This window comes from Neophocaena asiaeorientalis, unplaced genomic scaffold, assembly GCF_003031525.2.
Source record: "Neophocaena asiaeorientalis asiaeorientalis breed wild unplaced genomic scaffold, Neophocaena_asiaeorientalis_V1.1 scaffold830, whole genome shotgun sequence".
Classification (NCBI taxonomy): domain Eukaryota; kingdom Metazoa; phylum Chordata; class Mammalia; order Artiodactyla; family Phocoenidae; genus Neophocaena; species Neophocaena asiaeorientalis.
The window spans coordinates 133,259-262,237 of NW_020172177.1; the positions used below are offsets into that span (position 1 = coordinate 133,259).

At 48.8% G+C, this 128,979-nt stretch overlaps 14 protein-coding genes and 1 long non-coding RNA gene across 35 annotated transcripts; 6 read left to right on the forward strand and 9 right to left on the reverse strand.

Moving 5' to 3' along the window:
- Positions 1 to 7,110: 7,110 nt before the first annotated feature.
- Positions 7,111 to 12,598, forward strand: NR1I3 (nuclear receptor subfamily 1 group I member 3). The gene is given in 17 exon segments (XM_024757608.1): positions 7,111 to 7,220; positions 7,223 to 7,295; positions 8,720 to 8,781; positions 8,784 to 8,833; positions 10,011 to 10,086; positions 10,089 to 10,174; positions 10,398 to 10,425; positions 10,428 to 10,538; positions 10,756 to 10,813; positions 10,815 to 10,903; positions 11,183 to 11,206; positions 11,209 to 11,258; positions 11,260 to 11,303; positions 11,492 to 11,599; positions 12,466 to 12,493; positions 12,496 to 12,552; positions 12,554 to 12,598. Coding segments are annotated over 17 exon segments (1,020 nt in total). The 5' UTR covers positions 7,111 to 7,189.
- TOMM40L (translocase of outer mitochondrial membrane 40 like) lies at positions 11,664 to 16,433 on the reverse strand. Of its 3 annotated transcripts, XM_024757578.1 has the most exons (10): positions 16,293 to 16,433; positions 15,822 to 16,072; positions 15,463 to 15,530; positions 15,072 to 15,164; positions 14,699 to 14,800; positions 14,446 to 14,551; positions 14,134 to 14,256; positions 13,897 to 13,973; positions 13,602 to 13,704; positions 11,664 to 13,462 (listed from the first exon to the last, which is right to left on the reverse strand). In XM_024757578.1, the coding sequence occupies exons 2-10, from the start codon at positions 15,934 to 15,936 to the stop codon at positions 13,323 to 13,325; spliced, it is 927 nt and encodes a 308-aa protein (XP_024613346.1). In that variant the 5' UTR covers positions 15,937 to 16,072; positions 16,293 to 16,433; the 3' UTR covers positions 11,664 to 13,322. The 3 variants fall into 3 exon arrangements, with proteins under 3 accessions (XP_024613346.1, XP_024613355.1, XP_024613363.1); XM_024757587.1 differs by lacking the exon at positions 14,699 to 14,800 and having other exon boundaries at positions 11,782 to 13,462; XM_024757595.1 differs by lacking the exon at positions 14,134 to 14,256 and having other exon boundaries at positions 11,782 to 13,462.
- Positions 16,434 to 18,252: 1,819 nt separating this feature from the next.
- APOA2 (apolipoprotein A2) lies at positions 18,253 to 20,392 on the forward strand. Of its 2 annotated transcripts, XR_003004873.1 has the most exons (5): positions 18,253 to 18,306; positions 18,462 to 18,537; positions 18,828 to 18,960; positions 19,345 to 19,591; positions 19,770 to 20,392. XR_003004873.1 is itself a non-coding variant. In XM_024757561.1 (4 exons), the coding sequence occupies exons 2-4, from the start codon at positions 18,486 to 18,488 to the stop codon at positions 19,469 to 19,471; spliced, it is 312 nt and encodes a 103-aa protein (XP_024613329.1). In that variant the 5' UTR covers positions 18,253 to 18,306; positions 18,462 to 18,485; the 3' UTR covers positions 19,472 to 20,392. The 2 variants fall into 2 exon arrangements, 1 of the variants encoding a protein (XP_024613329.1); XM_024757561.1 differs by having other exon boundaries at positions 19,345 to 20,392.
- A 1,423-nt stretch (positions 20,393 to 21,815) lies between these two features.
- Positions 21,816 to 25,385, reverse strand: FCER1G (Fc epsilon receptor Ig). Its single transcript, XM_024757420.1, has 5 exons — positions 24,941 to 25,385; positions 22,984 to 23,075; positions 22,788 to 22,823; positions 22,335 to 22,355; positions 21,816 to 22,180 (listed from the first exon to the last, which is right to left on the reverse strand). Exons 1-5 carry the CDS (start codon positions 24,987 to 24,989, stop codon positions 22,118 to 22,120), a joined length of 261 nt encoding a protein of 86 aa, XP_024613188.1. The 5' UTR covers positions 24,990 to 25,385; the 3' UTR covers positions 21,816 to 22,117.
- Positions 25,386 to 25,636: 251 nt separating this feature from the next.
- NDUFS2 (NADH:ubiquinone oxidoreductase core subunit S2) lies at positions 25,637 to 34,851 on the reverse strand. The gene is made up of 14 exons (XM_024757408.1): positions 34,733 to 34,851; positions 33,817 to 33,923; positions 30,805 to 30,995; positions 29,156 to 29,276; positions 28,866 to 28,978; positions 28,536 to 28,610; positions 28,288 to 28,365; positions 28,075 to 28,160; positions 27,751 to 27,870; positions 26,908 to 27,037; positions 26,534 to 26,629; positions 26,271 to 26,354; positions 26,070 to 26,127; positions 25,637 to 25,877 (listed from the first exon to the last, which is right to left on the reverse strand). Exons 1-14 carry the CDS (start codon positions 34,825 to 34,827, stop codon positions 25,840 to 25,842), a joined length of 1,392 nt encoding a protein of 463 aa, XP_024613176.1. The 5' UTR covers positions 34,828 to 34,851; the 3' UTR covers positions 25,637 to 25,839.
- A 2,551-nt stretch (positions 34,852 to 37,402) lies between these two features.
- Positions 37,403 to 46,333, forward strand: ADAMTS4 (ADAM metallopeptidase with thrombospondin type 1 motif 4). The gene is made up of 9 exons (XM_024757674.1): positions 37,403 to 39,257; positions 40,355 to 40,678; positions 40,931 to 41,063; positions 41,612 to 41,782; positions 42,510 to 42,796; positions 42,904 to 43,090; positions 43,344 to 43,519; positions 44,455 to 44,630; positions 45,125 to 46,333. Exons 1-9 carry the CDS (start codon positions 38,634 to 38,636, stop codon positions 45,549 to 45,551), a joined length of 2,505 nt encoding a protein of 834 aa, XP_024613442.1. The 5' UTR covers positions 37,403 to 38,633; the 3' UTR covers positions 45,552 to 46,333.
- Positions 46,334 to 53,094: 6,761 nt separating this feature from the next.
- On the reverse strand, positions 53,095 to 54,963 carry LOC112408005 (uncharacterized). Its single transcript, XR_003004868.1, has 2 exons — positions 54,408 to 54,963; positions 53,095 to 53,372 (listed from the first exon to the last, which is right to left on the reverse strand). It is a non-coding gene; the product is annotated as an uncharacterized LOC112408005 (long non-coding RNA).
- On the forward strand, positions 54,507 to 59,584 carry B4GALT3 (beta-1,4-galactosyltransferase 3). Of its 2 annotated transcripts, none has more exons than XM_024757494.1 (7): positions 54,507 to 54,647; positions 54,995 to 55,268; positions 55,800 to 56,035; positions 56,964 to 57,154; positions 57,263 to 57,385; positions 58,582 to 58,686; positions 58,820 to 59,584. In XM_024757494.1, the coding sequence occupies exons 2-7, from the start codon at positions 55,007 to 55,009 to the stop codon at positions 59,091 to 59,093; spliced, it is 1,191 nt and encodes a 396-aa protein (XP_024613262.1). In that variant the 5' UTR covers positions 54,507 to 54,647; positions 54,995 to 55,006; the 3' UTR covers positions 59,094 to 59,584. The 2 variants fall into 2 exon arrangements, with proteins under 2 accessions (XP_024613262.1, XP_024613267.1); XM_024757499.1 differs by having other exon boundaries at positions 54,518 to 54,647; positions 54,972 to 55,268.
- Positions 59,585 to 59,679: 95 nt separating this feature from the next.
- On the reverse strand, positions 59,680 to 63,669 carry PPOX (protoporphyrinogen oxidase). Of its 3 annotated transcripts, none has more exons than XM_024757473.1 (13): positions 63,445 to 63,669; positions 63,176 to 63,270; positions 62,881 to 63,015; positions 62,632 to 62,747; positions 62,320 to 62,452; positions 61,876 to 62,020; positions 61,576 to 61,766; positions 60,858 to 60,918; positions 60,556 to 60,674; positions 60,368 to 60,478; positions 60,119 to 60,268; positions 59,982 to 60,024; positions 59,680 to 59,898 (listed from the first exon to the last, which is right to left on the reverse strand). In XM_024757473.1, exons 2-13 carry the CDS (start codon positions 63,260 to 63,262, stop codon positions 59,756 to 59,758), a joined length of 1,434 nt encoding a protein of 477 aa, XP_024613241.1. In that variant the 5' UTR covers positions 63,263 to 63,270; positions 63,445 to 63,669; the 3' UTR covers positions 59,680 to 59,755. The 3 variants fall into 3 exon arrangements, with proteins under 3 accessions (XP_024613241.1, XP_024613235.1, XP_024613248.1); XM_024757467.1 differs by having other exon boundaries at positions 62,632 to 62,750; positions 63,445 to 63,613; XM_024757480.1 differs by having other exon boundaries at positions 61,876 to 62,033; positions 62,632 to 62,761; positions 62,881 to 63,270; positions 63,445 to 63,613.
- An 842-nt stretch (positions 63,670 to 64,511) lies between these two features.
- On the reverse strand, positions 64,512 to 71,153 carry USP21 (ubiquitin specific peptidase 21). Of its 4 annotated transcripts, none has more exons than XM_024757321.1 (13): positions 70,474 to 71,153; positions 69,041 to 69,661; positions 68,189 to 68,248; positions 67,910 to 68,030; positions 67,575 to 67,686; positions 67,252 to 67,407; positions 66,681 to 66,745; positions 66,321 to 66,424; positions 66,052 to 66,138; positions 65,688 to 65,766; positions 65,351 to 65,458; positions 65,130 to 65,244; positions 64,512 to 64,886 (listed from the first exon to the last, which is right to left on the reverse strand). In XM_024757321.1, exons 2-13 carry the CDS (start codon positions 69,638 to 69,640, stop codon positions 64,796 to 64,798), a joined length of 1,698 nt encoding a protein of 565 aa, XP_024613089.1. In that variant the 5' UTR covers positions 69,641 to 69,661; positions 70,474 to 71,153; the 3' UTR covers positions 64,512 to 64,795. The 4 variants fall into 4 exon arrangements, with proteins under 4 accessions (XP_024613089.1, XP_024613112.1, XP_024613107.1 ...); XM_024757344.1 differs by having other exon boundaries at positions 64,525 to 64,886; positions 69,302 to 69,661; XM_024757339.1 differs by lacking the exon at positions 70,474 to 71,153 and adding an exon at positions 69,992 to 70,451 and having other exon boundaries at positions 64,525 to 64,886.
- A 128-nt stretch (positions 71,154 to 71,281) lies between these two features.
- UFC1 (ubiquitin-fold modifier conjugating enzyme 1) lies at positions 71,282 to 88,975 on the reverse strand. Of its 3 annotated transcripts, none has more exons than XM_024757372.1 (7): positions 88,787 to 88,975; positions 74,646 to 74,768; positions 72,943 to 73,010; positions 72,642 to 72,705; positions 72,272 to 72,348; positions 71,929 to 72,019; positions 71,282 to 71,726 (listed from the first exon to the last, which is right to left on the reverse strand). In XM_024757372.1, exons 2-7 carry the CDS (start codon positions 74,766 to 74,768, stop codon positions 71,646 to 71,648), a joined length of 504 nt encoding a protein of 167 aa, XP_024613140.1. In that variant the 5' UTR covers positions 88,787 to 88,975; the 3' UTR covers positions 71,282 to 71,645. The 3 variants fall into 3 exon arrangements, with proteins under 3 accessions (XP_024613140.1, XP_024613133.1, XP_024613125.1); XM_024757365.1 differs by lacking the exon at positions 88,787 to 88,975 and adding an exon at positions 74,926 to 75,196; XM_024757357.1 differs by lacking the exon at positions 88,787 to 88,975 and having other exon boundaries at positions 74,646 to 75,196.
- Positions 88,976 to 89,413: 438 nt separating this feature from the next.
- Positions 89,414 to 100,832, forward strand: DEDD (death effector domain containing). 6 transcript variants are annotated; one of them, XM_024757277.1, is made up of 7 exons: positions 89,437 to 89,561; positions 91,269 to 91,301; positions 93,444 to 93,547; positions 97,554 to 97,942; positions 98,146 to 98,253; positions 98,565 to 98,711; positions 99,255 to 100,832. In XM_024757277.1, exons 4-7 carry the CDS (start codon positions 97,618 to 97,620, stop codon positions 99,629 to 99,631), a joined length of 957 nt encoding a protein of 318 aa, XP_024613045.1. In that variant the 5' UTR covers positions 89,437 to 89,561; positions 91,269 to 91,301; positions 93,444 to 93,547; positions 97,554 to 97,617; the 3' UTR covers positions 99,632 to 100,832. The 6 variants fall into 6 exon arrangements, with proteins under 6 accessions (XP_024613059.1, XP_024613045.1, XP_024613029.1 ...); XM_024757283.1 differs by lacking the exon at positions 89,437 to 89,561 and adding an exon at positions 89,649 to 89,721; XM_024757261.1 differs by lacking the exon at positions 93,444 to 93,547.
- NIT1 (nitrilase 1) lies at positions 100,737 to 103,632 on the reverse strand. 3 transcript variants are annotated; one of them, XM_024757241.1, is made up of 7 exons: positions 103,563 to 103,632; positions 102,933 to 103,031; positions 102,412 to 102,666; positions 102,197 to 102,300; positions 101,851 to 101,984; positions 101,557 to 101,682; positions 100,737 to 101,281 (listed from the first exon to the last, which is right to left on the reverse strand). In XM_024757241.1, coding segments are annotated over exons 1-7 (987 nt in total). In that variant the 5' UTR covers positions 103,565 to 103,632; the 3' UTR covers positions 100,737 to 101,014. The 3 variants fall into 3 exon arrangements, with proteins under 3 accessions (XP_024613009.1, XP_024613016.1, XP_024613006.1); XM_024757248.1 differs by having other exon boundaries at positions 103,532 to 103,626; XM_024757238.1 differs by lacking the exon at positions 103,563 to 103,632 and adding an exon at positions 103,242 to 103,524.
- PFDN2 (prefoldin subunit 2) lies at positions 103,569 to 116,736 on the forward strand. Its single transcript, XM_024757308.1, has 4 exons — positions 103,569 to 103,792; positions 115,512 to 115,600; positions 115,721 to 115,844; positions 116,433 to 116,736. Exons 1-4 carry the CDS (start codon positions 103,580 to 103,582, stop codon positions 116,607 to 116,609), a joined length of 603 nt encoding a protein of 200 aa, XP_024613076.1. The 5' UTR covers positions 103,569 to 103,579; the 3' UTR covers positions 116,610 to 116,736.
- Positions 116,737 to 116,936: 200 nt separating this feature from the next.
- On the reverse strand, positions 116,937 to 119,343 carry KLHDC9 (kelch domain containing 9). 3 transcript variants are annotated; one of them, XM_024757210.1, is made up of 4 exons: positions 118,445 to 119,137; positions 118,001 to 118,160; positions 117,711 to 117,909; positions 116,937 to 117,442 (listed from the first exon to the last, which is right to left on the reverse strand). In XM_024757210.1, exons 1-4 carry the CDS (start codon positions 118,963 to 118,965, stop codon positions 117,276 to 117,278), a joined length of 1,047 nt encoding a protein of 348 aa, XP_024612978.1. In that variant the 5' UTR covers positions 118,966 to 119,137; the 3' UTR covers positions 116,937 to 117,275. The 3 variants fall into 3 exon arrangements, with proteins under 3 accessions (XP_024612978.1, XP_024612999.1, XP_024612989.1); XM_024757231.1 differs by lacking the exon at positions 116,937 to 117,442 and having other exon boundaries at positions 117,755 to 117,927; positions 118,000 to 118,160; positions 118,445 to 119,330; XM_024757221.1 differs by lacking the exons at positions 116,937 to 117,442; positions 117,711 to 117,909 and having other exon boundaries at positions 118,022 to 118,189; positions 118,445 to 119,343.
- Positions 119,344 to 128,979: the final 9,636 nt, after the last annotated feature.

Genomic DNA, 128,979 nt, shown 5'->3' on the forward strand with positions numbered 1-128,979 from the left:
GGAAAGGGGAGGGGGGGGGTGGGGGGGGGGGGGGGGATGTGTGGTGGTTTGGATGTGGGGGGTGTGTGGCAGTTCCAATCAGGCTGAATAATAAGGGCAGATGTTCAGGGGTGGTGAGCATAGCTTGTTCAGGGAACTCTGAGTGCTTAAGCACAAAGTATGATGTGTTAGGTCAGGGGAGGGAAGTGGGATAGATGAAGGCAGAGTGATAAATAGGGGCCAGATCACAAAGCACTTTGTGTGGCATGCCAAAGAGATTGGATTTTATCCCAAAGGTGATGAGAAGCAAATGAAGAATTTTAAGCAGGGGAGAGACATGATCAAATTTGCATTTTAGAAATAGCAACAGCATGGAGGATGGGTTGGAAATAGATGAAGCTGGTCTTAGGCAGAATAATTTAATTCCACTACTTGCAGTGATAAGTGGAAAATGATGAGGGCCTGAACTCAGCTAACAGGTAGTGGGCATGTAGAGGCCAGGAGACAGGAATGACAGGGCATGGCATCTGATCTTTTTTAGGGAGGGAGAGAAAAGGGGCTAGGTGACTCCCCGGCTTCTGGCTTGACATCAGGGAGAGGGCAGCAGTGGAAAAGAAGGAAAGGAAGAGTGTAAGAGAATGAATATGTATTGACTTTTTCCCATGTTCCAAGCACTGTGTAAGGAAGTTTACATATATCACTTTATTTAATCTTCACAACAAACCCAGCTAGTGGGTGTCATTAAACCCTTTTTTCCAGATAAGAAAACCAAAGTTCAGAGAGTTTAACCTACCAGGCTACAACCAACACAGTTGTTTTTCAGAGCCTGGCCTAGGACAGGTATGTTGGAAGAGGGTAAGGACATCAGTTAACCCTGAAAGCCTGTTCATCATGAATGCCAGGGGCATCCTGCAGCACATCCCCCAGTCTCAGTCTGCTCAGTGGGAGAGACCATGAAGCCTGGGGAGCATTTCTGTACATAAGAAGAGCAAGGTCAGAGAGGCGTGTTCCTAAGACAGCCCCATCTCAAAGAACTGCAAGGTGGACTTCTCCAAGAACAGGAAGGCTCAGGGTCAGGGAATTCCCTGGCAGTCCAGCGTTTAGGTCTCTGCACTTTCACTGCCGAGGGCACAGGTTCAATCCCTGGTCAGGAAACAACAAAAAAAGAAGGCTCAGGGCGATCCCTGGGCCCCAGGTGAAGGGGCAGCCCTGGGCCAAAAAGTTCATTCGGGTTTTTCCATAACATCTTACAGGAAAACCCAAACGAACTTTTTGGCCAACGCAATAGTTCCTCATGTTGGGATAGTCACCAAGTTAAGTTGTGTAGGAGAAATTAGTTTGTGGGAGGTGACAATGATTTCCATTTTGTTTTTATTTTTTCCAGTTTTATTGAGGTACGATTGACATGTAACATCGCGTAAGTTCAAGGTGTACATCCTAATGACTTAATATGTATATATTGTCAAATGATTCACCTCACAGCTACAATTTTCTTCCCTGTAATGAGAACTTTTAAGATCTGCTCTCTTAGCAACCTTCAAATATACAATATAGTATTGTTAACTATAGTCATCACGTTGTGTGCTGCAACCTCAGAATTTATTTACATTATAACTAGGAGTTTGTGCCTTTCGACCAGCTTCACCTCTCCCCCCACCTCTGCCAACCACCAATCTGATTTAATCTGATCTTTATTTCTATGAGTTTGGGTTTGTTTTTTTTTTCTTGGCCGCCCTGCGTGGTATGCGGGATCTTAGTTCCCCCAGGGTTCAAACCGGTGCCCCCTGAAATGGAAGTGCAGAGTCTTAACCACTGGACCACAGGGAAGTCCCCGAGCTTGGTTTTTTTTTTTTTAGATTCCACATATAAGTGAGATCACACAGTATGTGTCTTTCTCTTATTCCCTTAGCATAATTCCCTCAAGGTCCATCCATGTTGTCACAAATGGTAGCGTTTCCTTCTTTTTTATGGCTGAATTAAATATATATCATATATTAAATAGATATTATATATATATCAGCTTCTTTATCCATTTATCTATTGATGGTCACTTAGGTTGTTTCCATGTCTTGGCTATTATAAATAATTCTGCAAAGACCATGGAGATACAGATATCCCTTTGGGACAGTGATTTTGTTTCCTTCAGATAGGTACCCAGAAGCGGAATTCCTGGATCTTATGGCCGTTCTACTTTTAATTTTTTGAGGAACTTCCATACTCTTTTCCACAGTGACTGTACCAATTTACTTTCCCACCAACAGTGCACACAGTTTCCCTTTTCTTCACATCCTCACAATTGTTATTTCTTTTCTTTTTTCGCGTGCGCGTGCGCGTGCGCGCGCGTGTGTGTTTATTGAGCTATAGTTGATGAACGGTATTACATAAGTTCAGATGTACAACATAGTGATTCACAATTTTTATATTTCTCGTCTTTTTGATGATTGTCATTCTAACAGTTGTGAGGTGATATCTCATTGTGGTTTTGATTTGCATTTCCATAAATATTAGCGATGTTGAGCACATTTTCATGTACCTGTTGGCCATCTGAATATCTCCTTTGGGAAAATGTCTACTCAGGTCCCTTGCCCATTTTAAAATTGGATTATTTGGGTTTTTTGCTATTGAGCTGTATGAGTTCCTTATTTATTTTGGATATTAACCCCTTAACAGATGTGTGGATTGCAAATATTTTCTCCCATCCTGTAAGTGGCCTTTTCATTTTGTTGATCATTTCTTTTGCTATGCAGAAGCTTTTTAGTTTGATGCAGTACCACTTATTTTTTTATTGTGTTGCTTGTGCTTTAGGGATCATAAAGCTTCCCTGTAGACATACTGAATTTGAGATGCCTCTGTGACATCCAGGTGAAGTCATCTAATAAACTATTGGGTATAGTAATCCTTGTACAAGTTACTTAAACTCTCTGGCCTCAGTTTTCTCATCTGTAAAGTGGTGATATTACTTATGTTTCAGGGTTAACACTGGTAAGGATTCTTACACAGTACGCTGCTCATAATAAGAACAAATTAATGAAGCAATTAATACCTATAATATGATACATGATCTTCACCACACAATTTAGAGTTTGATTATATATTTCCTTGTAAGATCTAGGAGTTCCATTTACTTATGCAACCTCCATAATCAGACAGTAAATTCCTTGATAATAGGAACCCTCTCTTTTATCCCTTTCCATACTGCCTCACCACAGAGTGGGTACTTAATACCTTATTGCTAGAGTAAATCTGCAACTGTGGAAAAGGATAGGGGCCCAAGTAGGGAGGGCCGTATACTCCTCCTGTAGTCTCTCTCCCAGTTGGTGGTACCACCATCCACTCAATCACCCATGCTAGGAACCTGGAGTCATCTTTACCTCTTCCTCTTTCTCAACCTAGACATTCTAGTACTCACCAAGTTCCAATTATTTCACCTCCCAGGTATTTTTCAAAACGCTCTCCTCTACTATATCCTACCACTATCCTAGATCAGGCTTAATCCCTCACCTACTTTATGGCAAGAGTTTCTAACTGGTTTCTTTGCCTCCAGTCCTGCCCCCTCAAATCTATCTCCCAAACAGCCAGTAGTTGGATATCTAGAATAGATCTGACCATGTCATTTCCCATCTTACCCTTTAAAAGCTTCCTGATGGACTTAAGCTGCTTTCTCTGGCACACGAGGTCTCCCATGAACTGGCCCTGCCTACATCTCAGCCTCATACCCCATCTCTCTAGACTTTTCTCTTCCCACTCCAGCCTGAAATGTTATGCTCCAGCAAGAAAGACCTGTTCGTGGTTCTACCATATTTACTTTTTTGTATCTGGCTAACTCCTTCTTATCCTTTAAAAATCAACTCAGCTGTCACTCCTCCAGGAACACTTTCCTGCCTCCTCAACACCTCTTTGCCAAGGCAGAATTAGGTGCCCCTCTTCTGTAGTCTCAGAATGCTCTGTGCATAGCGTCATCACTGATAGGATTATATTTCTTTTCTTTCTTTTTTTTGGCCGTGCCGCCCGGCATGCTGAATCTTAGTTCACCAACCAGAGATTGAACCTGCACCCCCTGCAGTGGAAGTGCTGAGTCTTAACCCCTGGACCACCAGGGCAGTTCCTGATTATATTTCTTTATATCTATTTAAAGGTCTGTCTCTCCACTAGCACATTTAAACTCCATGAGGGCAGGAGAGCATCTTATTCACCTTTTTTATCCTTAGTGTCTAATACATAGTAGGTTCTCAGTCAGTATTTGTTGATTGAATGAGTTAGTATGAATTCTCACAGAGTCTCACTCAACCAAAGATACCAACAGATGCATATGCATAAATATGCTCACCGACTCCCAAGGACCAGGTGCAAGCACCTGTGTTCTCTGGAGCTCAGCTTACTTCAAATGCAGTAAATTATACATAGTTGGATGTCACACCTACTTGAGATGAAGGGGACCTAAACAAGGCTCTTTTTAACCCAATCTCTCCTCTCTGTCTCTGTCTCTCTAAGTGTATTTTTATGGCTCTAGCCTCCACTTGGGCTTTTAACTCACTGTTAGAGCATCATTAATTATAATTTAACCCTTAACCGAAGAAGCAGATGATATGCCAAAAAAAAAGAAAAAGAAAAAAATGCTGTATTCTAGTGAAAGAAGACTATAATAGTGCAGAAACAGCAAACACCCAGGTAGATGTACAGTGAGAAAGACCTTTCAAAGTGAAAGACTGAGATTTGGACCTTGTGCCAGTGTGTGTGGGATTGGATTTATCCAACATAGATGTATCCAACATGTTACCCATCCCCAAAACATCCAAATAGCTTTTGAAATTACTTTTTCTGTTCATAAAGGTTGGGAGAGAGAGTGCATGTGTATGTGTATACACACATACCCACATTTTCTTTTAGAAATTCTCACCTTTAAAATTTTTTTTTAATTTTTATTTTATGTTGGACTATAGTTGATTTACAATGTGTTGGTTTCAGGTGTACAGCAAAGTGATTCAGTTATACATATACATATATCAATTCTTTTCCCATTTAGCTGATTACAGAATACTGAGCAGAGTTCCCTGTGCTATATAGTAGGTCCTTGTTGGTTATTTATTTTAAATATAATAGAGTGTACCTGTCAATCCCAAACTCCCAATTTATCCTTCCCTCCCATCTTTCCCCTTTGGTAACCGTAAGTTTGTTTTCTGTCTGTGAGCCTGTTTCTGTTTCGTAAATAAGTTCATTTGCATCATTTTTTGGATTCCATATGGAAGCGATATCCTATTTGTCTTTCTGTGTCTGACTTACTTCACTCAGCATGATAATCTCCAGGTCCATCCATGTTGCTGCAAATGGCATTATTTCATTCTTTTTAATGGCTGAGTAATATTCCATTGTATATATGTACCACATCTTTATCCATTCGTCTGTCGATGGACATTTAGGTTGCTTCCATGCCTTGGCTATTGTAAACAGCACTGCAATAAATATTGGGGTGCATGTATCATTCCAAACTATGGTTTTCTCCAGATATATGCCCAGGAGTTGGATTGCTGGATCATACCGTAGCTCTAGTTTTAGTTTTTTAAAGGAGGCTCCATACTGTTCTCCATAGTGGCTGCACAAATTTACATTCCCACCAACAGTGTAGTAGGATTCCCTTTTCTCCACACCCTCTCCATCATTTATTGTTTGTAGACTTTTTGATGATGGCCATTCTGACTGGTGTGAGGTGATATCTCATGACAGTTTTGATTTGCATTTCTCTAATAATTAGCGATGTTGAGCATATTTTCAACTGCCTCTTGGCCATCTGGACACATACACACGTTTTACACTTGCAAAAATATTCTTCAGTGTCTACTGAGCACTAGACAACCCCAGTGAAGGCTCCTACTTCTGATTCTTAAACTTATTAATTAGATGTCCTTCATCTTGGCTCTATACAAACCAGGTACGTAATTTTCAGGGCTCACTGAGAAATGAAAATGCAAAGCTCCTTGTTCAAACATCATTAAGAATTTCAAGACAGGACCTCCCTGATGGCACAGTAGTTAAGAATCCACCTGCCAATGCAGGGAACACAGGTTCGAGCCCTGGTCCGGGAAGATCCCACATGCCGCGGAGAAACTAAGCCCGTGTGCCACAACTACTGAGCCCGAGTACCACAACTACTGAAGCCCGCGTGCGTAGAGCCCATGCTCCGCAACAAGAGAAGCCACCACAATGAGAAGCCCACACACCATGACTAGAGAAAGCCCGTGCGCAGCAACGAAGACCCAACACAGCCAAAAATAGATAAATAAATTTATTAAAAAAAAAAAAAGAATTTCAAGACAGTGGCAATATCAGAGCATTAAACCAAGCCCAAGATTCCTCTGAGCACAGAGCCTGTGTGACTGCACAGGGCACACTCCCATGATGCCAGCTCTGGTGAAAGAGCCCCCAGGTCAATCCCATATATCTAATGTTTTAGAGGCTATTCTGATTTAATTCTCAGCCCTCCCTTCTTGGGAAGTGGGACCTCTTCTAGCTCTTTACATAAGCCCTTAATTAGCCCCCAGTCTCTTTTGAAGAACTTTCCTTTTGGGCGCTTTGTACAATTGTTATGCCTATTCTGTTTTTTTTTTTTTTTTTTTTTTTTTCTTTTCTTGCAGTACGCGGGCCTCTCACTGTTGTGGCCTCTCCCGTTGCAGAGCACAGGCTCCGGACACGCAGGCTTACCGGCCATGGCTCACGGGCCCAGCCACTCCACGGCATGTGGAATCTTCCCGGACCGGGGCACAAACCCGTGTCCCCTGCATCGGCTGGCGGACTCTCAACCACTGCGCCACCAGGGAAGCCCATGCCTATTCTTTTACTGTTGACATACGTCATGTGAAAAAGCTTGCTCTCTCCCTCTCTCCTCAGCAATAGGGAAAATCTACGTGGATCTGATAAGGAGCAGTTTCTATCCTTGTTTTCCAGATACTGAGGGCCGTAATCCCTAACTCTAAACACTAGCAGCTCTTGAGCTCAAGGGGAAAGCAGGGTCAGAGTGGGAAGAGAAGCAGGTAGGAAAACTTTCGGGGTCCAGAGACTAAAAGCAATTAAGTGCAGCTAATGCAGGGGGTCAGGCCGAGGGCAGGTTTGGGAAGAGGCTCTGCAGAAGGGGAAGAAGGTCAAGGGTGGTCCAGAGCTGACTGATAACCCCTCTGACGCTCAGGGGCCTGTGACGGCAACTGCAACACCTGAAGCCATGGCCCGTGAGGAGGATGAGCAGGGGAATTGTGTGTGTGCAGGAACTGAGCCACAGGCTATCCCTTCCAGGCCCTGACTTCTGAGGACTGCAAGGGTTTCTTCAGGTGAGAACCTCCTCCCCAGCAGAAACGCCCTCCCAAACTGCCTGCCAGGCAGCCTTTAAGCCCTGGCACACGCCCAAGCTTGTCCAGTTACATCACTCCTGCATCTTGAAGCCTGACTACCCTGTGGCTAGCACGCTGCAAACTGCCAACCTCAACACTTGTATAAACATGAGGCAAAATAACAGAGGGAAGGCTGAGTGCTTGTCCTATGGACACAACCCCTTGGTCAAGGGTACTCACTAGTACAGCACCAACTAGTACAGCACCAACTAGGCTCTCCTGACTGATTCTGTGCCCCACTGGAAATGCTTGAGATGCGTTGTATCCTCTCTACCCCTAGGGACCTCTGGGCACAGCTCAGAGTAGCCCATGTCACCACAGATTTTTTTTTTTTTTTTTTGGCCACTTGCCTTGCGGGATCTTAGTTCCCCAACCAGGGATTGAACCCCAGGCCCTCGGCAGTGAAAGCGCATAGTCCTAACTGAAACGGTGCACCTCAGATTGGGACTCGAACCCAGCCTAGACCCAGATCGGGACTTGAACCCTCTCGGCCAGGACTCGAACCCGGCCAAAACGTACGGTCTTCCAACTGAGATCACATACCTGGTTTCAGGACTTAATGACGCTCAGGTTCTTGATGTCTCATCACAGAAAGAATTCAGTGAGAGACAAAGCGATAGGTAAGAAATGGATTTATTTAGAGAGAAACGCACTCCCTAGAGAGAGTGTGGGCCACCTCAGAAGGTGAGAAAAGGCACCAGGGTCTGGGGTTGTCAGTTTTTATAGGGGTGGGTATTTGCATATGCTAATGAGTGGGAGGAGTATTCCAGCTATTTCGGGAAGGGGCGGGGATTTCCAGGAATTGAGCCACCGCCCACTTTTTGATCCCAGGTGGGCCTGGGAACTGTCATGGCGCCTATGGGTGTGTCATTTAGCTTGCTGATGTGTTACAGTGAGCGTATACTGAGGCTCAAGGTCTAGTGGAACTCGACTTGTCTGCCGTCTTGGACCCATTTGGTTCTAATCAGTTTATGTCATGACCGTGGGCTATGTCATTCTTTCAAAGGGTGGGCCCTGCCCCCTTCCCTCCTGTTACATAACCACTGGAATTCTCACCATAGTTTCTTTTTTTTTTTTTTTGCGGTACGGGGGCCTCTCACTGTTGTGGCCTCTCCCGTTGCCGAGCACAGGCTCCGGACGCGCAGGCTCAGCAGCCATGGCTCACGGGCCCCGCCGCTCCGCGGCATGTGGGATCTTCTAGGACCGGGGCACGAACCCGTGTCCCCTGCATCGGCAGGCGGACTCTCAACCACTGCGCCACCAGGGAAGCCCCATAGTTTCTTTTTGACCATTTCATTTCAGCCCCTCACATACCTACCTGCTCGCTGCCATCCCCAACCCTCACAATGTCTCTGTCCTCTCAGGCGAACAGTCAGCAAAAGCACCGGTCTCACGTGCCCCTTTGCTGGAAGCTGGAAGGTCAACGAGGCCCAGCCTGCAGGTTGCAGAAGTGCCTAGATGCTGGCATGAAGAAGGACAGTGAGTTGGCCCCTTTCCATCCCGAGAATCCACTATGTTCCTCCACTGACTATGCTTTGCCCTTGTTCCCACAGCGTATTCTCCACAGGGCAGGCAGAGTAAGCTTTGTGAAACAACTCAGACAATGTCACTATTCTGCTCAAAACCTCCAAGGGCTCCTCCTCTCTCTTATGGTCCATGATCTCATGGGCCAGCTCCTCCATACCACCTCTCAGATTTCACTTCCGACTCTTCCCCTTGCTCAACCCATCCCAGCCACACTGACGTCAATGCCATTCTCAAACACACCAAGCACACTCTTCTCAAGACGGTTGTAACTTGTACTTGCACTTGCCATTGCCTCTACCTGGAATGCTCTTCCCCTAGATATTTATATGGCTTGCTTTTACTCTTCCATCTCTCAAATATAGTGCCTGTCACTTAGTAGGTACTTGATAATTGTTGAATTATTTAATGTTTTTTTCTCTGTGCCAGGTAATAAGGCTCTGCCCCCAAAAGATAATGTAACTCATATCCAACTTAAAGTAACAGAAATCAACTTGTCCAAGTCCACTCGGCTGAAAAGTTGTAGAATCAGTATTCACCAGACCCTTGCTTTCTCCATGACGTCACACTGCTTTTCAATATGGAGCAGTGGAAAGGAAACTGTAGAAGTCAAAAAATCTTGAATTCAGTCTACATCACGTTAAGTATTTTGTGACCTTGGACCTGTCACTGGAATGTCAGTCTGTTTCTGAAAAATATGGATAATAACACCTGCCCTCTCCACCCACAGGATTGTTTCATTCAGTGAGACTTAACCTCAGAAGCCTTGAAATTATAAAGCTATGCAAACATAAGGTGATGTTTTTGGTATCACAAGCCCTCCCTCTTCAGTGCTCCCCCAGAAGTCAAACATCTCCTTATACTATTCCCACTTTATTGTCCATCCTTTTTTTCCTTCCCACAGTGCATTGTTTTTTGCTGCAGTGCCTCACAGGTCAGGGGAAGTATACAGGAATCCCCTACCACCTGGAGCCCCTGTGACTTCAGCCAAGCCCAAGAAGGCCTCAAGAACTCTCCTCCCTCCCCGCGTCCTTCATTACGCAGTGTCTGAGGGCCCCAGACCAGGGGCTGACAGAGAAAGGTGCTCTCTGCTAGTCTCAATAGTTTTGTCACATCCCTTCCCCGGGCACAATGATCCCATCGGCAGAAGCCCGGGCGTTGCGGTAAGCAAGACAGGCCCAGCGGCGGGCACAGCGAGCATCGATGCAGCTGAGGAGAAAAAGCTAGTCCAGACACTGCTGGGGGCCTAAACTCGCCACGTGGGCACCATGTTTGACCAGTTTGTGCAGTTCAGGGTGAGCATTTACAGGATTCAAGCTGAAATATTACCAAAAGGGTGCCCAAGGAGGCTGGCCTGAGGGAGGGGGCTGTGTGCCACACACCAATAGAGGACAGGACTTCTCCAGAACCCCAGCCGAGGCAGACTCCTTAGCCCGGAACCCTTCCAAGATAAAGCTGGAGAGGCCTAAAAGAGATCCCTAGGACCGGGGCCTCTCACCCAGGCTCTGATCTCTGCAGCCTCCAGCTCATCTGTTCATCCATCACCAGCGCTGTCCACCCAGTTCCCTGTACTGCCTCTGCTCACACATTTCGCAGACATCAACACTTTCATGGTACAGCAAATCATCAGGCTCACCAAGGACCTGCCCCTTTCGGTATGTGACCTCCCCTTACCTTTCAGGAAGAAAACACTCCAGTAAATTATAATCCCACCCTCACCACCACCCCCGCCCCAAAAAAAGGTCACTAACCAAACTAACCCGTCCCTCAGCCTTTTCAAGTAGCAGGTCTTGAATTCCCAGCTTTTTTAAGTGTCTCAATCAGAACTGGGAGTTCCTCTCCCTCTCTGAAGTTCAGGCTAGAGTCTAAAGAGCAGGTTTCCTGCTCTGGCCCATGGAGGACCAGATCTCCCTTCTCAAGGAAGCAGCTGTAGAAATGTCACATTGCACTCAATGCCACTTTCTGTCTCCAAACACAAAACTTCCTCTGCGGGCTTCTTCCCTACACAGAAGATGGAGTGCATGGTGAGATGGTGCTAGAACAGTAGAGGACATGCATCCCTTCTGTATGGTATGTGGCGAGGTGACCTGAAGGCTCCTAAGCCTGGTGGTGCAGTGGTTAGGAATCCGCCTGCCAATGCAGGGGACACGGGTTCGAGCCCTGGTCCGGGGAAGGTCCCACATGCCGCGGAGCAACTCAGCCCGTGCGCCACAACTACTGAGCCTGTGCTCTAGAGCCCGAGAGCCACAACTACGAAGCCCGTGTGACACAACTACTGAAGCCCGTGTGCCTGGAACCCACAGTGAGGCTCCAGGAAGAGTTTTTGGAGTTCTCTTCGGCTTCCATAGGACACTGCGCCAACTGCAGCTCCAGGAGCCTGGAGTATGTGTTCATGGCTGCCACGGCCCTCTTCTCTCCTGGGAAGCATCCCTCAAAGCCCAGAAGCTTTTGTTCCACCACCTCTGCCCAAACCCCCAGCTCCCTGAATCCATCCATCCAGGCCTTTTAGTCTTCAAACCTGTGGAATGGGTCTATCCCAGTCTTGGCTCCCCAGGGCACCATGCAGGCCACCCGCAACCTCCCACCTTGTCCTTCCCCACTCCCTATCTTAGAGACTGGCCTGGGATAACCCAGAGAGCGGGGACTGATCAGTTGCAAGGGGAGATAGCGCTGACTCTGCAGAGCTATATCAAAGGCCAGCAGCAAAATCCCCGGGACCGGTACAGTGGGACTGGACACGTGGAGGCTGTGCCAGGGTGGAAAGGAGTTAGGGAGACACTGAACTCAGGATGAGTGCTTTTACTGTCCTTTCCTTTGGGAAACCAGGGCCCCTGGGGGTCTAGTCCTTCCCTCCCATCTCATAGAGTTCCGGCATTCAAATTGCTCCTACTGCTGTTTCATCTCACTTTTCCCAGATTTTTTTTTATTCAGGAGAGATGCAAAGTAGTAGCTCACACGCTCGGTATAATAGCATTCCTGAGATTGATGACATCCATCACCTCACCAATCCAACTCCTCCAGACTAAAACAGACTTTCAAGAATCTTGTTCACTCTCTTTCCTTGGCCCTTCCCCTCCTTCTCCATTGGTCCAATTCCTTTAATTTTTCATTCCCCTTGAAGTTATGGTCATTCAGTTTCATGGCCAACGCCAGCCCTTGGTTCAACAGTCCATGATCTAACCAGGCTCTGAAGTACACTCCACTTCTGTTTTGCTTATTCCTCAATGTGCCAGTTTGGCCAGAAGAGGGTTGCTTTATACCATAGAACACACCCACCTTCTAGAACCTGCTCTAGAAGGCCAGATCCTCGGATTCCACACAGCTGAATATCTGGCAAAGTCTGGGGCTTTCTTCACACTTGGCCCTCTGAGCTCTGGGTTCAAGAAAAACGTCATGGTGAGAGAAGTCAGTGTCAGATAGAGGCCCCACTGGGGACCTTTGGAGTTTTTGATACATTTGTCACATCAGAGCATATTTTCCCTCATGTTCAGACCTAGCTTCACAGAGAGGCAGTTTAGGGGGTCAGGGCCTCAGGACAAGACTCTCAGCTGCCTATCTCTCTTCTCCTTCCCTGGTGACCCCAAAGGTTTCTATATGCGAAGCTGCTGGGGGCCGGTTGGCTGATCTCCGAAGCATTAACAATGCATGTTGGTACCAAATCGAGAACATCCAGGGGACTGTCCACCATGGTGCCACTGCTCCAGGAGACCTGCAGCTGAGGCCCAGTTCGCCTCCTTCCCCAGACCACCTGGACATGCTGGACTGGAAAGGGGAAAATGCTCGGACCAGAGGCTGGAGCCAGTAAACAGGGAGCCCACTGGTTGCAGTGAATGATCAAAGCAACGTCTGCCTCTTCATGCGGTAATGGGGAGAATGAGGGGTGGCCATGGGGACAAAGTTGTTCTCTGGAAGCACAGATGATGGGGAAGGAGGAAGCCTCAGGGCTAAGAGGTAAAGAAGCTCCGTCTGGGAATAGGTGGGCCCCACTTTCTGGGGTCAAAGATTTAGCCCTTCAGCCCTTCTTTCCCAGCCTTGGGAAACTCTGGGATGGAAAACAGGATGGGAGCTAATGCCATGCAGATTTTTCTGCTCTGAAGAGGAAGAGGCTAGGAGCTTTAATCCATAAGGAAATGAAGGAGGTGGGAGTGCGGGGAGAAAATGCAGCCAGACAGACCCCTTAATTCTTCTCCCTTAGTCCAGAGCCATAAGAGTATGGGAAGATGAAACTGGGGCTGATGGCAGAGGTGGGAGCCTCAAACCACTGCCTCAGCAGCTGCCTCTGTGGCAGCTCCAGTTCTGAGGAGGGCATGTATTGTGCCCACTCTGCTCCTGGGACCTAGAGGTCACCCAGCAAGGTGGGCTCTTGAGAGGGGCCTAGTTCCTGGCCCCAGGGCACCTGACTCAGAGGTTCCAGCTGTTATGGGGGCTGGCTCTGGGACAACCTCAGCCCACAGTGATGCTGAAGCCACAGTGGAATCTGTTGCGCCAGTGATTAAGGAAGGCTCCAAGGGCGAGGGTGACGGGCAGGGGGGGCATCTTCTTCTCCAGCACAGCACCCACACACCAGTTACTATCCACCAAGCCTGTTGGGGAAGAGAATATACACTAGGTTATCTAACAGGGCTCGGAGAAGGGGGCCAGCAGAGGAAGGCAGAGCTTCCGTCCCACTGTCCCGCACCCCAATCCCTCAGCACCTCCGAATGTCATCTGAATAACCCTCACCTCTAAATACCATGTTGGCCTGGGGCAGAGTCAGGTGGTAACCAAAAGAGAAAGTTGTGTCTTGTAGCCTCGTATTTGCCTCAAACTCCACTCCAACCTGAACCTGAGAACCATGGGCAAGGATGGGAGAGGGATCTGTCTCAGTGAAGACTAGAGGAGTCCTGACAGGGGATCAGCAGAATGGAGATGCGCATGAAACGTATATGTAGCGAGGGTAGGAAGAATAGTGGGTCAGCAGGGCCTGTGGAGGTTGGGAGGGACTCGTTGCAGCAGGGGATGGGATCAGTAGACTCACCTGTTCGTTTGCCTTGTGGTAATAACTTGCATGGGCCCCACCTGATCCCACATTCAAGGTAGCTACCCAGTGTACAGCTGTCAAAACCAAAGTACAACAAACACACACACACACACACACACAAAAAAAAAAAACAAAGCACAAGTGAAAAGGAGCGTTACTGTAAGAGAACACAGGCCAGGACCCCAGCCAAGTCCAGAATTTCCCTCCCTGTCACTATTCCTCCTCACCCCATACCCGAGTACTTCCCAGCCAGTGTCAAAATGGCCCCCTCTTCGCCTGGCCGCCGGTGATAAACTAGCTCTCCTCCCAACACCAGCCGATGAGTGAGGCTCTGCAGGAAGTGAGCAACCATGATCACTGTGGGGTGGGGAGACATGGAGTCACTCACAGAGACAGGCCCTCTACCTCACCCCCAGCAGCCCCCCACCCCAGCCTGCCCCAGAAAGTTTCTTTTCTAATCCCTGAACCGTACAGACCATGAAGAGGCATACCCAGCATTAGCAAGTGGGCAGCCAAGACAAAAAGAACCCTGTACCAATTCCTCACCCGATTCCCCAATCAGGTCAGGATTTCCTAGGGTCAGAGTGGCTGTGTAGTCATCTCCCCGATACTCGCCATCAAACTGCCACGTCAGGAACTTGGCCTGCTGCGTCTGGGTAGGGAGAGGGAGAAGTAAAATCTCCCTCCCTCTTTATGATCACTGTTGCCTCTGCTCCTCTCCCTGAGCCCCCAGAGCAGGACACTCATGGGGCAGAAAGAGGAAATGCTTCAGTAGATGAAGGCAGGAACCATGGGTCACCTGGAAGACAGCCTTGGCTCGGAGCCGCTCTGCCAAGAGGAGCAGGACCTGGGCGTTGAGGCTGCCACTGCTGTCCATGTCCCCGACCACAGTGGGGAACACCTGTTGAAGCGTGTCCAGAGTAAGACTGAGCTGGGTGGCACCACTCAGTCTAAATCCAAATGTAGGATTTCTTTAACGGTACCCGGCGCCCCCTAGTGGAGCCACAAAGACAAACTCCCAGCTCATCACAAATGTTTCCCCACCCTCTCCCAAGAAACACAGAGGAGGTGCCCTGCCCATTCTTCCTCATAACACACACATTTCCTCCTCCTCTACACCTGGGTCCTAGCTGGGCTTTTAGGGAGATAACCCAGGTGTGTGGAGCCCTCACCTCAGTTGGGCTAAGTTGCCAGTCCCCTGCATAGGCCGCATGGAGGTGATAGCCCGGCAAGCCCAGAGCACTCATGTGTATAGTGTGAGCCACCTAAGGAAAGAGAAGTTAATGGAGGAGAGCGCATCTCTGCTCTATTTCAATCCCCCACCCCACCCTTCATCTTGTCCCCATCCAGCAGGTCTTTTAAGAAACCCAAACATTACAACATATACAGAGGGTCACCAGATTAAAAGCAACGAGTCCCACAGGGAAAGGAAGTAAAGAGAGCCCCCATATTCTCTCTCTTTTGTCCCATATAGCCTGGCTAAGGCTGGAGCACAAAGGAAAGAAGAGGATCCAGAGACAGGCAGGGAGGAATTGAAAGGAGGGGCCAGAAAAGTGGGAGCACCTGGAAATGGCTGCTCAGAACCTTGTTGACAACGAGCTTCACTCCCTCCATCTGTGCTGGGAATACATCTGAAGTGGGTGGAGGAGAGGGGAAGGGAAGGAATAAGCACAGGCAAGGAACCCCTACCCCATGAAGTAGTCTCCCCTTTCAATCCCATAAAAACTGCTTTGGAGGAATTGACCTCCTTTCAAGTCCTGTAACAGGAAGTGCTCCGCTGCACTGAGCACCTGATCCTCCCTGAAGCTGCCCGCCCCAGCTGTGATCTCCCCTTTTCTGCTCCCATCACTGGACACCCACCATTCAAGACCCTCCCCTTCTCTGCCCCTTCAACTTGAGACACCTAGATGCCAAGTTCTCACCTTTGCATAGCCGGTGCAGCTCATCGAAGCTCCCAGGGTTGGGGAGAGGTTCCTCTCGACGGGGGCTCCGGCGGGGCAAAGCCCCCATCGGTGCCAGGCCCAATGTGTTCCCCATTTCAGTCCAGAGGTCAGGGGAGGGGCCGGGGTTCGCCTGGGAAAGGACGCTATTGCTCCCTCTACCCCGCACGGGCCCCACCCCCCATTATCCGGCTCCCCAGTCCCAGAAACTTCCACATGGTCCGACGCTAGACCTGGAACAGGAAAAGTGGGGGGAGAGGGCACCGGTGGGGAGCTTGAACCCCAGGCACACTCCCATCCCATCTTTAATCCCTCACCCCCACCTGTCACCCCTGTACCCTCCCCCACTCTCTAATCCTAGCCTCCACTACAGACCTCACCCAGCTTCCTAGCCTTTCTGCTCTTCATTCCTATGCCTCAAGGTGAGGCTTGCAATGGAGCAGTAACCCTTACCGTCTCATTCCATCATGCTGCCCCTTTCCCCCAGGCACACCCCGGTCATCTTGATGGGGGCAGCCATCTTGAATGATGGCAGAACTGCGGCTTCACGTTGCATTCCCAGCGTAGTCATGAACACCATCTTGGAACCGGGCGAAAAAAAAAGGTTTCAGAGACCCAACCCTCCCCTGATTGGGCTCCGCCCAATCGATAAAAAAAAAAAAAAAAAAAAAAAAAAAAAAGGCTGCTTGGCTGCTGAGCATGGGCCAGTGGGAGAGGAGGACGCAAAGGAGTGGCAGACCTCTCATCATGAGAGCTCCAACCTGGCACTGCAGAGACAGACGGGACTTGTTGGTAGCTGCTTAGACTTACTCAGGTAGATGGCCTTAGATCGCCCTGCCTTTCCAAGGTCGGGAAAAACCTTTGAGCGTGCAAGACACTAGAGGGAGCATCTTGGAGCTTGAGCCACTGAAGTTCCCTCCACCATATAGCCTGGAGACGCGTTTTGTGAAGGGTGGCGGAGGGAATGACTGTGAAAACTTCTTTCGAACACTGCTTCGGAACACCCCTAGGCGGCCCCCACCCTCCCAGGCCCTGGGGACTCCCCCTCACAGTCCTGAACAGTACACAGTACACCTCCAAATGAGTTCGACGCACAGGTACAGCTCTCCGTAGGCAAATGGACCTACACTTCCCTCCTGGAGGTCTGCGCCTCTCAAAGTTGGCGCTCTTGTCGTCTTGGTAGAATGGGAATGGGTGTGAGAATTTGGGGTAGAGGAGCAGGGGCTGCAGCCTTAATTCTAGCAGAACTATTCCCTGAAACAATTGACCCCTGAAGTTAATCCTTCCTTCCCTGGTTCCTTAGGCAGAGTTGGCAAATAAAATCGAGGAATATGGACTCCTGCCCCCAATGCGCTCCACTCCAAAGCTACAGACAAGTCAATGGAGTGCCCTTCAAGAACTAAGTGCTCCACAAGGGAATGGTTGAAGATAGAATAAGATTTCTTAGGCTCTGGTCGCCTCCCCACTAGCTCTCACATCACCACTCCCATCTCCCAGGAATGCTCTACGTATACTTTGAGGGCAAAAGGATGAAAGATACAAATACTTCTGATATCTATTTAGCTGGTTTCACCCAAATACCTTGGGTCTGGGGAATGCACCTCTGCCTTCCCGCACAGTCAGGGCTGGGACAAGGGTCAGGGCCTTGGTCAGAGGGATGCTATGGCTCCTGCTGACACATATTGGCTGACCACTGCCTAGAACCGGTAAGGTGATCAAATGCCCAGAGACCTTCAACCTTTATCCTTGGTAGAAGCCTCTCATTCACCTCTTTTCCTGCCAGAGCACTCCAATTCGGGGGGAGGGCAGCGGCTGCTTTCTGAATTTGTTTTATTGGGGGTGGGCTGTGCTCACTGATCGGCTCTAGTGTTTTCTCTCCCATCTCATTCATTACACATTAACTCAAAAAGGTACAGAGTCAATCACACCTGGCCTCTGGCCCTAACCTTTATTGTCCTAACCTGCATTCCCCTCACCCCGTCTCTGATTTTATGTCCTTTCTTATGTTCCCCAATACCTCTCTGCCAAGTTGCAGTGATGGGGGATAGGGTTGGGAGATGAAATATACCCATAATGGGACAAAGATACCAAGGGCTGAGGGCTTGATATGTCAGAGCTTTCCAGAGGAAAAAAAACCTAGGAATCCTGCTTCCTGAAGCATTCAAATCCAAGGACTACTGGGCCCAGGCCCCAAAGGAATGGATCTTGAATAAGCCTAAAGTATACCCCTTTGGCATCCATTAAGGCCTGCACCCCCTGCCTCCTACCCCATCACCATGAGTCCCCTATGTGCTGTCCTCTCCTCCCCCCATTTCTCTAACTTGTTTACTCCAGTATAGCTCCTGCCCTACTGGACTCCTCCAAAGTACTTGTCACCTGACAGGGGGGTGGGGAAGCATACAGATATACAGGCCCTGCCTCGCTAGCCAGGCCAGGCACAGACGGCAAGGACAGCAACGCTGACTAGGTAAAGTAAGGGAGTAAGAGGTGTGGGCAGCATCCAAAGATTTAACTGTAGAAAAGGAGGGAACCAGGTTGGCGTGGACATGTAGGTAAGGGTCTCTGGGGAGGGGCTGAAGCCCATTCGCTTCAGTGACCTTCCCTGCCCTCACCTGTTCGCAGGCCAATTTCCCTTCCATTAACACCATGAAGCTGCTTCCAATGACTGTGTTGCTCCTTACCATCTGTAGCCTTGAAGGTGGGTGTGTTATGAAGAGGGGTCCCAAGGAGGAAAAGGTGCTTGGGTCCTAGCTGCCCATCTGTCTGTTCTCCTATGCCCAGGTCTGGCAACCAGAGAGCTTAAAAGAAAAATCATTCCCTCTCTAAAGCCCAGAAAGTGCATCCAAAGACCTGGAGCTGGATACCTGTTTGGGGAGAGAGCTGAGATTTGAGGCTGAATACTGGCAGAGATGTGGGACTCATTGTTGGGGACTCAGCTGAGGATGTGTGTGTGTGTGCGTGCGTGTGTGTGTTTCTGTGTATGTGCAGGGGCTTTGGTTCGGAGACAGGCAGAGCTGCCGAATCTGCAGAGCCTGTTCTCTCAGTACTTCCAGACTGCGACCGACTACGGCAAGGACCTGCTGGAGAAGGCCAAGGGCTCAGAGCTTCCAATCCAGGCCAAGTAAGTCTCAACAAAGGGGGTTCATGGACCAGGGGGCTATGGAGAGAAAGAGGGGAAGCTGGGAGGTCCTACAGAAGACTGAGCTAAGGGGTGGGGGTTAGGGAGGATGAGGTTTAAATTGTAGAGAAAATTCCTTCATCACCCCACAGATCCCATGGACCTCTTGGACAGATAGGGGTAGCAGGAACTGGGCTTTGAATTTCTATCTGTATGGTCTGTTCTATCTCTATCTCTGCCCAGCGGAGGGCTTGCCTCTCCCCCTAGGAGCTTTGCCATGCCAGGATAGACCAGGCACTAGGGTTTGCGGACTTGGGTCTCACCTCCCACTACCAAGAAGGCCCCTACCAGTCCCTCATCCTGACTTCTGATCCCTCACATATCCAGGGCCTACTTTGAGAAGGCACAAAAGCAGCTGACGCCCCTCGTCAAGAAGGCTGGAACTGATCTGATTAACTTCTTGGACGGTATTTTGGACCTCAAAACACAGCCTGTTGCCAAGTGCATTGCCTAGACTGTTGTCTTCCATCCCCAGCTGGCCCCTGGAACACCCATTGGCCAGGCCTAGAGCTCCTCTTCCTACCTACTCTTTGTTTTCTACGATAAATATTGAAGGAATCAAGTTGTGAGCCTGGTATGTTTTGGGGACTGGGAAAAGTAGGGGTAGTGGGGGAAGAGGAGGAGGGAGAACAAAGAGAAATCTGCTTCTAACAGGAGAGGGGTTTTGGTGTGAAGGGGTGGAGAAAGGGTTGAAGAGACCAGTGATGGAAATGACAGAGTAGGGGTGCCTGTGACTCTTCTCCAAACCCCAGGGATTTTTCTACAGGCCTGGGAATGGCCCTGCAGGAGAAACTAAAGAGACTTTGCCGTGGACATGGTACCTTGAAAGGCATGAAAGATTCATGAACTGAATCCCTAGACTCCTGAAGGTCATGGGAAATGAGAGCACCCTTCAGAATTTCCTCTATCATACTATGAAGAGGAGAAAGCTTCCCCAAAATGAGTCCAAAGGTGTCACCCAAGGCCCCTCCCTTCCCTTCTGAGCCAGGGGAACTCTGTGCTTTCCCCCATCCTGCAATAAAAAACTCCTCTCCCTGAAGGTGCTCTAATCCTTCCATTTGAAACCTCTCACCTAGACCCCCTGTCTGGGAACACCCATTCCAAGCCTGTCCCCCACTATTACCTGGGTGCTATTCATGGAACTGGCCCAAGTTCTGGTAGCCATCTTAGAGCCTGGAGCTAGTAGACGTGGTAGCCAGTTAAAGGCCTAACAGGTCTCCAACTTGATGGACATGAGGGACTTGAGAAATTTTGGTAGCTGTGATACCTGGATTAAATCAAAATGGAATGGAGGTCAGGCTGGACTGATGCAGGAGACTTACAATCCCAAAATGGGAAAATGGGCATTTTCCAATAAAAGTTTGCTTCCACTTTATATTTAAAAGAGTTACTTCTCTACCCTGACTCATTCGTCATATCTCATCTGAAATCACCTTTTCCCCAGACACCAGAGATAGCTCCAATTTCTTCTGTATATATATATATTTTTTTATTTTTATTTTTTATTTTATATTGGAGTTTTGTTGATTAACAGTGTTGCATTTCAGGTGTACAGCAGAGCGATTCAGTTATACATATACATGTATCTGTTCTATTTCAAATTCTTTTCCCATTTAGGTTATTACAGAGTATTGAACAGAGTTCCCTGTGCTATACAGTAGGTCCTTGTTGGTTATCTATTTTAACTATAGCAGTGTGTACATGTCAATCCCAAACTCCCAGTCTATCCCTCCCCCGCTCATCTGTATGCTGACCAACCTCTTCAGTCTGGGCTTTTAGACCCTTACCACTCGTGACTACTTTCTTCCCCTTTCTTTCTCAGTGTCTATTTATTTTTTCCTCATGTGGCAAAACGTGCAGGGACACAGATCTGTCTGTCACTTGCAAGACGACATTGGACAGGTTAATTAACTTCAAAGAGCCTGAATTTCCTCACAGTTTTAATGAGTGGATCAAATGGTACGACAGGATGGAAAACACATTGAAAAGTGTAAGTCACCATGCAGTACAAAGTATTGCCCAGCATAGGGGGTTGCTAGGGGTAAGCCTGGAGACTCTGGACCCATTTGGACAGGGCTGGGATGGGATTCAGATACTACCAGGGAATCCTGCCTCGAAACAGGACAGGCACTGAGAAGGGGGATTCCTTCACCACTCACCCATGCAGTTGGAGGACCTGGCCTCCCGTCTGGACCTGACTTGTTCCCCTTTGCCTTACCCTCCTCCAACCCAGACCTGGCTCCCTCAGGTCCCTCTTGCCCCAGAATCCACTGAAAACACGGTTCCCATAAAACCTTCCATTGGGAGCATCACACAAGCTTTAGTCGCACCATCCCTTCTGCATGTTTGGCTTTTCAGCTATGCTAATGCCCATATGCATGTATATTGCGAGCTGCGCTCACACTGCTCCCTGAAGCCCACTCTGATCTGGACTGGTGACTATTTGGGGTTGGACAGCCAGGCTTCTCCGCAACCCAACCTCGTTTCCGTTGTCAGACACAGAGGGCCAAGCTGGGTGCGGAAGTCACTTCTTGGGTTCAAATGTCTCTGAATGTGCCTAGACCCCCAACACATTACTCCCTGCTCCAGCACCCTGCTAGAGAGCCTGGGGATCAAGGGTCTCATCCTTCCCCCAGTCACAGTCAGCATTCATCCCTCAATCAAGCACAACAGCTCTGGTCTATTAGACTATGAGTTATGGAAGGTCAGGAACTATATTTGCCTTGTGATATCTTCAGTATCCAGCCTAGGCTAGTAGAGGCTGAGTAAATGTATGTTAAATGAATGAATGAATAGAGTCCAGTCTGTGGTAACTTTATTGATGTTAGTGCCTTCCGTTTCCATCGTTTAGTGGGAGTTGGGGACGGGGAAGCGGAGAAGGGTGGCATAAAGAGGTGAGACTAGAATATAAACATTAATGAAGAGCATCTAAGGTCTTTGACAGGGAGGAGGAACCACTGGTGTCTATTAATGGGGGGCATAGCATCATTACAGGGATAGGGTCAGCTGGCATTAACGGCGGGGAGGCATATGTGATGCCAGCTACGAGGGCTGGGAGGAGAGTGGAAGGAGGAGGTGACCAAGGGCATCTGTTCTGAAGTTATTGTGGCGGTTTCTCATGCTTCAGGGTCTCATAAGTCTCCTGGTTCCGGGTGCTCAGGCCCTGGAGGTGGAAGTCAGAGGACAGTCAGGAGCTTGAGCCCATCACAGGGCCTCCTACCCACCCCCAGAGGCCCTACCCCTTCCAAAGTTCACTCAAAAGCCCACCCTCTTCTGCTGACTTCCTGGGACTGGGGTTGGGAGGCAGGTTCACTCACCGTGTAAATGCCATCTGATTTCTGCAGAGGTAAAAGGGCAAGGCATTAGAGACCCACATCTCCAGGGCCCCTCAGCATCTTCTTCCCTACCCCGGGAGGTATGTGTCCAGGGGTGGCTGGCCCCCTTGGGCTAGAGGGTACTCCCATGGATACTCTGGGGCATGAATGCACATTTGCCCATATGGCTACCAACACACATATACACACAACATACAACACTCTCATGTACGCCTTGTCACTCTACGCTTGACTCTTCCTCGTCACCTGTTGAATATTTTGTGATTTGGCTAGGTGGCAGGGTGGTAGGATGAGGTAGGAGGGGGACCTCTGAAGCTTACAGAGATCAGCACCTGAGTCCCATGCCCCCCAGAGACCGCAGATCCCAAGGCTAAAGCCCCAGAAGGGCTGAGAGACTGAAAAATTGTTGATACCCAGTTGAGGAAGGGTCCATACCTCATAGCTGGCTGTAGCTGCCTTTCGCACCTGCAGCTGGAGTAGGGGAAAGGCCATCAGTAAAGGTGAAGTTAGTGGCCCAACCCCACCTCCAAACGTTGTAGGGGAACCCCTTTCATTCCCTCTCTTTGGAGCCATGCTGCCACCACCCTCCCACTTCTCCTTCCAGCCCTCATCCCACGCTGCCCAGCCTTACCTTGAGTCGACAGTAGAGCAGGGTGAGGATAATACCATATAAAAACAGGATCGCGTCCAGGATATAGCAGAGCTGAGGCTCTCCCAGGGCCGCTGAGGGGACAGAGGGTACCCATGGGGTCAGGGGCAGCAGGAAAGATCTGGTGCTCAGAGGAGAGAAAGAAAGGGCTCTGGGAGGTAGGACGGGACTTGGAGGGGCACTGTCCCAGAGAAGAAACTTCATCTTCCTCTCTAGATTCCTATTTCTCTCACCTCTCCCTCTTCTTCCTCACCCTAGGCTAGGGGTAGGACAGGAAGTGTGAACAGTTCTGTTGTGATGGAACTTACAGGTTCTGAGAGTTGAGAGCTTCTCCCTCAGCCCCCAACCCTCTCTTTTTAGCACTGTGGGTTCCTCAGGCACCACTGAGCATTCCATAGCCCTCAAGGGACCCATCTGAGTTCACTGAGCCAAGACCAAAACCTCGGCCCAGGGGGGTCAAGTGAGTGGAGGCAGTGACAAATTTCAGCAAAGAAACCACAGGGGTGTCTCTGCTAAGTCCTGTGACCTGTTGCTAAGGGCTGGACAGGAAGGATGTGAGCTGAGGAAAGGAGGGAAGGCAATCACTCTATTATGGGTCATCTAGCCTCAGCCACATCGCTTTCTGTCCCCCCCACCCACCCAACTAAGACACTTAAATACGTAAAAACAAGGTGCCTGCTTTCCTTGGCCTTATAGATACCGATGGCTCTGCACATAAGGCTGAGCGAGTGTCTTAGCCCAGGCTCAAGGGAATGACCACAAGCTGTATGGATTCCGGCTCCGGGTACTCTGCCCCGTTACTCACCCTAGGCCACTGAGAGAGGAAGTTTCGTGCAAGGAAAAAAATCAAATAAAGTCTGAGCTCCAGCCTCTATCTGCTCTGACCCCTATCAGAGGGCTCATGGGCATGTGACATATGGGTGAAGTACGTTTTATTCTGTGACACTCTTTCACACACGGTATTACATAAGTCTCAAAACTACCCCGTGACGGAAACATCATCGCCATTTTGTAGATGATGAAACCAAGGCTCAGAAAAGCTACGTAATTCATTTAGGGTCATAGCGTGAAGTGCCAGAGCTGGAATTGAAATTCAGGTCTTCTGCGTTCCAGGTTTGTGCCCTCTCTTTTATGCCTCAGTGTCCCTGCTCCCTCATCCCATGGCAGCAGACTGGCCGCTCACTTAGTCCTTCCATCTTCACAGCTGGGCTGGTGGAGCTCCATCCCAGTCCGTCCCTTTTAACTTCCCCACTTTCCCTTAAGTTTCACTAACCTCTTCCTCCCCGAACCCCAGCTGTGAAAACACAGCTTCAAAACACAGACAACGCAGACAGAACGAGGAGAGTTTAGAGAACGCCTGGAGCCTCAGAGCTGCAGAAGACTTCCCATTTCTGCCTCCATTTCTCAGCTGACGTTCAGCTCTCTGGAACGGGGCATTGTACGCTGCCCCCACCCTCACATCAACTGTGTCTTAGTGATGACCCACAGAAGCCGCAATCACGTATTTGACTACCCTTGCCTCACTCCTAAACACAAGGACAGGCCCCTGCCTTCCTAAAGGGGGCTTTATGAATATTATTTAACCAGCTAGAGATCAGCTCCCAATGGATAAGACCAAAGGCACCCCACAGAAAACGCTGATCATGAGAAACGGAATTTTCCCCCAGACCAGCTTTTCATGTCATACACCCACTCCCCTCCTCTGCCAAACTGAAGACTTACGTGTGTATCAGTCCTGAAAAAGTAAGAAGGGAACAAGAAAGGAGGGAACTACAAGTCCTGCGCCCTGACAGAGACTGGACAGGACCAGCTGCAGGGTCTCTGTGCCCATCCTCCCAGTGCCAGCCTCCCTCTGTCTGTCCCTGCCTCAGCCCTCAGACACATGCCCTTAATTCCCACCCTGGAGCCCAGCTCACTGTCCCTCACCAAACCCTCTTACCTGCTTGTTCAACCAAAAGGATTAAGAGCAAGACCACTGCTGGAAACATCTTGGGCAGGGGCTGAGGGGCCGCGAGCTGGGGATCGGACGCTCTGACAGCACCGTGCAGCTGTGCTCTGCGAGCGGCTCCCGAGCGGCTCCCTGACCACAGCGTTGCCCCCTTCCTGCCACGCCTTCCTCTGAGCTCTGGCCCCTTCCCCTTCCTGCACTAGAGACCGGGCGGCTCCCGGAAGGGCCAACCAAGGGAGCTAGGAGATCGGTCTCCTACGTCTGCGTCCTTCAGTGACCAAGCCCCTGCTACCGTGGAAAGAGGCAACACCCATGCTTGGGAAAGGCTATCTAAACCCGCCATCTCACTCTAGCCCTGTTCAGAGACAGAGCTCTGATAACTTGCCCCTGAAAATTCCCTAAGACCCCATGATAGCCCTTTTCTCTCCCACCTGGAACTCTGTACCCAGTCTTGATTTGAGGAGTTTACCAATTGGTGTGGGCAGCAAGGTTTGGGCAGGGAGGAAGTAAGGGAAAAAGAGGAAATGGGCAATGGAGAAGTGGAAAGGACAAGGGTCACAAAAGGGGCGGAGATACACAGGATAAACTGCTAAGGACTGAGTCTAACAGAGAAGTACAGGGTTAACACTCATGAGTTTCCCATCAAACTGAAAGACAGTAAGATACTGAGAAAGACATACCCACAAGTTTGGGCTTGAGGCCAGAGGCGGCTCATTTATTATAATTTCTCCTTTTCCAGTACATGCACAGAAAGCCTGACAGCTAAGCATTCATGTACGTGTACACACACACACACACACACACACACACACACACAGTCCCATTCCCAACGATGGACAGGCTCCGCAGACGAAGCAGGTAGGCAGGGAGGTCCAATGCTGTTCCCGTGCTCACCGATCTACTTCTCCAAACACAATATCTTGGGTACCTAGGAGGTCAGGGGGAGGAGAAAAAAAGTGATGTTACCAAGAATCTAGAACTCATTACTGTGCTCAGGAAACTGAGGATTTCAGTCTATGCCCATAGTCTATGTCGAACAGGAAGTGTTCAGTTTCTGTCCCCAATCAGAGTCTCAAACTCCCTTGCCTAGAACACCTCTACTAAACAACAGGCCTTGTACCTATGATGGCAACGACATCCGCCAACATGTGTCCCTTAGACATCTTGTCCAAACCAGCCTGCAGAGATTAAGACAGCAATAGTGTTAGGCAAGATTAACAGGGTAGAAGGAGGAGGAGTGAAAGTTCATAAAAATCTCAACCAAGGCCATTAATTACTGGCTTCACGTATTAGCGTTAGAATCTTTGGGGTTGGTTCTTACCAGGTGGGCAAAACCAGGAGCCTTGATCTTGCATCGATAAGGGCGGCTGCTGCCATCAGACACCAGGTACACCCCAAACTCTCCCTGTCCAAGGAAGAAGGTTGGCTGCCTCCATTAACAGGAAGAACCCTTTCCTCTGCCAACAAAAACCTCTCTATTCACCCTCACGTCCTCTCTCTCACTGATGAACAAGCATTTATCTGAACATCCATCGCCAGTCACCCACTCCACGTACTGTCCTTTCCTTCCCCTTCTTGCCTCACCTTAGGAGCCTCGATGGCAGTGTATGTGGCACCTGGAGGAACTTGGTAGCCCTCAGTATACAACTTAAAGTGATGAATCAGTGACTCCATAGAAGTCTGGAGAGAGGAAAAACGGAGCGTCAACAGGCCAGACCCAAACTGTATGGCAGGTGTACCCACACACGGAAAATAATCCTACCCCCAGGGAGTCTAAGATCCCACATGTAAGCCAATGAGCACAGAAGGTATAGAAAAAGAGAGGAGGCTACGGGAGGTTAAGAATCCTTTACAGTGAATTCTTTGAAAAAGGAAAACTGAAAAGCAGGATTTAATCCCAAGATACTCCTCCCCAGCCGCTGCCCCCTTTCCCCCTTTTCCCTCCCCCTATAGCTAACCTTCATCTCTGCTCGTTTTGGTGGAGACACTTTGGCATCATCAACCTTGATCTCCCCGGGAGGCATCTTGTTCAGACACTGTAAGATGATTCGAAGGGACTGGCGCATCTCCTCCACCCGACACAGGTACCTGAAGTAGATGAGACAGACTCAGATCAAGAGAAGAGCAGCCAGAGGATGAGACGTGAGGCTGGGAGGATGGATGCCCTTGGCCAAACTGAAGAGTGCTAGGTAACCTTCCTCATCCTTTTCTCCTAGTACAGCATCTCTGCTTGGCCTGGCCACCCATAGAAAACCTACAGTCTTCTGATTCGAGCACTGGGCCCTCTCCTAGTTTTCTCAGACCAAATCCTCTTCTAGTTTTCTCAGACCATGTCCTGTAGTAGTTCCCTCTTTAATTACCCTCTTAAACATTTTTTGGAGTATAGAACAGGTGAGAGTCAAAGTGACTCAAAAAGAAAACAGTAGCAAATTTTTCTTGGGGTCAGTAAAGAGGAATGGAATTTGAAGCTTAGAATCTAGTGGAAACAGCACTGGATAAGGAGGAGTCTAGTCTCAAGCACTACTAACAGAATAATATCCCAGGCTAATCTCTAACTTTTATGCTTCAGCTTTCTCAGCTATAAGATGCAGCCCAAACTAGTTCCATCTAAGACATAAGAAGAATGTAAGGGTAAAATAAAATGTCCCATATGTGCAAGTACTTTGAAAAGCAACCTAGTTTAACACACACAAGAGCTCCAACAGATACTGGAAAGTATGAGAAAGACGAAAGCAGTTAAGAGAAAAGTTAGACAGGGGAAACTAGCTGGAAAATGAGCTAAGAAGGGATCTGGGCCTCACCTATCATAGCAGTCCCCTCGAGAGCCAACAGGAACATCAAACTCCACCTGGTCATAAACATCATAGGGCTGGGTCTTCCGCAGGTCCCACTGGATGCCCGAGCCCCGGAGCATTACCCCGCTGTAGAGAGCATAATGGGACCAAGGGTCACTTTCCACAAACCAAGAAAAGAGGCATGCTCTCTTCCCTAGTCTCCCCTCTCCCTCCCGCACGCTCTGGGCATGGGATACAAAGACAGCACAGCAAGGAAGGCGCCACCCCTGAAGCCAAGAGATGAAGCTGGAACCCACCCGCCCCTAAGGAGAGAAGTCTTATTCCTCACACCTAAAACCATAGTTAAGTGCGTCTTCTGCTGTTACAACCCCGATGTCGACTGTCCGATTTTGCCAGATCCTATTGTTGGTCAGCATCTGTTGAGCAAGAGAGCTGGTGTGTGAACACTCTCCAAATACCTCTGTATTTCTTTATAACTGGGGACTAATCCCACAGATCCTCTTGGGGTAAGAGAGGGATTTTCCCCACCGGCTCCTATCTTACCTCCTCCAGCTCATCAACGCGAAGAGAGAAGTTCTTAGAAAACTCATAAATGTCATCCATAAGCCCAAGGGGTAGGTCCTAGAAGACAAACGGAGAATCGATAGTGAGTGCAGAGTCTCCACTAAGGAGAGCCAGCCCTGCCTCAGGGATACAGGGTTAGCGCTTCCATCAGCCAGGGCTGCCCTCCAGTGGCCACAGAGGATATAAGCAAGGACTGGACCTTAAGAGAGGCAGGGGAGCCTGCTCACCTGGTGCACACCTCCTGGCCGGACATAAGCAGCATGCATCCGAGCCCCAGACACTCGCTCGTAGAACTCAAACATCTTGATAGGACACACTGGGAATTAGTGACAAAGTCCTGGGCCCCTAAGTCCGACACCATGATGGTCTACTCCCCCGCCCCCAGCCTTCTGGTGCCCAACCAACCCCTCATGACACAGAGCTCCTCAAGAATATAACCCAGGTTAAATATACCTTCTCCCCCTAAATGTTCTCTCTCCTTTTACTCTCGTCTCCTTCATACCTTCTCTACCTCTGGCACCTCCTTCCCTTCTCCTATTCTTTCCTCCTTCTCATACCTTCTCCCTTTCTTCAAACAACCAGAAGAAAGGGGTCATGGCCCCAATGTCCAGGGCATGTGTGGTCACAGCCATGATGTGGTTCAAAAGCCGAGTGATTTCTCCAAACAGCACTGTAGAGAGGTGAAGACAAGAGAAGGATATAGGAGCCAAGGATCCAGGCTGACAGAGCAGCTCTGGGCAGAGCCTGGGGTCTGCATACTAAGCTCCGGTTCGGCGCTCCTAAGATGCGGGGCAGAGGCACCATGCTGTACTCTCAGTGGGCCACAGGAAGAAGGGGATGGGCATACCTCGGATCCACTGTGCCCTAGGAGGAGGTTGGATGTTGAGCAACTTCTCCACAGCCAGTGAATAGGCCTGTTCGTTACACATCATGGACACATAGTCTAGCCGGTCGAAGTATGGAAGGGCCTGGGAAGAGGGAGGAATCAGGATCACATCTAACAGGCCAAGGAACCCTCAGTCTGGCTGCTAGAAGCACTGCTCTCAGTGGGCATCAGAGGTCAGTGCTACATAAACCTTCCCAATCTCAGGAGCCTCAGAAAGGCAGGATGAAACACACTGAAGGGGTGAAGGTGGGGGGACCCCGATTTGTCGTGTTTGCCCATTTCCATGGTGAAAATACTCCTACGAAGTCCCACTTTAAACTACCAACATCATGTAACTGACCACAGACAGTGCTGGGCCGAATAGCACACCATTACACAGTATTTCCACGATACAGATACAATGGAAGTAAATACCTAAGGAGCACAGCGTAGAAAAATGTAGTAAAATAATGAAGGCATGGATTTTGATACCTCTACCTTGATTTTTAATATATTAAATCGCAAGCTAGTATAATCTGATTTTTAATAACAGCTGTGTTTAACAACTGGCTCACAAAATTCCTGAAAATTTAACAGTGTTCTTGTGAGCCAGTATGAGTTAGCTCCAGCACACCACTGCCAACCAAGTCTTCTGGGCCAAGTGACGCCTCTGTCAAAGAAGATCGCCTCTCTGAGATACTGCAGGAGAAAGGTAATCTCAGGAGGAAATTAAGAACACCAAGAAGAATGGGATTTGTTTCTGTAGGAAGAGTCAGGTAGAAATGGTTCTTCCCCAGAATACCAAGAAAGCTAAGTCCCAGCTGTATGCTGAAGCAGCTTCAGCTTCCAGGAAGGAGGCGGAGCTAAGACGCCTCTCCTTGGAACAGCCAGTTCTTGCCCTGATGTCACTGTGACGTGGGATAAAGCTACAGGGTTTAACTCCATGGACTCTGGGACCAGAAACCATCATTGCCTGGACTCTTTGGGGGAATCACATTCTAGTCAGCTGGTTTGAAATCCTAACTCCATCGTCCTCTGTTATCAAGAGCTTTCTTCATGATAGTAAGAAAAAAACTTCAGATCCCTATCCCAGATCCAGTTTCTTCAAATCTGACCCTACCCTCATTATTTGGGTCACAGAGTTCTCCTAAAAACAGCAAACTCTGTTACAAACTCCCTCCCGGTCACTCTGACTCACTGAGTATTTCGAAAACAAACTTAGAATGCTGGAAGATACAAGAATCAGCTGTTAAACCTGGGGACTTGACGTCTCTCTCCTCTTTCCCTGACCCCAGGGACACCAGCTTTGACGTACTAGTACGACATAAGAGCAGGGAAACTGAGGCACTAGGGTAAGGATAAAGGGGTCAGCCAAAAGTCAGCCGGAGAAGAGCTAGGAGTGTAGCTCCAGCTCCAAAGTATTTCTGTTGGATAAACCAAATCCACATGATTCAAGTCAAGCATCCCCTGCCACATCCCTCCAGCCTCCCAATCAAAACTGTCCTAATAACCTCAACGGGCTACTCCTCTCAACACCCTCCTCCCCTCGGGTTTTGGGGCAGTGAACTGGCAAAGTCCGAGGCTAAAGCATCCCCAGGTCCTGTCAACAGGTCCCCGTTCACCCCCCACACCTGCAGATAGGTCTTGTATTCAATGAGCTTCTCAGTGCCTCGGTGCAGCAGCCCGATGTGAGGGTCACACTTGCGCACCATCTCCCCACTCAATTCCATCACTAGCCGCAGGACTCCATGGGCTGCTGGGTGCTGGGGCCCAAAGTTCAGGGTCAGGTTCGACACCAACGTGTCCTTTGGAGGGTCCACATCTGAGAAGTGGGAAATAATTGAGCCAAATGGTAATTCCTTTGAGAACCCCCAAAAGACAGCAAGGAGTTAATATCTCCCTGGAGACTTTCCATCTCACCATTCCATACCGTGCTGATTTCCTAACCTTTATCATAACCAGGAGGAAGACCATTAGATGGGAAAAAGGGAAGGGAGACTAAACTTTCTGATGAGAGGGACCATGAGCCTCACTCTTTCCATGTCTCTCAGGATACCTGTAAAAAACTAATAATGAGGGGCTTCCCTGGTGGCGCAGTGGTTGAGAGTCCGCCTGCCGATGCAGGAGACATGGGTTCGTGCCCCAGTCCGGGAAGATCCCACATGCCGTGGAGCGGCTGGGCCCATGAGCCGTGGCCGCTGAGCCTGCACGTCCGGAGCCTGTGCTCCACAACGGGAGAGGCCACAACAGTGAGAGGCCTGCGTACCAGGAAAAAAAAAAAAAAAAAAAACTAATAATGATAGATAACCCTTATACAGTCCTTATTATGTGCCAGGCACTACTCTAAGCACTTTACTTATTTTAATTAATTTAATTATTTCAACAACCATATAAGTAGTTGATACTATCATTATCCTCATCTCATTGGAGAAGTTGAGGCCAGAAAGACTAAATGAATTGTCAGAGTTAGTAAGTGGCAGAGTCAGGATTTAACTCAGCCTGGTCAGCTCCAGACTCCACACTCTTAACCACGAAGATACACTGCTCTCCAGATGTATCTGCTGAATGGACAACTAATTGGGAAATGTATACTTAATTCTTACTACTACTGATGGACAGTTTTTACCCTCAAGAGGCTTACAATTTAATTCGGGAGACAAGTACATGTGAGAAACTAGTAACGCAGGTCAAATTACAAGTTGCCAAGTAAGTTGCTTAGCCATTAAGTATTTAAAGAAAGGAAAGAACACTGTGAAGACCTCGTGGAGGCAAGATATGAGCTGGTTCTTAAACACAGGGAATGATTCAAATAGGTAGAGAGAAGAGGCATCCCATGCTATGGAATGAACACATGTCAAATCTCAGAAACAAGGAAGTAAATATCTATGGAACTCTTGTTTGCCAAGAGACAGAAGATGAAGTGTTGGCAGGCAGTAGGGGGTAGTGGTTCAATTATCAGTATTATTTATTTATTTAAAATTTATTTATTTTATTTATTTATTTTGGGCTGCACTGGGTCTTCATCGGTGCACACGGGCTTTCTCTAGTTGTGGAGAGCAGGGGCTACTCTTCGTTGCGGTGCGTGGGCTTCTCATTGTGGTGGCTTCTCTTGTTGCGGAGCACGGACTCTAGGCGCACGGGCTTCAGTAGTTGTGGTTCGCAGGCTCAGTAGTTGTGGCGCACGGGCTTAGTTGCTCCGCGGCATGTGGGATCTTCCCAGATCAGGGCTTGAACCCGTGTCCTCTGCATTGGCAGGCGGATTCTTAACCACTGCGCCACCAGGGAAGCCCCAATTATCAGTATTATTAGTAACACTTAGGAAGGACTTAGCATGAGCCAATCACTACATTACGCGGTCTACGTTACTTGCAACTCATTTAATCCTTACAATAACGCTATGAAGTAGGTACTTTATTCACTGGTAAATGGAGAGTTGAGATCTGAAACCAGAGTCTACCTATGCAACCAAAATTCTTCACCATGGGCTTTGGAGTCAGACAGACCCACGTACAAATCTACCTGTGTCCTCGACCACTTTTTAATCTCTCTACACCACAATTTCCTCAAAATTGGGATAATATTTGTATCACTCTCATAGGTCTGTTGTAACAACTAAGTGAAATACTGCATACAAAAACACTCAGCACATGGTAAGCACTCAGCTGTTGTTACTGTTAAATTTTTGAAAGGTTAACTGGAAGTTCCTTTGAAGGTTTTCGAGCAAAAGAATGAATGACATGCTAAAGTGATGTTTGGGGAAGATAAAGGCATAGACACTGTATAGGATAGCTGGAGGGAGACTATATCAGTGGCAAGAACCCATCAAAGAGACTTCCGAAATAATCAAGGTCTAATACAAAATAAATCGAAACAACAAAGGGAGAAATGACCAGATGTGAAACATTATTAAAGAATCTGCATGTTATTGAACATAAACATGGAGGGCAAGAGAGAAAAAAGAGCCAAAGATGACTAAAAAGTTTCAATCCTGAGGGATTAGGAGAATGAGGGAGTCAATGATCAAAATTAAAAATCACGGGCTTCCCTGGTGGCGCAGTGGTTGAGAGTCTGCCTGCCGATGCAGGCGACACGGGTTCGTGTCCCAGTCCGGGAGGATCCCATGTGCCGCGGAGCGGCTGGGACCATGAGCCATGACCGCTGAGCCTGTGCGTCCGGAGCCTGTGCTCCGCAATGGGAGAGGCCACAACAGTGAGAGGCCCGCCTACCGCAAATAAATAAAATAAAATAAAAATTAAAAATCACAAGGAAGAGCTAGTTTTGATGGGGGGGAAAAAGGTTTTGTATTCAGAAAGGTTTCATTTGGGTGCCAGTGGGAAAAACCACCTTGTCAAGAGAGGGAGATGGAAATATACTGAATCTCTGGAAAAAGCTGAAGCTAAAGATATAAATTTGGTAGGGATCTTCGAGGGTTGACTGGGACCTTCTCTTTCTTTTCTCTTGGAATATTCTACTTGACAAATACCTCCTATTATCACTATTGTCACGTTTGTTGAGTTGCAAGATTAAAGAAGCAAAAAGAGTTGGCGGCTAAAATTTGCCTCACACAGAGAGCTCAAGAGCACTTAGAAATCAGCTTGGGGCATGGAGGGGTGTAGGTTGGGACAGTGGCACTGGGCACTCACCATTCCAAGGTGGAGGCTTCCAGTGGGCTGTTTCCTTGGTGGGGTACATGACAGCGCCCCCAAACTGCTCTGCCCATTCCACATCTGGCTGCCATTGCCGAGCACCTCTGGGGAGGTAATGACAGATCCTAGACAAAGGGCCTGAACAGTGCTTGGTTTCTCCGTTCCCATTCACTTTCAGGTGGGCCCAGGGAAGGGTGTCTTGGATTCTTCAAGAATTCTTCAAATTCTTCAACACAGAGTTGTGTCGCTTTGGCAGAACAAACTGGAACTCTAGAGGTTCCATCCTTACTAACAACTTATTCCTGAAATCACTTCACCTATCACCCGTACACATGCAAAGCCGGGGATCCCAGCTCCTTTAAATTCTGGTCATATTCATATTCCCATCCTGGTGAATATGAACTCAAAAAGGTGTTTATTCAAGGTCAACCCAAGAGTAAGAAAAGATAGGGGGGTGGGGCATGCTGGCTCCTTGGCTCTGCTCAAGTACGGCCAGAACAATGCACTGAGACCAACCCGCGGATTCTTGGTTTATGTGCCTCACTTAAGTCTATTGGGGTTGCTCTCCTCTTCTTCCACAGCGTCTAAGGAGAATTTTCACCAGTCGCGCCCCACCCGTGAAGGGGGTTGGGAAAAGCAACAGGACATAAAGGGAGGGTGACATTATCACTAACATTGAGGCGCGGAGTCTCCCTCCAACTGATTTCACCTCTGGCAGATCGAGCTCAAACCCTCTTTCCTCCCTCGGCCAAGGCAGGCACCACTGGATCCTGGAACTCGATAGAGCAGGCCAGGACGAGGGGTCACGGGCCTGGGTCATTCTTTCCTAGGGGGTCACAGGGCCCGTGGAGTCCCCGGACTCGAGAAACCCTAGCCCTGGGGACAGCGCATCGAGGGCTGCCCTTGGTCTCACCTGGTGGGCTGAATCGGCAGTCGGGCCCCAGCCCCGGGCCGCAGCACCAGGGCCGCGACGCCCCGGAGGCCGCATAGAGCCCTGAGCGTCGCCATCTTGCCCCGCCACGGACTGCGGGAAGGAGAACCGGGCGGAAGTGCCTCTTGCGCGCCTCCTGTGGGCTTCTCGCCTATTGGCACCACTCAGCAGCCCTCTTGGAAGCTGGCGGGGTCGCCGAGAGCGAACCTGACAACATCCGGGTTCTGCACCCCGGCTTCACTTTCGCTTAAATACCGGAGGCTGAGGCCCTTGCTTCCCACCGCTCCTGGTGGGCTCTTCTAAGGCTGAGCAGGAGAAACTTGCAGTTCCTGCTGCGGGCAGCGGCGCCCTCGCGCACCATCGCCGAGCTGCCTGCGCGCCTTAGAAAGTGCCCTGCCGCCCGGAGCCAGGCGGACACTCACATGGGGGCCCTTCCCCACTCCTCGCGTGAGCTCACCGCTGCTGAAGCCCTGCTCTCTGGTTGTGTCTGAGCCCTGCCCTTCTGGGGTAGAGCCGGGCTTTGCCAATTACCTCCTTATCCCCGAATCCAAAAGATTCGGAGCCGGGAGAGCTAGCTAATTTCCAGACGGCCTAAATGGGTTAGGGAAAAGAGGCCCTAGTGGGGCTGGGCGGGTCTGAGAGCTCCTGTCAAAGTAAAATGAAAAAAGAGTAGGATGCGAAGGCCACCAGCATTGGAACGGACTGCTGCGCTGTGTAGGAGCCACCTCATGAGGATAGGAGGTCCCCTATGGGTGACCCTTATATCTGCCAGGCTTCCAGAGCCCACAGAATTACAGACCCAGGAAGTGCCCTTAGCGATGCCTCGCACCCCACTTCCACCCTGGGTCAGTCTCTTTTACCTCATATCTTTCCGACCCGGCCTCTGTACTGGCCAACGGCATAGAACTGTAGCACCATCAGGAGTCTGATCGTAATCCTGTGTGGAAGAGACAAAGAGGAGTTCCAGCCTTGGAGCTAGTTCCGGTTCTCTCTGCCTCCAAGCCCAGCTCCAGCTGGGCCACCCGTTAACTTTGCACATCCCCCCGACTTGGGGCCTGGAAAGAGGCCTTCCCCAGATCTCCTCCAGACAGGGTGCCTGGGCCACAGCTCACCAGCAGGAGAGCAGGATGGGGCAGGCAGACCAGGAGAGTGGCAGAGACAGGGAATTCTTAGCTGCAAAGAAAGAGGGGAAAGCCAGACTTCTAGCCTGGGAGTTGACCTAGTGGGAACTGTACCAAAGGGTGAGGCCATATCCCTGACTGGGGGAACTGACTGGGACACCTGGGTGGGCTCGGCAGCCCTCACAGAGCCAGGCAGAGGCTGTGCCTCCCTGCTCTCCTCATTCCCCACCGTCTCCCTGGGCCTTCTCTCCCGGTATAGCTGAAACACACAGTGAAGGTGGTGATAGTGAGGGAGGACGATGTAGGGACTGCATTTATTTGCCCTAATCCAGCCTAGGAGAAGACAGGATCGACTCCGGGCTGCTTGGCCCTAGGGGCAACTTGAGCTGGAACTAGGGTGAGGGATCCTGGGGGGCTGCCTAGGACACTGCATCTTTTGTGCCTTCTCCAGGCTGCCAACGCTCCCCACACACACACTGCTGCTGTTACTCTAAGGCCTTTTGTCTCTCACTGCTTACTCGCCCCCTTTGTCCTCGTCTCAGATGTGGGTGCAGAGGGGTAGTAAGAGTCCTCTGGTGACAGCTCCTCTTGCTCCTGCCCCTTCTGGTCTCCCATCCTTTGTCTGACTCCTGCAGCACCAACCCCCTCCCTTTAGGACCAGGGTCAGGGCATGTGGTGGGTCAAGAGGTGGGTCCTGCAGTCCGAAGCGGGTGGGTGATACAGGAAGTGATGGTCACCAGGGCAGGTATCTGCAACCTGGGCAGGAAGGGAGGGGAAAAGGAAGTATTCTGGCGGATGGGATGTGGAGGACAGGAGGTGACCAGGCCGAGAGTGAATAGAGGAGTGGGGGCAGGGGCAGGTGGTCTGCCTCTGGGAAAGGAAAGTACTGACGGTACTCTCCTTCCTGGGGATATCCTGGGGAAAGGAGTGGCCATAGCGTGGGGTGAGCAGAAATTGCCCCTACTTCTGAGCCCTTTCCTTCCTTGTCTTGAGAATCCACCCCCAAGACTTCTTTGCTGAGTTCTCTCCAGTCCCAAACCAAGGAAATCATTCTGCTCCTTTCCCTAACATTACCTCTTCCTCCCCAAGCACTCTCTCCATCCCAGGCACTGGGTTCCTGTTTCTCTCAGTTCCCTAATTTTCCTGTACCCACAGTGCTACAACCACCCTCTCCCTGTCCCATGGGGAATGAGAAATAAAGGATTACTAGATATTCCAGGAACCACTGGGTTCTTAGGACAAGGTGGGGCCGAAAAGGGGAACCAGGTGGGGATTCCCTCTGATGGATTGACATAGGGTACTTCTGGGTTCCTGAGAGAGCACTTCTTTCTTGTGCTGGGGGCTGGCTGACTTGAGGCTGGGGGAGGGTTTAGGGCAGTTGGGAGTGGGTAGGAGCAGGGCCAAGAGCCTGGGGGAAGCTACTGGGAGCTGGGCCAGGGAAATGGGGAGTCAGGAAGTGGGGAGGGGGAGCTCTGGGGGGAATGGAGGCTGGAGGCAGAGTGGCTGTCTGGGCTTCTGAGGGGGCGGGGAATGGTAATTCAGGAAAGGGGATCCTGAGGGAGAGAAGAGACGTTAGGGAAGAGGAGGTGCCACCGTAGATCCCCCTTCTGTAAAAGGAAGAGTTGTTAACCCCTCCTGCCTTGTCCTCTGCCGGCTCCATGTGCCCATTCTAAGCAGACTCATCCTACCTTTGGGCACTACACTCCCTGATCACTGTCTCCTTGCCTGCCCCATCTCCCTGCCTCCTGTACTCTCTCCAGCTTCTTGGTCCCATCCTGAGCAGTGTCAAGCCACCTCCTTTCTTTGTTCGGCCGTCTTGATGCCTCCTTACCTGTTCCCCACCCTCTTTCCGTGGCAGCTCACTCAGTTCCCTCGGCCCTGGAAACCAGCCTCTAGGGGCAGAGGGCATCATGAGGGATCCCTGAGAAAAGGGAGGATGTGCCAGGTTAGACAGTGGGAGCTAGAATTCTCCTGGGACCATGGTCCCTTCTTCGCGTGTGGTCCAGCCCCTTTCCCTGACTTCCTACCCCTCCTGGGGCTCTGTCCCACCAAAAAGGGAAAGAGACAGCTGAGAGCCGACTGTGGGGTTTGGGAAAAGACTATGTCATCAGCTGGCCCAGTGCCTATGATCCATCCGGCTGCTAGAGATTCCCCTCCCCTGGGCAAGTCCCTTTTTTTTTTTTTTTTAAAGGAAAACAAAAACTAGATTTTTGGGAAGCAATGAAACACCCATCTGAGTCCTACCACCAGAGCTCCTGGCTGAATGGCTTATAGCTCAGCCAATCGTAGTGGCTCAGGACGCTTAAAAGAGCTGGCGCGGAGAAAGGCTGGGAAGAACTCACAGGGAGACCCACAGACTCATAGACACGGGAGACAGAGGAGGAGAAAGACAGAAACAAAGGCACGGCGGAAGGAGGCAGAGAGAGGACAGGCACAGAAGCGAAGCCAGACAGAGTCTGAGGGAGTGCAAAGGGAGAGGCCAGAGAAGCTGCAGAAGACACAGGCAGGGAGAAACAAAGATCCAGGAGAGGAGGGTGTGGGAGGAGAGTTTGGAGGAACCAGACCACTAGGCACCTCTCCTAAGCCTAAGGGCCAAGTTTTCTCCATCTCCTCTGAAGGTCCCCAGACCCTCTGAAAATTCTGCCTCTGACCCTGGCTGGGGTCCGAGCCCCGAGGCTGCAGAGAGGAGTTTTCCAAAGCCAGGGCAGGGAGGACTTGGTGCCCAGACGGCCGCAGTCCCTCCCAGCTTCAGCACCAGTGCCATGTCCCGGACGGACTCGCATCCCGGGAGGGGCTTGGCGGAGTGCTGCCTGTGGGGAATCCAACCCTGCCTGCTGCTCCCCAGCGTGCCCGTCTCCGAGCTGCTTCTGCTGCTGCTGGCCTCCCTCCTGCCCTCAGCCTGGCCGGCCAGCCCCCTCCCCCGGGAGGAGGAGATCGTGTTTCCAGAGAAGCTCAACGACAGCGTCCTGCCTGGTTTGGGCACCCCTGCCAGGCTGTCGTACCGCTTGCCAGCCTTTGGGGAGACGCTGCTACTAGAGCTGGAGCAGGACCCCGGCGTGCGGGTGGAGGGGCTGACGGTGCAATACCTGGGCCGGGCGCCTGAGCTCCTGGGCGGGGCAGAGCCGGGCACCTACCTCACTGGCACCATCAACGGAGATCCGGAGTCGGTGGCATCTCTGCACTGGGATGGGGGAGCCCTGTTAGGGGTGCTGCAGTATCGAGGGACCGAACTCCACATCCAGCCCCTGGAAGGAGGCACCCCTAACTCTGCTGGTGGGCCTGGGGCTCACATCCTACGCCGGAAGAGTCCAGCCAGCGGCCAGGGCCCCATTTGCAACGTCCAGGCTCCTCCCGGGAACCCCAGTTCCAGCCCACGAAGAGCCAAGGTAGGCAGCCCTGGAGTCTGTGTCCTCCTGCCATGTCTGTCCTACTGACCCCTATTCACCTCCTCTCCACCCACTTCCACTTCTGGCCAGCCTGCTGCTTCCCTCCCTTCTGTCTGCCTTTTCTCTTTCCACTGGCCTCCTTTCCTGGGAAGGCTCTGGTTTTTCCCTGCCCCAACCCTTCTCCTAGCCAGACCGCTGATCCCAAGGGGGTTCCCAGGGTTGGGTCAGAGACGCTATGCTGGGAATGACCACTCTCTCTCTCCACCCCGACCCTGCCTGGCCATGGCATCCTACTGGCACAGTCCCCAACAAGGAGGCCCTCCTGATAGCCCCTTGGCCTTGACTCTTTTCTGGGCCCCAAATTTGATTTTCACCACCAGCTAAAGGAGTGAGGTTTGAGGCCCAAGAGACTGGCCTCTGGCTTCTGATGCTGTCTTCAAAATTGTTCTGGCAAACTGCAAACTAGGGCAGGAGTGGACCGGGGAGGAAAGGCATCCTGAACCCCCTTCTGGTCCGTCCCCTTCCCACATTGCGGACTGACTGCAAGGCTGCCTGAGGCTCCATCCTTTCCTCCCTCCCACTCCCAGTCTCCCCCCTTCTTCCCTTCCTTCCTCCCTCCCTCTCTAGCTTTAATCCAGACCAGACGCTCCCTCCACACCCGCCACGCTGAGATCTGGCCCTGGCCCTAGCCGCTGACTGAATTGTTCCTCCAACCACACAGGGAAGACACGTTGCAGCCCAGCCCTCTAGCCCCAGTCCTGCAGCCCCAGACACACTCAGGCATGGGGGACCCCAAAGTCCCTCCCAGAGGCAGTCCCAGCTGCTTTTCACCTCTTGCGCCCACATAGCCCTGGGACGTGGCGTCCCCATCCCCTCCCCTTCTCAGAACCAGCAGATGATTTCGCAGCGTTACCACAAAAGCCCTGGGATTTGGAGTTGGGGGGGAGGCCCCACCGAGACCCATCAGGAATCCCGTGGGATGTATGTGGCCCAGCTGGCTCTGCTGAGTTCCAGACCCAGGAAGTAAGGGAGGGGAGAAGTGATCCATGGGTCTGGGAGGCTATTTCAGGATCCTCCTCCCCTTTTTTCCTCTCCAGCGCTTTGCTTCACTGAGTAGATTTGTGGAGACCCTGGTCGTGGCAGATGACAAGATGGCGGCATTTCACGGTGCTGGGCTAAAGCGCTACCTGCTGACGGTCATGGCAGCAGCGGCCAAGGCCTTCAAGCACCCAAGCATCCGCAACCCTGTCAGCTTGGTGGTGACTCGGCTAGTGATTCTGGGGCCAGGTGAGGAAGGGCCCCAAGTAGGGCCCAGTGCCGCCCAGACCCTGCGCAGCTTCTGTGCCTGGCAGCGAGGACTCAACACCCCCGAGGACTCGGACCCTGACCACTTTGACACGGCCATTCTGTTTACCCGTCAGGTGAGGCCCCAAGCAGCACCTCAGGCCATGCACTGCATAACCCCAAGAAGCACCACTGCACAGACCGTGATGTAAATGGTGCCCCTGGAGCTGTTCAACATGGTGCCTGGCCCCAGCCACACTGCCAGTGCTATCTGGGCCCTGACAGTGCTGGATAACGCAGTGCCCAGGTCTCCACTAATCTGGATCTCAGCTCAATGGATGCTGGTGTCTTGGTTCCTCATGTATTGTCTCTGATCTCCCTCTCCACAGGACCTGTGTGGGGTCTCTACTTGTGACACTCTAGGCATGGCTGATGTGGGCACTGTGTGTGACCCAGCTCGGAGCTGTGCTATCGTGGAGGATGACGGGCTCCAGTCAGCCTTCACTGCTGCTCATGAACTGGGTAAGTTAGGGGTGGGGTCATGGGGCACCTGTGATGAGTGAGAGAGCTATCAGGGGTGAGGTGAGGGGACAGTGAGCTCACCAGGGTACAAGTGCAAGTCACAAGGTGTTTCTTCCTTTTCCCCAGGCCTAGGTCCAGGGCCATTACCCTTCTCTGCTCTGGATGTAGACATTTAGATTTTTGTATTAAATGAGATAGTGTGTAGAAATCTACTGTGAACTGTGTTTGGAGGGGAGGTGGCACAGTACTGAGAGAGATTATTCACAAGAGTCAGTGATAGAGGGGATGGAATCAGGGTTGGGAATGTAGGCTATAAGGGAAAGTCGGTAGGGAGGGGCCCTGAGTGTATCATGGCGAGAGGGGAGACAGAGCAAGGGGGGGCTACATATTGAGAAGCCCTTGGAGCACCAGAAAGACATTGGGGGCAGGTTGGGATGGGGAACGGATCTGACCATCCATACCTGCAACCAGGCTTATGATGGGCCTGCAACCCCCTGAGGGCACAGGGATGAGACCCCTGGACCCTAACAGGGCCTCTGCTCCCACAGGCCATGTCTTCAACATGCTCCATGACAACTCAAAGCCATGTGTTGGTCTGAATGGGCCTGGGAGTACCTCCCGCCATGTCATGGCTCCTGTGATGGCTCACGTGGATCCCGAGGAGCCCTGGTCCCCCTGCAGTGCCCGCTTCATCACCGACTTCCTGGACAATGGCTATGGTAAGCAGATGGCACTCCCCTTTCCCTGTGCAGGACCCAGTTCCTGCCCCCCACTGTACTTTCACTTCTGCCGCATTTCACATGGGCCAAACTGACTCCTTCCAACGTGCCTCCTCTGCAGTGTGGGATGGAGTGAGAAACGCTGCTGCCTTTGTGTGGTTCCCACTTCCTCTCAAAATAAATAGCACAGCTACAGGAGGCAAGTTTTGGCTCAATAGAATTAGAACTGACCTTCTAAGGGCCACAACTGTCCAACACCGCAAGGGGCTAGTTGTGAAAGAGGTGACTGCCTTGTCACTTGAGGTGTGCATGCCTAGCAGTATGACTATGGTTGGGCAGGGCTGTTGATGAGAAGCAGACTCAAGAATTCTGTAGCTGGTTGGAATAGGTAGGAAGATCTAGTGCTTTGAGTTCCTATCCTGATCCTGTTCCTTAGATGTGTGTAGACGTGTGACTATAAGTTACCTCACTTCTGTGTAGCTGATCTGTAAAATACGCATAATAACGGTAACCACCTCATAGGCTTTGGCCATGATTAAACACGACGCTGTTGGTCAAGCATTTCGCCAATGTTCATCACATAATAAGCATTGAATACATTTAGCTGCTATTTAAAGCTTCTTCCAGCCCTAGAATTTGGATCTTAGGATCTGTCAGGCCCTGGGGAGCCCAAGGCTGGCACCCCTTCAACCTATTGGTGACGTCATACCCCTGCCTCTTTTCCCAGGGCACTGTCTCTTAGACAAGCCAGAGGCTCCCCTGCATCTGCCTGTGACTTTCCCCGGCAAGGACTACGATGCTGACCGCCAGTGCCAGCTGACCTTTGGGCCTGACTCACGCCATTGTCCGCAGCTGCCGCCGGCCTGTGCTGCCCTCTGGTGCTCTGGCCATCTCAATGGCCACTCCATGTGCCAGACCAAGCATTCACCCTGGGCTGATGGTACCCCCTGTGGGCCCGCACAGGCCTGTATGGGTGGCCGCTGCCTCCACGTGGACCAGCTCCAGGACTTCAATGTGAGATCCCAAGGGCAGGGGAGGGGCAGAGGGCCTGGGGGAGGAGGGAGTGGCCCTGAGCCCAAGAGAGTGTATTCATCCCACTCTTCCATTCTGTCCTTCTGCAGATCCCACAGGCTGGTGGCTGGGGCCCCTGGGGATCGTGGGGTGACTGCTCTCGGAGCTGTGGAGGTGGTGTCCAGTTCTCTTCCCGGGACTGCACACGGCCCATCCCCCGGAATGGTGGCAAGTACTGTGAGGGCCGCCATACCCGCTTTCGTTCCTGCAATACCCAGGACTGCCCAACTGGCTCAGGTGAGGAGTGGGGGGGATGGGAGCCTTGGGAGGGATGGGTAGGACGGAAAGGACTGTCCCTTGAGTTCGGGGACCAAGGAGGTGTTGACTGTCCCTGCTGTTGGGGGGAGTGACTTTACCCTTCAGGAAAGTGACAGGTAGTCTGTGGGGGAGAGAGCTGCCGTACTGTCTGGAGGTCTGAGAGGCTCGGTGGAGGGGCTGGTGAGGCAGCGTGAGGAGAGAGGGGCTCTGACTGTCCGTTTTAACCCTACAGCGCTGACCTTCCGTGAAGAGCAGTGTGCGGCCTACAACCACCGCACTGACCTCTTCAAGAACTTCCCAGGGCCCATGGACTGGGTTCCTCGCTACACAGGTGTGGCGCCCCGGGACCAGTGCAAACTCACCTGCCAGGCCCAAGCACTGGGCTACTACTATGTGCTGGAGCCACGGGTGAGAACCGGGGGGCCCCAGGGCCCGTCTAAGCTCACACACTACCCAACCCGCCCTCTGCTTTCGGATGGCAGAGATCCCAAACAGCACTACTGCTGGCGTTCCCACAGCCATGCCCGGGGCCCACTCAGACTTCTCTGGCCGTGGGTATTTAGAAAACTAGCCCTGGACTCTGGATAAGTTGCCAATCAGGCAGCTCTAGCCTGTCCCATTTCCCTTGGTTTCTTTCCCTCTCTCTCCCCCATCTTCCAGTGCTCCGTTTTGTGAGAATGGAAGTGTGTGGACTTTTGGGCCCTTCTCTGACCCCCTTCCCATGGGCTCCTCTGGCAAATTACAGTGGTGGCCTCATTGAGCTCATGGATGGCCAGTCCCTCACTGGACAGGCCTCCTGGAGACAGCAATGTCCCCGCACCGCCCCCCCCCCCGCCCCCCGTGATAGGGCCCTGGGTTGAGGCTGAAGAAAGAACAAGCCTAGCAGGTTTGCATCCTTCACCCCTGTTCCGGGGAGAAAGCCTGCGCGTTGACTGCCCTCTAGTGTCCAGCTGGGACGGTACCACCAAGATTTAGGGCTTGGGGTTGGGACTCAGACCTGCAATTCCCGTGTTGGCTTCTCTGCTTGCCAGCTGTGTAACCTTTGGGCAAGCTCCTAATCTTTCTAAACCTCAGTGTTCCATCTCTACAAACCTCAAATAGTGGTTGTGAGATTTATATAGCACTTAGCACCGTGCCTAATTCACAGTGAGTGCTCTGAAAATGGTGGCTTTTATGATTATCATCCCTTACAGTGGCTGGGGTTCCCTCCACACTCCATCCACATCCCCTCCCTGACCCAACTTTTCTGGCATCCCCTCCCTGATGGGATATGGGTCTCGTTCGACTTACCAGCCCGTTTTGACTAAGGAAGACCCTTTCATCACTCCCTCTCTTCTCCTCAGGTGGTAGATGGGACCCCCTGTTCTCCAGACAGCTCCTCAGTCTGTGTCCAGGGTCGCTGCATCCATGCCGGCTGTGACCGCGTCATTGGCTCCAAAAAGAAATTTGACAAGTGCATGGTGTGCGGTGGGGATGGTTCTAGCTGCAGCAAGCAGTCTGGCTCCTTCAGAAAATTCAGGTTCATTCACTATTTATTTCCTCCTCCCACCTTCCTGGACGCTGTCCTGGGCCCTGGGGATACAGAGGTGAACTCAACACTGCTTCTCCTTTCAAAGAGCTGACGTACAGTCTAGTAGCGGAGACAGGCGAGTTCACGGTTACAGTGCAGTGTCCCACCTGCTCAAAGGTGTCAGCCTGGGCTGCTGTGAGGGCACTTGTGGGCATCAGGGAAGGCTTCCCAGGAGGTGACCTCCCTTCTGGAGGAAGAATAGGAATTGGACAGGCACCAAGGAGGCGGGGCTTAGGTGGGCACCTCAGTAAGGGGGCAGCAGGTGTAAAGGCCCAGAGAGGAGGAAGGAGGGCACATTTGCATGTAGCTCAGATCTAGGCTGGACAGCTTACGTAGGTCTGGGGAGACAACCTTCTATACACATACAATCATAACAAACACAGCTCAGAAAGGCTGAGAGGATTCAGGGAGATGCTGAGTTCTCCTCTACTCCTTGCACACAGGTACGGATACAACGATGTGGTCACCATCCCCGCAGGGGCCACCCACATCCTGGTCCGGCAGCAGGGTACCCCTGGTGTCCGGAGCCTCTACCTGGCCCTGAAGCTCCCTGATGGCTCCTATGCCCTCAATGGTGAATACACGCTGATACCCTCCCCCACAGACGTGGTCCTGCCCGGGGCAGTCAGCTTGCGCTACAGCGGGGCCACTGCAGCCTCGGAGACACTGTCCGGCCACGGGCCCCTGGCTCAGCCTTTGATGCTGCAGGTCCTGGTGGCTGGCAACCCCCAGAACGTACGCCTCCGCTACAGCTTCTTCGTGCCCTGGCCAACCCCTTCAACGCCACGCCCCCCTCCCCAGGACTGGGTGCACCGCAAGGCACAGATTCTGGAGATCCTCCGGCGGCGCTCCTGGGCGGGCAGGAAATAACCTCACCGTCCCGGCTGCCCTTTCTGGGCACCGGGGCCTCGGACTTGGCTGGGAGAATGAGGGGGTTTGGCAGCTGCCTCGCACCGAGACACAGTTGGGGAGGGGCTGTGAGGTGAACCCGCCCCTCCTCTCTGCCCTACCGAGCAGGCTGGCCCTGCCCGGGTTTCCTGCCCTGGATGGCTGGTGGATGGAAGGGGCTGGGAGATAGTCCCCTATCTAAACTGCCCCCTCTGCCCTGCTGGTCACAGGAGGGAGGGGGAAGGCAGGGTAGACCCCAGTTGTATTTATTTAGTATTTATTCACTTCTATTTAGCACCAGGGAAGGGGATGAGGGCTAGGGTCCTGGGGAAACTGACCCCCTGCCCTCGTAGCCCTCACCCTGTCTAGGAAATCCAGGGTGGTGGTGATAGGTGTAAGTGATCTGTGTGTGTGTGTGTGTGTGTGAGAGAAGATGTGTGTGTGTGTGTGTGTGTGTGTGTGTGTGAGATTCCTCCTGCCTAGCTTTCCTCTCCCTGAATTTTCTTTTCTGGGAGAGGAAGAGTCAAGGGTAGGATAGGCCTTCAGGGAGTAAGGGATTATCATATTTTTAAATATAAATTGAATTCTGCTATTTATGTGCTCCTCTTGGAGTCAGACAGATGTGGGTTGCACCCTGGCTCCACATCTCTGAACACTAGTTTCCTCATTTGACAATAATAATACCTCCCTTGGAAATTTGTTGTAAGGATTAATGTAAATAAAGAACTAGCACAATGCCTAGCACTTGGTAAGCGCCCAACAAATGTCAGCTGCCGTCAGTTATTATTATCACCACCTTACCGTCCTCGGCTCCACTGTCCACGGAGCCTGCGGTGCACTTGAGGGTGGCAAGGATCTGCGTCAGCAAGGATCTGTGCCTGCCCTTGTCCCCCAGGCCCAATTCCTTTGGTTGGCAGAACCCTAGCCTGGATTTTGAAGGACTGTCAGAGAAAGGACAGTTCTGTCCCTGATCTCTGGAGGCTCCCAACAACATGGAGGCATAATAAACACTCGGCTACAAGCACAATTGACAAGAACACGAATGTGAAAGATAACTAGAACGCTACCGTCAAAACAAACAAGCGCTTGGTAATGAGAGTGCTAGTTGAGGGTGCTGGGGGAAGCTGTTATAGAAAGAGCACTGGAGCGGGAGCCGATGGGTCTGAATCTCGGTTGGGGTTCAGCACCTTCCTAGCTGGTAGTGGTGGGTAAGTCACAGATGCTCAGCCTTAGGTTGCTCATGTGTGTAGTGGGGCTAAAACATACCTGTTCCCACAGGGTTGTTCTGAACAAATGTTACAATATTTTCAAAATAGTGAAGGCCGTACCCATGTGAGAAAATAGTGAAGGATGCACCCATGTGAGAGGTTATCCTTATGACTACTGAGTGACTGGTACAGGGTCCCCAGAATCAACCAGTGTAAACCCAGCAGACTTCTTTGAAGAGGTGATGTTAGAATGGAATTTAATAAGAGGAGTAGGGGATAGTCTGGAAGGCAAAAAAAAAAAGCATGGAGAGGGAGCCGAGGTGAGGGGGAGCCAGGTGTTCAGTGGTGGCGGAAATCAGTTCTACATTTCTGTCTGAGTAGGTGACTCTGCTTAAGGGAACAGGGTTGGGAAGGGCGGCAGGTGGACCCTGCAAGAATTTAGAGTCTTGACTGGTAGTAGCAGGACTGCTAGGGATTGGAGAAGGGCTGAATGTGGAGGTGAAGGAGGAGCTATAGGTAAAGAAGACCCGAGGAGGGAGTGGAAGAGGGGGAAATGGGGGAACTAGGGGTGCTTCACTCTGCCATAGTAGCTCTTAGATGGGCTGCCCAATACTGCTCGGGATATAGTGCTGGGACTAGGGGATTAAGCCAAGCCATGGAGAGTGTAGCAGTTGCGTACACTCTGCTCACTGGGGCTGGGCTTCGCTGCTCAACTTCTGTATGAGGCAGCGCCTTACACGGTGCCCTGGACTTTGTACCACCAAGTATGGCACTTACTCCCTTGGCAGCACTGGGAACAGGGCAGCCCCCTACTCTGCTCGGCCTCTTTTCTTCCGTATGCATGGCCCCCACTGCTGTGCTTGGGCTCAGGCCCTTCCTCCTGTCCTCCTACCAACCAGGCTAGAGGAGGGAGAAACAGGAGAGTGGGACAAGGCCAGAGCGATCTTCAACTATTTCATCTGATTAGCAAAATTGGACCGCCAATAACATGTTTATAGACAGACCTTAATGCTATGAGCTGATGGTACAATAAGCAGAGTTCTGTGCTAAGTAGATGTAAAGTACAAACGCCAACAATACACAAATAAAGATGCTCACTGCAATGTGGGGGAAGGTTCTGTACTATACCTCCACAAAGAGAAATATTGGGTGGTACAAAGAACTGTATGATAAGGGCAAATTGAACCGTACAGAGATTGATGCCTGGGCTCAATGGGCTATGAGGGTTAAGGAGGGTGAGTCTTGGGCTGGACCTTGAGGAACAGGTAATCATGGTAGCCCTTCTTACATTTCTTTAGTGCCTACGGTAATAAATCACTTGTATAAATTATTTTAAGAGAAATCCCTTTACTCACTGAGTAAGCTTCTGACTGCCATGAAGCAGTTTTTCCCAGAAAGTTACTGAGTTTAGAGGATACCTGTGTGATTGGATGGGTGGGGGGCGGGGGGAGGTATACAGTGAAAGAGAAGAGAAGACAGAGCTGCTCCTCAAAGAGAATTGATGGGTATCCTGGCCCTAAATCCCTAGCAAGGCCTCACCCCCTCCTGGAATGTTCTCGCCCCTACCACCCTTCCCAGACCCAGGCTGTAGACTGCCTAATATCCCGATGTCAGGGGTCCAACAAGTTCTTGCTATGGATATGGGGAGGGCATTATTGCCTTCATGGGTCTGAGCTGGGATGTGGGTGTACAAGCAGGAGGAGAAACAGGAATAACAGGAAGGAAGAAGGCATGGAGACAGTTCAAGTATCTGGTCCTTAAGGGAAAAAGAATGGTGATGAACTGGAGGAAGAAGAGTCGGTGAGTGCTGAGAGAACCCCGTCCCTGCAGAAGTTCAAGGAGAGATGGACAACTATTTTATGGGATGGCAAGTGTGCCTGTGTGTTCAAGGTGGGGGAAGAGGTCGAAGCAGTAACTGTGAGTTGGACCAGTTTCTTTAAGTCCTTTCTGTCCCTGAGATTCTCGACTTCAGTGATTAGAGCGGAGGAAATCTGGGCATTTGTCCAACTGGTGCCGTGGGACCAGCTACTCGGTTACATTTCTACTCCATCTCTGGCTCCACTTGTTTAATCTCCATACGGTATTAACAGTGTTTTGTTTTCTGAAATACCAGATTGATAGTAATTGACAAAACCAGCATCCCATTGGTCAGGACTTGTGGGGGAGGAAGGGGGAAGAAAGTAGAACTTAACGAAGTAACATTTTATTGGCTCAGACGATGCTTCTGAACAAGTTGAACACCTTCCCCATTGACTGTCGCTGGGGGCAAGCTAAAATCATTGGCAGCAAGAGTAACCAGCTGACAGCTGCAGGAAACCACCACTTCTAAAAATGCTCAGAAAGAAGCAGATGAGGGGAGGGGGGGAACAACAATTCCAAACAACTTCCTCAGATAGGACCTTATATGGGGACAGGCCCAGAGTACTTAAGTAGCTTTAGGAAGGAAAGGGAGGGGAGGAAGTATAGATTGAAGGCATCCCTCACAGTCTTTGAGCAACCAATAACAGGCCCTACAAACCCAGTAATAAACAAATACACAAACAGTGACACACACTGACATACACATGTCCAACTCCATAGAGATACATTAGCACATTCTCTTGATAATGTAGATGCAAATAAGCATTGAGAAGCTGAAAATGTGAGAACTGGGGCCTGAAAATGGGTCAGAGGAAATATATTAACTGACCTAATTCCCCAGTGAGAATGAATTGTTCATCCCACTTATTTGTTCAATAAATAAGCCATTTTGTTATAAACTAGAATCAAATCATTCTCTCACAGTGTCTGGAAAGGACACAGATTTTTGGAGTCAGACTGAATCTAAGCTTTGCAAGAGCCAAGATGTAATGGCATGATCTTAAATTACTTGATCTCTGTGAGCCTCAGTTTCTTTATCTGTAAAATGGGTATATTACCACCTGCGTTATGGAGAGGTTGTCAGAACTTAACAACATAATGATGTAAATGCTTGGCCCTGTGTGTGGTTTCTATTAAGTGTCAATACATGCTGATTCTCTTCCCCTCAAATCTCTTCCATTCCCTGTTCCCTTCCCACTCCTGCATTGGCCTGAGAAAATAAGTATACCAAGGAACTTTCTAGGTCAGATCTAAAATGGACTATTTTGTACAATTTGTGCCAAAAGTTGTAGGTTACTTTCAGGGGATAATAAAAAGGAAGACATGGTCTCTGTCCTCAGAGAGTTCATAGTCTGGTGGCTAAGACAGTCAGGTAAGACAAAGATTCCAGACCTGTGTGATAGGTGCCATGATAGAAGAGGCGCATAGAATATGGGGTCAAGGAAGTGTTCCTGGAGGAGGTGTCTGCCTCCCCTTCTAGAAGTAAGCTATAAGGGCTTTTGGAGAGTAGGGTAGTGGTGGAAGGTGTGCTTGCTAGGTCAGCTCCCAGGCTCTGCCCTGTTATGCAAAATCAAAGTCAAGTGAACAGACTTGAAGCTGGTGGATAATACTGTAAAGCAACTGAGTCGAGTTGGAAGGGGTAGTTTTGGGGAGAAGCTAGCATCTCGGTAGAAAATGTTAAGTGGGGGAGAGAGGATTTTAAAGACATTGAGCTGTGTTAAAATGTGCTCCTGCTTCACTCTCCCCTCCCCCATCCTCTGATGTTTCCTTGAGAAACTAAGTAAAGATTTAAATTATGTTAAATTAGTTTTTTTTATTACTAGACTGCGTTTCTTCTGTTATGTTGTGTGTCATGACTGGGCCTCTAGAGGCCCCAGGATTTATTCAGAATACAGAAAGATCGGATGTTGTGGTGGAAACCAGCATATCAGAATTTAAGGTTTCAGAAACTAGCAATTCTAGGGGATGACTAAGCCCAGGATGCGGCCAGGCTGAAAAAGAGTAGAGATGAAGGTTCTTGAAAACAGGGAGCTTGCAAATGAATGTAGAGGAGTTATCAGAAGATGGTAGATAGGAGGGATAAGAAGGTGAAGTCAGTTTTACAAGAGTAGAACACCGTGGAGGAGCAGAGGCTGAGGAAGGGTCCTCTAGAAGAACTACATTTCAAGTTTCTGTATGTCTGTTTTTTCCACTACACAGTGAAATCTTTAAAAAAAAACAAAAAGTGAGGACTTTTACCTGGCTCTTACTTTGTGCTCAAAATCAGATGTATTGAATATCTGCTGTCTGCTGGCCCTTTTCCATAATTCTCACTAATTATCACAAAACCACTGAAGATGGGTTCACTGTGTGGATGAAACTGAGAGAGTGTACTGCTCAACATCACACAGCCAGTGGGTTTCAAAGCTACCATTGTATTCAAATCCAGTATTATCTAATTCTGAGCCTCCATAGGCACCTCAAACTCATGAGGTCCAAAGTTTAACTTGTCATCTCTACTGTTTCCCCCAAATGTGCCTCTTCTAAGTGTTTTTTTTTTTTTTTTTTTTTTTTTAGACCGGGGCACGAACCCGTGTCCCCAGCATCGGCAGGCGGACTCCCAACCACTGCGCCACCAGGGAAGCCCACCTCTTCTAAGTTTTGTTTCTCATTAAATGTCGCCACCATCCACCCAGTGATCCACATTAGAAATCTGGGAGTCGAGACCTCCCTGGTGGTCCAATGGTTAAGACTCTGTGGTCGCAATGCAGGGGGCCCAGGTTCTATCCCTGGTCAGGAAACTAGATCCCACATGCCACAACAAAGACCAGGCACAGCCAAATAAATTACTTACTTACTTACTTAATTCATTAATTAAAAAAAAGAAATCTGGGAGTCCTCTTGGAGTCTTCTAACTCCCTGACTTGACACATCCAGCCAGTCACCAAGTCCTATTTGCCTCCTAAAAGTTCTCAAAGGTGTCCTCTTCCTTCCAGTCCCACTGATATTACCTTGTTTTGCATGAGTTTCATCTCACTCCTGGATGGCTGCAGTAACCTCCTTGATAGGTCCCTGCTTCCAGTCTTGACCTCCAATAATGCTCCTCGTTTCCACCGGAGTAAAATTCCTAGTTCTGATCGTAGCACCCTCTGTTTAGAGCACTTTAAGGCTTTCTTCTTGCCCACAGGATAAAACTCAATCTCTTTCAATGTGGTTTATGGAGTCTTTCATTATCTGGCACCTATTTACCTCTTCAGTTTCATCTTTCACCATTCCCCTGACTCTATCGTTTAGCTTGTTGATCCATTTTTTAATTTCCCCAACTCCCTAATTTCTTCCTCATTTCCAGACTTTTGCACTATGGTTTCCTGTGTCTAGAACACTATTCACCTGTTAAAAGATAATTTTCAGAAAAGGGTAAAATTATGACTCTCTCACTGTTAAAGAAAAAATTATTCTGACACTTGTTAAAATGGTAAGAAAGACTTTATTCAGGACTATTGCAAAAGGTGCCAAGGCTATCCCAATCAGAGAGAGATTGGGTTCAACTCTGAATACAGTTAAGGACAGGTGGATAGTTATAGCCAATGAGCAGAATGGATCAGTAGACGGAAAATTACATCAAGAGTAGGGAGACTCTTGCTCAACCAACTTAGAATTCTTGCTAAAGGCAGGCCAGGGTGATCAGAAATTAAGGGTGAGGGGATTCTTGCTAAAGTGACTTAGCAGGATTCTTGATAAAAATGGCCATAGGCCCAAGGATGAGGTCTATTAGAAAAGAGGGCTCAGGGGAGCCTGTCTAAAATGTGGTCAAGGAGAGAGTTTTTGTCAATACACGTATAAAAATGAACACCTGTTAAAGATTTTATTTAACTCATAAGGAAACCAGCAGATGTTATAACTCGTTAAAAAAAAAAATCTAAAGAACAGACACATTTACAGATCAGAAATAAAGAAATACGAAAATGGAGGCAAAATTGTTTTGTTTTGTTTTTCCCGCAATGCGGGGGGGGCGGGGTGAGGAGGGGAGTAGGGGGTTAATTGAACCTCTCTCAGACAGGACAGAATTTGCATGTGGATCAGTTAACCTACACAGAATTTTAAAATAGCTCCATGGAGACTGAATCTTATAAAACAGAAGGACATGCTATAGACAAGTCCTTCAGGTTTCCCATTAGTCATCACTTCTTCTGGGAAACCTTTCCCAAACTTCAACTTGTGAATGAGGTGCAATTTTTAGGCTATCATATTTATCACACTATATTGTGTACAACTACCCTGACCCCCTTCACCCCCACCCCGACCCCGCACAAAAGAACATGAGCTTTTTGAGGCAGACACTGCGAGTTATTTAAGTTTCCTCAGTTTCTAAGTAGAAGCCACAAGATAAAACATATTGCATATTAACGAAGCGTCCATCTTACTCTAACATCTGGGGAAACACATTTTTACATTAAAGCGGACGCTGCCCTTCCCTCCACACTCAACGTTTCCTTGTTTTATTAACCGTTTCTATTTCAAGGCCTGCGGGATACCTTGGGGATACAAAAATGCGCCAGAGGAGTCTGCAACGATGTACCCTGAGCAAGAAATAATTTTGATAATAAGTGGCACTAGGTTAAAGGGGGCGCCGCTGACACACTGGGAAAGGGGCTCAGGTCAACTTCGGGCGATAGTGAGGTCTTCCGATGCACCGGCCTCTCAGTACGTCTTGGCCCCGAGAAAGGTCCCGGTTTGACTTGATGTTTTCACAAGTCTGAGGGGTGAGGCGTGAGGGGTGAGGGGTGAGGGGTGGAATCCCGTTGGAAGTCGGTCCGGTGGGGATGAGCCCCCGCGCCTTCTCCCGAGGGATCGAGCCCCGAGATGCCCGCGCGGTAGCTTCACTCGTGCCCCACAGGCCGCGCGGGGCTCAGACCCTGCGCTTCGCGGGCCGGGGCGGCTCCACCCTAGGCCCCGCCCCGTGACGCGAGGCCCCGCCCCCGAAGCTCCCGCTTCCAAGATGGCGGCAGCGGTTTCTTTCCGGCTGTCGGGGTGGTGGTGAAGACTGGCTGCAGAAGGTCAGGTGTGTGGTCTGGGGCTGGTGGGGTGAGAGGCACGGGAGAAAGGTTCGGGAAATTGGGAAGGTGAGAAGTTTTGGGTAAAGGCTGGAGACAGCCTTGAGCAGGGAGGGGGACGTAAGTGCAAGTATGGACAGAGGCCGGTGGGCTCACATTGCAAGGTAGAGCAAACGCAGGAGGAGATTGGGGTGGGATGAGGGTGCTCCGAAACAACTGGGCTGTAAGCCCCTGCAGAGCGCTGACCACGCCCCTCTAGGTGAGCTAGCCCAGGTACCTCTGACAGGTTCTGCCCAGCCCTCCATCTCCCTATCTCATTTCACCAATAACCCCTGATCCCCACCTCCGATAGGACCGGGGAAAGATAGAAAAAGGTAGGGGATGCTACCCCCATCCTATTCCCCGCCGCGCTCCAAGGTTGTTTGCATGCAGCTCCCAGGTGGTCACGCTCCCTGCACCTGCAGAGCTAGCTCCCAGAAACGTGAAGAACGGAAAGGAGCCAGTATCCTCCGCCTCCCTGGGTTCTCTTGAGGCCACTCCACAGCCCTGTTAAGACTGCCTCACCCCCTGGCGAAAGTAAGATCTCCGATAGCTTCCCTTTCCCCACTCTCCAAACAGGTTGGTCTTGCTGGGGTGGAGGATGGTTAAGTACAGAGTGAATCTGACAAACTAGAGGGTCACGGGGGAGAGGCCAGGGACCTAGCATCTACTGCTGCACCCCTTTTCTCTCCAACCACTTTCCCTCCCTTCCCCAGCTGGGAAACCGGCTTCACCCTGATCCTCGTGTCTGCCCCTCTGCGGGTGGCTGGCTATCCTTGACCACTTCTGTTTCAGCTGGTCCTAAGATTGCTGTTGGAGTGCTGGATGGAGCCTTTCTCTGTCCTCTGTGACATTTCCAATTTTATATAATGCCTCACATCTCTGCTCCCCCGGGACCCCGTGGAGTCCCCATCCTGAAGAAGACAGCTTGAACCTAGGTGAGTCTATCTCTACCCCCTCTAAAATTGGAAGGGAGGTTCTCCAGAGAATGCTCTGAAATGGCCTTGGGACATGAATGATGTAAGCATTCTTGGGGACTGATAGTAGGTGATAGGAGTGGTTTGAGGGAGGGGTGGAGGAGAGTGAAACTTGGGCTGGAAGTGACAGGTGGTAGGTCTGCTAGTGGTAGCATTCTATTTCTTTCCATACATCTGTGTGCTCCCTTCTGTGACTCTGTTCTTTTCCTCTTTACCCCTGGCACCGCCTTCATCCCTGCCCAATGATCTCTTTCTGCTGGCTTGCTCTCTTCCTGCCTGCCCCAGCACTCTCCTCTCTGCCTCTCCAGACCACACCCAGGATGCTGCGGAGGCTGCTGGAGCGACCCTGCACTCTGGCCCTGCTTGTGGGCTCCCAGCTGGCTGTCATGATGTACCTGTCGCTGGGGGGCTTCCGAAGCCTCAGCGCTCTATTTGGCCGAGAGCAGGAGCCGACATTTGACTACTCTCATCCCCATGATGTCTACAGTAACCTCAGTCACCTGCCTGGGGCCCCTGTTGCCCCAGGGGGCCCCCCAGCTCCTCAAGGTCTGCCCTACTGTCCAGAACGATCTCCTCTCTTAGGTGAGTGCAGAAGGAAGGCAGAAGTGAAGGCGAGGACAAGGTGTGGGGACAGGGAGGCTTGGACAGGCATAGGATGGCAGGAGTGGGCCTTAGAACAGGAGGCTCACGTAACTGGAAGGGAAGCTGAGGTTGAGATAGAATGGACTCTAAATTTGGAGTTTCGACTGGGCTCTTGGGTTGAGCCACAGCCCATTTATGGGCTCTTCTTGCCTTGGGCTAGGACTTGCTTCTTTTGTAGATCACTCCTAGTTTAGTGAGTTAGTTGGAAGTCCATCTGTTCTCTCCATCCCCTAACTGTAAGCTTCTAACCTTGTGAGGCAGGGGGGAGTTATGGAACCCTCAAATAAGAAGGTAGGCTAGGTAAGGAGCCTTCACCTTCCAGACTTTGCAAAGCTGTCCCAGTGATGGGGAACTCAAGGTTTTGTGAGGTTTCTGAGCAAGGCCTTGGGGGAGCTGAGCCCCAGAATAAGACTGCCAGGGACAGTTCTTCTTGCCCTTCTAATCCCTGACCTTGCCATTCCCTCCCAACAGTGGGTCCCGTGTCCGTGTCCTTTAGCCCAGTGCCGTCACTGGCAGAGATTGTGGAGAGGAATCCCCGGGTGGAACCGGGGGGCCGGTACCGCCCTGCAGGGTGTGAGCCCCGGTCCCGAACAGCCATCATTGTGCCCCATCGTGCCCGGGAGCACCACCTGCGCCTGCTGCTCTACCACCTGCACCCGTTCCTGCAACGCCAGCAGCTTGCTTATGGCATCTATGTCATCCACCAGGTACCCCCAATTCCCATACCCTTCTGATTTTCTTTCTTATAAGGAAGCCTCAAACAAATTCCACTCCACTCTCATCTGATGGATCCCTGAAATAATTTTAAGAGGGTCAGACAAAAAAGAAAAAAAGAGGGTCAGACTGTTGAATGTGAGAAAGCAGGGGGCTTCCCTGGTGGGGCAGTGGTTAAGAATCCGCCTGCCAACGCAGGGGATACAGGTTCAAGCCCTGTCCGGGAAGATCCCACATGCCACAGAGCAGCTAAGCCCGTGCACCACAACTACTGAGCCTGCACTCTAGAGCCCATGAGCCACAACTACTGAAGCCCGCGCGCCTAGAGCCCATGCCCCGCAACAAGAGAAGCCACCACGACAAAGAGTAGCCCCCGCTCACCGCAACTAGAGAAAGCCTGCGTGCAGCAACAGAGACCCAATGCAGCCCCCCCCAAAAAAAAAAATATACACACACATACATATAAAAAGAAAGCAGCAGCTGGCACTGCTCTGCCAACGTGTTAGTCCCATACTTCTCCTTAAGGATATTCCCACTGTCCTATAATCTTCCATGATTTTTCCATTCTTGAATTTGGAAGTGGATAGATTTGGGCTAAAATTCTGGGTTCTGCCACTTGTTCCATATGTCACCTTGAGCAAGATCCCCAACCTGCTAAAATGAGGCAGAGAGTGGTAACTAATATACCACCTGTTCCACATGGTTGGTTTGTTGTCGGGATTAAATGCTGAATAGCAGCATGTAAGTGTCAGGCACATACTGATGCTCAAAAAATTTTTTGTTGAATGAAAAAACAAAGAAGTTGTCTTTCTCTTCATTCTCCTTGTCCCATACCCCACTTTGATTTCCCTCTTCTCACTTTTATGCTTCTTTTCCATGCTACCTATAGACCTAGTTTGGTCCTCCGCCATTATCTTCCAGGCTGGAAACGGAACATTTAACAGGGCAAAGCTGTTGAATGTTGGGGTGCGGGAGGCCCTGCGTGATGAAGAATGGGACTGCTTGTTCTTGCACGATGTGGACCTCTTGCCAGAGAACGACCACAATCTGTATGTGTGTGACCCCCGAGGACCCCGGCATGTTGCTGTTGCCATGAACAAGTTTGGATACAGGTAGAGGGCATGAGAGGGTACTGGAAGCAGGAATTCCACCACCCAGTGGACGAAGGGGGGACGGCCCCCCAGAAGACTTGTGGAATCCAAGGATGTTTCTCTCCGCAGCCTCCCGTACCCCCAGTACTTTGGAGGGGTCTCGGCGCTCACTCCTGACCAGTATCTGAAGATGAATGGCTTCCCCAATGAATACTGGGGCTGGGGTGGTGAGGATGATGACATTGCTACCAGGTCAGACTTCCTGCCACCACCTCCCTCCCTAACCCCAGCCTGGATCACTGTCCTGTGAGACCACCCCTAGCCATAGTCCTTTACCGCTAACTGTTAGCTCCCTGGTGCTGCACTGTGCCCATTCCTCTCCCTTAGTCTTTTCAGTCTCTACCCAGGTCAGGATTTGCATGCTGCTCCCCATTCTTTTGTCCTTCAGTCTCTTAGATCTGGTTAGTAATGTCCCTGGGAGAGATCAGATCAGTAGACTATAGTATCATGGGATTCCAGAGCTGGAAAGGGGCCTAGAGACAGTTTAGTCCTGCCTCTGCTAGGGTTGCATCCAAACCACACTTCCCTTCAGGGCTGGGAGAGGAGAGGCTCAGCTCCACATAGCCCAGAACCACTTTTTTTTTTTTTTTTAAAAAAAAAAAGGCCTGTGCCATTGGCATGATGCCAACTTATTTTTAGCATGTGAAACATTTTGACCTTCAGCCTCAGCTGACCCAATTTCCTATCTGTCATTTGACTATTTGAGCTTGATATGCTGGACCCACTGCTTCTCCTCCCCCTTTGTCCTCGGGCATGACATCTCTATGAATTCTTGTCTTCTGTATGTGTGTAAAGCACCCAGCAATTTCTAAATGTATGTATTCTTTCAGTACCTTCCCAGGCTACCTTCACTTCTTGCTTCTGTGGGTCAGAGTGGGAGTTTGTTTCTTTCCAGGTCCTGATTACTTGGTTCCACTCTTTTCTTAATGTGGGTGGGGGGTAGGGGATGTGGCAGAGTACTCGTCTAAATAAGAATCGCTGAGCTTGGGTCTGTGACTCCCAGTCTTGCCCTCCCTTTTTGAGAAAATGGCTCCTCTCCCGGTCCTTTCCAGACTGCAGGGGCAGCTCCTGGGAGCCATTTAAGAAGCAAAGGTGGGAGGTGCAAATCTACCTATGCCAATTGTCTAAAGCCCCCAGGGTGCCTGGCAGTAGGCCCTGAGGATCTGGATACAGCCAGGCTTTTACATTCTCTTCAGCCATTTCCTTCTTTGTGTTTGACTTTCTCTCCCCTTCCAGTACTTGGCACTTCTTTTGCCTAGTTAGCAATAGCTGTTCTTTGTGTAAAGAAACGTGCAATTCCGTCCTTGCTAGCCTTAGCTCTTCTTGCTCACCTGTCAGCAGCTTTCTTCTGCTCTGGATCCTCCAAGTTGCCCTCACTTTTCCCATAGGGTACGCCTGGCTGGGATGAAGATCTCTCGGCCCCCCACGTCTGTGGGACACTATAAGATGGTGAAGCACCGAGGAGATAAGGGCAACGAGGAAAATCCCCACAGGTAGGATGGGACGGCTGCCTGGGAATTATTCCTGGATCCTCAGGATTCTGCACCCTAGCCAGGCAGTTCCTGAAGGTTCCTAGATTCCAGGCTGTTCCTTTCCAGGTCTTAGTCTCCAATCTCTAATCCTCAGATTTGACCTCCTGGTCCGAACCCGGAATTCCTGGACTCAAGATGGGATGAACTCACTGACATACCGATTGCTGGCTCGAGAGCTGGGCCCTCTCTATACCAACATCACAGCAGACATTGGAACTGACCCTCGGGGTCCTCAGACTCCCTCTGGTCCCCGTTACCCACCTGGTTCCTCCCAGGCCTTCCGTCAGGAGATGCTGCAGCGCCGGCCCCCAGCCAGGCCCGACCCTCTGCCTGCTGCCAACCACACAGCTCCCCATGGTTCACACTGACTCCTCCTTAATCATGAAACTGAATCAGAAGAGTTGTGTTCTCCCCACCCTCAGCTCCTCACTGCTCTTAGAGGGGATGTGGGGGAAATGAACTCTACTGCCATGCTGGGGGCAGGGGCCTCTCCTCACTGCTGGACTGGAGCTGGGCTCCTCTAGCCCTGGGGGTCCCTCTTTCCAGGGTCACCAGCCAGGGCTTATGACTGTGAATCCTTGAAGTCATGATTTTCTGTGATGACTCCTAGGAGTCCCCTGCCCATGGGGTAAGAGCAGGGCTGGACCCCAAATCCCTTCCTCTTCCATGGAGAGAAGAGTGTTCTGACTTCTCCCGGGGCCTCTGTGAATATTTATTCTATTTATGGTTCCCAGGAAGTGTGTTTGAAGGAAGCCCCTCCCAGGGTACCTTCTGCCAGTGCTGGAGTAGCTCCCTCTTCTGGACCTTGCTCAGGGGGCTGGGATTTTGATATCTTTTCTAATAAAGGACTTTGTCTTGCCTCTGCTCCTGCTTTCTGTATCCTAAGCACCCTTTACCTACCTTTGCTCACCCACCCCACCCACGTCCACAGGAGACAGAACAGCCAGACCAAGCCATGCTCCAGCATCTTTTATTTTCATGGGTGAGAGAATCCCTGTGAGCAGGGGCAGGAAGAAGTGGGCTTTGAGGATCAACTGTTAGGTTCTGTGCCCAGGACACGGGCTGCTGCCTGGCGCCCACTCTCTATACAATCATTGACAGCAACCCCCTCATACGAGGCTCCGGCCAGAGTCAAAGGCAGCTTCTGAGCAGCCAGGAATTGGGTAGCTGACTCTGGGAGGAAAAGATAAAAGGAATGTTACAACTGGGGGTCTATTTTCATAGCTCCTCTCAGCCCAGCTGCTTTCCCAACTTACCCAGTTTTTGCCAGTGGCCTAAAGTATACTGGGGGATACAGTTCTGGGGAGAGAAGAGGGGATACAGGGAAAGATTATTACTGATGTCCCACGCCTGGGTAGTCCCTGCCTCCAGTGGGTAGCTGAGGAGTGTTTACCTTGTGTAGATGGACCAAGCAGTGACTTGGTGGCTCCTTCAGTCCCAACTGAGTGGCAGCTGCTTTCTCTGCCTCCTTTTGGAACAGCTCCTGAGATAAGACACTGCCCCTGGCTTCTAATGTCCGTAACCAGGAACCTCCCAACATCACCTAAAGAGGGAATATGGCACTGACCAGCCTGGCCTTACTACGCTGGGGCACAGAGGAGCTCTTGGGAAACTCCCACTAAGCAAAGCTGCCTTCTCTCACAGTCACTCTGAGGCCAGGGGGACTCCCATCCTGCTCAGGGAAAGCAACTGAGTCATACACGATTCCCAGGATGCCTGGGTCTTCTGAGGATGGCACCAAATGTCCAAATCCCTGGAGAAAAGGAAGAGACTGGGTCAGGAGGGAAGAGTTCCCGTTGAGCCCACATCTCCCCTTCTTCTGTGTCACACCTGGACAGGCAGACGACCTCCTCGGTACTGCAGATTCACCACAGCCACAGACACAGCAGTGATGGTACTCAGAGCACGAGCCAGCGGTGCAGCCTCAGCAGGGAGCAGCTTGCTGAGCACTGGAGGAGAGCAGGCAGAGGCCTGCCTCAGGAGGCGATCACACTTCAATTTTACCAACCCTCCTTGGGATTAGACTCCCACAGGGTTGACCAGTTCAGGGGCATGGCATGGTCCTGCTGGCCCAGAAAGAAGCTACGTTGCCTCAACCTGGTTGGAGAAGGGGAGGGTGACCACCACATTACCTGAAGCTGGAATGGCACTAATAATGTGGTCAGCCTCCAGGTTGCTGTCCCCTAGAGACACCTGAGAGGAAGAAAACATTTAAAAGACACAGAGGGCTTCCCTGGTGGCGCAGTGGTTGGGAGTCTGCCTGCTGATGCGGGGGACGCGGGTTCGTGCCCATGTCCGGGAGGATCCCGCAGGCCGCGGAGCGGCTGGGCCCATGGGCCATGGCCGGTGAGCCTGCGTGTCCGGAGCCTGTGCTCCGCAACGGGAGAGGCCACAACAGTGAGAGGCCCGCGTACCGCAAAAAAAATAATAATAATAAAATAAAATAAAAGACACAGAGATCATGGGAATTTTGCCTTAGTTTCCCAGGCAGGAGAGAGACTGGGTGCTGACTCAGGATGAACAGACTAAGTAGTCAGCACAAAAATCATCCCATTACTCCAGGAAATGGGCCAGACAAAAGCCAGTGGGCTACTCTGAAATGTTTAGTGGAGCTCAGTGGTTCTTGCCCCTAGCTGGGAGCCACTTATATATATTCTATCCACAGGTTTGGATCAAACAGGTCTTGGAGGAAGGTCCACAAATAAGGCCTAGGAATGTGGAGTAGCCCATATTTAAATAGCTTCTAGGACAGGAGAACAAGGAGAAACTCCAGTCCTGCCAGCTAAAGCATTTAGACAAAGTTGGAAACTCTAACAGACAGGTTCATTACACTCCAGGGGGCTCTCCTACCTTCCAGCACCCTTCTGCTTCGAGGCTGAGCCCACAAACTGGCTGGCCTCTGAGAACACTGACACCCCTACTAGTCAGGTGGGTGTTAAGGGCCTGAGGCAATGTCTCCAGCCCTTCACGGAGTGACCACTGGCTCCAGCGCTCAGCCCGAGCCTGGCGAATAAGTGCTGAGTCTGGCTGTGGGCCCCGCCCTGCAGAGGAGGAAGTAGAGAAGCATCATTAAAATAGCACCCCTTGCTTCCAGTCCCTCACTCTGGCAGTCCTTAATATCTTCAACCCTTGAACCAACTCCCCCCTCACCTGCCCCCAGCAGCAGCCCCAGTAATATGGATCGATGGGTTTGCTCAGCTTGGAAGAGACTGGGAAAGCAGGACCTGATGCTGAGCTCACGGCTGTTGCCTGCAAACACTCCACGGCAAAGACTGTCCATGGCTAGAGACGCCACCTTAAGGGTGAGACTGGGATTGAGAGGCCAAGGAATAAGTTGCACTAATTTCCACTGTCCCTGCTTGGCAGAGAATAGGGGTGGGGTGGGGTTTGGTTGGAAAGCAGTCCCACTATTACAGAAGGATGGAAAGGAAATGAAGGCATTCACCCCCAACACTTAGTTTGGGGGGCTACTGGGTATGAAGAGAAGAGGCCATTTTCAGATGATACAGAAGAGGCCCTAGTGGAAGGTTTGAGTATGGGGATCTGCAGCTGGTTTAGGAGAGGAGGGATTTGGGGGCTTCTGGGCGGTGTTACCTCAGGACCAAGGCGACGCTGGGCGAAACTGTGCACAGTCTCATCAGGGTCTTTGCCCCGGGGCGTAGTCAACTCCTTCAACCCAGCCCAAAACAGAGGTTTGGAGAAGGGAGGTGAAGGGCGGAGTAGCCCCCTGCATGGAGGAAGGCACAGTGAAGAGGGAGCTCTGATTTAACCCCCCAGCTCCAGGGGGTCATTTCCATTCATTTGGCCCCTTTTGCTGGGAGGGCTGACAAACTGGAAGATGAGGAAATGGAAGGGATGTAAGGATGGAAGCAGAGAAGGATGGCAGTAAGGAGGTGATAGCATTACCTGAAGCCAGAGGGCAGGGCGTGCAGGGCGCCACCTACATACAGGAACCTATTCTGGGCAGCTGCATGGTCTCCCCGGACAGGCAACACTTCTGAGTCCAAGCCAAGCTCGGAAACCTGCTCCACACGTCCTCAGAAAGAGCATAAACTAAGGAAAGGACTGACCACCAAATCTACTTGCTCCCCTTCACTCTATTCTCCAGTGAAGGTCCCTCCACAACCTCTCCTAGGCATTCCACAAGCCGCTCACCATGAGCAGGGTCCGGGCTCCCAGGACTCCCGCCGGCCGAATTCCTCGAGGTCCAAGTTCAAAGACAGCACCATCTGGCCCTCGTACCGAGCGGATCCAGCCTCCCAGGCGCTCGCTGCCCTCCACCAATACCACCTGGGGACAAGAGGGAGACACTGCGGCCTATAGCCGCGGCCGCGGCCGCGGCGGCGTAAAGGGTCAGGAGGCGAATGGGGCGGCGCATTCCCTCTTCCTGGAAATGGGAGAGGAGTATTAAAGGAGGCTCCCTCTGGCACGGAGGGAGGGGGGCACTCACCTTGGGGGGACAAGGGGCCCGGCTCAGGTGATAACTAGCGGCCAAGCCGCTGATCCCTCCGCCCAGCACGACCACGGTCCGGCCCATGGTGAAGCCTGCGGGTGTGGAGGCGATACGGACAGGCTGGCCAGAAGCACCCTGCTCTCCAGAAGACCTGCGGGTTCCGCGTTCCACCCCCGGCCATTCGCTGCTTTAGGGGAAACTAAGGCAGAGGCCGCGGATGGGGTGGTGGAACTGTGAGGTCCCCCCGCCCAGGGCCTAGGACTCACCCACGAGAGGAACGAGAAAAATGAGGGGAAAGGAGAAGACAGAGGTCTCAACACATCATGCCGCCGGCGTCCCAGAGGCGGGGGCTGGGAGGCGGATAAGGGCCACACCCACGCTATCTGCTAGCGCAGGGCTCCGGTCTCCGACCTGCCGCCAGTCTTCTGAAGCGCTTTCCCTCCCGCCCGCCCCCACTAGGCCTAGAGTTTCAGTCCGCTGCCTCCACCGCCCGCCCCCCTCCCAGTATTTCGGTCTCTCCGACTCTCCGTCCACTCTATTCTCGCGGCACACTCCCGACCTTACCTTCCTGCTCCTGGATTGGTGGGTCCTGGAAGGCCCCGATCACACTCACCAATGAAAACACTGAACCGGCAGCGGCTCCTCCTCCCGCAAAGGCGGAGGGTTGGCCCCTGTAGAAGGTTGCTGTGTGGAGCTGGAGGTTAGTTAACTGGTTCGATGCCAGGTTGGAGAGAGCAGCCATATCCATCACTGACTTCCCCTCAAGGCTGGAGCGGCGAGAGCTGCGTGCTGGTTAGCATTCCCCAGCTCGAGCTTCCCAGGCCCAGCTAGGCTGAGAACCCTGGAGGGAGGGCCTCATGAGCTTTGGTTGTAGGGAGAGTAGATAGGGACACTGGAGGCTGGTCCGTGGGGAGGTGGCTCCATAAACAGCTCCTTGATGGTAGCAACAGCCTGGACCTACGGGAGTTAGGGCGGCCCGGCAACGTACCATGTTTATCAACAGGGGTCCTTGGGCACCTCGCTCTCGAGGGGGCAGCCCCCTACGCCGGCAAAACCCGTCTACCCAGTGCCTGCGCTCTAGCTCCAGGCTTCCCTACAGCTTCACGAGTCTCAAACTCGCCTTCCCTTTTCCTCCCAATGTAAACCTTCACTGCGTGGTCAAACCTTAGCATCAACGGGTCCTGGTCCGGCATCTCTATCCCCACTCTCACCCCCACGGCTTTGAGCGCGCCCCCATCTGTTCAGAGAGGGAACTGAGTCCCAGGAAGACTCCCAATTCGGCCTAGTTCTGTATCTCCACCCACTTTAAGCACAAATACAAATAAGGACATCATTTTTTCTTAATAAATTTATTCACAAAAAAAAGTGAGACTGTAGAGGGTCTGGGGGCTGTACACGGGCAGGGGCCTGGGGAGCTCTGTACATGGGGCAGGGAGACAGGGGAGCCTCCAGGTAGAAGGGTATTTTTTAATAAAAAAAATAATGGGAGGTACAACCACCCCCTCCCCCCTCCCTGATTAAAAAGACACAAAAATAGACGTCTCTGAGGTAAATGGGGAGCCTGGGGGCTTGAGGGTGTTGAAAGGGTTTCACAGGTGCCAGGGCTTAAAGGGGATGTCACAGGCACCGGGGTGGCTCCTGCATCAGTTGGTAGAACAGCACGTAGCCCTCACTGGATGCCACCTGGTTTTCACTGACAGGGGAGACACTAGGAAGAAGGGAGATGGGGAAGGAGGTGTGATCATTCCTGCATATTCCCCCCTCCCCACATGATCAACCTCACAGCATGCCGGTAGTGATCAGGAAAGACGCCCCCTTACCCACACACACACACACACACCCACCGCCCGCCTTTTACCAGGCACTGTGCTCTCCTGGGTCTCCGTATTAGGGAAAGGTGTCAGGGCTGCAGCGGGAATGGGGCAGGAGTTGAACAGGAGGCTATTCTCACCGAGAGTCGTTGTAGACATGCCAACCAGTCTGGCACCGGCACAGGGCTGTGTAGTGGCCATAGTGGACACTGCCCGAGTGGTTGCAAAGGGCATACAGCTGATACACGGGGCTTCCTTCGGGGTTAGAGATGACCAAATTCTATAGTCAGAGCTGTGCCCCACTCCCACTCTCTCCCTCCCCTTCATGGGAGCTCCTCAGGACCTTCCCTACAAGACTCACCGGCTTTGTCACTGGCAAAGTCCCCTAGGCTCAGTCGCTGCAGCGGGAAGTCTACACCTACTGAACTTTTCTTGATGGAGCCTCGGGAGGCGGAAAATCGATTAAGATCTAAGCTCTGGTTAAGGAGAATTTGGGAGGCAGAGGGCCTCTGAGGGGGGCTGAGGAATTGAATGTTTTCCACTCCCCTCCCTGAACACACATGGGGAGCTTGGTAGGGAAAGGTGGAGTGGCAGGCTTTTCCTAAGGAAAACTGAATTCCCAAAGTTCCAACCTCTGCAAACATGGGGAATGAGGAAAAGAATGAATGGGAGAAATAAGAGTTTCAAGATTAGGATACGGAGCACGAGGATTCGGGGGAATCTTTGTACTGTCAACTTTTTGGTACTTCGTGTTTTCTGCCGACATTGGTCACACACCTGAGTAAATGTCAAATAATATAAGGTTAACGTGCTCCTCACCTCCGTTGGCTTTTCTGATACTCTGACTCACATACAAATTTACTATGCTCCCTATTACTTCTGTATCCTCTGGGCCACTGCCCTCTGCCCTGGGAATCCCAGGACATATCTGAAACTCCTACACAAACCCAGACATATATAAGTGTTATTCTTCATACTAAGGCATCATGCAACCCCTTTTACCCTTATGGAGCCCCCCCAGGTCTCCCACCCTTACTATATCCCTCGTGAACCCACACATACTGGGGCATTCTCCGATTCTAGCTCTTCTTCCTTGGTGAAAAGGCTGAAACAATCCCGCAGGGACACCTTGCCCCCGGCAAATCCTTTCTGGGGGGAAAGGAGAGTGAAGGGTCAGCATGTTCTGAATTTCCTTTTCCAACTCTTCTCAATTAATCCAAGCTTCATTTCTGCTCCAGAGACCCACAGGGTTCCCTCCCACACTGGGGGTGGGTAGGGTTGGGTCACAGAACCCATGTCCCATCCACCCCTGGAATCTTCTGGAATCCCACCTTGGGGATGGGCAGGGACAGGTCACAAAAAACCTCGAAGGTCGTGGAGCGATACCCACAGGACTGGCACTTGAGACAACTTTTCAACTGGCCCACAAACAGGTCTAGATAGAAGCAAAGGGGCAGGAGAAACAGTCATTGTGGGATGCCTGAGATGCTTCCTTGGATTCCCATCTCTTCCCACCCGTTTGCCTGATGCTTCCTTTCCCACCACCGACACTCCTCACAAACCCCTCACAACTTCTCCACATTTTCATCCTCCAGTCTTATTCCCACACCCCTGGATAGGATTGATTTTTTTCTGCCAAGCCCGCATCCCCCACACACTAACTTTCCCCATCACTTTGTCTCGTTCCATACCCACAATCTTGCTGTCCTCTCGCTCCAGGTAACGCTTCCACATTAGGTTGGCTCGGTCGTCATCGCTAGGACAGATCAAGGGAAGTGGGGAGCACCCATGAGACAGCAGGAACACCGGGCACCCCCAACACCACTGAAATGATCCACAGAGCCTGGTACCCCATCCATACCCCAGCTCCTTCTCTAAATTTCAAGAAACAGACAAAGGAGTAATGCTTCAGAAGACTTTCCGGGGAAATCCAAGGTGAGAGGAAAAGAAAGGAATGTCGACAAGGGAAGAACATGCCGTCTTCCTCCACCTGGCTTCAGACCCCTTAGGTACCTTGTAAATTAATTATCCCCTCCTCCGTCAATATGGTGACAGCCATAGCCCTATCTTCTGCCTCCATCTGTGCCCCTCAGCCTCCCTCCTCCTCCTGCCTTCTTCCTACTTCTGCACTGCTTCTCAAACCATTTTCTGAGCTAAGTATTTCCTTGGACACTACATCCTCAATCTTGACTAGCTTACTTCTGTGAAGGGTGAATGCTGCTGATAAACTACTGCGGAGGAGAAGGAGGGGAGCAGCCTTACCTTAACTCAGGTTCTTCTAGCAGAGCCCCTCCACGGCGGGGTTGGGAGGGAGCTGGACTATTGGCCAGGACTGGCGGAGCCCGGCGGTCTCGTCGGTTGATTTCGAGGTGCAGCCGCTCCATGAGGAGCTTCAGAAACTCTTGGGCATCCTGCTGGCTGCAGTCAGACAAAGAACATGGGCAACCGACCCCTGCCTAGTCCACAGTCACTAACCCCTGTCCCCACTTCCTGGATGAAGAGCATCTCAAGGCTCAGAATGATGCTGCCTGGCCCTACCCCCAGACCAGGCCAGAGAGAAATCCCATACCCTCCAGCTCTCCCACCTGTATCCAGAGAAGGAGGGAACGTATTTCTGGAAGACGGCTCGGAATCGAGTAGGATTCACAGCTTCACAGGAGTCAGGGTGCCACAGGGCACCAATCACATCTGCAAAGGCTATTAGGGTGGGAGTGGGGAAGGGAAACAGTGGTTAATGACTAGAAGAGGGAAGCAAGAGGGGGCTTAGAAGGTGGAAAACAACCTCTAGGAAATCAGGCACTGGGAGAAACAGATACACCTGCCAGCTTTCAGGGCTGGGGCCACTGGCACTGGCAGGTGGACCTACAAGGGTTTGGGGAAAAGAGGACTTGAAAGAAGGGAGCAGGAGTTGTCGCCCCACCTTCAGTGAGCTCTTGGGCTCGGCCCCCTCCAGGCACCTCTTGCCGGAAGTCCCTTCGCAGACAGAAGTCCCGAAGAGGCCGAGTGCTGCTCAAACACTGTAGCACGGCATTCAGGAAGCACTGGGGAGCAGTAAAGACAGTGCCATTACCTCCCCAGACCAGTGCCTGGGAAGCCTTAGGAGAACTTCAGTGCTGTCCTTCCCCAAGTTTCCCTCCCCATGCCTGCCTCCAACACCAGTTCACATTCCTGTTAGGAAAGACAGGAGAACGGCTCTCACCGTGTTCCCCAGGTTTCGGAGGCCAACATGACCAGAGCCCAGAAGCAGTGTGTGATGAGCCTGGAAGGTCAGAGTACAGTCAGCACGTTCCCATATATCCCACCTGGCACTTTAACCTTTCAACAGCATGCTGCCCACTGCCTTCCCCACCCCATCCTTCACCCCCAAACTCTACACTTTTTCCGTCACTGGGTATTAGGGTCTCCCTACCTCAATGGCCATGAGCAGTAAGCCTAACACAGCTGAGTGTACCACGGACTCAGCCATGGCTGTCCCACCTATTCCCCACTTACTCCTCTGCCCAGCTAGCCAGCGATGCAGCTCCTGGGGCAACTCCCCAAGCACTGGCATGGCTGCCCAGCTGCTCCCCACCCCCACCTTGCTACCCCCAAGGCCCCCTCCTGCACCCGTGGCCCCTTCCTGCACCCTCTCCTGACGGCTCCAATTGCAATCAGCCTAGCTCACTTAGCTCGGGAAATGGGCAACCGCACGAGCTCAGATGTTCTGAGCCTGCCCCTCTTCAGCTCCAGAGATTAATTAGGCCTAGGCAGCATCCTAGGAGACAAGGTATAGCAAGGGAAGGTAAGGGCCTGGGGACCCAAAGAATTCCAAATGGTTTATTCCTTGGGGACTGAAATGGCACACCATTCTGGGGAGTCACAGACAACCCTGGAAAGGGTCTATGAGTCTTAAAGTTACTTAAATAAGGGAGAGGAGAGTCCAAACTACTGAAATGAAGGGGGTGAAAAAGGAACTTGGCAAAAAGGGGAAAGGAAAGCCATATGATGGCAAGAAAGCTGGAGGCATGGAGGAACATGGGCATGGAAGGCGTGTGTGCTGGCAAGTCCTCACCATCTTGTCATCGGAGTAGAAAGGTTCAGAGGGCCGGGCAGATATCACGTGGAAGGAGCCATGGGAAGTAGGGGGCTCTGTCCGTATGCTGAGCAAGGTGGGTGGCCCAGAAAAGCCCCCAAGGCGGCGGAGAGAGGTGCTACGTCTCAAAGTGGGTGGCTCAGGCCGGAGAGCCAAGCGGCTCAGTGCAGCCCCTAGCTCTCCAGTGCCGCGGTGCCCTCCCAAGGCAATCCCCATTGGACGCAAGTCCCCACTGCTCACAGACTTGGAACGGGCTAGGTTGGTCCTTGATGGGAGAGGCAGAGCCACAGTTGGGGGTGGTGAGCCAGGCAGGGGAACTCCATGATCTGCCCGAAGCGGGCCTCTGGGACGAGGGCCTGAGGTCCGTCCCCGTCCCAGCTCCAGTTTCTTGAGCCGTTCCTCAGGGGGACCTGGCCTAGGAGGCAGAGGTCGTAACACAGGGTTCGGCCCAGGGCCTGGGTTTCGGCGCTCCTTGCTCCGAGCCCTGGGAGCAAATGGTAGCTTGGATCCCACTCGGGGCTGGACATTAAGAGGTGGCTCTCGGGTCCGTCCCAGGCGGTGCTCAGAAGCCTGGGGCATTGTGGACACCACAGGCTGGACCTGGGAGGAGAAGAGATGATCAGCGTTTGAATATGGAGGGAGGTGGGAACCTAGGCTGCCATACTAGCTACATGCATGGAGGGCAGGAACCATGTCTAGTGTATCAATCACTGTATCCCCTGTGCCTAGTATAGTGTTTGGTACAAAGTAAACACTTAGTATCCATTGAGTAAATGAATGAATGAATGATAGCAGGCAGGGCTTTGACTCTTTCTACATTCCTCACGCCCTTCCTGCACAATACTGCTTTACCGGAGAGCCAATGATAAAGAGTTCCTATCTTGGCTGTCTTTATAATCTAGGTGCTCATGAAGGTTCCCCCATACCTGCCTAGTCAAGTGGGATGTGCTCTGGGTCACTTGGGGCCTCTGGTCAAATAGCGGTGTGGATGCAAGTATAACAGCCCCAAGGACAGCATTCCATTCTCAAACCCCTGCCCCTCCTGGCTGCAAATGAAGCACACTAAAAAGGTTACTCCCTCCCCCACCTCTGAGCTCCAAAGTGGTGTTGGGGCTCAGGGGCTGTGGCGGGGAGGGAGGACGAACTAACTCCCTGACCCCTAATCTCTGCACATCTCCCACCACAGGAGGTTTCAACCGGGTCCGCCCCCCTCGAGGGCAGAAAGGCCGAGGCTGCTGATTGGCTACGGGGTCCAGCGGCATATTCTACACGATCCATGGATGCTGGTCCCTCCAGCCCAGTTCTCGCAGGCCTGCCGGGCCCCCAGCGCCTCTGCTTTTGGGGTGGGCGATCTCTCGGGTCTGGAACAGTCTTCCCTCGGCACCCCCACGCCATAACGCCCCGGACCGTACCTGTCCCCGGGTGAGGCGGCGGGGGAGGCCAGCCGGGGCCAGGCCCCAGCTCAGGGCCACCCCCTACTACCCTCGTGCAGCGCCCCCGCGGGCCCGGCTGCAGCTTTAGCCGCAGCTAGTGCCCAGATCTCTCCCACCGCAGGGGCCGCCGCCATCTTTGTTGGTCCCGCCCGGCCACGGGCCGCCGGCTTCACTGTCTCTCAGGGCGCCTGCGCACCCACACTCAGACTCCACCCACCGGCTTCCTCGGCGCTTGCGTGAACCCGCCCCCTAGGCTCCGCTGCCGACACCATGGAAACACAGCCAACTTTAGGACCGCCAGTTCCCAGCTTTGGCAAGAATTGTCTTTAAACCATCGCAAGTCCCTAAAGTAGAGTCCCATCGCCCCACCCCGTGGCTCTAAAGGATATAGATCTGACAATCGTAGTATGGCCCCCCGGCTTGCAGCACAGATCCTTCCCAGGGAGCAGGGGTGCGAATGCAGGGCCTGGGTCCAGCCCACAGACCAGTGAAGTATCCACATAGGGTTGGGAAGATCCCTGGAGGGCAGGGAATACTGGCCCTGCAAAACCAGTCGTCAAGCATCTTGCAGGCCAAAGCGGTAGGCTCCCTGCTAAAGGACAAAAGCAGATCTCAGCAGCAGGGAGAGCAGTCAGGATTTCCTTTCATTCCCCAGCTCCAGAACAGAGCATCCTCCATTTCCCCTTCCCTCCTGAACTAGTATAGTTGTACATGTGCCTTGGGTCTTAGCCTGCTGACCCTAAGCCTGCTCACCCTCTATTAACAGCCACCAATGAGAACCACAAGCCACAGGAGGAAGCAGCTTTTATTGATCAGTTATCTCCAGAAACCAAAAAGACTATGTACCCACTTTCAGTCACCCCCTATCCCTCCAGGACCTCACACTGCTCCACCTGGACAAGGGATATAAATTGCCTTTTGGTTTTTCAAGGCCCTAGTCTTTCTTCTTCCTGTGTAGCCCAACTTAGAAATTCAGCAGCAATACCGTTGTTTTTTTCAGCAGTGTTTGCTGCAACTGTTGATACTTAGTAACAATTACGGGTGAAGGGGTGTGGGGGGAAGTGGTTAGATGAGTAAAAAGAATGATGCACAGGAAAACAGGAACGTAGCCTATGGAAGGTCCCTCTGTCCTGCCTCAGTGGATTGATCCTTCATTGGCTGCATTTCTCTTTATGCTGAATCACTCCCTTCTGAATCAGATCGGGGATTTCCACTGCCAGCCACGGACCCAGCTGCAATACAAGGGAGACCCTGTGAGATTACTACCACCCAATCAATGCCTCTTATTCCATCAGAAGCTCCTTCCTAGAGATATTCTAGGAGAACACACCCAAAGGAAAACACTGTTATTCCTTGTTTACTCTCAGTTACTTTTCTTATACCACTCAGGACCTAACCCCTTCTCCCCTTATATACCAAATACTCCAAACTTACCCCCAGAGCCATGAGATGAGCTAGTCCAAACTTAGGCACATTCCTGGCCCACAAAGGCTTAAAGTGATCAGTCAGGCATATTTTGCCACCCCTATGAGAGGGACAAGATGATCAGAAGGTGTTGACATGCAAGGTATACCATAAAGCACAGCAGGCTCTTGAGAGCACAGGAAGACTACTGGTGATCGGAAATGAGAACAAGGTCAGCTAAGTGCTTTGCCCAGGCTTGGCAGAGGGAGACCTGGAGTCTCTCTAGGCCTGCAGACTCTGGGAAAACTCCTGCCTCAGAGAGTTCTTCCCCAAGGCCTTCTTTGACCTTTTCCCATCTCCTATTCAGTCCTACCTGTACATCTTTGCTGTTTTTCCATCCAGTTCAGGGACTGCGATTTCTGGAGCAGTAGTGGGATATGTGATAGGAATCTGGAAGAATTATAAAGCTTTAATAAAACAGAATCAGAATAGAAAGGAACTAATCTAATCAGATATACACATTTCTTGGTTGAACTGAAATGTTCTATAAACTCATCAAGCAGCAGTCACACATCAGGATTCTGGACATGGAGATGAATAACTATAACCTATGCTTGTTTCAAACCTCAGCTTTTCCCTCCCATTTAAAAAGTTATCTTTGGTCCCTCCTGGCTAGCTTGTTAACAGTCACCTAATCCCTCCTGTTCTACTAACCTCCATAATTCCCACTCCATCATACTCACGTCAAACTCGATGTCAAACTCATATTTGAGGAGGTCATGGATGTACCAGCATTTTCCAAACCACCTGTAACACAGACCAAACCTCAGTGCAATTTTCCCATTCTTCTAATACTCAGATGACATCTTCTTGGCTTAGGTCACCAGCCTCGGAGACTCGTGGGTTGGGAATTGGGGAACTCTGGAGTTGTGGGAGTGGAGACCAGAAAGGGGCAGGAAAGGCCTAGCAGTGGGCTCTGGGACACCAAAATGCTCAAGCTATGTGGCATCCCCACCCTCACACCTCCCAAGAGGGTCTGCCTACCGAGTCCCTTCCTTGTTGGACTCCAGTCGGAACCAATCATTGTCTGCATTCTTGTTGTTCTCCACGTACTAAAAGTAGAGAATGAGGTCTTTGAGGGGAGTGTTGAGGTCAAGGGCAGTCCCCCTTCCCTCAAAAGAAAAGTGTGTGATTACTTCCTCTCTTAAGCACCCATATGCTGATGACTTTTAAATCTTTATCTTTAATCTAGAGCTTTTCTCAAAGCTTCAACTTCATTATCCAACTGTGTATTGAAATTTCTACCTTCATTCCACAGGTACCTCAAACTAGGCAGTCCGTTTCCCTCTAGTCTTTCAGACTTGTTTCTCCACTGCACCAACCTCAGTTGGCAGTATTAGCATTCAGTCACCCAAGCCAAAGACCTGGGAATCATCCTTGACCCTCCTTCTCCTTTACTCTACAAACCAATCTTTTACAACGTCCTGCTGATTTTACCTTCTGAATATTCTTTAAATCTACCTCTCCTCTCTATCTTCACCATAACTCCCGAGTTTAGAGATCATCATCTTTCTTTTGCCTAGATTAATGACAGCCTCCTAACTTCAATCTTATCTCTGTCAATTCCATTTTCCTCTCTACTGCCAGTGACTGATCTAAACCCAAATCTCATCGTGTTACTCCTCCGCTTAACATCCTTTAAAGGTATCCCAATGCCTCCAAGATAAAATTCAAGTGCTCAAATCTATTTGTCAAGCCTTATCTACCACTCCCTGCCACACTTTGATGCTCTAACAACTCTGATCTACTTGTGTTTCTTCATATATGTCATGGTGTTTCTAGCTTCTATGACTGCTCATGCTGTTCCTTTTGCCTTCAATGTTCTTCTCTTACCTTCATGTTTTATCAGGCCAACTTATGTTCACCCTTTAAGCCTCAGCTCAAGCATTGCCTCTTCTAGGAAACCTTCCCTGACCAGACCCAAGCTGGATTTCGGTATCTCACCTCCTGCTTCAAAACATCTTAGCAATTTCTCAGACTCCTTCTCCCTGTTTCTCCACATAATGTATTATCATGATATGTTTCTGTCCACCTCCGTAGGCTCAATTTTATTCGGCTTTGGATGCCCTTCCTAGGTACTTGGTGTACAATAAATGTTTTTTAGTGAATGAATACATGCATCAGGAAAGCTGCTAGCCTTTGAAACAAGAGACCACCGCAAGAAAGTCAAATTTTCTTCTCCTTCCACAGAAGGGAGATTAGCTCAGAAGATGGCTCGTTCCTAACCCTGAGCTCAGCTCCTTGTCTCTCTGCAACTAATATCTACCTGAATTTTTAGCTCTAACGTGGATTCCTCCCTCAGGATAAGTGAAAGAGGGAGCGGAGAGACGCGGACCGGGACTTAGGGCTCCAGGAATTCCTTTTGACCACCTCCCCTACATCCAGGAGAGCAATCACCTGGGGCCAGGAGGACACGTCATTCTCCGGGGCGGCATATCCCCCAAATAACTGCTGCTTTCAGTCAGAAAGTCTGGCGCCACCGTGGCTCCTAACCTGAGTCTCTTGGGAGGCACCTCCTCCCCACCGCGCTTCCCTAAGTCCCCCAGCCCCGCAGTCATCCAATATCTATGAATTCGTAAAGTTAAACTTTAAAACCGGAAGCGGCTTCCACACGGAGCCTATTTCTAAGGACACCAGATTACCCGCAACCCTTTTGCGACGCGGTTGGCAGTAGAAGCACAACTGACCCGGATAAGAGACTGATATTCCTCCTTGAGTCTCTGCACCCACAACTCCCGATCTCGAGGTCCGGCATTGGTCTTCAGCACCGGGATCTCAGACACGACACGCCGAGTGGCCTCATCCGCCATCTTGGACCAGGGCGCAAGAGAAACACGGAAGTGGTATTACCTGCAGTTTACATTCAGGGCGCCTCCATCTTTACTACTGGACGATGGGGAGTTGGGCTGCCTTGAAACTTCTTTGAATACGATCTTTATTTTATAGTAACGAAGAGAAATTTGTCACCTGATCACTTGCTTATGGGTGCAACGAGAAGAAAAGAATGGAAACGGATGTCTCTGTCCTGAATATAATTAAACGGCCGATTGCTCAAAGGGTGACTTCCGCTCATGCTCAGAGACGTAATCTCAGAAAACGCTTCCGGACACTTGAAGAGTTGTTACAATTTCAGGCAGTTCTAGGCGCTGTTGCGGACGCTGTCATCCTAAAACGCGCGATTCACATGTTTCGGCTTCGAATAAACTTCTTTAACTTATTGTAGTTCAGCTGAGATAGCGGGGGGCCAATGCAGTGATCCATTAGGACGGTAGTAAACTCCTGAGAATTGTTGGGAACCGTGGAGAATCAAAGTATATACAATCTCAGCCCTGAACCGTTAACACAATTGAATTAGAAAATTCTTAATAAATGCCAAAGGAGTTTAGAGGTCACGGGAAGACTTGCCTTAGTGTAGCTTAGGCATTTGGGTCTGGAATGAACTCATCTAGGAAGGAATCATGTCTCTTATCTCTAGTGCATGGCACACAGTAGGTACCCAGTAATCCTTTTGAGAAATTTGTATCTTCCAGTTGATTTTTAAACCTAAGCACATTATTTTTGGCCTTAACTTACATATCTGTTGCAGTGTTAATCGTTCCAACCCATGGCAGTAATTTTGGATCAAATCCCATTAATCATCAAATTCTATAGTCTATCTACAACTTTAATTTCTAATGGCTGAAAACTCCAGTACAGTGTTGAGATGAGACAACCTTGTCTTGTTCTGATTTTAGAGGGGAGAGCATTGTCTCTTCCTTAAGTATGATGTTACCTGTAGGCTTTTCGTGGATGCCCTTTATCAAGTTAAGGAAGTTCCCTTCTCTTCCTAGCGTTGAAGGTTTTTATCATGAATGGATATGGATTTTTTTTCCCAAACGCTTTTTCTTTATTCACTGAGATGATGATGTGGTTTTTGTCTTTTATTTGCATGCTATATATTTCTTTCTTTGAAATATTGGATATTGGATAAGGGTAAGGCAAAGCTTGTAATATCTCATTAGAGTTCTTTCTCCTAGAGAAATAAAGATTTATTCCATTTAGGGTGTAGGCTCTGTGGTGTGGTAGAGTGCAGAGATTCGGAATGAGGCTTGCAATTTAATTGTCATAAGACTTTAGAGACGGGGGAGAGAGATGGGGAAACGTAGGTCAAAGGATACGAACTCTCAGTTATAAAAAGAATAAATTCTGAGGATTTAATGTACAGCATGGTGACTATAATTAATAAAATGGTATCGTATGTTTGAAAGTTGCTGAGAGTAGATCTTAAGCATTCTTAACCACACATGTGTAAACTATGTGAAGTGATGGATGTGGATATTGATCTTGGTAATCATTCATATATATATATATATATATATAAAAAACTATCGCATGTGTATGATTTATATGTATATCAAACCATCACTTTATACAATTATATTTGTCAACTATTCCTCAGTAAAACTGCGGGGGGGAAAAGACTTTGGAGAGTTACTCTGTGAACTGCATTTTCTCCCCTATAAAAGGAGGATAGTAATGCTTATAGGGTGATTTTAACTATATATGCAGTGTCTCTTCATTCAGTCACATAATAGATTTTCAGAATGAAATTCACATTAAATATATGGCAGGGCTTCCCTGGTGGCTAAGTGGTTAAGAATCCGCCTGCCAATGCAGGGGACACGGGTTCAAGCCCTGGTCCGGGAAGATCCCACATGCCGCGGAGCAACTAAGCCCGTGAGCCACAACTATTGAGCCCATGCGCCACAACTACTGAGCCTGCGCTCTAGAGCCTGTGAGCCACAACTACTGAGCCTGCATGCCACAACTACTGAAGCCTTTGTGCCTAGAGCCCGTGCTCCGCAACAAGAGAAGCCACTGCAATGAGATGCCCACGCACTGCAATGAAGAGTAGGCCCTGCTCGCCGCAACTAGAGAAAGCCTGCGCACAGCAACAAAGACCCAATGCAGTCACAAATAAATAAGTAAAAAGAAATATATATATGTATGTGTATATATATACATAGATATATATATATATATATATATGGCAGTAATTTTCAAACTTTTTGTAATACTGGAGCCAGGTTAACAACAACAAAAAATCTCACTTGGAATCTCAAAATATAAAAATGATCAGTGCAGAGCTGCTCTTGTTCAAGTGCAGGCAGAAGACCTCTAGCCTTAGAATACTTCCCCTATGGTAACAACACATCACACTTTATTGTTTAATTGTCTTGAAAGACTGTAAGCTCACAGTAGAGACTGTGTGTCAGTCTTGTTCATACAATAATACTGTAATGCCTGGCACAAAGTAAGTGCTCAATCAATATTTTTAAAATAAAGGAATATCTTGATGAGTTAGGTAAGCATCAGACAAACTGTCACCTTAAATCTGCATCTTACCTTTTTTTTTTTTTGAAAATCACCTTATTAGACCACTTTGTAAAGCAGAGTTCATAATGCACGACAGCTGTCTCTATTGTAAGCATAGTTGCATCTCTGGAGAGAGAAACTTCTTCAGAGAAGTTTCTTTTTAAATTATCAATTTAGCTGATTCTTGCTTTAAGTAATTCTCACAAGAGATCAGAAGCTAAGGTTGAGAAGACTGAAAGAAGAGTGTGTAGGCCTGAGCTTCATCTTTTTTCAAAGGAAGGGCTCATTCATACACAATTCATGTGTTTATGGAGTTCTTACTACATTCAGGCATTGGAAATACAGTAGTGCACAAGGCAGGCAGAGCCCTTGCCCTCATGGAAATTGTCCTAAAACAGCTATAAAAAGGAACCTGACAGAATTGATTGGAAAACTCAATGCTGGGAAACACACTAACGTCAGACCATGGTTTTGATGGGATAGTACTGTTGAGTACATGAGGGAGCCTCTGAAAGTAGTTGAAAATCCCATTGTCAGTCATCATGGAGAAAGGTAGCTCCTGGGACAAAAGGAGAAATAAATATTGTATTAGGGAAATAAACCTTGGATTAGGAAATGAATTAAAAATATTCCTCCTTCTGGTCTTTAAGGGGTTAGTCTGGACTCTGATATTCTGGAATATTACTCAGAATGGTGAGGGAAATACTGGTTCTCCTACAGGGAGGGAGACACCCTATAGAGCAGGCGTCCCCAAGCCCCTGGGGCCGTGGACCTGTACCGGTCCGCAGCCTGTTAGGAACCGGGCCGCACAGCAGGAGATGAGCAGCGAGTGAGCAAAGCTTCATCTGCCGCTCCCCGTCGCTCACACTACCGCCTGCACCCCTCCGCACCCCTCCCCACCCCACCCCGCACCGGTCCGTAGAAAACTCGTCTTCCATGAAACCGGTCCCTGGTGCCAAAAAGTGTGGGGACTGCTGCTATAGAGGATCAGTGTAGATGAGTGGCCACTTTTGTAAAATTTTCTCCTTTGTTATTGCCTTTAATTATTCTGGAGACTTCAGCAAAGAATTCTTGTAAACTGTAACCTGATCTCTGTTATTACGTGGGGAATTAGTTTCACACTTAGAGAACTTGGTAAAGTGAATGGTAAAAACTAACATTTATACAATGCTTACTGTGTGCTAGGCACTGTCCTAAACGTTTTTAAAAATTAGATCCTTGGGCTTCCCTGGTGGCGCAGTGGTTGAGAGTCCGCCTGCTGATGCAGGGGACACGGGTTCGTGTCCCGTTCCGCGAAGATCCCACATGCCGTGGAGCGGCTAGGCCCGTGAGCCATGGCCGCTGAGCCAAATTCTGGCAACAACCTTAAGATAATTACTTTCATTAGCCTCATTTACATTTGAGGAAACTGAGGAACAGTCAGGTTCAATGAAAGAAAGCCCTATATCACACAGACATTAAATGGCAGGATTGGAATTCAAGCCCAAGCACAGTCTGGCTCTAGAAATCACATCCTTAACCAGCTTTCTACCATTTCCAGGCCAATGTGAAATTAGCACCAGTGATCTGAGGGGATGGAGGTGGTGGCAGGGGCTATTCACGGCCCTAAAAGGGAAGACAGCTATCAGTAATGAACCAGTGTTTCTGAAAACACAAAGAGAGACTGCAGGAACAAACAGTAGAGCTGCAGGAACATAAATGAGATAACAAACCCCCTCCCTGGAATGGGCTGATGTGTGCACAGGACCCTCTGACGTGTTGGTATCATCCCTAGAGATTTTGCAACTATGGACTTTAACTGCAACCTACTAGCTAGTAAGATCTTGGCAAGGGTTGGGAGTGTCAGAGGATTTGGTTAACAAAGATGAAAAGACGTATTCTTTGGGGAGGAAAAACTAATAAACGGTCAATTACCATAAAATAAAAAATCTCTATTCTGGAGGTATACAAAGTACTGTCTGAGTAAGTATTCCTGAGAATCAGGTAAGGCTGTTAGTATTTGAACTGGAACTGTTAGGATGAGCACATTGAATGTGCGGGCAAGGAGAGAGCAGGGTTAAGTATGGCATTCTAAGCAGAAAGAAGAACATGTGTAAGGCAGGAAGGCATGAGGGAATATAGTATTATATTAATGACACAAAATATCTAGATCATTATTTATAACAGAAGAGCGAAGAAAGCTCCTAGAAACTGTTAATGTTAAATTAACTATATGGAATATGCTATAGAGGAATATTTATAAAATAAGTGTAAAATCAGAACACAAAATTGTACATAGATGTGGTTTTAAAATATTTACTTTTGAATAGGTAATACATACACCTGCTCAAAATTCAAAAGATACAAAAGGATATAGAGTGAAACGTTGTCTCCCTCTTATCTCATTCCTTGGCTAGTTCCCTTCCCCAGGGGCCTCTCCCCTCCAACTAGTTTTTTGTATATCCTTCCAGATACAGTCTATGCACTTACCAATATGTACACACATACACATTCTTTTAAAACATTTTATAAAAATCATAGCATACTATTCACATTTCTGCACATTGCTTTTTTCACTGAATAATATATCTTGGAGGCTGTTCTATATTAATACATACAAAACTACCTCATTCTTCCCCCCCCTTTCTTCTTTTGTAGATGCATCCCATTGTATGGATCTACCATAATTTATTCAACAAGACCCTCAGGATGTTTATTTAGGTTGTCTTTTGCTATTACAAACAGTGCTGCAGTTAATAGCCTTGCCTACTCATCATTTTGTACATATGTAATAAATACTTAGATATGGAACTGTTGCCTCAAAAGATTTGTGTATTTTAAATTTTGTTAAATATTGCCAATTTGCCTCTAGAAAGATTAAACCAATTTGTATTACTATTAGCAATATATAAAATGACAAGTTTCCCCACCGCTCCCCCTCAAAAAATCAGAGTTGTTTTTGCCAATTTCATGATTGAAATGGAATCTCAAGACAATTTTAATGTCCATTTCTCTTATTATGAGTAAGGCTGAATATCTTTTCATATGTTTAGGATCCATTTGTATTTCCTTTTCTGTAAATTCTTATATCCTTTGCTCCTTTTTAATTGTCATTCATTTTTTCTTACTGATTTGTATGAGTTTAAAAAATATATATATTAAAGAGGTTAGCCGTTTGTGATGAGTTGTAAATATTTTTCCCAGTCATCTGTCTTTGCTTTTGTTCAAAGTATTTTTAACCATGTGGAAAATTTTCATACATGAGGTCAAGTCTACCAGTCTTTTTTGCTTATAACTTCTGGTGTTGAGTCACCACAACAGTTTATATTATTTAAAAAAAATTATCCCATGTTTTCCTGTAGTACTTTTTCTCTTAAAATGAAAATGACAAAAAAAAAAAAAAAAATGAAAATGACTTTGTTTGTTCCAGCTTATTTAAACAATACAGAAAAATAAAATTAATTCAAAATCCTACCCCAAGAGAAAAAAACTTCTATCATTTTAAGTATACATCCTTCCAGACATCTCTATGTGCACATTTTCTTTCTTCTGCTTTCTTTGGGTTTAATTTACTGTTATATAGGTTCTTTTTTTAAAATTAATTTTTACTGGAGTATAGTTGCTTTGTGTTATATAGGTTCTTGAAATGGATGCAAAGCTTATGAACTTTCAGCTTTTCTTTTTTCCTAATATGTGCACTTAAGACTATACATTTTCCTGTAAGCACAGCTTTAGTTACATCTAAGTTTTGGTATGTAATATTTTTATTATCATTCAGTTCAAATTATTTTCTAACTCCAATTGTGATTTTTTGGGGGGTTACTTAGAAGTAGTGTATTTCATAACTTCTAGTTACTTTTTTGTTACTGATTTGTAGCTTAACTACAAACCAAGAAACACACTTTGTATAATTTTAATACTTTGAAATTTGTTAAAATTTGCCTTATAGCACACTATGGTCAGTTTTAAAAATGTTTCAAGTGTGCTTGAAAATAATTTGTAATTTAAAGTTTTGGAGTACAGTGACTATATATCTGCTTGTTGAATCAAATTTGCTGCTCACGTTATTTTTTATATCCTTACTAATTTTTTTGGGGGGTGTCTACTGGTTCTGAAAGACGTATCCTCTATCAGTGGAAGACAGCAGTATATTAAATCTCCTATTATGATAGTGAATTTGTCTATTTTTTTCCTTGTAGCTCTGTTGCTCTATATAATATGAAATTAAGTGCATACAAATTTAAAACTTCCTGGTAAATTGGACTTGTTGATATGAAGTGTCCTTGTTTATTTCTAGTAATGCTTTTGCTTTCAAGTCTACTGTATCTGTTATTATGTAATTTCCTTTGGGTTTATATTTGCACAGTATATCTTTTCCAATTCTTTTACTTTCAACCTTTTTGAACCATTATGTTTTATTTTTTTAATAAAAATTTTAAAATTAATTAATTTTTGGTTGCATTGGGTCTTCGTTGCTGCATGTGGGCTTTCTCTAGTTGCGGCGAGCGGGGGCTACTCTTCGTTGTGGTGTGCGGGCTTCTCATTGTGGTGGCTTCTCTTGTTGTGGAGCACGTGCTCTAGGTGCGCAAGCTTCAGTAGTTGTGGCACACGGGCTTTGTTCTCCATGGCATTTGGGATCTTCCCGGACCAGGGCTTGGACCCGTGTCCCCTACATGGGCAGGCGGATTCTTAACCATTGCACCACCAGGGAAGTCCCTGTACCGTTAATTTTAGATAGTTTCTAGTATTTTATATTAATTACGATTGGCTATTAATACATGTGGAAGTAATTTTAAAGGGTATGTATAATCTTTCCACTGATCTAAGGTGACACCTTTATCAATACAAAATTTCCTCACGTATTTGGGTCTATCCAAGAACATGATATTATTTTCCGTTTGATCAAGTTCTCTTTTATGTGGTTAGCATTTTATTTAATTTATTTATACATTTATTTATTTACTTTTGCTGCATTGGGTCTTCGTTGCTGCGCATGTGCTACTCTTTGTTGCAGTGCACGGGCTTCTCATTGTGGTGGCTTCTTTTGTTGTGGAGCACGGGGGCTCTAGGCACGTGGGCTTCAGTAGTTGTGGCTCGTGGGCTCTAGAGCACAGTTTCAGTAGTTGTGGCGCACGGGCTTTGTTGCTCCATGGCGTGTGGGATCTTCCTGGCCCAGGGCTCGAACCCGTGTCCCCTGCATTGGCAGGCGGATTCTTTACCATTGCACCACGAGGGAAGCCCGTGGGTAGCATTTTAAAATTTCATTCATACTGGGAATTCCCTGGCTGCCTAGTGGTTAGAGCTCTGTGCTTTCACTGCCAAGGACACAGGTTCAATCCCTGGTCAGGGAACTAACATCCTGCAAGCCATGCGGCACGGGGAAAAAAATTTTTTTTTTCATTCATACAGATCTTGCCCATTCTTGTTAATTATTCCTAGGTATTTTATCTGACTTGTCACTATTGGGTCTTTTTTTGATTATACCTTTAACTTATTGTTTATATATAAGGGGTATTTATTTCTGCATGTTACTTCCCCTCCCAACCACCACTTTACTAAATTCTAGTAATAATTTTAAAGTTGATTCTCATGATTATATCTATGTAAATAAGCTATCATCTGCAATAATAATTACATTATTATTTTAGCTATATAAAATGTTTACAAATAGCTAAAGCTTGGAAGAAAACATTAAGAAATGAGGTAAAATGAGTTAGGAAAAGTCTTTTTGTTAGTTATAAGTTCATTAATGATTAGCTAAAATGGTAACAGGATTCTTAGCATTTTAAATGAGTTCAGGGCCTGGACACATGGTATTCTAGAAATGAGAAATATTTGTAAGTGAAATTGTTTTCTGTCTAGGTCATCTGAGGAACACACAATAATAGCAAATGTCCACATTTTCAAAGAGGGAAATTCTAGATGGTGAATTCTGGAAACTAAAAAACTAAGATTATTGATTCTTAGTCAAACTGTAGAAGTTATTAAAGAGTATTTTATGAATAGAAAAGAAAGCAGCGATCCCCAGATGCCTACAGTGGTTCATGGCAATGTGATTCAGTCTCCCAAGGTGTCGGCTCTTCCTTGCCTTTGGGCCTTTAGCAGGTATCCTCTCAGCCTGGGATATTCCTCCCTTTTCTTCAAGAAGGCTGGCTCCTTTGGGTCCTTTGGGTCTCAGCTTCCATGTAACCTCCTCAAAGAGAGCTTTCCCTGATCATTCATTTTTCTGTCACAGCATTCTGTTCTTTTCCTTCATAGCACCTATCTCAAGTTAAAATGATGTATTTGCTATTTTCTTTTCTTAGTGTCAGCCTACCCAGTTTACTGAGTTTACCCAGTAAACTCCAAAAAGACATGGACCATGTGTGCTTTGTTCACCACTCTGTATCCTACCCTATATGCCTATCACAGTACTTGACATTAGTAAATGCCTAACGTATATTTATTAAGTAAATGACTGAATGACTTTCCTTGTCAGTGTTACTAGATTAACAGACTAGAACATCATAGAGACAGTACATCTTGACTTCAGGAAAACATAACAGTTTCCTGATATGTTCTTTGAAAATGATAGTGAATTTGCTAGAATATAGAATCATTTTTATTTGACTGAACAACCAACCAAAGAGAATTAATTCTCTAATTAGCTGGTGGGGTTGGTAAAACAGGGCTGTTTTTTGTCATGGCCTACCTGTGGGATAACCAATGACTTGGAAAAATCATCCCCATGGGGGCAGCAGAGAGCATTAACAAAGAACCTCCTGAATTTCTGAAACCTGGTGAAAATTGTTATATATAAATATTAGGTAACATTTATCTGCTGCTTACAATGCGCTAGGCCCTGTGTTGACACTGCACATATATTATTTAATATAATCATTAAAATAGGGACCTATGACATGGATGTTATTTTATATTTGCCCTTTTTACAGATGAGAAAAAAAGCTCAGAGAAGGAACTTGCCCAAAGTCGTATTAGTGAGGGTCAGAGCTGGCAAATGAAGGGAACAGGCTAAGGAGAATTTTGGACAGCAGATCATTAGGATTCAGTGACTGATTGTGGTCCCTACTCTTCTATTCAGGAGCCAGCAGACACTGGAATTCTAGCTAAGGGCTTACAGCTAGGTTTGAAGTACAACTGAAATTAGGAGCAAGTATGATGCTTGGGTGAAAATGAATAGCTAGAGCAGCTTGGAGTTAATGGGAAACCAAGACCTAGAGAGGACTGTCAGGTCATCAAGTCACTGTAGGATAAAGTTCAAGAGGAAAGCCCAGGCAGGGACATAGGGATCAGAGTGGGCCTGGAAGAGTCAAGAGGATACTTGTGACAATAGGTTGCTAACAGGGTATAGAATTCCTTAAGGGGATGTCTGGTTTAAAAAGAGTTTAATTCTGGCAGAGCTGGGGAACAGCATGGACTGGGACAAGCAGCCTCAAGAGTATTCAGATTAAAAAAGATAAGAGATCTACTATAATTTGAATTGGTAGTACCATTGACTGGGAAAAAAAATATTTAGTAGGGACATAGTAGCTATCTGAAGGGCTGACATTTAGCTCTGATGTGTTGATCCGAGGAAAAAAAATAGGACCAATAAATGGAAGTTACAAAGAGATTTTTCTAAGTACAGAAAAAAAAAAAAGGCGTTTCTAACCACTGAAAATTAGAGTGAATTGAGAATTAAGTGCAGGACATACTGGAAATGGGAGCATGTGAAAGGTAGCTGAAGGATGTCAGTTTAATGATTCTAGTGAAGGAAGAGAGTGTATTGAGAAGCAGAAAAGAATGGGATTCAGAGTCCAGTTGGAGGGGCCCGTCTTTGAAAGCTGGAGGGATGTTATCTCAGCTGAGGCTCCAAGAAAGAGACAGGAACTGATATAAAGGAAGGGACATGAAAGGCGGAGGAACAGGAGAATCCTACATAGGGTTCTCAATCTTCTGAGAGTTTTCTCAAGTTTTTAGTTGAAGGAGAGGGTGGAAAAAGAACATCAGGCAAGAGATGAAGTTTTTGCTTTAATTGCAGAGATGATGTACAGTTTAAGCCAAAGGGGAACAGCTGCTTAGCTACAACTAACAAAAAATCTTAGTGTTTGAAATATTTTTTCTCAGTGCTGGGCATGAGAGTGCCCGTCTCCTTGGTTTAGTTAGTATTTATCCCATTTCACCTCAGGAAATCTGCTCAGCTCTCTTTATTGGCATTATGATCTCTTCAGCACCTATCGTATCTCAAGGCTTCATGTTTTTTGTTTGTCTGTCTTGTTTTGGCCACACAGCGTGGCATGTGGGATCTTAGTTCCCTGACCACGGATCAAACCTGTGCCCCCTGCAGTGGAAGCACGGAGTTCTAACCACTGGACTGCCAGGGAATTCCCAAAGGCTTCACGTTTTAAGAGTGAATTTCCAGGGCCCCCCAAACAGAAAACTTTCCTAAAAATGCAGTCATGAATGGACTAACTTAGGAACAGCTGGCCAGGCAACTGTCCCAATGTCTGGAATTTGTAAAATTTAGTTAAGGTTTGGCCCCAGGGAAAAGGATTAGGTCCTTCCAGTCCTATAAAGGAAGAGGGATTACTTTGAAGGCCTAATGAAGAAAAATCCCAGTCCTTCCTTTAGCTTTCCATTCTGAGTGAAGAAGGTAATCTATCTTTTCCCCAGAGGCTGCAAAGAGCAGGTAGGACACCATACTATTAGAGAAGGGAGTCCTCAGCATGGACTCTCCTCTCTAATCCTCTAAATGGGGTTGGGTTAAGTTTAGAAGACGGGCTCATGGAAAGGAATTACTACCATGATGTCAAGATTGCTAAGTATCAAACCACTTCCGGATATGGGTAGGGAGAGAACATGATTCTATTTTAAGAAGTAGTGCCTGCATCTGCCTCTTTTGTGGGCTTATGTGGGTGGGGCACATCCCCCTTCCATATATCACAGCTAGCTACCTCTGTCCTGATGACTCATCCACTAGGAAAAGTTAGGGAGTAATCTGTGAAGAAAATGAGAATATAGGAGAGGCTGTTTACAACAGAACAGGGTTCCAGTATGGGGTGGTGGTGAAGCGGGGGTAGACATTTTTGGCTTTTTCTAATGGATATCTCTTCCCTTCAACTGTGTAAAGTAGAGGTTGTTCATTCTTCTACTCCTGTAGGAAAGGGTGGCAGGGTATCATCCTTCTCTTTGCAATCCACTGCTACTTTCAGATGATTGTGCTCTCATCCTCTTGTAAAAACTCTTCCTTCTTTAAAGCCTATGCCATTTGGCTCTAGTACCCTTTATCCCTCATGCTTACTGAGAACTCCAGTGCCTATTAAATAACCTCTCTGTGCCAACTCTTCCTATCTGGGTGGTTTTAGGAAAATCTATGTGATCATTAGCTAGTTTTTGACCTTCTCAACTCCAACTTATACTCCTACTTTCTTTTTTGTTTTTAATTAATTTATTTTATTATTTTTTATTTTTTGGCTGTGTCAGGTCTTCGTTGCGGCATACGGGATCTTTCATTGCAGTGCGCGTGGGCTTCTCTCTAGTTGCGGCATGCGTGTTTTCTCTCTCTGTAGTTGTGGCGCACAGGCTCTGCAGTTTGCAGCATGAGGGCTCTCTAGTTGAGGCGTGCAAGCTTAGCTGCCCCACAGCATGTGGGAATCTTAGTTCCCCGACTAGGGATCGAGCCCGTGTCTCCTGCATTGGAAGGTGGATTCTTTACCACTGGACGACCAGGAAAGTCCCTATTCCTACTTTCAATTCCTTAACTTTACCATTTCTGGCAACACAAGTTTTTCTTTCTGGCAGCTTAAGGACCATAGTAAAGAATGGGAGAGGAGGCATTCTTGACTGTGGAAATATTAGTGGTGCCAGAACTGGCTGGTGTTGACTTCAAGACCCACTGAAAGACTGGAACTGGCAACCATGATATATAAGGATGGAACAGCATGGGGGTTGAATTCCACGTGATATTTGGTGATGGTTCAAGATCTGGATTTGACCTTTATGCCAAGTTCCCAGGAAACCTGAGTCTGGAGCTAGCTTTTAACCTTTCTTGTTAGCTGCCTTTCTGGGGACATCTGACACTTTTAATAACTTCCATCCTCTTGAAACACTCTCTTCCTTCTGATTCTGTGACAATTAGGATCCAGTGTTTTTCTTCCTCACTGGTTGTTCCTTTTCAAAGATTCTCCAAGGGCTCTCCTACTTGTGCCTTAAATGTTAGAATTCACCAAGGCACTCTTCTTAGCCCTCTGCTGTTCTCTGGGGAGCTTATCCAAATCTATGGCTTCAGCTACCACTGAAATGTTCATGATCCCGAAATTCTGGCCTATACATCATTGGAGTTTTTAAAAAGCAGCTTTCTATAAAAGTAATATATGTTATGGATACAGTAAAACAAATTCAAACAGTATAGATGAATCTAAAATAAAAAGCATAAGTTTCATCCCTCCCAGGCCCACTCTTCATAGGTAATTTTTTAACGCTTGTGTAAATATGTAAGTATTCTTCTGCACTTGCTTTTTTTCCATTTAATATAATTTTCTCCCATGTGTTAGATTTGTACCTTCAACTGCCATTTGGACATCTCCATCTGGCTGTCCCACAGATATCTAAAACCCCTTCCCTTTCTTTGTAATTCTCCCTTATGCTATACCCTACTGCTAGCCTCTTTCTACCGTCAACACCGTGAAGAAATTGTCTTTACACACTATGCCTTTCCAGTCACGCAATTTACCTCAATGTTGTTTCTACCCCCACTGTATCTCTGAAACAGCTTTCTCCAAAATTACTAAACGACTTACTTGTTGCAAAATCCAATGGACACATTTTAGTCCACATCTTACCTGATCTGTTATGTTTGACACTGACCAGTTTCCTTGATACTTCTCTCCTGGTTTCTTCTTTCCTTTCCTTCTCAATGTCCTCTTTTCCTCTCTCTTCCCTTATGTCATCTCAAATTCCTCTTTCTAGGCCATCTTAGTCACTTCCATGGCTTCAACAACCTTCTATATTCACACGCTAGGGCGCGCCCCCCCCCGCCCCCCGTCTCCCAAACTTTCCTTTTGGACTCCCAACCCACCTTATCTAATATTCTATTGTCTAATGGATATCCCACAGGCACCTAAAGCTCACTCTTCCCCCACCCCAAACAACAATGAAAATGGCATTATTCCCCAGGTGTCCAAGCCAGAACACTGGGAAATACCTTGGATTCCTCCCTCAGCCTCATACCCGTTTCCGATCAATTTTTCCCCATCTGCACTCCCCACTTCTAGAGGACAGACCGCTGTAGTCTCTTACCAGGGTAAGAGCTTCCCAATTGTTCTTGCCTCTAACTTCACGCCCTCCAATTCATTCTCCTCATTGCAACCAGTGATCTTTCTAAAACGCAAATATATTTGTTCACACCTCTGCTAAGACTCTTCAAAACCTATTCATTACCCTTAGGATAAAATAAACTAATTTACAAGGCCTTGCGTAAATAGGCCCCTCCCAACCTCCGGGACTCATCTATTACCTCTCTTTTAACCAAACCAGGCTGCTGGCAGCTCCAGAAGCTACCTAGCCCCCCACCCTCAATTCCCAACAGTCCAGTATTCAGCTCAGGCGACACTTCCTTCAGGAAGTGGGTGCTCAAAAACCAAATGCTCAAAAAGTGAAATCCGAGAGGGCATCTGAGAAGCACTTTCTGTTCCGGACCCAAGTTTACGGAACGTCCGGGTTACCAGGAAGCTCAGAGCAAAGGTCAAACCCAGATCATGAACCTTCCCCCAAGTTCGCGGGGCAATCGACCCCCGTAATATTCCGCCCTTATGCGTCATGGCTGCCAGTCGCAGTCTTTCAATGGATCCTGAAGTCGACACCAGACAGCTCCGACCCCACCAACGTTTCCACACTCAAGAACGCAACCCTCTCTCATGCCTTACTACGGCCCTGAAGCCGTCCTGAAGAAAAACTTGCGTTGCCAGCTTGCCCCAAAGCAAGATGGCTGCCAATCTCTATTCTCCGCTACCGAAATGACGCTATCCACTTCCCGTTTAATGCCGCTGCCAGGCTGCCCTCAACTAGCATGGCTACTCCGGCTCATGCCTCACTATGGTCTCGAAGCCGCCACTAACCGGCCAGGTTCCGGGAGGCGCTGTTCAGGATGCAGCCACCCCCGCCCGCCTCTCCCCTCCCCCACGCCCGCGGCGGCGGCGGCGGCGGCTGGAGCCCGGATGCGGCGCCGTGAGACAGGCCCGGGAGAGCGGCGCGGATGGATCCAACATGGCGGCGCCGAGCCTGAGCCGAGAGTGAGGCGGCGGGGCGGCCGGAGTGGGGAGGGGGAGTCGAGCGGGACGGGGCGGGGCCGGGCGGGGCCGCAAAGGGCTTGGGGAAGGAAAGTGGAGGGGGAGGCGGTGGCGACGTCTAGCCTGAGAACCTGAAGAGAGGGAGGTGACGGGACGCTGCAAGGTGGGGGAGGGGAGCGGCCGAGGGGGGCGTGCGGGGGAGGTGGCAACTGTGGGAGAGGGCAGGGTCGAGGCGGAGGAGTGGGGCAGGGGAGGGGCGTAAACAAGGGCCGAGGCTGGGCCAGGCTAGGGGTATTAGAGAGGCCGAGGTGGGGAGTGGGGCTGCGGTCCCGCCGGGCTGAGGGGGTAGGAACGGGAAGGAGGGGCCGAGGGTGTGAAGGGGAAGGGGGCTTGTGGCATGTGGTTGGAGAAGGACTGGACTCTTGTAAGGGGTGTTGTGGAGAGGTGGGAAAAGGTGAAGATTGGATTTGAGACGTTTGGGGGGAGGTTCTGAAAGTGTTAAATTGGAGGTGGGAGGGGGAAGGGCCTAGGGGAGAATTTGGGTGGAAAAGGAGAGGACGGAGGTTTGGGGAATGGAGAGCGTGTCGGTGTGACGAGGTAATGGAGAAAGTGAGAGACTAGGAAGAAAGTTTGGGAGGAAGGGGAATGGGATGTGAGATAGGACAGTGTAGCTGCACGAGTGATAGAGGTTCAGGGGTTTCCCTTTCCCCTGTAGAAAGGAAGAGAGAGCAGAGTTAAGCAGCATCAGTTACAGCCAATTCTAATTGCCAGGCCTTTAGCTTTTACTAGGGTGGGAAGGGCAGAAGGGAATGGTCATGTGGATTTGGAGAATTGGGGTTGGATGAGGGTTCAACTGGATTTCCAAAAGCTGCCTAGCTTACTGCTCCCTTGTTTTTCCTGATTACAAAAAGAAGAGAAAATGGGGAGCCTGGTATCGCTGGAGTGTGGAAGGAGTAAAGGACTTTTCTAGTTTTAAACAATTAGCAATGCCAGAATGGGGAAACAGCCATGCTATGTTGGAACGCTGTTTGCAGGGAACAGAAAACACAGGATGGTGTCTAGGCAGCCATGCTAATTAAATGAGTGCTTTCGTTTCCAGACCCTTCTTTTGCTGTTTAAGTGCTAGGAGCGGGGGTCAGTATTCATACATAAAAAACGTTCCCTGGTGAAATGTAGATGTTTGACTGGATGCTGCCTCAGTGGATATTTTGTTCTCACAGTGTGTGAGAATTTGGAGGATAGTTCTGGTCTCATAAGTGAAGTAATGGAAAGAAAGTGCCTTCTTTGGCTCTAACCACTTTTCTCCTAGTTCATCTAAAGATGAAAGTCAATGTTAATACTGTAACAAAGTAGGTGGGCCTCATAAGGAATTGAGTCAGGTGAGGTGTCAGAGGATAATTGGTTTTCCCACAAGTTGTTGAATTTGGGACCTTTCTTGCCCTAAGCCACTGAGACTGGAAATTCTTGGAGTTGGTTTTGTGTTGTGAATTGGGTAATAGAAGGTTAGGGAAGCCTGGGGACTTTGATGGGAGTGAGTTCTCTCATTTAGCTTGGAGTGGATCATTTCAATTGAAATGGCTGTAGGCTTGTCTGTATATTTTTGCAGCTGAGATTGACTGCCTCTTTGAGATTTCAAAATAAAGCTTGAAAATTGACGCTTCCCCCTCTTATTTGTTTTTGCTTTGCTGCTGGCTTTGAACCTTGTGCTAGGAAGAGACCTGGGAAATTAAGTTTCTTGCAGAGGTAAGTCTGGAACTTTTTATTGTTTTCAAACAATGGAAGGGAATGGAAATGGCATGAAATGGAAATGGCATATTGGGAGTTGAGCTCAGTAATGGGGTAGCTGACAGGGAAAATGGGTTTTCAGTGGGTAAGATCTGTTGCAGTCGTTGTCCCTTTGGGTCATTGGAGATTGGTAGGAGGGAAAGGAGAACAGAAATTAGGTGTCTTAGGGCAAGACTCCAGCCTTGTTTTGTTATTATCTAGCCTTCGTGGTCAGCTCTGAGAGAAACATTTTTAAACATATGGAACTTTGTACTCTAGTACAGTGTCTACTAAATGTTGGCCTTGGAGGGTTGCTGAGCACCTACCCTGGGAAGGCTTTTCCTCTAGCTTACTCTTTATCCTAGTTGTTCTGGAATCTTCATTTTGAAAACACAGTTTGTAATTCTGACTTCCAGATATTTGGTTACATTTTCTTGGTCCTACCAGCAAGAAAGCTCTTTATGTAGTCGTCTTAGTCATCTTTAAGGTTTTCCATGTCCTTTACATTTCAAGTTTCAAGACATCACTCTTTTTTAGATTTTCCACATGATTTTCCCTCTCACAGGGCTTCTGAGAGAGTCAAATACCTCTAGTTCTTTTGGGATGAAACTAGACTGTTGTTTTCATTTCGAGACATCACTCTTTTTATTTCTTCCACGTGACTTCTAAGGGCTTCTGAGAGAATCAAGTACCTCAAAAAATACAGATCTCATCCCTGGTTGGGATGAGACTAGACTTTGCATGGAAGTAGAAATCTAATAGATAACGATTAGTCAAGAGGAAGTCCTGTAGATACATATAGATTGTTTGTTGGCCCTTGGCTGGCTTGGACCTCCCAAAAGAAAGCGAACAACAAAAAACCCTGCAGCTCCAGGAAATGCAGCAATTCATCAGAATAAAGAATGAGTCTTGGGAACCTGTTAAGGGTGATCCATACTTTAGGCTCTCAAATAGACCCAAATCAGCCAGCAGGATCAGGACTGTTGTTTACTGGAGTGTTTGTCTCTTGGTATCTGGCAATATTTCAGGCACCAAGATTCTGAAGTTCTTTCTAATCTTCAGTTTTAGAGGGGGTATATTCTCCTCACTGCCCTGATACTTTTCATCTAGGATCTCTGTATAATTTAAGCTGAGTTCCTTCGATTCACTGCCACAGAAAGCTGAGTATATTTTGGTTTAAGGGGAAGTTGGCCACGTTCTTTTAGTGCTGAAGTTAGATAGATTCTTGGAACCCCCATCTGGATTGCTGAGTGAGTGAACTCACCATCCTAGATGATAATTAAGTGGGGAGGGCTGCCTATTAGTCTGCATGCCAGCCTCCTGACATTTCTCCCAAGGACAAGCATGGCCTTGGGAAACTTCTGCCTCTTTTTGCTTCATTGCATAAGCAGTATAAGTCTGATCAGCAGCCTAACAAGGAAGGGTCTGCTTTTGGTCTAGTTTGGGGACTTTAAAGATGGCTGCAAGGTTTAAGTGCAGGATCCTTTCTGTCTGTCTTGCAGAGGATGGCATTTCTCTGATCTGCACAGAAATTCAGATTGAACTAGGTCAAATTAGACCTCCTGGGATGGGGCGGAAGGGAGTGTAGTCCTGTCACCTGCTGTTCACCTAAATGGCAACAGCAGGTGATAGAGAAGCCAAGGTTGGAGTGGGATGGAACTCCTTAGTTAAGTTAAATGAGTCTTTGTCTGACTGGCTTTTCTTCTGGAATATTGTTTGATGGGTTTGGGTTGGAGGGACCAAATTACTTCCTTTTCCAGATATAGGATGGAAGCGACATGCTGTCTCTCCTTTTGACCCTCCATCTAGAATAGGATTTCTCATCTTCAGCATTATTGACATTTTGGACCAGATAATTCTTTGTTGTAAGAGGCCGTCCTGTGCATTATAGGATGTTTAGCATCATCCATCGCATTTACTCACTGCACGCCAGTAGCACCCTCCCTTACCACCCTCCCAGTCATGACAATCTAAAATGACTCCAGACATGGCTGAATTCCCCTGGAGGGCAAAATCGCTCCTGGTTGAGAACCACTGACCTAGAAGCTCTGATAATTCCTGTCACTTTGATCCAGCCTAGGATCTACGACTTAAAGGTGGCTGTTTTTTCCTCAAATCTAGGGAGTTAACCCTCAGGATTGAGACCTATTGTAGAATTGCATCCATTGATACATAATTAGGACCACAGTGCTTTCCTGTATTCTGCTTCATTTTCCAGTGACCAGGTATGTGGGGACAATATTTCCTAATTTCCTGGGGTTTATAGTCAGGACACTTTGAATTAGGGAGCTCTGAAGCAGCCTGCTCTTCTGATTGGTTGAATGTGAAACCTGCCCATCTGTTTTTTATGGGATCCACATAATGAACAGCTGGCCAAGGGGAACAGGTGGGATAGGGAACAAGGAGAAGTTGTAGGGGCTCTAAGGAGACTCAGTTTTCTCATGTTACCTGCTATGAGCAAGAAGTTGTTTTCCTTCAGTCCCCTCTATTTGTAGCCAGTGACTGCAGCAGGTGAAACAAGAGAGGAAGAGACGAGGAAAACCAGTCAATAGTTGAATCGCTATTTTCCCTGTTGTTTCCCATGCTTTGGGTGGGACATCTGGGCTCTCATAACTAGATATGGGCTATATTTCCTGTCTACCTATCTGAACCCATGGTATGCGGCTAGGTGATTACAGGGAGGCCCTCCCTTTTTCTTTTCTTATTTGTTTATTTATTTATTTTTGGCTGTGTTGGGTCTTCATTGCTGCGCACGGGCTTTCTTTAGTTGCGTCGGGCGGGGGCTGCTCGTTGTGGCAGTGCGCGGGCTTCTCGCTGCAGCGGCTTCTCTTGTTGGGGAGCATGGGCTCTAGGCACGTGGGCTCTAGAGCGCAGGCTCAGTAGTTGAGGCGCACGGGCTTAGTTGCTCCGCAGCACGTGGGATCTTCCCGGACCAGGGCTCGAACCCGTGTCTCCTGCATTGGCAGGCGGATTCTTAACCACTGTGCCACCAGGGAAGCCCTCCCCTTTTCTTAAGGGTATGAGTCTCTCTGTGCTTCCGTTTCAGGATTAAAAGAGAGAACCAGGTCCTACTTGCTCTTCAATTTTTCTGAGTTCCTAACAGCTTGACTTTTCTGAAGTAGTTTATAATTTTACTCTCTTTCTAACCTAGCCTCAGTTTCTTGGAATATAAAATGGACAGAACGGCCTGTCTCGCTGTTGAGTAGGGTGCTATGGTATGGGTAGTTTTGCAGTGTGGGGGAGGCTATAGCCAGTTAGAGTATATGCATGATACCTGAGTTGCGTGTACTTTTAATTGGGTCCTCTCACTCTTGGATTTTTGTGAGTTTTTTTTAATTGGTGTCACTTGTGGTGATCTCTTGGAGATTCATTTCAGTTCAACAACAGGTTACTCCTACTATATGCCAGCCTCCATCTATTGCTAGGCACTAGACACATAAAGATGAATATGACCTAGGTTCTCTACATGAGTCGCTTAAGATCTAATAGGATAATAAATACACAAATAATTTTAGTACACTTCGATAAATGGTTTAAGGGAAATATGTACAGTGTTCCATAGGAGCACAGAAAAGGACTACTTATACCAGCATGGGGGTGTAGAGAATGAATTTGAAGATGGCATCTGAGCTGATTCTTAAAGGATGAGTAGGAGTTAACCATCTGAAAAAGGGTGGTAATGGGGGGTGTGGAAGAGAAGGGAGAGGGGCATTCAGGCAAGGAGAATAGTCTGAAGAAAGTTACAGAGAAATGAATTGTATGATGTATATGAACTATAAACAAACGGATAACGTTAGAGAATAAAAAGTGAGTTACGGGGTTGGCAAAGTAGGCAAGGCCTGATCTTGGAAGGTTTGGTGTGTTGGGTAAGGAGTTTGGAGTGTTCTTATTGGTAAGGAGGGGACTGTAGCGAGGTCTTAAGCCAAAAAGTGATGCGGTCAGTTGTGCGTTTTAGATAATTCAGCTGGACGTGGGGGATTGATTTAGGCGGGCTAGGGTTGGTGGCAGTAATCCAGGTGAGAGATTGCTGGGGCCTGAGCCAGCATGGTAGAGGTGGAAGGGTGAGGCAGATTTAAGAAGTAGAAAGTAGCATCAACAGGAATTTATAATTGATTGGGTGATTGGAGGTTGTGGTCAGATGGTGGAGCAGTATTGGGTGGTACTGTCTGCCAGGGCAGTAAATAGGAGTGGCTAGAGAGGAGGTGAAAGTTGTTGGACTTGAGGATTGGTTATTGGCTGGGTCACTGATACTACCCAGGATGATGGAGGAAATTTGTGAATTAAATGCCAAAATATATAATAAATGTAGGACTGTGATTGGTCATTGACAGGGGATTGGTAAATGACAACCATGAGGAAAGGTTAGAAGGTGACATATCCAAACAGTGTGTGAACATCAGGCGAGTACAGGTGGCATAGGAGACTTACAACAGTGCTCAGCCTAGGAGCTTAGTGATGTTTATTGTTTTAAATCCATGAGTTTTGGTGGATATTTAATTAACTTTCTTAGCATTTATTCTCCTGGACTTGGTTTGATTGTTGGAAAAATGAGGTTAGGTTTGTGGAGGGATGAATCTGGCTGCAGAGGCCAAGGATGCTTATATCTTTGAAATCTCTTAACCATTTAGATAAGTTTTACAGTGATTTCACATACATCCTCTCATTGGATTCTTAACTCGAGGAGTAGTTTCTTGCATCCCTGTTTTGTAGATGGGGTCAGTGAGACTTTGAAGTTAAGTGACTTAAGGTCACACAGCTACACAGTTTGTTAATGACATAGGCAGAATTTTTTTTTTTAAGTCCCATTTTTCTTTTTTCTCTTTAGTTATTTATGGCTGCGCTGGGTCTTCGTTGCTGCACATGGTCTTTTTCTCTAGTTGCGGCGAGCAGGGGCTACTGTTGTGGTGCGCGGACTTCATTTTGGTGGCTTCTCTTGTTATGGAGCACGGGCTCTAGACGTGTGGGCTTCAGTAGTTGGAGCTCACAGGCTTAGTTGCTCCATGGCATGTGGGATCTTCCTGGACCAGGGATCGAACCCGTGTCCCTTGCATTGGCAGGCGGATTCTTAACCACTGTGCCACCAGGGAAGTCCTGAAATAGGCAGAATTAAAACTAGTTCTAGGGCTTCCCTGGTAGCGCACTGGTTGAAAGTCGGCCTGCCAGTGCAGGGGACACAGGTTCAAGCCCTGGTCTGGGAAGATCCCACATGCCGCGGAGCAGCTAGGCCCGTGAGCCACAATTACTGAGCCTGCGCGTCTGGAGCCTGTGCTCCGCAACGGGAGAGGCCGCGATAGTGAGAGGCCTGCGCACCGTGATGAAGAGTGGCCCCCACTTGCCCCAACTAGAGAAAGCCCTCGCACAGAAACAAAGACCCAACACAGCCTTAAATAAATAAAATTAAAAAACAAAACAAAACAAAACACTAGTACTAACCCTAAAGGCTTTCAGTTTCCCTGTTGTCGGCCCCTAAGTTCATCTGATGCAGCTTCTATATTAGAATTTAGAGTGAATTCTCTACTTCTCCTCATTTCACCTACATTTAAGGGATGAATTGATTGGGGGTGCTGGCAGGGAGAGCACAAGGGACCAAAAGCAGTATTTTGGAGGCCAGAGGAACAATTGGGGTAATATTTAATAGAAAATGCTGCTGAATATGTAGCGCTAAAATTGCAGTTAACAAGTCTTACTTAGTAGAAGTTACTATCTATCTCCAGTAGGATCTGGACTTAGGGCAGCATCTGTTGGATATACAGAGCTCTAGGCTGTATTCTTTTTTTGTTTTTTTTTTTTGCTATACGCGGGCCTCTCACCGCTGCGGCCTCTCCCGTTGTGGAGCACAGGCTCCGGACGCACAGGCTCAGCGGCCATGGCTCACGGGCCCAGCCGCTCCGCGGGCACGAACCCGCGTCCCCTGCATCGGCAGGCGGACTCCCAACCACTGCGCCACCAGGGAAGCCCTAGGCTGTATTTTTTAATAAGTACTTTGTAGGGACTTGCCTGGCAGTCCAGCAGTTAAGACTCCATGCTTCCAATGCAAGGGCCGGAAAACTAAGATCCCACATGCCGCGTGGTGCAGTCAAAAAAATAAATAAATAAATACTTTGTAAAAGTTAATATATGCTTATTAAGCACTACACTGTGCCAGGCTTTGTGTTGGGCTCTGGGAATACAGGAATGGATGACTAATTCCTGACATTGAGTGGTTCACAGGTTCTTTCCTTTTCCTTATAGTATAGTGGGGATTGCAGCTGCTGAGCAGGGATTCTGGAAAGCGTTGTGCACCTGAGCCCCCAGCATGGCGGGCCTAAAGCGGAGGGCAAGCCAGGTGTGGCCCGAAGAGCATGGTGAGCAAGAGCATGGGCTGTATAGCCTGCATCGCATGTTTGACATCGTGGGCACCCACCTGACACACAGAGACGTACGAGTTCTTTCCTTCCTCTTTGTTGATGTCATTGATGACCACGAGCGTGGCCTCATCCGAAATGGACGTGACTTCTTATTGGCGCTGGAGCGCCAGGGCCGCTGTGATGAGAGTAACTTTCGCCAGGTGCTGCAACTGCTGCGCATCATCACTCGCCATGACCTGCTGCCCTACGTCACCCTCAAGAGGAGACGGGCTGGTGAGGGTGCCCTGGGGGCTGGGGACCCTGGAATCAGGGAAGAGCTGTGGGTGGCCCTGTGTGAGCAGCATGGGAGTCCAAGCAGAAGGAGGCGTTGACGCTGGGGAGTACTGAGGAGAATAAGTTATGAGGCCCATTGGAGGGTTGGACTAGGAGAAGGGAAGGGTGTATCTTTTCCTGAGTGAACCCCTCTCCCCCTACAGTGTGCCCTGATCTTGTAGACAAATATCTGGAAGAGACATCAATTCGCTATGTGACACCCAGAGCCCTCAGCGATCCAGAACCGAGGCCTCCCCACCCCCCTAAAACAGGTGAGACAATATTAACTCTCCCTAATTTCCATAATCAAGAAAGAGGACACTGGACCCATCTTTTCCCAGTTTTGCCAGCCTAAATGAAAGGACAGTGTCCCCCCCCGCCCATATCTGGCCCCCCAAAAATCAGATGAGGTGTTAATGCTTCATCTGGGTCCTGTAATTGTTCCCACATTGTGTCCACCTTTCAGGTCACATTATTGATACTGCTTTTAGTGCTGAGTCTAAATGATCCTTCCTCATTCCGAGTGAACTGTTTGAATTTCTGCTTTTACCCTACTATGTCTCCCTTTTTACCCTCTGGTCAGTGCCTCCCCACTATCCTGTGGTGTGCTGCCCCACTTCGGGCCCTCAGATGTGTAGCAAGCGGCCAGCTCGAGGGAGAGCCACACTTGGGAGCCAGCGAAAACGCCGGAAGTCAGTGACACCAGATCCCAAGGAAAAGCAGACATGCGGTGAGGAAGTTCAAGGGTTCTAGAGGTAGAGTAGGCTTGAAGGGAAATACAAAGAACTGCTGGAATACTGGTCAGTTATTCTATTCAGTGTAAGGCTCAGTTTGATTGCTGTTGCAAAGTGAGATTGAATGGTATAGTCTCTGGGAGGAGAACTCCTCTACCTTTGTGGCAGAGTACATTTCAACTCTTTCTAGGTAATACTAGATGAAAGGGATGCTGTTATGACATCCTTATTGTAGGATGACCCAAGTCATGATAGAGTATTAAAATGAAATTCTGTGTCTGTTAATTAGGAAAATATCTCCTAGAATCAAGGTGCTACTTGTGAGTGATGGAAGTAATCTGACCTGGGCATGGCCCATTTAAGGGAACCTCTTGAGTTCAGGCAAGGATTTCAGAGGTACACAGAAAAGAACTAGTCCTGGGAAGAGGTAGAGAAGCTGTCAGGTGATGTTCCCAACTTTGCTAGTCTGCTGTTCTATTCAACCTTTCAGACTTGGCTGTAAACTGCAACCTCTTCTGCATATCTTCTTTTCCCCACAGACATCAGACTGCGGGTTCGGGCTGAATACTGCCAGCATGAGACTGCTCTGCAGGGCAACGTCTTCTCTAACAAGCAGGACCCACTTGAGCGCCAGTTTGAGCGCTTTAACCAGGCCAACACCATCCTCAAGTCCCGGGACCTGGGCTCCATCATCTGTGACATCAAGTTCTCTGAGCTCACCTACCTCGATGCATTCTGGCGCGACTATATCAATGGCTCATTACTAGAGGCACTTAAAGGTGTCTTCATCACAGACTCCCTCAAGCAGGCTGTGGGCCATGAGGCCATCAAGCTGCTGGTGAATGTGGACGAGGAGGACTATGAGCTGGGCCGACAGAAACTCCTGAGGAACTTGATGCTGCAAGCATTGCCCTGACCTTTTTCCCCTTCTCACTTCTCGGGGGACTTCTCACCACCCACCTCTGGAGCTTACATACCGTTCTGGGGTTTGTCCTCTACCCTTCCAACCAATCGCACCCCTGCCTTTTTTTTTTTTTTTTTTAAAGGAAAAGACAAATGAAAAATGGAAGTGGTGTTCCCCACCCCTCCCTGCACCCATGTGCCTGGGCTTCCCTTTGTTTCCCTTTTCCACCTACCCCCCTCATGTGTGTCTCTACAGCCACCTTGCCATTGAGCCATAAGACAAATGTATAGGGAGAAGCAAAGTCTACAGAACATAGTCTTTGTAAGGGATTGAAGTGATCACTGCTTTTGGGTGCATTGAGGGGTTATCAGTACTTCTGGCTTTATGAGGGCTCTTAAATTTTGTCTGAGAAACCAAAGGGCTGTCAGTAGGGAGCTGTGTGGAAGGTGGGACTTTGAAGTGTATTTTGGAAATTAATCACCACCCTCTCCCAAATTATAGAATTTTTAAAAAACAAAGAAGCTGTGGCCCTTTCCACTCTCTTCTGGCCCTTGGTGCTGCTCCTCTCTGCCTCGTTTCCTCCATTCCATGGCTCGAAACCTCGGCCTGGTGTGGCTCCTTCCTTTTCCCTCTTTGTCAAACCCTCTTCAAAGGAGTAATAGGTAAGCGGACTAGGTCAGCCTAGTCGCCCTCCCAACTGTGTTGTGTGTGTACACACATACACAGGGTGGATGGAGAAGAGGTTGCTAATTCAAATACACTCCCCCTAAAAAGGGGAAGGGGGAGTGTGACACTTCCTTTCCATGTTCAAGTGAAAATAAATAATGTACCCTGCAGCCCTTTTCCCCTTTGCTTTCTTCTGGCTTGGGCAAAGGGCATCATAGGTGAAAGTGAAATGATTCAATATCAATTCCTTTCTTCTTTTTCTTTCCCCATCCTCTATCCCCACTCCCACCCCCAAGCTTGGGAGCATGGGGTTGGGACATGCACTGAGTGTCGCACTTTTATTTAGATAGGGAGGCATGTTGAATGAGTCAGGAGGCCTAGAACTGGAGTCTAGTCCAGCTGGTACAATACCACCTCCCCTTTCAGCTCCCAAAAGAGATATCCAGACACAGACTTTATGATTATTATATTTTTTTCATTGCCAGTGCTGCTCAGCCCTCAGCATAACTTCAGTTTTCATGAAATAAACAGTGACTATATAAAATTCCACCTTTCTGAAACTGAAATCTGAGCTCAGGTGAAAGTTTCTTCTTTCCCAAGAAGCTGAGCCTGTGTTCCAGCAAGAGAGACAAAGTTCTCCAAGTGAGGGGAGCTGCACCTGGGTCCTGCCTACAAGTCACAGCAACACCAGCTCACAATGGGGGTCTCAACGGACAGAAGTCAAAAGTCTTAAGACAGTGGGTGACCCAGATGGCCATAGAGTTCAGGCCTACGATGCTGGAACACAGGCAGGTGTTGGCGCAACCGTCGCAGATAATTGAGGTCAATTCGGGCAAGGCAGAGGCCTGGTCCTTCAGAGCAGCGGGCCACCACTGTTCCCCAGGGATCTACCACCATGCTATGGCCGTAACTTGCTCTCTTCTCGTGGTGGCGTCCACACTGTGCTGCTGCCACTACGTAGCACTGGCTTTCAATGGCGCGGGCCCGCAGCAACACCTGGGGATGGAGGAGATGGGCGTTCACTTAGATACAGGTAGCAGCTAGTAGGGAAGGGATAGGCCATGGACATTACAGGCCAATCTACCCACTGGGACCATTCTGATAATTGCCTATGAATGATTTACTATGTTAACTATTCTGAGAGGCAACAATCTGGGGAAATGAATTTTCCCACTAGGTGGGAAGGAGAAGAAACTCTTTTAACTGGTAGAGCCAAGGGAGGAGAATGAGGTAAGAGAAGGCCCTTATGTTCTAAAGAGGTGTCCTCTTACCTCCCAATGGGCTGGGCCTGTAACAGATCCAAACGCTGAAGGGTAGGTAAGTATTTCTGCTCCAGCCTGAACCAATGCCAGAGAGAGTTCAGGGAACCGCATGTCATAGCAGATAGCTAGACCAATCTGGAATGAAAACGGCCTATTTAGTCTCCCGCCCTGTTTGTCACAGTATCTGGTCATAACCCCGCTACTGCACTCCTTAGGGCTTTCTATCCTCTACTACCACTTCAAAATATTCCTATTCCCCTCCCTCTTGTTCCTCTCCCACCCTCATCCTTTCACAACTCCCACCTTGCCTGCTGGTGTGCTGATAGGAGACTCAAGACTGGGCCCAGGTATGGTAGAGTTGCTTTCATGCATAGGCCCCTGCCCTGGAATCTCTACGTCACACAGATGCGTCTTCCTATACGTGGCCACTACTGACCCTTGAGTAAGAGGGAGAAAGAGTACTCAGTGCTGGTGCTCTAGAAGCCCAGCTTAGTTCCTCTCCTCCCAAAGAGGAGGTAGCTTATAGGCTAGGAACAGAAATACAAACGCCCCTAAAACCCTTGGCCAAGGAAACAGTTGAGAAACAACACAGAATTCTGGAGAATCTTAGGTAGAAGAGCCTGAGAAGAGGCAGGCTGAAGAGTCTCACCCTTGTTGTTCAGAATCACATGACAATTGTAGATTTTCTGAGTCTGCTCCCAGTCTTGGCCACGCTCATGGAAACCACCCAAGGACAGCCAGAGTCCACATTCCCTGAGGGGGAGGGGACACTGACAACTCTTCTCAAGGCTCTACCCTCATATCTGGCAATCCTGGGACATTACCCAGAAAGAAACTACTTCTCCCTCCCCCTTTCCCTGATACCTGGCAAGCTGGGTATATTCTCCCAAAAGGTTCCCACCCAGTGGCTCAGACAGGTGAAGCGTCTCTTCAGGGTTCCGTGCAATGAAGTCAAATGCCTCAGGCAGGAAAGCCAGGCAAGCGCCCAGTCTGGCAGCCTCCCGAATCAGCTCAGCACATGTTATAAAGTTCTGCTCCTTGTCTGGTGTCGATGTTACCTGGCACACAGCCACCAGGGGTAGTTCCCAGGAGGAAGAGGAGACAGCCATGGCTCTGAGTCTGTAAATGGCACAGGCAGGACTCAGACTGACTAGCATGGGGAAACCCAAGTTTAATGATAAGAGGCTAAAATGGGGAGGCAGGAAGGCTGGGCTTTCCTTTGAATCTGCTCTTACAGGGCACAGTGACCCATGGCACAATGACCCACTGATCAAATGTTCTGTGATGGTTGGCACCCCAGTGTTTCCCACCATCCATACATTTAACAAACATTTATTGAGCATCTACTACGTGCCAGGCACTGAGAACACAACAAAACATGTTACCTGGGCTGAGCACAAAGTACTGAGAGTCGAGGTATCCGGAGTCCAGGACACAAAAGAAGGGACAGGAGCTGGTGAGGAGGCCTGATGATGAAGCCCAACCTGAAGAAGGTGAGAAATCAGGACACCAACCCCACTCTCAAGCAATAAATTTCTAAGATCCTCTGACTTCTCGCTTCATACTGTGAAGCTGAATCAGGGCCCCGGCTGTAAAACCCCCCAAGTCTTCAAAACACTCTGTACCATAAGTAATTATGGGCTACCGGAAGAGCTCATAAAGTGGGAAGATGGAGGAAAGGGCTTTGATCTCACATTAAATTGAAGCCTCTTTCCTCAGTCAAATGTTTCTGCAGTTCACAAGTCATCTCCAAGATACTTCTTTGGTTTTCCCAGCCTCTGTTCTTGACTGTGCACCGGCACAGTTTTATTGAAGCAAAGCATATTTCCCCCACCAGAGGCTCTGAGGGGAAGTTCACCCTCCCTCGTTCCTCATCACCCAGGGCCCAACCCGCGCCCCACTCTCCAGTTAACCCGTTCTTCCCCGCCTCTCCCAGGGGAAGCGTCTCTGTTGCACAAGTTAAAGCATGGCAGGTGAGAGTCACCGCAGCGGTTGGGATAGGTAGTAGGTCCTACATGAAGATACGACCAAAATGATTCGCAGGATCCGAACCGAAGAGCGGCCTGGAGGTGGGGTCGTCGGGGGCGAGAGGGCGGTAACTCCGAGACCGGACGTGACGCAGGGAGGGTGGGCTGAGCTACGCAGGCCGGAAGCCCAGCAGGCGGTGAAGATGGCGGAGAACAGCGGTCGCACTGGCAAGAACAGCGGGAGCGGCGCGGGGAAGGGGACGGTGTCAGCAGAGCAGGTGGGGAGCAGGGAACGCGAAGGAGGGCAACCCGGCTGGGTCCGGAGTCGATGTGAGAACGGGGGAAGCCTGTGGCTGGTGCAGACCTTTACTCCAGTCCCACATTTGCGTGGCCACCCAGAGAGGGGCGGGTCCTTGGAGAAGCTAGCCGAGCCCCCGGGGAGAGAGTAGGCGGATTGGTAGGTGAAGGCCACGCCCCCTCGGGGGTGTTGCGTGAGCCAGGGGGATAGAAAAGCTCTGAGAAGCAGGGTCTGGGAGGATGCGCAAGTCTGAGGAAAGGTGGGTGGTCACTTTCCCTATTTTACTCCGCACCTTCAACCAGGGTATGGCTGGGCAAGGCAGCTTCTAACGAATCCCAGGGGATTAGTCAACGGCTGGGAGTGTAGTCTGTTACTGGACCCTGAAACCACGTTGAAAATCGTCATCGCTCTGCAGAGACACGTGACTCACATACTCGAACAGTCTAGTGTTTCATACTATTTTGATTCGGGAGTCATTACTAGATTGAATTTTTTTTTGAGACCAGAAATCCTTTACTAAGAATCCGAGCATGCATTTCCCCTAGTGCCTTGCCTAGCACCGGGAAACGTTTGATAAATTAATCAGAAAAGCCCCTTGTGGCTTGGGAACCATGGTTTGCTAATAGTGGGGCTAGTGTTTACTAGGGGTGGGAAGAAATCTGGGTAATAGGGAAACGTAGTCAAAACAACAGTGTTTTAAATTATAGTTTCATTTATCAGTTATTTGTTGAACAGTTACTATAGGCAGAGGTATTTGCATAAAGATCTTTAAAACTGACCCCTACAGTCAAAGAGCTTATAGTCTGGTGGGAAAAATATGACATACAAAATGTTAATGTGAGGCAGAAATATATCTAAGAGAGATATAAAGTGCTATGGAATTTTGGGGAGGAAAGAAGAGATAGTTTCTGACTTAGGGGAAAAAGGCAAGGGAGAAGGAACTTAATACTTTTTGAGGGTCTGCCATGTGTCAGACATTCTGCTGGGTACAGGGAAAAAGATAAATGAAATAGACCTTGTTTTCAAGTTAACACAGACTCATATGAGAAAAGAAAGCAAACAGTAAGTTTTTTTTTTTAATTTTACATTATTTTTTATACAGCAGGTTCTTATTAGTTATCTATTTTATACATATTAGTGTATATATGTCAATCCCAATCTCCCAATTCATCCCACCACCACCCCTCCCCCGCCACTTTCCCCCCTTGGTGTCCATACATTTGTTTCTCTACATCTGTGTCTATTTCTGCCCTGCAAACAGGTTCATCTGTACCATTTTTCTAGGTTCCACATATATGTGTTAATATACGATACTTGTTTTTCTTTTTCTGACTTACTTCACTCTGTATGACAGTCTCTAGATCCATCCACGTCTCAACAAATGACCCAGTTTCGTTTCTGTTTATGGCTGAGTAATATTCCATTGTATATATGTACTACATCTTTATCCATTCGTCTGTTGATGGGCATTTAGTTTGCTTCCATGACCTGGCTATTGTAAATAGTGCTGCAATGAACATTGGGGTGCATGTGTCTTTTTGAATTATGATTTTCTCAGAGTATATGCCCAGTAGTGGGATTGCTGGGTGGTATGGTAGTTCTATTTTTAGTTTTTTAAGGAACCTCCATACTGTTCTCCATAGTGGCTGGATCAATTTACATTCCCACCAACAGTGCAAGAGGGTTCCCTTTTCTTCCACACCCTCTCCAGCATTTGCTGTTTGTAGATTTTCTGATGATGGCCATTCTAACTGGTGTGAGGTGATACCTCATTGTAGTTTTGATTTGCATTTCTCTAATAATTAGTGATGTTGAGCAGCTTTTCATGGGCTTCTTGGCCATCTGTATGTCTACTTTGGAGAAATGTCTATTTAGGCCTCTGCCCATTTTTTGATTAGGTTGCCAAACAGTAAGTTTTATAATGTTCCTCACGGGCCTTCTTAATGGTAGCTAGAGGAGGGACCTCTAACTAAGCAGGAGATTATGAGATTGGGGGGTGGGTGGGAAAGGGAAGTGTGGTATAGTGGGGTAGCTAAGAGTGTAATGAGTGCACTGGGTTCAGATAGATCTGTATTTGAATCACATTTCTACCTTTTACTACCTATATATGACCTCCCATGAATTACTTCTTTTGGTCTTCTTCTGTGGAAACGTAATGGTGCTTACCTCACTGTATTTCAATTATTAGGCTAGACAACGCATACAAAGTGTTTTGCACAGTGATTGGAATATACTACGTGCTTAATAAGTGTTAATTACTTTGTTTTGTAAAAATGATAATCCTTCAGCTCAATTCTAAAGGATGAGAGAAGTCAGTCAAGCAAAGAAGGAAATGGAGGATTTTCTAGGTAGAGAGAATAATGTGTTTAAAAACACTGTGGCAAGAAACTGCCTGACATGTTTGGGATGCAGGTGGACTTAAAGTTTGGGATGGACTGCAAGACTTGGAAGTGGAGAAAAAGAGATAAAAGAGGAATCTAGGATGTCCCTCAGGTTTCTGTTTTTGATGGTGCCACAGGGAATGCAGGAAGATGGACAGGTTTGGGGAGAAAATAAGTTTGAATTTGGGTTTCTTGTCGGATATCCAGGTAGAGATATTTAGCAGGTGGTTTGATTTATAATCTTGAGTTACAGAAAGAGATCTGAGTTGGAGATACAGATTAGAGAATTACAAGTTTATGGATGGTAGACAAAGCCATGGCTGTGGATGAAATCACCTACAGTTTGTACAGAAAGTGAAAAAAGAAGTAGAACAGGAGTGAAACCAATAGTTAAGGGGTGGTAGAGAAAAAGAAGCCCTCAAAAGAGACTGAAGAATTGTGGTAACTGAGTTCTGAGGCTCTCCTTGCTTAACATTCTCTGGCCTTTGTTTGTGTTCCAGAGAGAACACTGGGTAAAAAATATTATACTTATCACCGGTGAAAATTTGAGCCATATAGACAAGAGGGAGGCAAGTGGCACATTGAGCTAGGCACTTTACTTGTTTTATCTTCTGTTACTTAATTACTGCCATTTGAAGTAGCAGTATTGTCCGCAAGATGTTTGAGTTTCGGAGGCTTTAGCTAACTTACCCAGAGTCAGTAACTGGGAGAGCAGGGCTTTTAATTGAGGGCCTTGAGCATCAGACAGACCTATTTTTTATACCATAATCCTATTAGAGATATTTGGGCTGAGCCTGAAGGATTGGATAAATTTGAACAGGTGGCAGTAGAAATAGAATATAGGGAATAGGGTAAGAAGAGCTCTGAGGAAAGCATAGACTGACATGAAGTGCAGTGACTAGTTTAGCTAAATCATGAGTTATAAGTTAGAAAGATGTCGTCCTTAAAGCAAGCTGAGTCTTTGTATGGCAAAAAATTCAGGACTTTTTAATATAAGCAGTGAGGGAGACGTAGAAGGATATATGTTATACTATTAATTTTTTTTTCTTATTACATAAAATTATACACATTCATTTTAGAAATTGTAGAAAACACAAGAAGTACAAAATAAGAAATAAATTACCCATGATCCTACTTTACCTATGATCCTACTATCCAGAGGTAACTATTCTTACTGTTTTGAAATATATCCTTTGAGAGGTTCCCCCCTCCTTTTTGATTTTGTATATGTGTGTGTAGATGGAAAGGGAGGGCCTGTATATTTTACATACTTAATTTTATAAAATTAGTATTATACACTATTTGCTGTTTTGTAATCTGCTTTTTTCTCTTAAAAAGATTTATTTATTATTTATTTTAGGCTGCATCGGGTCTTAGTTGCGGCACGCGGGCTCCTTGTTGTGGCATGCGGGCTTCTCTCTAGTTGTGGCATGTGGGTTTTCTCTTCTCTAGTTGTGGCATGCAGCCTCCAGGGCGTGTGGGCTGTGTAGTTTGCCGCACGTAGGCCCTAGCTGAAGCGCATGAGCTCAGTAGTTACGGTGCGCAGGCTTTGTTGCCCCTTGGCATGTGGGATCTCAGTTCCCCGACCAGGGATCGAACCCCCGGCCCCTGCATTGTAAGGCGGATTCTGTACCACTGGACCACCAGGAAAGTCCCCGTAATCTGCTTATTAAGCCTAATAATATATCACGAATATTTTTCTATGTCACCCAAGTGCTAAAAGAATTAAATTAGCAACAATGTATAGGATGGATTTGGAGAGTCCAAAAATGGGGAGATAATTTAGAAGACTGTGGCAGTAGTTCAGACAAGAGGTAATGAAGGCCTCAACTAGGGTGATGTCAGTAAGCCTAAGAAAAATTGCTGAGGTAGAGGCAATAAATTTGGCAGTTGATGGGATAAGGGTGTGTCCAAAGATGAAACCAGGGTTTCCTACCAGGCTAGAGTCATGTCACTAGCAGAAATAGGGGAGACAAGAAGAAGAGCAGTTTAAAATGGAGTAAAAGAAAATTCAGCTTTGAATGACCTGAGTTTAAGGTATCCATAGGACATTTAGGTGGAGGTGCTTTATAATAATAGCAGGCACTATTTATTGACAATCTGTTATATGCTGGATATTGTCCTAAGTCCTTGATGTAATTAATGAATCCTCTCAACATCCTATGAGGCAGATATCTCCATTTTTTTTGAAAAAACTTAGATTAAAAAGAGAAGTAACAACAGAAAAAAAGGAACTTGGGAATTCCCTGGTGGTCCAGTGGTTAGGACTCGATGCTTTCACTGCCATGGCCCAGGTTCAGGCCCTGGTTGGGGAACTAAGATCCTGCAAGCCTCATGGCCTGGCCAAAAAAATAAATAAATAAAGTGAATTGGGAGGTGAGGAAGTGGAGGCAGTGCATGTAGACTAGTCCTAGAATATTTGATGAAGAGAAGGGATGAGAATCATCATTTGACAGTGGTCAAATCATCATTTGATAAGGTCGAAGAAATTTTTAGAGTTGAGTATGTTTGTCAGAAAAGGGGGCACTGGACTGAAAAGAAGATATTTAGTGCAGCAATAGCCCAGAAAATGCTTTTCCAGATGCATCCAGTCATAATTCTCTACCTCTTTTATTCTTCCATTGAACCCAATAAGAGTAAATATCATGTAGATAAGAAGACCAAAGGACCTTTTGGGGATAAATGTAATGATTGTAGATTTTCCCCAAAGTTATCAAAATTATGTTCTCAATTAAACAAAAAAGAAAAGAAAACCAAAACAAATCAAGTGGAAATAGTTTGACTTTTTTTTTTTTACAGTTGTGTGTGTGAACTTTTTTTTTTTTTAACTTGTTTATCTTATTTATTTTATTTTTGGCTGCATTGGGTCTTCGTTGCTGCAGGCGGGCTTTCTCAAGTTGCAGTGAGAGGGGGCTACTCTTCGTTGCAGAGCACAGACTCCAGGTGCACAGGCTTCAGTAGTTGTGGATTGCGGGTTCTAGATTGCAGGCTCAGTAGTTGTGGCTCACGGGCTTAGTTGCTCCACGGCATGTGGGATCTTCCTGGACCATAGATCGAACCTGCGTCCCTTGCATTGGCAGGCAGATTCTTAACCACTGCACCACCACGGAAGCCCTGTTTGTTTGTTTTAGAATTAAATGAAATAAAGGAGTCTAGCACAGGACTTCCCTGGTGGCACAGCAAGGAAGACCCAATGCAGCCAAAAAAAAAAAAAAAAAAAGAGTCTAGCATAGTACCTGGCACATAGTAGTGCTCCTTTACTATGCAAACTGTGGAAGGAAGGCAGGTTATTGTAGGACTATGAAAGATATAGATATGTTAAGAGAGGTTGTATTTGCATATTTTAAATTTCCAAAGAAGATAACAATAAAGATGAGAAGGCAGGCTGCATGGTGGAAAATAAGGAACACAATACATGAAAATAGAAAAAGTTTTCTATCAAAAAATGTGAGTAATTGCTATATGCTTACATGTGAGCCCATAGAAGGAGTTAACATGGGAGTTGGGGATGGCAAGAACTGCTTCCTAGAAGAATCTAAGTTGAAACCTGAAGAAAGAATTACAGTTAGGGGGGTGGCACAGTGGTTGAGAATCCGCCTGCCAACGCAGCGGACACAGGTTCCATCCCTGGTCCGGGAAGATCCCACAGGCTGTGAAGCAACTAAGCCCGTGAGGCACAACTACTGAGCCCGCGCGCCACAACTAAAGCCCATGTGCCTAGAGCCTGTGCTCCACAACAAGAGAAGCCACCACAATGAGAAGCCTGTGCACCACAACGAAGAGTAGCCCCTGCTCGCTGCAACTAGAGAAAAGCCCTTACGCAGCAAGGAAGACCCAACACAGCCAAAAAAAGCCTAACACTTAAAAAAAAAAAAAAAGTAAAAAAAATAAGAATTAGAGTTAGGCACAGAAAAATGCAATGAGAGAGGTTTAGGTAAGTGTGCCAGGTAGGGTGTGGATTCTATGCCAATGCCTGAAGGCAAATGAATAGGGGAACTACAAGTGGTTCTACTGGGCAATAGTGCTTACTGTAAGAGGTGGGAGAAGGACTGATTGGGAGAGGTCAGGAAGGACCAGGTCTTATAGGACTTTTTTCTGCTGTCTTCAGGAGTTTGGATTTTATCCCATGAGCAGTGGGAACCATTGAAGGTTTAGGCATAGGAATAATATGGTTAGATTTAAATTTAAGGTTACTTGTGCTGAAGTGTGGGGAATGGATTGAAGGGGGCTGATCTAGAGGCAAGTGTGGAACTCTAGTAGTACAGGTGAGAGATGATAGTGGATGGATTTGAGGTATTTAGTATTAATACATAGATATGATTTAGAGATTAATTGGGTGTGGATAGTGAGTTGAGGGTGATTCCAAGGTTTCTGGAATTAAGATCTCTTCCTGCTCTAAAAATTATTAAAATAACAAAGATAATATAAGCTACCATTAGGTACAATCATGATATTGCTGGTAGCACTGTAGAGTCATCTAGTCATCTTGGAGAACTTTATAGCAACATGCAGTAGAAACTATAATAATGTTAATACCCTTTTGACTCATTAGTCTTACTTTGGGGAATATGATTCAAGAGAAATGGCTGTAAAATTTGTGTACTATTTGTCCAGATATTTAAAATCAATGCTATTTATTACAGAAAAATTGGAAATGACCTGAATGTCCCAACAAGAGAAGAATAGTTAGCTTTAAAAAATATATCAATAGGGTGTAAATGCTATATAGCCCTTAAAAATTAGAAAACCATGTTCTGTGGGTGAACAGATAAAATGTCACACACACACACACAAACACACACACACACGAGAATATTATTCACCTGTAAAAAAGAAAGAAATTCTGCTATTTGTGACAAAATGGAGGAACCCTGAGGGCATTAGGTTAAGTGAAAATACGTCAATGAAAGACAAATACTGTATGATCTCACTTATATGTGGAATAAAAAACCAAAACCTGAACTCATAGAAACAGAGTAGATTGGTGGTTGCTTGGAGGGGGAGGTGGGGGAATGATTAGAGGGGGTCAAAGGGTACAAACTTGGAGTTATAAGATGAACAAATTCTGGGGATCTGATGTATAGCATGGTGACTGTGGTTAGCAGTACTGTACTGTATACTTGAAAGTTGCTATGAGAATAGATTTTTTTTTTTTTTTTTTTTGGGAGGCGTGCGGGCTTCAGCAGTTGTGGCACGTGGGCTCAGTAGTTGTGCCTCACGGACTCTAGAGCGCAGGCTCAGTAGTTGTGGCACAAGGGCTTAGTTGCTCCGTGGCATGTGGGATCTTCCCGGACCAGGGCTCGAACTCCTGTCTCCTGCATTAGCAGGCAGATTCTTACCCACTGCGCCACCAGGGAAGCCCCGAGAATAGATCTTAAAAGTTCTCATCACAAACAGTAACTGTGAGGTGATGGATGTATTAACTAACATTATTGTGGTAATCATTTCCATATATATATAAAATCATAATGTTGTACACCTTAAACTTATACAATGCTATATGTCAATTATATCTTTTTTAATATAAATTTATTCATTTATTTATTTTTGGCTGCATTGGGTTTTGTTGCTGCGCGCAGGCTTTCTCTAGTTGCGGTGAGCAGGGGCTACTCTGTTGTGGTGCGTGGGCTTCTCACTGCGGTGGCTTCTCTTGTTGTGGAGCATGGGCTCTAGGCATGTGGGCTTCCGTAGTTGTGGCACTCGGGCTCAGTAGTTGTGGCTAACATCTTTTTTGGAGTATAATTGCTTTACATTGTTGTGTTAGTTTCTGCTGTATAACAAAGTGAATCAGCTATACATATACATATATCCCCATATCCCCGTTCTCTTGAGCCTCCCTCCCACCCTCCCTATATCATACCCCTCTAGGTGGTCACAAAGCACAGAGCTGATCTCCCGGTGCTATGCAGCTGCTTCCCACTAGCTATCTATTTTACATTTGGTAGTGTATATATGTCAGTGCCACTCTCTCACTTCGTCCCAGCTTACCCTTCCCCCTCCCCGTGTCCTCAAGTCCATTCTCTATGTCTGGCAGGTGGATTCTTAATCACTGGGAACAACAAAGAAAAGATGATCATGTCCTGTGTAAAATTATTTGTACATGCCAAATATGAAAATGTAAAGAGCTCTGCATAGTTGTAAGGCTTGAAGTTACTTTAGAATAGGAAAAATAGGGAATTCCCTGGCTGCCCAGTGGTTAGGACTCCGTGCTTCCACTGCAGGGGTCACGGGTTCCATCCCTGGTCAGGGAAACTAAGATTCCGCATGCTGTGCCACACTGCCAAAAGAAAAAAAAAAGGAAAAATTGTTGCTATTTTAATTGGATTCTTTTTCAGCAGGGATGTTTATATGTTAGTTAGATGATTTAATAGGGTTGAGAGAGTCAACAGTGACCTGGCCATCCCTACTCATGCCAGACTGCTTTAGGAGAACACGAAATAAGGGAAAGGGAAGGAAAATTAGGTCAAGCCATAGGGGAGAAAACCACTAGTAAGTTGTATTTTAGGAGGAAGAATGTGGGAATAGAGCATAGCCTCTCTGTCTTCATTACCTGGCAGACCTCAGAGATGGCAGGTTAATATCAGCTTATTTTGCGTTTAACTAAAAGTTAGTTGTCAGTTAGCTGCTAAGAGATTTCATTTTCTTCAAGTGCATCAGTGGCTGAAATTTTCCATAACAACTGTGGATAACTCATACACTTAGATATATTTACTTTAGTTTGGTGTTGTAATAAACTCTATAACTGGACCAAGAGGAAATAGGGGTTGTTAATTAGCAAAAGTATTTGAAGAAAAGTTGGAATTAAAATCTTTTTGTCTATGGTTGTGTTAAATTGGTGGTTGAAAAGTAGATTCCTACTAATTACTAAGGAAAATAAGTTCAGGCCTCTGAAATTGTAGACATTTAAGCTGAGTTCATTAATGTGTGTTAAATACGACATACATGCAGAAGAGTGGATGTCATTTGGGTGCTAGGAGAACATCTAGAGTCTAGTTTAGTTGTGGAATTTTCCTAGAGGAAAGTATTTTGATCTGTAACATTGACAGTGGAGAAAATGCTAATTATAAATGGAATAGTTTTGATATAGGCAATGAAGGTGAAGGAAAAACAGCTTGTAGATGAGTGAGATTTCCAAGGTGTTTGCTGAAATGAGTGGATGAAGGGGATTGAGATGAAAGGATGATGGATGGGAGAAGGAAACAAGTTGCTGTAATGACAAGTTCCTAGTCAAATTTATTCCTTCATTTATTGGGCAGTAGAAAGGCTGTAGGGGTGGTACAGGACAGTAATTTGGATTATCTTAGCTGTATATGAATCTTGCGGAGAGAAAGAGCTAGAGATAAGGGATCCTAGCAAAGATGAGGTGGTTAGTCAGTGATGGAAATGAGACTAGAGATGATGTAAATGAGAGTGAGAGATTTGGCAGTGGTTTGAATGAATGGGCTCACTGCTCTCAGTGGACCAGGAGGGTCCAAGGTACACTTTGGGTTTGGAGAGAAGGTCATAATAGTAATTAATGCACTTCACTGCTTACAAAGCCGTTTCACATTAATTCATTCACGTGATACAACAGCCCTATGAAGTAGGTATCATCTCCCTTTTACAGGTGAGGAAACTAAGGCTCAGAGATTAACCCAGTGGTTCTCAGTTCTGGCTGCACATCAGAATTTCATGGGACATCGTTTTTTAAATACTGAGGCCTGGGCCTCACTCCCAGTGATTGTGTAATTGTTCTGAGGCTCCACTATTCACATTTTAAAAATGGTCCCCTGATGATTCTAATGTGTAGCCAGGGTTGAATGAACAGGGCTAAAAGTCTGTCAGAGTTCATAAAGCCAAAATGTGGCAGAGACAAAACTTGAAACCTGGTCTTTTGTCTTTCCAAATACAGTCATCAGAGCCCTATACTAGAAGCGATGCTGGTGGTGGTATTAGTACCCTGTCTGATTTTCACACTGTTTAATTCTCTGCTCAGTTTCTGGGGAACAGGAAGCTGGTGGTAATCACTTCTTTGGGTCTTTATGTGTGTTATTATGCTTCTTTGGTACCACTACCCCCCGACCCCCACCCCCAGGTTCTCATCCTTCAAGCTTCAGTTAAGGCATTATCTCTCAGGAAGCCTGTATCAGTTAGGGTTTAGAGGCTACAGATGCAGGCTTTGGGCAACTTATTTATTATTTTTTTTAAAAGAGTGTTTTAGAAGGATGGTGGTAGGTCACAGAATTGAACACAGTGAAAAGGAACATTAAACAACTAGGCCACACAGAGTTCAATAACTAGGGCAGCTTTGGGGATTTTAGGAATAGGAATGGAGGACCATCTTTATAGGACAACTATAGGTGTCTTAGCTCCAGCTGCCTTCTGTACCTGTTTGTCTCTACCCAAAATTCAATTTCTATAGTATAGAATATAGGTCACTGCCCCTGCGGTCAAAGAGCAAGGGTCCTGTGATTAGTAGCCTCACAAGAACCCCAGTGAATTAGGAGGGGCACTTGCCTAATGGGAGGGCTGCTGGGCAGACCCAAACAAGAGTTACTCGTTACATGGGACTTCCCTGGTGGCGCAGTGGTTAAGAATTCGCCTGCCAATGCGAGGGACACGGGTTTGGGCCCTGGTCCGGGAAGATCCCACATGCCACGGAGCACCTAAGCCCATGTGCCACAACTACTGAAGCCTGCGCGCCTAGAGCCCGTGCTCCACAACAAGAGAAGCCACTTCTCTTCGTTGCGGTGCGCAATGAGAAGCCCGCGCACCACAACGAAGGGTAGCACCCGCTCACCGCAACTAGAGAAAGCCCGCGTGCAGCAACAAAGACCCAACACAGCCAAAAATAAATTAAAAAAAAAAAAAAAAAAAAAAAAGTACCTGATTATAAAATGGGCAGAAGACTGAATAGATTTTTCCAAAGAAGGAGAAAGCCCCCGTGCAGCAACAAAAACCCAACACAGCCAAAAAAAAAATAAAAAAAAAAAAAAAAAAAAAAAGTTACTCGTTACAAAGCCTTTCCTGACATCCCTCTTTACCTGCAAGTTTAAGCTCCACTGTAGGTGCTCCAGTAGCTCTCCACCCCCATTCCTATGTAACAAATGCCTAATCCTTACCAAACCAAGCTGCAAGATGGCCTAGCAAGTATCTCACCCCTAGTAGGCACTCAGTGTTGGGTGAATGGAATTCCAGACTTAATTTAGAAAACTGTTCTACTCCTTTTCCAAGATAGGTGTCTACTACTGCATCTTTGTAAAGCCTGCTATCCTATGTTGACCCTCTGCCATTTCCACTGTCCCCTCTCTCACCTTTATTTCTTTCTCACCTTCTTAGGTAATCGCTGGCTTCAACCGCCTTCGGCAGGAACAGCGGGGCCTGGCATCCAAAGCAGCTGAGCTGGAGATGGAGTTGAATGAACACAGGTGAGGAAGCCGGGAGACGCAAACAACAGGAGAGTTGGATGGGCCCCCTTTTTGGGGGGGGGGATGGGCCGTTTTGTAAGAGAGGGTTGCAGCAGATCCTGCCTTGTCCTCCTACCTCAGCCTAGTGATCGATACTCTGAAGGAGGTAGATGAGACCCGCAAGTGCTACCGCATGGTTGGAGGGGTACTGGTGGAGCGGACTGTCAAAGAGGTGCTGCCTGCCTTGGAGAACAACAAGGAGCAGGTGAGCAAGAATCCCTGCGTAGATGCTCTGGGCAACCGAGGAGTAAGGAAAGGGAGGCCAGGGCTTTAGGGAATGTGGGGGAGGAAAGTGTGGGTAGGAACTCGTGTTGAAGGCAGCATAAATAGCCTATCAGCCTATGCTCTTTAGCTATGCTACATCTAACTCCTTAGACAAAGGAGTTGCTGACTATGCCTCTTTTCTGGCTGATTGGGGGAGGGGAGGTGGTTAGAGTGGAGTTTCTCACAGTGTAGTCCATGGCTACGTGCATCCAAATCACCTGGAAGACTAATTTAAAATGCAGCTTCCCGGACCCTCTCCTGTACCCACTGATTCAGAACCTTTGGGGATGGGAGCCATGAAGTGGCATTTTAAAAATAAGCAGCCCAGGTGATTCTTATGTATACTACAGCTTATAAACCTTGTTTTTAAGAAAGGAATACTTTTTGTGTCTGGGCTCTACTATTAATACGTGGTTAAAGTTGAGGTTAGAGGTATCATCACTCCTTCACTTCCCCCAACCATACTCTGTAACAGATGGGGGAAGGGAGTCCTGAAATCCTTACATAATCCCTGTCGTTTGCCCTCTAGATACAGAAGATCATTGAGACACTGACACAGCAGCTTCAGGCAAAGGGAAAAGAACTAAATGAATTCCGGGAAAAGCACAATATTCGTCTCATGGGGGAAGACGAGAAGCCAGCAGCCAAGGAAAACTCAGAGGGGGCTGGGGCTAAGTCCAGCTCAGCTGGAGTGTTGGTCTCCTAGAGACCAAGGCCTTTGCATTTTTTTCTACCCTGATTCCCACTTCTTCTAATTTCTCTTTATTGTTATTATTTTCTCTGCTATTGTAATTTTTTTTTTTGTTAATTAAATGTTTTGTTCAGAATGCTTAGCTCTAGCCTGAAGCTTTCACCCAGTATTTGGGGTAGAATTTGCACAGGGCATGGGCAAGCATATGATTTGTGGTTTTGGGTCCCTCTGGTTAATGGCTCACAATATCAAACTAGGTCCCATATTTTATCCTTTACCTTGCAAATAAAGATGCGCCTCCTTATTTACTTCCCTCCCCGCCAAAAGATTCAGAAACAAACGTTAACTCTCAGGTTGAAATTTAATCAGCATTTGAAATGAGGCAGATAGCTCTGGTGATAACTAAAGCTTTATGAGTCTGCAACAAAACAGAGGCTTGGGGCTTCCCTGGTGGCGCAGTGGTTGAGAGTCCACTGCCGACGCAGGGGACACGGGTTCGTGCCCCGGTCCAGGAAGATCCCACATGCCGCGGTGCAGCTGGGCCCGTGAGCCATGGCCGCTGAGCCTGCGCTCCGCAACGGGAGAGGCCACAACAGTGAGAGGCCCGCGTACCGCAAAAAAACCAAAACCAAACAAACAAACAAAAAACAGAGGCTTGGTGGTGTATCTTGGCACTATTCTTCAGATAAAGAGGTCCAGAATGCAAACCTGTGGACTAGCTGTCCTGCCATCCTCACCAAAACCCCCAACCAGGTAGAGCTGATCATTCCAAAGGCAGGTCCGATGGCCCACGCGTTTTAGCCCATGGTCTGCAGAGGGGAAGTGGAACCACAGAGAAGGAGACTTTCCTGTTGGGTAAGGGCAAAGGGTGGTTATTGAGGCAGTAGCGCTTTGGCTCCCATGGGGCTCTTAACAAGACCAGATATTTGCTCATTATTTTTCTCCTCCCTGGATTTGTGGGCCTCTTCACAATTTAACATTCTGTGTATTACTTTAATTTGTCGACTAAATCTTCCTTCTCCCTACGCCATTACTCCATCCTCTTTCTTTCTGTAGTCTGCAGGTTCTCCTATCTTCCCACCTTTTCCCCTTCTCAACCATTAAGCCCCTTCTCACGGGTATCATAGATGTAGAGGTCATTGCAGATGGTGTCTCGGGCTCTAGTCAGAGTTTCTCCACCAAACAGCACAGCAAAGGGCCCAACCACAGAACATGAGTGATGCCGGAGTCCTCGAGGCCCCTGCCGGGACCCCTGCCCACTGCTCACGAGACTTGCAAGCTGTTCCATCAAACGGGGGGCAACAGGTGGTTCCTCCTTGGGGGAGAGAGAAGGGACTGTCTGGAGGGATTTGGGCATCCCCATTTTAGCCCCCTTCCACCCTTAGCAAGATGTGAGTAGATAATACCTTAATCTTCCCATGATTCCAGTGCCCAGCTACTTCTGGTTCAGCTGAGTTGCAGCCCCCAAAGAGCAATAGCTGGTGACCTGGGTGGGGCCCAGGACTTTGGAGCAGGGCAGCGCAGTGACCTGAACGTGAGACTGTGTGGTAGCCTTCTTCCTTATAGCTGTGAAATTCAGGCCTGAGTTGGGTTTTCTGGAAAATATAAGTGCTGTACTGCCTTTTCCCCAACCCCCTTGCCAAGGATAGAAAGGAGACATGGGACAGTGCAAAATGTAGTTCGGTTGAGAGGGAGGGTAATATTGATAAAGAGTTCAGCTATCTTAGACATGGAAGATTCCCGGGGAAGGAGGTTTCTAGGGTGAGGATATTAGATAAATTGCCTGCGAAGCTGTTTTTCCAGAGTGTAAGTGAGGGAGCATGAAAGGTTTTGGGCAAGGGGTGTCATACCAATAGGTGCGGGCGCCAGGGTCCAGCCTTAACGTGTAGATGCTTCCATAACGACGCTGAGTGCGAGTCCCGCCCTCCCTGCCTGCCACCCGCAGCTCTCGGTCGGAGAGGCGGGTACAGGTGTGACTACTGAGGCCGGCAGGGGGGTAGCTGCCGGGGGCGGCGGTCCACGCCTCCCACACACCGCGCTCGGTGTCCAGGGCGCTTACTGTGGCCAGGCGGCGCGACCCATCCCAGCCGCCCACCACACAGAGCCAGCGCCCGCCCACCAGCGCCGCGTCGTGGTGGCTGCGCCTCGGGCCGCCCCGGGCTCCCAGCCGCACGGCCTGGCCCTCAGCCGGATCGAAGACCACCATATCACTGCTCGGCTCTCTCGCTCCTCCGGCTAGGAGACCCCCCACCAGATAGAACCGTCCCCGCAGTTCGGTGCATGAATGGAAGGCCCGCGCCAGCAGCGGATCCCGCGCCACCGGCCGCCAAGTCCAGCCTGAGCCCCCTGTCCCACCCACCGCCCCGGCCATGGGCCCGGGGAGGGGCGGGCTGCGGGGCCGACGGCCCGGAGCACCCCTACCTGGGGGCGCAGGCTTCCCCGGAACCGCCTCTACACCCCTACCGGAAGCCTGTCCGGGTCCCCACGTCAAGCCACCTGCTTCTCTCCGCCGTCGCCCAGCAACCACTGCAGCGGCTGCAGCACGACCGCTGCAAACTGAAGGTCGCAAAGCACCGGTTACCGTGGAGACAGGAGACCTGGGTAGCCACCATGAAGTAGTGTTGTCACCATGGCGACAGGAGCTGTGCGAGGTCAATAAAAATCTGGAAAGTCTGTTAAATTCGGAAAGTCTGAGGACAGCCAGTTCCTCAGAAGGACCCATGTTATCAAAAATGTGAATTCACTTGGGACTATGACGTTTCAGGTGCAGGCGTTGCTCTGCAAGGGCTGAGGAGGAACCGTGTCCTTTTTGGCTTTGGCGTTTTGGGCGTTTTTCTGATTCGTTCTGACCTCCCCAGGGATAAGCTAGGAAGGGGAGACAAAAGTCAGAGAGGAGGCAGTGAAAGTGGATTAAGCACTGACCTGGGAGTCAGGAGACTTGAGTTCCGGTCCCGACTATACCCTGACTCTCAAAGTGATTATTTTCCACATTTATAAAATGTGCTGTTGGGGCTTCCCTGGTGGCGCAGTGGTTGAGAGTCCGCCTGCCGATGCAGGGGACACGGGTTTGTGCCCCGGTCCGGGAAGATCCCACATGCCACGGAGCGGCTGGGCCCGTGAGCCATGGCCGCTGAGCCTGCGCGTCCGGAGCCTGTGCTCCGCAACGGGAGAGGCCACAACAGTGAGAGGCCCGCGTACCGCAAAAAAAAAAAAAAATGTGCTGTTGGCTTATCCCTTAGGTGTCTTCCAGACCAAAGACCATGGTAAAGTCTTGAAGGTCTTGATCGACGGGGTGGGACAGCCCTTTCCTCTCTGGCCACTAGAGGGTAGTAGAACCCAGTCTCTCAGGGCACATTGTAGCGTGCGTGAGTGAGTGAGTGAGTGTGTGTGTGTGTGTGTGTGTGTGTGTGTGAGAGAGAGAGAGAGAGAGAGAGAGAGAGATTGGGTTGAGGGTGACGGAAAATACCTTAGGCATTGGAGAACTTTTCACTATTGAGTCCTAGGAAGAGTAACTCCTTATTTCCTTTTGTCTCATAAGCTCATAGAGCAGGAGGAAATTGAGGTACCGTGGCATCTGGAACTCAGAATTAAGGTCAGGGAGTTTCTCCTGATAAGATCCCCGGCAGAAGCTGCCTAGTCTTAGAAGCTGGATGGGGGTGAAGCAGGCGAGGAGTGAGAAAAACAAACTCCTGCCCCTCCCTGGTATCTTCCATTTATTCAAGCCAGGTCCTTGAGCTTCTTCTTAACTCTATCCCTTCAAGACCCAGTGAAGAATGAAGAGGCCCAGACCCAAGCTGACTAGTTTTAGCTACTGGTGAAAATGCAGACAGATTTCTACTCCCAGCATAGCTGGGGTGGGACGGAAACAGGATTTGTGTCCCCCAGGGCTGGTCTGTAAATGAGAGTGATGACTGCTTACTTTTGCCTTTGGTTTCTATTCATCAACTGGATCCCCATCAGGCCCAAGAAATGGAGGCCATAGAGAGTGGCTAGAGCTGCAGTGAGGCTGGACATGTAATTCAGGACAGGGCTCTTCCCATTCCAGATCCTAACTCATGGTCCTTAGAGAAAATAGCATGAGGAGGGTATGGGCAGGAAGGCACATTTAGAGAGACTGGTAGGTACCAGGACCTGTTCCCCACCTATACCTTAAAGCCGAGACCCAGTAGTAGCTTTGAAAGTCTCTGCCCACCCAACTATAGCTTTCCCAGATTTCGACAAAGAGGATCCTCAGTTTTCCAGACCATGGTAAAAAAAAAAAAAAAAAAAAAAAATCACTAACTTCTAACATCCTTGGCTGAAATCTGAAAGCCAACCTTTTCCCTAAATCTTCTGACTGGCTAACCTCCCAGCCTCTGGATTCAGATCTGTCATACTCCTAGGATTTCAGTGAGGAGCTGCCTGGTGGGTGGTGTCATTTTGCTTTAACCGTACTGGCCTATATGCCCATTTTAGGCTCTTGCTTTTGCTTAAGTCTTTGACTGTCGTGCCAGACTCATTCTCTGCCTCTCCCGGATAGAACGGGGAACTCCCCACCCCAGGGGCCTTTCCAGTTCCTCTCTCCCAGCTTTGTTTTCCTTCTCCCAGCTGCCACTCCGACTCTGAGTCCTCAGCAGTTGTCATCTCACTTGAACATGGAGCCTGAACCTCACAGAACCTCCCAGTTCTGCACCTCCTCCAGTTCCACCTAGTAGCTAGAGGTGTCCATCCATTGCTGCTCCAAACATAGATCCGGGGGAGGAATCCTACCTCCCCTGTTTAGTCTGAAGTAAGCCCGTATTTTGGAGGAGGCAGAAAAGAAACTGGGGGAGGAGAAGGGGAAGAAGAAGAAGAAGAAAAGAGAGAAAGAAAATAAGCCGATTTGTACGTGTCTGACAAACACTTGACACCCCAGGGCAGCATCATAAGTGGTGTATAATGACCCCGTCAATGATAAAAAACTGAAAGGCACAGGGACAACCTCTGTCCAGGAGTGAGAGTGGGGGCTGATCATTCTGAAAGTCTCAGAATCCTGATGTGATCCTATGAGTTTGGTTTCCTCATTTGGCTGTTTCTGGCAAGCAAGGATCCCTGAAGCTCAGCTTCTTAGTCTTAGATGTCTGTCCCAGCCCCAAATCTACACACCCTTGTCTCAAACCTTCATAAAACTTTTAGTCTAGGGGCTTCCCTGGTGGCGCAGTGGTTGAGAGTCTGCCTGCTGATGCAGGGGATGCGGGTTCGTGCCCCGGTCCGGGAAGATCCCACATGCAGCAGAGCGGCTGGGCCCGTGAGCCATGGCCACTGAGCCTGCGCGTCCGGAGCCTGTGCTTCGCAACGGGAGAGGCCACAACAGTGAGAGGCCCGCGTACCGCAAAAAACAACAACAAAAAAAAATTTTAGTCTAACTTCTCCTCCCCTTAACCTCATTTTCTGACCCTGGAAGCATCCCTGGTTCACAGCATTGTTCAGTACACACAAAAAGCCAACAATTGGACCCTAGGGGTCTTAGTCACACTCTCAAGACTCTCTCAATTGCCTCTGCCTACATCTCCCAGGCTGTCCCATCCTTCAGGCGGTCTCTGTGGCTTTTCCTTTATTGTCCTCTGGGCTTTCTACATTTTTCCCACAGTTCATTCTGCCTATAGCTGATTTCCTGGCCCCATGTCTTCTTGGTCCCAATTCTGGCTTTTTGCTCTCAGCTCAGCCAGAATAAGGACGTGGGCAAACAGGAGGACAGAGGAATGACCAGGAAAAGAGATTTCAAGAGGCCAGATCTTGAGACGTGATTGAGACGTGAGCTGAAAGTAGTCGGTGAGAGAAGTGGAACTGTGAGCAGCCTTGGGGTGGAGGGGAGTGGGAATCAGATGAGCTAGAGAATAATGGAGAGGTGGGGTAAGGATGGGGAAAAACTTGTTTTTGAGGGACATGGCGATATTGAGTAGGAAAGTATCAACGGGTCATTGTTGAGTGGTGGAAATTGAGGGTGGAAGAGGGAAGTACCTGAGTGATCCCAGCAGTGGGCAAGTAGGTGTCCAGAAATTTCTCTTTAGGTATTTCTGTCTGTTTCAGATTTTGTCTCAGTTTCTTATCTCTTTGAATTACCCCCCTTCAATAACTTGTGTGTGTGTGTGTGTGTGTGTGTGTGTGTGTGTATCTGTGTGTCTGTGTGTTTCTCCCTCTCTGTATCTATCTCTAGGTTTCGACCTGTCTCACGGTGCCTTGAGATCTCTCTCACCATATCTCCTTTGTGTTTTTCTCTCTGGGTCTCTGCCCTTCTGTCGCCCCTGCCCTCTCTCTCCTGCCTGACAGAGCCAACCATCTGACTTTTCTGCAAGGAGCTTTGGAACCTTCTAGGAGTGGCCAGGATTCTCCCCCTTTGGCTGTATGCTAGAACTGTAGAACCAGTTTGGGGTCCCTGGGCACAGTCACAGGGTATTGATTACTGATGAGGTCCTGAGTGAGCTTCAACAAAAGGGGCCTTTTCAGGGAGTAGGATTTCCCCACTGAGGACCTTAGAGCATGGAGGCCTGGGCCCAGGGAGAGAAGCAGGCTGGCACGGGGAGATGAGACCCCGGTCTTGGTTCCTCTACCTTTCCTTATAGCCCATGGACCAATGCTTCCTGATCTCGCTAGTATTCATGAGCGAGGGACTAGTTAGTTATCACTAGTTAGTTATCTCACTAGTTATCATTAGCAAGGGACTCTTGCTCTGTGTCTTGATCCCTAGCCCTTCTTCTTTTATGCTACTTCTAGAATTGATGGAAAAATTGAGTTTCAGGAAGGCTTCAGGGTGAAGCTGGAGGGCAGTTACCAGGGGTTCCTGCAAGGAAAGCATGAAGTCCATCTGGGGATGTATGGCGAAGATGCTCAGAAGGGACTCAGGGGCACGCTCTACTCGGCTTCCATCCCTGCTTCTCCCGCAGCCTGGGACCTACCTCCTCCATCCTCAGCTCAAAGGCTCCCAACTTTGCTATCTCTAGGACTGAAAACAGATGCAGGACAGGGTCCGAGTCTCAGTGCAGTGAGACCAAGGTCAAGAACTAGTCCTGCAGCACTGGGGCTTTGGGGGTGTCTTGGAACCTGAAGACCAAGCCCCTGCTTTCCAGGATGAGGCAGAGAAAGCCCAGGGCACTGAGACTAGGGCTCCTCTACAGCTGCACCACATCCTGGCCTCTGACCAGGGCAGCTACACCTGCCTGCTGAGTGCTGAGCACTGATAATGGAAACAGGCAGAGCTGCAGGTTTGAGGTAACTTTGGGTTCTGGTGTGGAGAGAAAGGAGGGAATTAGAGTTGACGTGATGGAAAGGTGAATACTCCTGGGCCATACAGAAGGAGGACTCTGCTAACAAATTTCAAAAGAAAATCTACTCTCTAATTACGAGAATCCCCAGGTCCTACTGGTTCCCCTGATTCCCAACTGCTGCTCGTGTCCTCTCAGCTTCTACCCCTCTCCTCTAACGTCTTCCCTCAGAGTCCTTTCAACACTGGCCCTCTCCCTTTGGGGTCTTCTGCGCTCTTCCCCCTAAGATCCCACCTCTTCCAGGCTTCCACAGCCCTTGGGTCTCATGGTGTCTTTCTCCATCCGCGGCCCCATATTCTGCTCCGCAGCCGTCTTGCCTCCCCCAGGGCCTGTTCCAAGGGTGATGTTTGATCGCAGGGCCTCAGGAGGCTTTCCCCTAGGGAAGCCAAGTTGGGCGGTGGCAGGAGCCCAAGCTGATGGCCAGGAAGTGGCAGTCTTTGGTTTAGAGAGGAACCACACCCACAGCATCTAAGCTGGATACCTGGAGATGAGTGTGAGAAACTACAGAGGCCAGGTGTTACCTGAAAATGCCCTGGTGGTGCAGGCTCTGCAGGCTGGGCTGGCCCTTGGGGGCTGCCTACATGCATGTTCCTCAACAGGTGAGCTCCCTGGGAGGAGCCTGGCTCTTTCTGTGGTCAGGGGTGGGGACAGGGATGGGGAGAATGCAGAGGAGCACAGCTTGGGGTCCTCACTAGAATCCATTCTCTCATCAAATTCTTAGGACCCCACTTAAACTTTGCTCTTACCTCCTAACCACTGCATTTTCTGCTGCTTTTGTCAGCACTTGGAAGACTCTGATTTCCACGAGGGCTCCTACTCTTGTCCTGGGCCAGCCAGGACCTATTTCTAGAGCCTTCTAAAAGTGCTAACCTACCCAGAGACCACAGGGTCAAAGAATAAGGCATCTCTCTCTTTACCCATGCCCTGGTCCCTGATTCTATGACCATGTGTTTACAGAAGTTTGGGGAGTCCATGGGGTGAGAGCAAGGAGGAGGGGGCTCTGCACACAGTGGCCTACTGAGATACAGGGCCCAAATGTGCCGTATGTTCAGCTACTTCCTCACTCTAGCTTCAGGAGTCTTTAGGGAACAAGCAAATCCAGCCTCCTGAACTGTAAGTGATGTTGTTAGGCAACCAGGAAGTGTGGTTGTCATTAAGGGATGGGGCTGGGTACTGGGGATCAGTGGGCCTGCAGGATAGGCAGATAGGAACAGCACAGCACATGGCAATGTTTAGATGGAATCTCTTGGAAAGCAGGATGCCACCATCCTAATACTGGGCACAGTGAAGCTCCAGCTGTGGGGGAGCTCCAGCTGCAGTGGAGGAAAAGCTGCCGGAGTACCTGTTTTCTGTGTGGGGATCGCTTCCCAGCCCTCCGTGGGTGAGGAGAGTCCTGAGGAGCAGGAAGAAGGACCTTGAAGCTTCTACCTGAAATAGCCTTGGTCCTGGGGGATGGAATCAAGTCCCCTATCAGTAATCTTCCACTACAAGGTCAGTCAACCTCCCAACACTTCTCTGTACAAAGAAGCCAAGGCAATGAGCAGATCAAGAATAGCTTAATATCACACAGAGAAACAAAGCTGTATAGAAATGGATTACAGACATTTGGTCCACATCCATGCTTCCAATGAGTTCCACTCTGATTTATTATCCACTCTTGTCTCTCCCAAAGCCCGAGGGTCTCCCTGCCAGCCTCTGACTCTTTGACCTGGGATCTCACTGCAGACAAATACGATATTACTCACTAAGAAACTCTCTCATCTGCTCCTTCCCCCAACCCATCCTCCTGATATCCCGCCCCCAGCCCTTCCCACCTTGACCCACTCCCTCCTTCCCCCACTCACTCACTCTGACCCTCACTCTCACTCTTCTTCTCCCCCACACCACCCCACCCATCCTTGTCCCTCCCTGACTCACCTCCAAGTCCCATTGACACAAACAAAAATTTCAGCACAACCCACTCCAACCGGTTTGGCTGAGGTGTGCAGCCTGCCATGGGGACAGACACAGGTTACAAGCGGATGATCAGATACACGCAGGTGATGAACATCTGCGGTCATGCACATAGAGACAGCCCCGGTATGGACACGGCATATATACATACAGAGACATATAGGCAACACATGATGGAGGGACATAGCATGTTATAGTTGTTTATGTGTTTGCCTGTCCTAACTGAGGACTCCTTGAAGGCAGGGACCATGTATTATGTGTCTCTGTCCTCTCCCTGGGGCCTGGCACGAAGAGGTGCTTACCTAATGTCTGTCGAATGAACTCAGGTATGCAGGCCTGCATGCAGTGGTGCCACTCAGACAATTTACATGCTAAGGATTCTGTCTTGACTTGAATTGTTCCCATTCTTAGGGCCCAGAATGCAGGTAGGAGGAGGGTAGGTAGTGAGGCATGAGGGGAATGGGGGTTCACTGAGGAAGAAAGAACAGAACCTGAGAGACCAGGCACTGGTCTGGAAAGTCTTCCCCAGCCAGTATTTCCTTCTAGCCCCAACCCTGGCATTTGCCTTCTGCAAGCTTCATCCCAGAAGAGCGAAGGCAAGGCCTAAGGATGAGGGCGTATTCCCCAAGAGCATGGCCCTTGTGAGATGTGCGGGACTGAGGGCACAGGGGCCAGGGGGACTTGGAGACCGATATTTGTTAGATAAGGGGGAGGAAGATCCTTACCTCGAGCAGAGGGCTGGAATCACTGCCTGGCCCAAGCGCTCCCTTTCAGGCCCAGTGGTACACATAGTCCTCCCTCCAAGGACACCTCTGGGGTCTGATAGGACCTGAACATACCCATGAAAAAATATTTGGCACAGCCTGGACTTAACACCTCTGGAACGTCCAGCCTCCATGCTCCATATGGCTGGAGTTGTGGGTGGGTGACTGAGGGTCCCAGCCAGAGGCTCACAGACTTCCTGACTGGCAGTACTAGGATGTATTGTGAGCTAAAAGGCTGAAGGAGATATAGGAACTGGATACCCACCTTTTGATCTAACTGCTTTCCTACCATCGTGCCTCAGTTTCTCCTGTGGTTTCCTGGACCAGGAGGGGTGAATCTGTGGGAAGGAAGGGAGTTTCTCTGAAATCACGCGATAGGATCCAAGGTTTGATGATTATCATTACAACACGGGACGCTCCTCCCTCCCATTCCCCCCTGCTCTACCCCACCCCTGCCACGGTGGATCTCAAAGCAGCATAGGGGTCGGGCTGCTTCCCTGGCACAGGTGGGATGTGAGTCCCGAAGAGGGGAAGGGGTTCACCAAAGTGGAGGTGGAGAGAAACAGGAGTTTTGGCATTCGGCCTGGCCCCGACCTGTGGGAAACAGCCCTCCAAGAAGAGGTCACTACCATGGACACTGCTGAGATTTGGGATCTAGAGAGAGAGAGTTGGGGTCACGGTCCAGAGGCAGGGTTAAAGTCTGGGTCACTAACCAGATTCAGGAGAGTCAGGATCTCCACTCCTCTATCTGACCGCCTTTTCCGTTCATAACATCATGCCTTCAACAAAAATGTATTCAGTCTCCATTAAGTGCTGTGGACTGTCCTAGCATGGATGACTGAGACAAGATTATAAAACAAGCCTGACTTTCCAGGAGTTCACAGACTACAGCTCTCGTCCTGTCCCTCAATTTAACACATTTACCGAATCCTTGGCACACAGCAGGCTTCAATTGTTGCTTCTTGAAGTGAAGCTTACAATTTAGTTAAGGAGATAAGATGTGCACAGATTATGAGTACACAGACTATAATAAAGGGACTAGCAGAGGCTGAGGAAGAACAGAAGGGAGAAAGATTAATTTTAGGTGGGAGGAGCTGAGAAGGCTTCATGGAAGATGTGGCACTTGAGGTCAGTTTTGAAAGATGAGTAAGATTTTGACAGGTAGAGGCGGGGGTGCGTGTGTGTGTGGAAAATATTCTACCTGAAATGACCTCCCACCTTGCTGTTCCCGGCCCCTCCTTCCTGCCCCTCTCCAGACAAAAGGATCCCACTGCAAGATTTTAACCCGTATGTATCCTCTCTTCTCTCCTGTCTACCTGTATATATATTTTTAGCTCCAGTATGTCAGCAATCTTGCCCCTCCCCATCCCTCAATTTTCAGGGAGTTCAGAGTCTTCCCCCTCCTCTGGCTATCCCAGCTAGGCCAATAAGTTTTTGTGTAACTTGGCGGTTACATTATATGCATCCAACACGGAAACGTGTGGTCTTACAGGTCTGAGTACACCTATAGGGACATAAGGATAGAGTATTTGGAATCAAGATTGTCCTTGCGGGCTTCCCTGGTGGCGCAGTGGTTGACAGTCCGCATGCCGATGCAGGGGACACGGGTTCGTGCCCCGGTCCGGGAAGATCCCGCATGCCGCGGAGCGGCTGGGCCTGTGAGCCATGGCCGCTGAGCCTGCACGTCCAGAGCCTGTGCTCCGCAACGGGAGAGGCCACAGCAGTGAGAGGCCCACGTACCGCAAAAAAAAAAGATTGTCCTTGCAAAGTCCGGACATGTGGCTTCTCCAATGACCATGGGATAAATGGATAAAATGACCATGGAGATGGTGGAAAGGAACCCCTTTCCACTCAGGTAGTGCTGACTCACTTTGGGGACTTCTGGCCAGTAATGAGAAGGTGTTGATGCTGAGAGAGGGTCCTGCTAGGGAGGCCAGGAATCTGTGGGGTTAATTCCTCGGTCAATCCCTTGGCTTATCCTCTGTGGGGTAGGGGTGAAGCGGAGGGGGTCGCTTAAGGTCCATCTGAGGGGTCTTTGAACTAACTCCCTGCCTCAGGGATAGGGATGTAGGGATACCACCTAAGTTGTGTGTCCTCCAGCAAGCCCCTTCCTCACTCTGGGCCTCTGTTTTCTCATCTGATGGATGAGGTATCTGGGCCAGTACTGTGCTCAGTTCTGGCCTTCTCTGATTCTGGCTCCCAAGCTGAACCCTTCTGGGAGACTGGGGAACTTGGCAAGGCCGGGGGGAAGGCAGCAAGGCTGGCTGGGGTGTGGGATGCTTGGGTTCCTTTCCACCCACAAGGGCCTTGCCCCTGTTCCTCCTGGCCTAGCGCCTCCCTCTTTGAGCCACACCAGGCCTTCTCCTACCCAGCCCCTATCCCCCCCCC

Coding starts and splice junctions, on each gene's coding strand:
- PFDN2 (XM_024757308.1), top strand. CDS start 103,580: ATGATTCGCAGGATCCGAACCGAAGAGCGGCCTGGAGGTGGGGTCGTC. Junction 115,601..115,720: donor ATGGAGTTGAATGAACACAG/GTGAGGAAGCCG, acceptor CTCCTACCTCAG/CCTAGTGATCGATACTCTGA. Junction 115,845..116,432: donor TGGAGAACAACAAGGAGCAG/GTGAGCAAGAAT, acceptor TTTGCCCTCTAG/ATACAGAAGATCATTGAGAC.
- PPOX (XM_024757467.1), bottom strand. CDS start 63,262: ATGGGCCGGACCGTGGTCGTGCTGGGCGGAGGGATCAGCGGCTTGGCC. Junction 62,453..62,631: donor GCCCTGCCCTCTGGCTTCAG/GTAATGCTATCA, acceptor TCCTCCATGCAG/GGGGCTACTCCGCCCTTCAC. Junction 60,269..60,367: donor CCCCTGGCCTCAGAGTGACT/GTGAGAGAAGGC, acceptor TTCCCTCTTTAG/GTGATGTTGGGAGGTTCCTG.
- FCER1G (XM_024757420.1), bottom strand. CDS start 24,989: ATGTTTCCAGCAGTGGTCTTGCTCTTAATCCTTTTGGTTGAACAAGCA. Junction 23,076..24,940: donor CCTTTTGGTTGAACAAGCAG/GTAAGAGGGTTT, acceptor CTGTCCCCTCAG/CGGCCCTGGGAGAGCCTCAG. Junction 22,181..22,334: donor AATCAGATGGCATTTACACG/GTGAGTGAACCT, acceptor TTCCACCTCCAG/GGCCTGAGCACCCGGAACCA.
- DEDD (XM_024757291.1), top strand. CDS start 97,618: ATGGCGGGCCTAAAGCGGAGGGCAAGCCAGGTGTGGCCCGAAGAGCAT. Junction 97,943..98,145: donor CCTCAAGAGGAGACGGGCTG/GTGAGGGTGCCC, acceptor CTCCCCCTACAG/TGTGCCCTGATCTTGTAGAC. Junction 98,712..99,254: donor CAAGGAAAAGCAGACATGCG/GTGAGGAAGTTC, acceptor TTTTCCCCACAG/ACATCAGACTGCGGGTTCGG.
- UFC1 (XM_024757372.1), bottom strand. CDS start 74,768: ATGGCGGATGAGGCCACTCGGCGTGTCGTGTCTGAGATCCCGGTGCTG. Junction 72,020..72,271: donor AAAACAGCAAAGATGTACAG/GTAGGACTGAAT, acceptor TCCCTCTCATAG/GGGTGGCAAAATATGCCTGA. Junction 71,727..71,928: donor CTCATCTCATGGCTCTGGGG/GTAAGTTTGGAG, acceptor CTTGTATTGCAG/CTGGGTCCGTGGCTGGCAGT.
- USP21 (XM_024757321.1), bottom strand. CDS start 69,640: ATGCCCCAGGCTTCTGAGCACCGCCTGGGACGGACCCGAGAGCCACCT. Junction 68,031..68,188: donor TCCGAAACCTGGGGAACACG/GTGAGAGCCGTT, acceptor ACTGCTCCCCAG/TGCTTCCTGAATGCCGTGCT. Junction 65,459..65,687: donor CCCCCGAATCCTCGTGCTCC/GTATCCTAATCT, acceptor ACCAGAGCTTAG/ATCTTAATCGATTTTCCGCC.
- KLHDC9 (XM_024757231.1), bottom strand. CDS start 119,316: ATGGGTCCTTCTGAGGAACTGGCTGTCCTCAGACTTTCCGAATTTAAC. Junction 118,161..118,444: donor CCTGGCGCCCGCACCTATTG/GTATGACACCCC, acceptor TGAATTTCACAG/CTATAAGGAAGAAGGCTACC. Junction 117,928..117,999: donor GAATCATGGGAAGATTAAGG/TATTATCTACTC, acceptor CTCCAGACAGTC/CCTTCTCTCTCCCCCAAGGA.
- TOMM40L (XM_024757578.1), bottom strand. CDS start 15,936: ATGGGGAACACATTGGGCCTGGCACCGATGGGGGCTTTGCCCCGCCGG. Junction 15,531..15,821: donor GCTGCACCGGCTATGCAAAG/GTGAGAACTTGG, acceptor CACCCACTTCAG/ATGTATTCCCAGCACAGATG. Junction 14,552..14,698: donor GAGCCAAGGCTGTCTTCCAG/GTGACCCATGGT, acceptor CTCCCTACCCAG/ACGCAGCAGGCCAAGTTCCT.
- NDUFS2 (XM_024757408.1), bottom strand. CDS start 34,827: ATGGCGACGCTCAGGGCTCTATGCGGCCTCCGGGGCGTCGCGGCCCTG. Junction 26,630..26,907: donor CAAAACGAGCAGAGATGAAG/GTTAGCTATAGG, acceptor TCCTCTCTCCAG/ACTTCTATGGAGTCACTGAT. Junction 26,355..26,533: donor CTGCCATCGAGGCTCCTAAG/GTGAGGCAAGAA, acceptor TTCCTTGGACAG/GGAGAGTTTGGGGTGTACCT.
- ADAMTS4 (XM_024757674.1), top strand. CDS start 38,634: ATGTCCCGGACGGACTCGCATCCCGGGAGGGGCTTGGCGGAGTGCTGC. Junction 40,679..40,930: donor CCATTCTGTTTACCCGTCAG/GTGAGGCCCCAA, acceptor CCCTCTCCACAG/GACCTGTGTGGGGTCTCTAC. Junction 42,797..42,903: donor ACCAGCTCCAGGACTTCAAT/GTGAGATCCCAA, acceptor GTCCTTCTGCAG/ATCCCACAGGCTGGTGGCTG.
- NIT1 (XM_024757238.1), bottom strand. CDS start 103,294: ATGACTTGTGAACTGCAGAAACATTTGACTGAGGAAAGAGGCTTCAAT. Junction 101,985..102,196: donor TGTGATTCTGAACAACAAGG/GTGAGACTCTTC, acceptor CTCTTACTCAAG/GGTCAGTAGTGGCCACGTAT. Junction 101,282..101,556: donor CAGGCCCAGCCCATTGGGAG/GTAAGAGGACAC, acceptor CTCCATCCCCAG/GTGTTGCTGCGGGCCCGCGC.
- APOA2 (XM_024757561.1), top strand. CDS start 18,486: ATGAAGCTGCTTCCAATGACTGTGTTGCTCCTTACCATCTGTAGCCTT. Junction 18,538..18,827: donor TACCATCTGTAGCCTTGAAG/GTGGGTGTGTTA, acceptor GTGTATGTGCAG/GGGCTTTGGTTCGGAGACAG. Junction 18,961..19,344: donor GAGCTTCCAATCCAGGCCAA/GTAAGTCTCAAC, acceptor TCACATATCCAG/GGCCTACTTTGAGAAGGCAC.
- B4GALT3 (XM_024757494.1), top strand. CDS start 55,007: ATGCTGCGGAGGCTGCTGGAGCGACCCTGCACTCTGGCCCTGCTTGTG. Junction 56,036..56,963: donor GCATCTATGTCATCCACCAG/GTACCCCCAATT, acceptor ATTATCTTCCAG/GCTGGAAACGGAACATTTAA. Junction 57,386..58,581: donor GATGATGACATTGCTACCAG/GTCAGACTTCCT, acceptor CTTTTCCCATAG/GGTACGCCTGGCTGGGATGA.